The sequence below is a fragment of the Callionymus lyra genome, chromosome 6 (assembly GCF_982586985.1).
Source record: "Callionymus lyra chromosome 6, fCalLyr1.hap1.1, whole genome shotgun sequence".
Taxonomy (NCBI): domain Eukaryota; kingdom Metazoa; phylum Chordata; class Actinopteri; order Syngnathiformes; family Callionymidae; genus Callionymus; species Callionymus lyra.
Window position 1 is genome coordinate 24,669,032 of NC_141823.1, and position 137,062 is coordinate 24,806,093.

Here is a 137,062-nt window from a genome sequence, read left to right on the forward strand (position 1 = left end):
CAAAATCCTGATCCAGCCAAGTTCTTTCCGTGATAAAAGTGTTTCGGCCGAACATTTTTCAGTGGCTACTCCCAGCCTATCCTGCGCAAGAACCCAAAACCCAGAAATCCTCAAGAGTTTAGAACAATTTGACATTGTTGTGTGATCTTTGCGGAAAAAAGTGGCTGAGGGATTGATTCCACAGCTGCCTTGATCTATCAAATTCACAAATAGAGTCTGCGAAATTGCAAGCTTTAAGTGGGTGAATCTATCTTTTGACCATGGGATAGCGAAAGTGACTCTTCTGCAAGAATCATGGCGGCACTGTTTGTTCACGTAGATCTGGCCAGTATTGGTTCTTCAAGATTCTCTTATGATCAGAGTTTTGGAAATTCAGGCAAGCATGTGGCCACAGGCTGCTTTCTTGTTATCCTCATGCAGGTTGTGATCAGAGCTGAAGAGGTATTGTTTCATCCAATCTAACCAAGTCTTGAAATGGACTCACTAAGCCACAAAGTGCCACGCACAGCTGCTACATTACAACTCAAGAGCAGCAATTCACAAATATCCCTGAGAGGGGAGGACGGAGACTTAAAAAACTATTTTCATTCCCATCGTGACGGAAAAGAAAACAAGTTGAACAGATACGAATCCAATCTAGAATGAAAAATGACTTAACAAAGACAGAAAAATCCACTCGTACACATACTAGTGCAGTATTAAGGAAGTTATGGTGAGTTTAAGTTTCAGTCTAGTCATTGTTGAATTGCTGGTATCTGTTTTTCCTTAATCAACTATAGTCTTACTTCAACTGTAAAGTGTCTTGAGATAACTTTGTTATGATAAGACACTGTAAATAAAATTGAATTGAATTGAATTGAAATCAGCAGATACATTTTGTCAAAGACCATCCACACTTATGGTCACTTAAGTTTAAGATTTTACATAATGTTCACAATTAAAAAAGAAAAATGGACTGTAATGCTGGTATTTAAAGTAGTTGTTGTATTGTAGGTTGTTTTTTCAAAAGTGCAGAGAGTTAAACTTGGTCAGTTAAGGAACATTTGACTCCTTATAGTCCTAAAGTTTTTTTAAAAATATAACAATTTGGTTTCACTGCTCAGAAACCGAGGCTTTAAAAAGAATATGTTTTTCAATTGATTAAACAACCCCCTCTAGCATCAGCTGCATTTTAAAGCTCATTAAAAATCAACAAGAAAATATATATTTTATCACTGTGTTCTCTGTGTTGGAAAAGTTTTGCTTAAAAAGAGGCGAGATTTTATTATTTTATTCTCTCTTTTGAAAAATGGATTTAGAAACTAACTGTAACCGAAAAGTATATTATAGATTTCAAATGTATTAACTGTATTTTGATCAAGAGGATTCATCAGGTCATTTGAAAAAGAAAACCTGATGCATGTACTATGTTTCTGCAACGAAATAAGTTCGAGCTATAATAGCTTTTCTTTTCGTTGATTAATCTTAAATAATTTAATTATAGTCTCGTATTCTATGTCCGTTTGATGTCAACATTTTTCAAATAAAACCAAAAATACGGGAGCATTAATGTCAAAAAAGCAACATTAAGTGAATACAAAATAAATCTAGGCTAAAAGAAAATCTCTTCAAAACAACTTTCAGGCAGTAATAATTAACACAACCATATTAGAATGTAAAAAGACAAATATAGCAGTATTCTATTCACTATGACGAAGCTTTTTTAAAGTCTGCTTTTCATCATCATTCCGTTGCTGAATTCGTCTTGAAACTTCTGAAGGATTATTATGAGTCTGTCATGAAAATTACGGGGACACCATGTCAAATACCCAGCAGCCATGGAGCACAGTGACAAGCCATTTCTTCAAGCTATACTTTTTTTTTGTTTGGGCATTGAGAATTCCAATCTTACGGTCGGAGTAATGTCTCAGAGGAGTGACGGCTGGTTATATTGTGATTTGGAATTTCAGATCCATCAATCTTGCGTTATGTGAATGCGCTGTGAACAAATGTGTAACTGTCATGCATTGAAATAGATTATAAATAAATGTGTTCATCTAAAGCAGAATAGGGTTTTCAATCGCTGGGTTGAACCACTATTTTAACTTTTATGTGAAAAAGGTACCGCTAGGTATTTGGCGAGAAGTACATTCCTACTCCTCTTCATAGCTCAGGGATGCACTTTGCTTACATTTGTTGGGTTTTGTTCCACCCAGTCCTGGAAAATCAAACAACACAACCAAAAACTGACACGAGTTGCGTACAAATCCAAACAGAAAAATACATTTCATTGTCACTACTAATGAACATACAGTATATGAACCACAAGTTGATTTTTCCACAGTTAAGTGAACAGTTCACATGTCAATGAGCAGAATGTAAAAAACTAAAATGTGTTTGTGACCCCAAGAATAAAGGTATTGTCATATACTATTTTTCCACGAATTCATGTCAACTCTTTTCGCTAACTTGACCCCTGACCTGTCCCTTTTGTTAGTTATCTGTTTCATATTTGATAATTCTGTTGTTTGTTTAAAACAATCAACAGAATTTGGATTGGTTTTTTTTTTACAAATCGAGGGGTTTAATCTTCCTGGTAAGATCAAAAAGTCTCTCCTCATATGAAAACACTGTTACTGACCCACTACTGTAAAGTGGTCTTGTGGTCAGTCGACTCTCACAAACTATCTGGGTTGTTCAAAGCTAAACCAATCATTACAGAAAAAAAATCTTAAATACTATAATAATGTTGAGATTTTAAGTATTGCTGATTTGAAATTAATGTTGATTAACATTATCTTGGTTTGATTCTGCATATACATCTTTCTACTGTCCGTCCTCCACACAAACAGTATTGGTGTCTGTATCAGGGAATAAAAACAGAAGATTCTTTGAGTCCGATTCTATCTTTGTTAAGATCCCTGTTCAATTTCTTCTCCCACTTCTATCTAGCTTCGAGCCTCTTGAGCTTTTTGCACTTGAATTTCCATCTCAAACTTAAACTCCCCTTTCATCTTTATAGCTGTTGAAAGTAAATAGCGGATATTTGTTGTTGCTATTGAGTCTCGTTATTTGTGTGCTTTACGACGTCAATTTTTACACAATAGGATTTCACCCTTGTGTTGTCTATGGGTCAAGGTGACCCGGGGGCCCGGAAACATATGTTTGTGGCATCCATTGTGTTTTCTCTGGGTCAAGGTGGGGATTGTTCACCTTCGGGTCACCTTGACCCTGAGATAACACAAGGGTTAAAAGCCTGTAGCAAGTCTTACATGAGAAAAGGATATAAACAGAATCCAAATGGTATACTATCAGGGCTGCCAAGTTTCAGAAAATATCAAGAGTAAGTATCACTCGACGAAAATCATTGGCGTTATTTAGTGTCAATTTATACGATTAATAAGACTGATGTCCTCACCTACATGCCTCCTATTGCGTCATTAACTAGACCTCTTTGACAATTTCATATGACTAAGATGATTGAAATATGATAAATAAATTCATAGGTGTCAACAAGCCACAGTTAAAATTCCAAGTTTTAATTATCAATTTTTCAAATCCTTTACATTCAAATGTCCTGATATTTAATTATTAAGCATCTGAAAGCTATTAACTGTGTGAAAAAGCTAAATCTTAATTTGTTTTAAACAAACAATAGATAGAGCGCAAAATAAAAAATAAATGATTAAATATAGATTATCAATTGGGTAAATAAAAGCGTGAGGAATGTCTAGAGTCATAAATGACTGTATTTACCTTTTACCTGGTACTGACAACTCAGATGGTTGACAGAATAGAAGATTATATTATCAGATAGAGCGTTTCCATGGCAACCAATCAGTGAATCAAACAAGGCTTTATGTAAGTTTATTTTAAATATAACTGCTAATTAGCCTCCTATTATAGTAATACATATGTCACATCTTTCACTCCCTGCTCCTCAGCAGAGAGAGTGTAAGCACAACCTTGTCTTAAAATCCAGGATCATCGGACCAGTATGAGTGAAATTCTCAAGCACAGTTCAATTACTAGGATTCAGTTCTTGGGGATGGTTGGCTAGAGCAGTTGCATACACATACATAAGTTATTCATCTCCACTCCGCAATTATTCTTTATTCAACACACTAAGGAAAAAACAAAACAAAATCTATATTCATGGTAAAGGCTGTGATTTCACCTCTGCTGTTAAGGTTTATTCTGCTAAGCAGATCCTTTAAAAAATACCACAATATGGATATAATTGAGCTATTTCTGAAAGTATGTTTAAGGTTTTTTTTTAACTGGTAGACATTTTCCTACAAAACAGCAGCGGTGTTATCAACCATTTTGTTCAACCAATGTTTCGGAATGTGGCCAACTCACATATTATATAAAAAGGAAGGTTCCATGAGTTCTACGAGTTTAAAAACCTTCCTTGGAATAAGATAGCTCACAATTTTTGGGATTTGTGTACCAATAAGGCTGAAAACTAAAATTCAGGCTTGATCCAGACCAGTGATGTGCGGTTTTACAAGTATATAAACCCAAAAGTGAAGCTTATTCAATTGGCTACTGGTTATTTCATATCTCAACAGAATTCTTCACACACATATGAAGTTTAAAAAATATGTGATTTAAATAATAATTTCTAAACAAGTCTATATTGAGTTGTTGTGATATGTTGTGGGATATTAGTCTACATCCTCTAGATCTATGGAAGTCATTGGTTGTGGATAAATATTGATGTATATCTTCATAACTTGTCATCTTTGACATTTACATAAGAGTCATAGCTGAAATATCATGTTTTAATGATCAACGTATTTAAATTTATGAATTCAAAATCTTTAATCTGCTATATTTAATGATCTGAGACCTTTCGATTGGCTGAAAATCTAGATTAGTTTTAAGCAATCAATGGAAAAATAAAAAGATGAATGAACTAATCAATATTTTAAAAAGGATTGGCAATCGTGGATTTTAACACTATAGAATACAGAGTATGACTGTAATAGTAAAGGATTACAAGGAAGACGCCACTTGGAGAATTTACCGTAAAGTTTAGCGAGAACTCTCCAGATTAAACAATGTTTATTATGGTGAAAATATAAATATTGAGTATTAAATGGGTCAATATAAGCTTGACAAAAACTAACACTATTTTATGTAAGGCCAAAATGTAGAGTTTAAATATTCTATTGTATTTTACTGAGGCTTATCTCTTTTTTATACGATTGAAATTGAAACTGTTTCTGGTCTTAATTTGATCTGTAAATAAAGTCCATACGTCGTTCCTTTGTCACACAAACCTCCGTTACTTTGTTGTAAAAGTCCACCTTATTTCCTTTAGTTTTAAAAGTCTCTCTGCCTCAATGATGTTTGATGAGGTTCATTAGCTTCTGCCTCCAACTTTGCCTTTTCACTGTGGTTATATTTCCGATCAGGGAAACTAAATAAGACCCTTACAGACATTAAACTTTAATGGTTAAAGACATCAGCCAGACCGTGGAAAACCAAGGCAAATAAACATGTCTGTGAACATTATATTGGCGACATTCAGAGATACGGCAACTGGCACGCATTGATTGCATGTATCAACACAGTGTGTGATGGATTGTGCATTAAGAGGTGAAGCTCTGACACCATCTGTGTCCCTGGTTCAGACACAGATGGTTCATGGTGGTCATTTTGAGTCCCAGAGAGCCCTGTAGCACCAGTGACAGTAACAAAAAACACTAAACTTTTTTCTTTTTTTTAAAATGAAAACAGGTGCACCATCACCTCCTAAGTGTGTGTTAAGTATTCCATAACAATCATTTATGACAATAACAAGACGAGTTTTAAAGCCGTAGTGGAACATTTTGTGCTTTAGAATCTGTCATATTTTTATATTTATAGAGTTCCTTTCAGTGAGCTGCAAATCTATCGCATCATCATCATGTTTTATTAAATCATCTTCTACTCAAACAGAGTTAAAAATCTTTCCATCCAATGCTTATCTCTCTGTATTTTCACTTGTATTAACTATAGAAGTCAATGAGATGGCTCTGGACATAGACCTTCCATTTTTTCTGCCAGTACAGAAGAGGCTGAAAAAAACGTATTTTAAAACCCTCCAAAACTATTTTATATATTATTATTACTATTTATTACTGCACCAGAGAGCCTTTTTCATGAAAGGGTTTCTCAGAAAACCTGATCCTTGCGAAGGAGGACAGCTGTGGGGTAACTCGAGGCAATTAGAAAACATAATAAAGCTGAATTTCCATAATAAATCACAGTTTTTCAAGTGTACGATACTCAGTTGATCTTTAAACGGTAATTTAACGAATAAAAAGCTGACACTTATCTTAAACATGAGAACAAGCAGTTGTTTTGATGACTTGTTTCCATGGTAACCAAGTCGAGTGCTGATGAATTTGGTACAAAGCGTTCATCTTATCTTTCGCCCGGGTGCTTAAAACTGTGGATACACACTTCCATCAACTTCCTCCTGCTCATCGTTAAAACCCACTCCTCTCCATCCAATTCCAAACTATGTATGCTGATGTTGATGCTCGTGACTGTGCTGAGGACTCCACACCTCTGGCAGATGAGGAGGTGGAGGTTTAGGATGGCCCACAGCCAGTTCTTTCAGGATTAATCTGCAATTTTGGACCATCACATCAAAGTTAAGTGGATTGTCAGGACAAAATATGCTTGGTGTCATACATATTCATATTTCACTCCAGAAACAGATAGTTAGTACTTCTAAAGAGCAGGTTTGTAATTGAATCCACTTCTGTATTATAGTGTATGTTTATAAACCCACATGAGGAAATGTCTCTTTTGCTGGTCAAGGTCAGAAGCAGACATGTTGCCCTCTAATGTCCTTTTCTTATACGATTAAATCCACTCTGGTTAAGCAAAAGAGTTGTTTATAGTTATTCTTAATTTGTGCGTTTTTAGTATGGCTTTTTATATTTATATTATGTAAAAACACTCAAATGATAAGAGAAGAAAAGCAGAATAAAGACTAAAAAGATAAAAGTAAGAATCAAGGATGGGGCTTATCTATTTTCTGGCAGCTGCATTCTTGGATAGCAATTTTCTGATTATCAAGAGCTGCGCGCGACATATTTGATGGGTTAAATTGACTTAATATCCTGTTAAATCAATTCATTACAGCGTCCATCTGCTGAAAGTCATTCCCCCTATTTTTTCAAAAGACAGACAAGGTGTTGCAGTTGAAGCAGCAGCACTGGGAGGCTTCACTCAGATTTCCTCCTGATTACCGGATCTGTGAGAAAATTCTCTCTGAAGCCTCAGATTCTTCAGTTTGCTAAGTTGAAACAGTGGTGAGACGAGTGCAAACACTCAACGTTTTTCTTCACAATAATTACATAAGACATTGAAAAACACTTTTCTACAGTTGTTTGATGGTTCTGTGCTTCACTTGTTTATCTCACAGACCTTCATGTTTTCACTTTCATTTCTATACTGTCTGACACTAAAGAGCCGAAGCAAAAGTGTTAAACCTATCATGGCTTGTAATTATAAATCAACAGTAAACTTGTTTGCAGTACTTTGTTGTCGATATAACGAAACATTTCTTATTATGATTATATTTGTATTGAATTCTGACGTTTGGACTCATATTTTTGGTCCACATATGTTTAGAGTGAAATCAAGGACCTTGTTGAAGTCAATCATGTTCTTTCTTCAACAAAGAGGAAGTAGGTTGACCATCTCGGTGAACACCAGTAGCCTGGACTTAAAAAGGACCCCAAAGACTACCCTGGGGAACTAAAGTGATGGTTTTTATTGTCTCTCTGAAATAAATTCTTTAAAATTTGCCAAAACATTGAATATAAGCAACCAAGTGAACCATCCCTGCCTTAGTTAGAGTCTGCATGTTGGCAGTGGCCTGGGTACATTCTTGTATTTATTTTCCACATTCTTCTTCTGATTTCAACAATTTCGTTTAAGAGTAACGCATTTTAATTTGTCTTTTGAAACACTTACATTTATTTTTTTTAAGACTGAAATAGATTAAGCAAACACACAGATAAATCTATCTATATACCCTTTGTATCAAGTCAATAGATGTGTCCTCTACTAAAACTATCTATATATACTTCCTCTGATTTACATGTGTGATGGACATTTGAGCTTTCCAGGGTGTCCTTAAAACCCATTCAATGTGCTGTCAGGATCTTTAATGAAAAAAATACAATGTTTTTAATTCGTTTTAGGACTTACTCCCCAAACCTCTGTACAAATGGACATGCCAGTAGACTTATAGTTAATTGTATATATATATATATATATATATATATATATATATATATATATATATATATATATAATCTACTGCTTCATATATATATAAAACATTATTTATTATTGTCTATTCTTTTATTTTCATGTTTATTTTTGTGTTTAACATAGTTTTGTTATTATTTATTTTAATGATAATTTTTCTTAATTATTGTTTTTGTTATTTTTTTATTATGTGGACTTTATATCTTAATATTATGTTTATATTTTTGTGAACTGCTGTGACAGCCTAAATTTCTCCAATGTGGGAAGAATAATCTCAATGTAGTCGGTGGAGAAACTTCAACAGTATCAGCACCACAGATTTATTCACACAAAGTATACATTCAGTGCCATATTGTGGAGGGAAAGTGGTGATGAGGAAAATAAACTGTACACATTACACAAAATCAAAGAAGATAATGTTTAGCAATCAGAAATATAAAATGTATCGTCATATACGATATACACATCATGTAATAGATCCCTAATTGTTTTGCCCACCTTTCTTGCATACACAAACACCACCTGTATTTAAGAGAAATATTATAATCCATTGCTTCAATAGTGACAGAATAATTTGATTTCATGCATTTTCATTAGACTGGCGTCACACTGTGTCATATTTCATCAGTCTGTCGCAGATGTAATACCATTTCCAAAATAAGGCAGTTTTTCTCTCTGGCCATAATGGTTGTCGTCTGGACAATCACAACCTTATTAGAAAGACACATTACCCAGCTGAGCGTCATCGCTGCCAAGTTCAGAGAGCGAGGCTTAAAGCCGGCTCAACTCCAAATTACCTGCTTCTAAAATTATACCTAAAGCTGCAGGCAGTCATTTCTGCTTTGACAAGACAACGAAATCCCCTTTGAATGAATGTTATTGACCTGAGGATCAAAGTGGTTTCTTTAACAACTCTTCAAGCAATATCTCATTTCATTAAAAATATCAGTTTGAATCCAGGTTTGTCATTATACTCCTCCCGGTGAATCTTGACTAAATATGTCACCATGGCAACAAGTTATCAATGTTCGAGTGTGCAGATGTTTGCTTCTGGCCTCAACATAAATCACCAGCTAAAGACATTTTAATAAAAAAAAGTTCCTGGCCACATTGATTTGCTGTGCTTTTAAAAAATCCATTCTTATTTGTCTTTCTTCTCAGACCAGACTATTTAATCAAGGCAGGCTCAGACAAGAACCACTTGAACCCCAAATACAAAGTTCAATAATCCATTGTGGCACTTACAGAAGGTACTGATGTTGATTTTTATAACTTCCTGAATGTCATGATGCACGTTTAGACGAGCAGAATGTTGCCATGTTGCATCAGTATCATTCTCCAGCTTGGCAGAGTCAGAGCAGTTTCACTTTTAGAATTCTGTTCACGTTGTGGTATATATACTCAAATTGATTCAAAACATTGAACAAGTCACTGACCTCTAACAATTAAGAACGTGTTTAGAATACACCACGGATCTCTTTACTTCTGTAACTCTGAAGTGTTGTCTCTCCAGGTTCCACTCTGTCTTCCATCAGACGCCATATCAACTTCATCTGAACCCAAATATGAAAACAAATTACAAAGTACATGAAGTGTCAATATATTTACTGCAAATGTTTCTGCAAAATATGTTCTCAATATAGCTTTAATATTAGCTTTTGTGTTATGTGTTATCGTGCTCAAACATTTATCGCATTATAAGATTTATGGATGGATGGATGCATGGATGGACGGTTTAATTAATGGACGGATGGATTGATTATAAACACAGCCTTTTATTTAAAATAATAATAAATACTCATTTTACTAATAATAATTAAAGTAGAAATAGTAAATTGAACAAGTACCAAAAAAAAAGTTAGAATTTGTAAAGTATTCTGTTCAAGCTACTTGTTTTACGAAGCAAAAATACAATAATAATAAACCCTAGCACCAATTGAACAATTGTGTAATATCATTAACGCATTTAAAGAGAACAATGTCTCGATTCTGTCTCTCTTTTTGACGCCGTTTAGCAGTTAAGCATCAGTTGCTGGCTTGAATTCTCATGCTTAGCTAGAGGGTTATAATTGCGTTAAAAATGTTTACGTTAACTCGTCATGTTTGGTTTTCGTCACCATTTTTCCACTAACACATTTTAGCCTCTTATTGCTAGTTAGCGTCTTTGTTAGCAGGTGCCACTGTATAAAGGTAAAACAATTAATTTGAATCAACCTCAAATCTCCAGATGGAAGTCCATCCATCCATCCATCCCTCCCCCTTAATAAAGTATATTTCATATCCTAAACAAAGCTATAAGCGACTCAGGTTTCCTGTCTTGCTTTTATTTTCTGACAATTCAGATGCAACAGCTGAGCAACTCCTCGTTCTGACCACTTTTTCTAAATTATCAAAGATATGTTCAGGGAGAAACAAATGTACCTCAAACATATGGAAAGGAACATCCACCCTGTACACCATTTTTAAGCGTTGACTGAGAAACCTTGATGTAAAAACTTGTTCTTAAGGAGCAGAATCTTGGTACATTGTGTAACTCATTACTATTTTCACTCTCTTGGGTCCACATCCAGTAGTTTGAATAAAGGAAGCAGCATTATGGCCACACTTCAGGACAGTTGTCAACGAGAAGATATCAGATAACGAGTGGAAAGGTGGCGCTGACACACTCTTGGGGAATGAATTCAAGAAAAGGTTAGTGATTTAAATATGATGCAGGGACTGCAAATGCTGCTCGTTGCTGTCAGAAAAGGATAATTTAAAAAAAGGACTGTGTTCATTTGAAATGAAAAGGAATATTGTGGCATTTTTCTTAAGTTTAAACTACATCAGAATGTCTTTATTGAAAAACGAATGTGTTAATTTGAGTGTCTCTTTAATATTAAATAGATGTTGGACCTCTATTGTATCATCAGTATGTGTCTGTTTGTACAAAACTCTTTTCATCGAAATATTTACATTAGAAAATGTGATTAAGCCCCGCCCACTGAAAATGTTTCATTTTTCTGGAGATTAAATCTTGTTTACCTTACCCACACCCACTCTGCTGTGATTGCTCATATATTGAGGTTTGTCACCCCATGCAATCGATTCTGGAAGTCTCCACCTCCAAGGGACTTGTTGTATAAACAAAGCGGGGTGTGATTACAGCTGGATGAGGAGTGAAGACCATTATTGCATCATAATGGACTCTGCTCATGTAACCTTTTGTTCGCCAAGGTATCAGACGGTGGAGAACTTTATAAAGTAATAACTTTAAAACATCATCATGATGAGGGACTTACATCATCTTGGAGAGGAGGAATTCAACATTTGAAACATGTGAGTGATTCAGGAGAGTTGTGTTTTCACATTAGTTTCTGTGTGGGTTTGTGTCTTTCTTACATATAAAGGTCATCTTCTCAACACTACACACTTTGTTACAACATTTAAATCTCCTGAAAAACGTCTTTAAAAGACATTCTTTTGTCTGTGACATCGTTCCCTGATCAGGATTCTTGAACGGTCTTTAAATAAAGCCATTAAAGGGATCTAAAAACAGAAGCTTCAGTTGTGTAATCCTGGTGTCTGATGAGCAAAAATAAATCAGCATTAAAGTTCATACCAGCGATTGAACTCACAAGAATCCATTCTAGATGACAGGTGGTATAAATGTATTGCCTTTGCCTCACAAGACAGCTGCTTTATTACGTGCACTCTTGACAGTTGCCTTGTCGATCTGGATATGGAATGTGCATCACAAATTACCTGAGGACACAAGAGAGTCTCTGAGTGTACTGATCATGATCCTGATGACTTAATTACTGCCTTTATGTCGGTATAATCATCCGCCTGCATGTTGTCCTCAATGGAACTGGCTCGACTGCAGGTGGCATAATGTATAGACTTCTTCTACTGGATGTTTGAGTTCATCAGTGACAACCAGGAACTCAGCGTGACAGACGCAAGCTGCAAATGATCACTCTGCCATGAACATATTTGCATAGAGCTGCACAGAGAGACTCATCCACGAGTGGAAGCTTCAGTTGAGATTGATTTAAATCCAACAAGAAATGTTAATTTAGGGCCACAATCCAACTTAATTTACAACAGAACGCTTAATAAACTTCTCTTTTTTTTTACAGACTTTGCAACTATGGCTGATGAGTTTCTTGCTGTCGAAAATAGATAGAACAGAGAAGGACCCTTCAGTGATAGTTTCTATTAAAAGAGTAGACACTCAGACATGGCAGACATACTGTTTCCTCTCGAGGCCTTTTCAATCAGTAGAGATGCGAGATGATTTCTTCTTGTTCCTACTTGATGAGAGACTTCAGGAGGTGACTCTCGTCTCCTTTACGTCTGACACCCCATGATCAGTGAAGAGGAAATGTAGTTCTCTGTAAGTGACCTTCTGTAAGAGGAGACCTTCTGAAGTTTCTGTGTAGATGGGAACATTTCTTCTAATTCAGAGGTGGGGGGAAAAAAACGAATTTGAACTGGTGGCCACCTCAGTGAGTTCAATCTTTTACGCTTTGACTACTCATATTTGAAAGCAATTTAGAAACCAAAGACAATTGAATTCTCTAAAGCCTTCATGTTGCCAAAATTTAACAAACTAACTGTTGGTTTCAAGTTTTAAATTGTTGTTTTGATTGTGAAAGTTTGGATTTTGGGATTTTTGGAAGCTAAATAGAGTTGATAAGGTCTCCTTTACGTTTCTCTTTAGGAGCTGTGGCTCACTTTACTATAGTGCTGTGTTTATATATATATATATATATATATATATATATATATATATATATATATATATATATATATATATACGTGTGTGTGTGTGTGTGTGTGTGTGTGTGTGTGTGTGTGTGTGTGTGTATGGGTACACGTGTATAGAGGTGTGTTGTTCAGCTTCTTCTGTCCCTCTATCATTGGATACATTGTCCAATTGCGTCCCCTATCGGTAGTCAAGGATCATCTCATGTAGGGAATCTGCCTGAGATAATATGAGAGAAACCTGTCTTAATAGAATTAATCCAAATAAAACCATATCAATGTGTTCACTCCTGTGAATTCAGGTAGAAAACTTCATCACAATTATGCTTTTAACACATGGAGCACTCTTTTAGATTTAGTGTCATCAGAGAGGCGTTCCTCAGGGCTTTGTATTAGTCCCCTGTATTTTCATCATATGCATTAAACTTCTGCTTCCTAAACTACTTCTGTAGTTCCAAATGTTAATAAATGTGCATCCTATGTAACATTATTTATACTGTCTATGTATACTGTAAATGTACAGTACTGTGCAAAAGTTTTAGGCAGGTGTGAAAAAAGGCTGGTAACCAAGAATCCTTTCAAAAATATAAAAAATAATTGTTTATTTTTAATATTTTACAAAATGCAAAGTGAGCGAACAAAAGAGAAATCTAAATTAAATCAATATTTGTTGTTACTACACTTTGCCTTCCAACTAGCATCAATTCTTATCGGTACATTTGCACAAAGTTAGGGGTTTTGATAGATAAATGAAAAAACTTTATTTATCCCTCTGGAGGTCTCCTTCAGGTGCTAATGATCATCAATTTCACAAGTATGTTAAACAGTCATTTAGTGAAAAAGACACTGCTGTGAAGAGACTTAAAACTGGGTGAGTACAGCCAAACTCTGCTACCAAGCAGAGGTTGTGTCACAGGTCATACACCCCAGCAACAACTAGTTCTACTGGATCAGCTAGGTTTCTCCCAGACAAAGATTTCAGAGCAGACTGGGGTTTCAAGAAGTGCTGTTCAAGCTCGTTTGAAGAAGCACAAAGAACGAAGAACAACGTTGAGGATCGTAGACACAGTGGTCGGCCAAGGAAACTTAGTGCAGCAGATGAAAGACACATCAAGCTTATTTCCCTTCAAAATCCCTTGCAAGTCTGGGGCTGCATTTCTGCAAATGGAGTTGGAGATTTGGTCAGGATTAATGGTTTCCTCAATGCTGAGAAATACAATCAGATACATATCCATCATGCAATACCATCAGGGAGGCGTATGATTGGCCCAAAACATTTTCTGCAGCAGGACAACGACAACCGCTAGCATGTCATTGATGCTGTTTTGAAGACAAAGGGTGGTCACACCAAATATTGATTTGATTTACATTTATTTTCTGTTCATTCACTGCATTTTGTTAATTGATGAAAGTAAACTATTAACACTTCCATTTTGGAAAAAAATCTTAGTTTACAGCATTTTTTCCCACCTGCCTAAAACTTTTGCACAGTACTACATACTGTATATGTATTTGTTAAACAATCTTTGTAACATTCCGTGTACAATAAGGATGTTTTTTCTTTCTTCTGCTAATTGATGTTGACTGATTTACAAACATTAACTTACTTATAATGTTACAAAGAAGATTCCAGGATCTGAAGTTGGTCTGACTGATGCAGATATTCCACATCATAACGATTTGAACAAAGCTTGATATGTGGGTGAGGTGATAAGATAACACCAATGCATTAATCACGAATAACACATATCTCCTTCTGACACTGCTGTTGATGATGAAAGTTAAATGTCAATATTTCTTACTGTTATTGATTCATTGCCATTGATCGCTACCTTAAGAATCAAACTTTGATAATTTCACCCTGGCAAATATATTTCAACAGTTAACAAACTGTATTCATACAAAGGTTCTCAAGGTACATGACGATATCACAAGCTCTTCAGTTGGAAGAGTTACATGTTTGCACACTATTGTATGTCGAAAGACTTAAGCCATACTACTGCTCAACAACTGTCCTATCTCTGTCTCAAGTCACAGTTCTTCTTATCAAGCACATTTTAACATCCTCAAAACTGTCATCATCAGATATATTGCTGTATCTTAGACATGTTGGCTTTGTAAGTAAATGCTATCTCTTTCAAGTCACAGTTCTTCTTGACAGGGGCAAAACAAATAGACTCAAGGACTCATTCATTCCTAGGGCTATTAAATTGTACAATTATGAGTTTGGGGGCAGGAGTGGAGTAAAAGTATCTGGATTTTCTGTTCTATGTTAGTCTTTGTATCCTTTGTCTTTGTTATTTTTCTTTGATCTATGTTCTTTATCTTTATCTTTAGACTTGGATTGTATCATCTTGTTCTTTCTCTTTATTTCTCTCTGTTCTTGTTCTTATTTTATTTTAATTTTAATTTTTTAAAGAAAAAATTCTGTATTTGCTGTGGCTATTGGAAAAAACAATTTCCCGAAGGAGACCTCCTGAGTGATCAATAAAGTTCTACTTAAAGTTCTACCTTACCTTAGCTTTCTTATCAAGCACATTTTAACATCCCCAAAACTGTCATCATCATCAGATATATTACTGTATCTTAGACATGTTGGCTTTGTAAGTAAATGTTTTTGGGGGATTTATTAGCATTTTGAGTTTGTTCAATACTCAAGTTGTTTACCTTCCCTTTTAAATGATCCCTTTAAATGTCAAATTCTATGCTCATATGACACTCTCTTTATAGACAACGCCACATTGCGTTGAAACACCGTGACAGTCTCGCACTCAAGAGCTAAATTTAAAGACGAAGGTATCTTACAGTCCAGAGCAACAGGTGCTGCAACAAGCTCAGCTGAAGATGTTTCCTCAGAGAAGTTTGAAAACAATACCAATGTTAATACTCACAAGGCAAAAATGTATATCTGCTAAATATCACTCTGCTCAACCTTTAATATGATGTTTATAATGATTGAGATAGGTATCCATTCATAATAGAATGACAATGAAATACAAATATAAAATTAAATCTATTTTTTAATAATAATCAAAATTTGAAAATACAAACACTAAATACCGTTGCCACGAATACTTCCGCCTCGTTGCCGGAAGTGACGTACAAAACCCTCCCCCTCCCTGTTCGGTTCACGTGATCTGGTCAGCTGATAAAAGTGGCCGTTTGTCCCTTAAAGCTTGGAAGTGCGCTGTCATTGTTGTGTCTACAGTTCGGATCAGAAAACGACGGGAGCCATGGGGAGCTTGTTCCTTCTGGTGTTGGCCGCTCTGGTCCTTCAAAACGAGGCGATCGTGCGGTAAGTAAACAACACCGTTGTTGTTGCTGCGTTACAGAACCAGAAGCACAAGCTTCTTTGCGTCGTTACGTCATTTTAGAAATTAAAGTTCGGGGCTTAACGTTGAATGAATAAAATACACACTAACTATTTCCACTTCTGTGAGAGGCGTTTCATTTTAAAGTGTTTAATGTTTGTTTAGAGGATGACGTACAACGTAGTTGGTAATGTTTAAAAAATAATCGTTACAATCGTCATTGGTTGTCGATTTATTCCATTTAAATGTATGTGTGGAATGTATTCTGTTGCAGCTGATGGTCAGTTAAACACAAGCTGTCACCGTCTAAAAATTACACAACAGAACCTGCTCCTAAATAATACGTTTAAGTTACATGACAATGGGATGTTTTTGGGTGAGGGAGTCCATTTTAGGTTAGGGAGAACTTTATTGTTTTTCACATTGGTCACAATAATACAGACGATTATTCATAAACATAAAAGTAAGAAAAGGAACAAAGAGGACTAAAGCGAAAGAACTTGACTTCATTATAAAACGTATGTAAGTAATTTTTATTTGTTTAGCGCTTTTCCAGACCAGGGTCACAAAGCGCTTAAACAATCAAAACAAAATTCAATAAAGTATATACTTTAAAGGTCAAGATAACACTGATAACACAATAGGAGTTCCAGAAAATCAAGGAAAAGCCTGAACAAATAAAAACGTATGTTTTATACATCGTCCCAATTTGATTAAAATAAAATAAAGTAGTTTATCTTGTGCATACTGTATTGCAACATTCTGTTCCAGGTGCCACAAGTGGGTCAGATGTTATCATATTGTGGCTCACATCTGGAAACGTTCCCACTTCTGTTCACCAGCAATAACTCTATGTGATTCTTTTTTGTGAAGGCTGGTTCTAGCCAGAGTGATTCAGCTTCTGATAACCTCTCAAACTAAAGCCCATTGCTGGTGTACATGTCGATGGATAGAGCCGGTTAAAGGGGAAACGACTGTTAAATATCTGTTTAAGATGCTTTTTTCCGCAGATGTGCCAAAACTAAACCTGTGATGTCTCCTCTAGAATTCCTTTGAGGAAGTTCCGCTCTGTCAGACGTGAGCTCACTGACTCGGGGAAAAGTGTAGCAGAACTTCTGGCTGAAAATCACTCCGTTAAGTACAACTTTGGCTTTCCCTCCAGTAAAGCACCCACTCCAGAGACCCTGACGAACTACCTTGATGTAAGTAGTTATCACTTAAACTAATGCAGCTCACGGACCAAACTGGGTAGTGGGGGGGGGGTTGCAACAACAAAGGTTCTATTGTATTCTGTGAATCTAAAGGGAGCCTGGTCAAGCACAGTAACTTCTCTGGGTGTGATGATGCAGTCTTAAAAGCACTGAAGAGGTCAGCGTGTATTAAAGGGGGAACTTTTCACACATTCTTTAATGCACCGCATCTTACTTTGTTTTTTTATTTTCCCTAAGTCCGCATTTACTTTGCTAGATTACATCAAAAGCGTCATTGAGTACGTTGAAATCTGTTAGCATTGCAAGTCGTTTAGAGCAGCTTTAAGTCAGTTTTCAGCGTTTGTTTTCTTATAATTATGTCTTTATTATCTGCGTTTGCTAAAACTGAGATGTAAATTAATAATTCTTTCTATTTAAATATTTTAAATATTGTTAACCCATAATTCAAGTCAACTGCTACTTTTTAAAGCTAAAGAAACCTGTGTAATATTGCAGTCTTGGGTTAACAAAAGGCATGTTTTATTGGTTTCACCATTGGTCATTAGTACCTAAATATTTGTCAAGATTTATTCTCATTTCACTCTCGTGGTCAGCAGAAATCTCTACTTCTGCTTTTTAATTTTGGGTTATAAATAAACAATAACCCAAGTAATCACTTTGTTTTTTTTTTGTTTTTTTTAAAGTTTTAAAAAAATAAAATCATCTGGAAGCTTAACTTAAACCATAATTACTAGCATTATTCGGTACAAAAGTATTGCATATTCACAGACACTTTTTGCTTCGCTGTGACAGGAAGGAAGTATATTTCTTGAGCGACAGATATGACTAAACCACGAGACCACAAGCCTTTACTCACTTTTTTCCACTTCTCTAAAGTATTGCTGATGGCCCTATTGATTTGAAGATGGCTGCTGCCTAGAAACTGCTGACGGCTGCACCGTATCATATGAGGGTCAAGAATAGATTTGTCTGTCTGGTGTTTACGTTCTCTTCTTGTACAATCAGTCCTAGATGACATTGTTTTTCTGTACACATTCCTCATGCAGGTATAAATGAACAGTTTCTTGAAGGATTACCATAATCCTGGTTGATTAGCTCTTGAATGTCTCGTTCTTTTCCCGTAAATCTTCTTTGGTGCAAGATCCTGATGGTTGTTTTTTATTAGGATTAGTGCTCTATATGTGGGGCAAACCTGAGGCAGTTGGGACAAATATTTGTCAGCAACCCTTAATGCTTCTTCCTGGTACAATATAATGACTCATAACTACTTCTGCGGTCCGGCACAGGCTTGATCCATTAAATCGGCTTTTCACAGTTAAACCTTTGGCTTTACTGGAAGCACCCATCACTGGACATGACCTCCCAGAAGACATCCCAAAGACTAGTTTGTGCTGATGTAACTAACATTTACTGAATGAAACACAAGACACCTTTCTTGTCCCCAAGCACAAAGGTTCCCAAACTTTAGAAGGTGTTATATTGAATTCCATCCTGTCCTTTGTTCCTGTTTTTTGAGGCTCCTATAGCGCCTCCTGGCGGCCCCCAATGTGATAACCACTGCCCTAGGACAAACTAAAAAGACTTGTCACAAACTTTATACAACTACATAACATGCATGTCTATTGCTATTCTTATCTGCAAGTCTGATAAAAGACACCCTGGATTTTGACCTGCAATGCTCCCCAGACAGAGTTTTTATATCTAAGTGGTTCAGTATTATCACATATTTATCTACTGATTAAATAATGTATCCTTCTTAATTTCACCGATCAGCCCTTTATGTGTTTCAAGGAAGTTGTTGCAACAAGCTTCCTTTCGTTTAAGATTTTTTCTTTCTTTTTTTTTTTTTTTTTTAAATGAGCTTCCTAACCGTTTTAGTTAAACAGGATAAGATTGCTAATGTTTACGCTATCTTTTCCTTTTTTGCTCTCATTACTCAATTCAATAAACCATTAATCCACCCTCATCTTATCCGTTGCATCTGCATCAGTTTTCACCAGGATGGATTGAACAAGTTAAAGCATAACTAATGCTATTCTGACTATTTTCACTTTCTCTTTGACTCTAGCCACCTCAAAAGACACTCAGTTTCACCTGACCTCTCACTGAGCTGTTGTGAGTAATTCCTTCATGCGTTTTCTCCCAGGCCCAGTACTATGGCGAGATCGGTCTGGGTACTCCGCCTCAGCCCTTCACCGTTGTCTTTGACACCGGCTCCTCCAACCTTTGGGTTCCCTCTGTCCACTGCTCCTTGTTTGACATCGCCTGCTGTAAGTCCTCCCCTGGTTTCTGCTACTCTTTCCTCTGTATATGTCACCATAAAGTTAGAAACCTCATGTTCCTCCTCTTCAGTGCTTCATCAGAAATACAACTCTGACAAATCAAGCACCTACGTCAAGAACGGCACAGCGTTCGCCATCCAGTATGGAAGTGGCAGCTTGTCTGGTTACCTGAGTCAGGACACCTGCACGGTACGTCTAAATCCACCCTCTATGCCCTGCTTGATAAGAAGTTAATTGTTTTAACGATTTTCAAATGTAGATCGGAGACATCTCCTTGACATCTCAGCTCTTTGGTGAGGCCATCAAGCAGCCCGGTGTTACCTTTATTGCTGCCAAGTTTGACGGGATCTTGGGCATGGCCTACCCACGGATCTCTGTGGACGGCGTAGCTCCTGTCTTTGACAACATAATGGGACAGAAGTTGGTCGAAAAGAACATGTTCTCCTTCTACCTGAACAGGTGAGGGAAACTCAAATGAGGCGGGACCATTCTTCAGTGGTTGAATTGATGTTAAAAGGCTGATTCAGTAACTAAAAATATATGAATTTAATCTATTTTGTTTTTCTAGTAAAAAGGCAAGATCCGAATTCTTAGAATGGTGCATATTCTCAGACAACAAACAAATGACTCTAGTAGTAATTGACACAACTTCTAATCAATATGTGTCTTTTGAGCCACTTTCTCTTATTGCTCACCTTGAGCTAGGTGGGTACAAAGGCATCACTTCAGCACTTACACATGCGCTAAGATTAAACCTGAAATCTGAAAATGAATGAGCTCCTGGCGCAACTGTGAACATGCAAGTCCAGGTGGTGCCTTCCAAGTAATGGTGATTGGCGAGAATATAGCATTACGATAATTGCAAAATATTGTAGGAACCACGATGTATTAGTAGTATTGTCTGAGTACTTGACTCTGGTTTTGCAGAATTTACAGACCACATGACCTAGTCCTAACTACTTTGATTTGTTTTGAAACCAAAATGTGTCCAAGCATCACCTTTAAAAGCAACTGTATCCTCCTGTCCTTAGTCATCGCTAGGATCTTGTGAGATTTTCTTGTTCCTTTAGCTGCGAGGTTCGTAAAGACTGGCAGATGTGTTTTCAGAAAGTGAAAAATATTCGAGTGGTTCCAGAAGTGGATAAGATTGAATGTCTTTAATCTTGCGTGACCTTCTGTCTGGCAGGAATCCTGACACCCAGCCTGGCGGTGAGCTGATGCTGGGAGGAACTGACCCAAAGTTCTACACCGGGGACTTCCACTACACCAACGTGACCCGCCAGGCCTACTGGCAGGTCCAAATGGACAGGTTAATACAGATCTAAATATCAGCTGCATTATTTCACAGCAAAATAATCAATTATTGCATTTAAAATTTTAGTTTGGAAGTGAGCAGTCAGCTGAGTCTGTGCAAGGGTGGCTGTCAGGCCATCATTGACACTGGCACCTCCCTCATTACTGGACCCGCAGAAGAAGTCCGAGCACTCCAGAAGGCTATCGGAGCCACTCCACTGATCCAGGGAGAGGTGGGTTGACCTAGAAAAAATTCTGCAATGGATGAGCTCTCATTTGTGACACAGGCTAAATAGCTATTAATTTATGTTCCACCTCTAACCGTCTCAAAATGTTTTCCTTCAGTACATGGTCAACTGTGACAAGATTCCCACACTGCCAGTCATCACTTTTACAATTGGTGGAAAGGCTTTCGCGCTGACCGGAGAGCAATATGTCCTCAAGGTGAGAGGGAAAAAAAAGTCTGCTTGATGTCCAGCAGGGGGCGACTATAGGGAGCAGTTCAGCCAAGAAGTAGATCGTGGCTTCTGTTAACATGCACTTGTATTTCCCTCTTTTAACCACCAGGTGTCTCAGGCTGGCAAGACCATGTGTCTGAGTGGCTTCATGGGTCTGAACATCCCTCCTCCGGCTGGACCTCTGTGGATTATTGGCGATGTCTTCATTGGCCAGTACTACACCGTCTTTGATCGGGAGAACAACAGGGTCGGCTTCGCGAAGGCTAAATAAACACAACCGGCTCTAGTTACATTTGAAAGTGTGATTCTCAAAGTCTAATGTCTGCTGGAAACGTTTTTACTTTTGCCTTCCAATCCAACTGTAACTGGCAATAGAGTTAAAATGCACTGATTTTAGAATTCTCTCAACATCTTGGGTTAGAACAGATGTTAGCTTTGGCGTTCATCATTTATTTCCTTTTTAATTTTATTTGTCAGGGATTTTAAGACTTTTTTTTTTTTTTTTTAGATGTTGCTTTTGAGAATTGTTTCTACTGAAATTGGTTATGAATTGAACACGGCTAAATAAATGGTCTTTAAATTCAATGTCTGGTTTGTCTCGTCAATGTGTCAAAGGTTAATAAAAAAGTTATGGAAATGGTAAAAACATGAAGCATCCTTCATAATTGTGAAATTGGAAAAAACATTTTTTAACAATATATGTAACATTTCTATTGAGGTTTCAATTCACATTTTCTTTTATTTTAAAGTAATTTGGGTTTTAACGTTTATACAATTGTCATATATATAAAAAGGTGCTAATGTGATTGTTTAAATTATTTTTAATTGCTTCAGATTCTTGTCTTTCCATCGACAAATATTTTTATATATATATTATATATAATGGATTATACTTGTGGCAGAACACGGGTCTTTGAGGTGGACTTGACTTCCAGTGAAAGTTGTCACTTGGTTTTAGTTTGACCTTGACTATGATTTAAACTAAACTAACTGTAGACGGAGGATGTAATACACGTGTACACCACTGGGTGTCTACTGGATTTGTTCCTACTGCACTTAAGAACAAACAACTGAAACGGCAACTTGTTGAACTTCATCACTGCTCAAATCATTTATCATCGATCACTTCAAAGTACAAAATTCACAGCTGTACAAGAGAATTATTCAAACAGACATCAATAAAAACAGTTCTTCAGTGTTAACAGAGAGATCAGCTTTAGTTCCCAGCCACGTGAAGAACTGCAGGATTTATAATCGTTAGATGGTCGAGCTCACTATCTCACCTCCTTATGCTGATGTAAGCCTATGACCTGCTGGTTTAGCCAAGGCAGAACAGTTTGTTAGTTTGTATTGGAGGAAATATAATGATGATGGACCTCTGTTGTCTTGTCCTACCAAAGAGATAAAGCCTTAAAATCCATCTTGTATAAGTTTCCTACACTTGTAAAATTGACCCTGGGTTTTGAGAACATTTGGAGAAAAGAAAAATCACTCATTTGTGTGGACAATGCATCTCATGATAAAATGAAAGGAACAAAAACAACACGATTAATGTTTAAAAAACAATAATTTTAGTTTCAATTTGTTGAAGGTCATAAAAACGAATGAATCTAGAAACTAATACTTAAAAAAAAAAACTTGAAGGTTGTCTTTTAAAATATATTTAAACCGTAGGAATTCCTCACAGTGATATAAATGAATAATTGAAAAACTAAATCAATATTAAGAAGCTAAATGATCATTCCAAAGTTATATCTCTGGATATGTTTCGTCTTTTATGGATTAAGTTGACATTTCACACTCGTTCATGACATGTAGAAGACACCTGGCGTGAACATGTGTCTTACACATGAGATTTTCAGACCACATTTTGAACAAAACTCAAAAACTTTTTTAAAAAAAAACTGCAATTCCAGTATGTTTTTCTGGCTTCAGTTCTAACTGGATATCTATCATGCTGATAGATAGCCATTGCTTCTTCGAATGGCTTCATCTTCCCGTCCACACTTATCTGGAGCACTGTAGATGATCAACATTATTTAAAACCTACAGGTTTAAAGAGTTCATGTCACAGTCACCAACAGTGCCAGTGAAAAAAGCTCTTGCTAGTAACACATGTTAAAGTTGTTCTTTCTTTAAAAAAAAAAAAAAATCTGTTCTTGAGGTCACTCCAGGAGTCATTTTTGTGTCGTGACCTTTGTCAGGCCTTCTTCTCAGATCCAGTGGAGGACTCTTGCTCTTCTGTAGCTTCCACGCTTCCGTCCTGCTGGTCCTCCTGGTCTCTGCGAGGAGCAGCAGGGTCCCTGACAGCCTCCATCTCCACCTCTCCCTCCAGCTCCTCCTGCGTCTCCTCCTCCACCCGTCCCACCGTGTCTGGGATTATCTCCACCTCGATGTCCGAGGAATTTTCAATCTGCTTGAACCACACAGTCTTCTGACCCTCCTTCCTCTTCTGCCTGGTGGCCTTGTAATCGTACTCGTCCTCGTCTCCTCGGCCCTTCCTCAAGGGTCGAACGGAGGGACTTCCTCTGGGGACATGGTTTGAAAAACCTCCACAGGAGGAGCAGCGACCCCTCCTTTCCAAAGGGATGACCCGGCTCTGAGTGTGAGGGAAGGTGCTCCTTCTCGGCGTGCTGTTGGAGCGCCCGGATCCTCCGCCCTCAGTCTCGTTCTGGTAGCCATCATTGGTGTACTGAAGGGAGTCTCTGTGACCCATCCGTGGTCGAGCGGAGAGACACGGGCTCAGACACTGTGGACACGAGGAACCCACATTAAATTGGAAATAATACATGTTGTTTTTTTCAAGCCATCTGAAAAAATAACACTAGAAGAAGGAAGAGGGGAAGAAAGTCAAGGTGATGTCTTGTTAGGATAGATACCTCCCTGAGGGGTTAAAAAAACAACGGGAGGAGGCCCCAGGGCAGACCCAGGATTGTCCTAGCTCACTACATTACTTCAGCTGCTGATTAAAATATTATTCAAATACAAAACTCTATTTTTAACTAATTAAATAAAGAAAATATTCTAGACCAGGTTTCAGTCATGGGTAAAAAAAATGATTTGTAGTGTATTCTTATTGCATTGTTTACTGTTGAACTATATATACATTAAGATCATAATAACTGTATTATCAATATTACTACTATTATTTCAACAATGCAAAATACAAAATAAAAGGAAACTTTTATCAAACTTTACCTAATTTATAGTAATAAACAGGTGTGTAACATATTTAGTATATGGGTGGGAAAAAATATAGTTTAGCAAATCTTGTTTTTCTGGTCCTTGTCATGAAGCCTGTGCTGTGTTTTATTTTGGAAAAATCCCTTCCTGTTTTGCTTTTGTTACCTTTCAGCAGGAGTCGATCGCGTCCTTTGACCAGTTCACAGGTCTGAGTTTGTTTCCAGCTATGTCCCTGTCTCCTGTGTTCTGGATTTTGGATTTTGTTTTTGTGTTTTCCCTTGTTGGAGCCTGTTCTGGATTGACCTCTTTTGTATTTAATTTAGTAAGTAAGTAAGTAAGTAATATTTATTTATATAGCGCTTTTCGAGACCAGGGTCACAAAGCGCTAAGGCAATCAAAACAATACTCAAAAAAGTACATACTTTAAAGATCAAGATAATACTGAGAATTGCTGTTGTTCTTATGCTCTTATAATGCGAAGAGCAAGGAAAATTGGGTTTCAGTGGAAACGATATTCATTTTCTTTATTCTTAAATCAATTAAAGAAAGAAGAATTGGCCTTCAACAAAGAGAACATATGCTTGATGCTTCAGTACCACTGGGGAGCTGTTGTGTTAGTGAGCAGGATAGCTGGAGGACTTAAAACTTATTTTGTATGATGCACCAAAATATATTGTATGCTTTGAAATTATTCTCAGATCGGAATTAAACCGTCTTAAGTTGACAGTGGTTGAAGAAGGAGTTAGTGCTGCATCATCTCTCAATGAACAATTACTCCTCCTGACCTCACACAGTTTGTTCACGCCTGCGTTGGGAACCCACAAGCGGGAAATAAGGAAGCCAATCACGATAAGGCAGAGGACCAGCAGCGCCGCCATCACCAGCCCCAGCAGCGCCATGTCACCGGCCCGGTAGCCCACGTTTGAAGGCGACACGATGGTGTCGGCTGTGAAACAGACAGAGGAGAGATCTCGTGTTGAAGAAGAACGTTAACATCTTCGTCAACATCTTTTCCTTTTTGCCCATCACAAACCTCAGACATGACTCGAATAAGATTTGTTTCAAAACTTTTTATGAAAAACCTTTTTAATTTCAAACAAAAAGTGTTTTTTGTTTTTTTAATATATCAATGAATATGATTCACCTTTTACTTTTCATTATTTTTTGTCAGTTTATATAGATCTCATTTTAGTCTCTTTATTTTGAGGCCTAAATATGTCAAAACATGCTGTATCCTCTCGTCCTCAGTCATCGCCCAGATCTCCTCTACAAGAGGTTTTTTATCATTTGCTTGTGAATTTCTGTGTCAGGAACTAAATTGGATGACTAGATTCTTAGATGATAGTTTGAAGGAAACAAGAAATACTCAATTGACTACAAGTATCATATATGTTGTCTGTGTTGTATAAGACGGTTCTAAAACATCATGCTTGTCATATTTTACTGCCACAACACATTAACAATTTAACAGTATAACGCAAAAAATTAAAATAATTTAACAGTTTTAAGTGAGTTCTGAATTACCATCTGGATCCACAGTCCATTCGAAGAATATTCCTTTGAGCTTATGACTATCAATGATCTTCCAAAAGTTTAAAAATATCTTTCACAATTAAAATACATATTTTCCCCCCAGTACTGATTAGTTTCTCCAGCCAAAGTTATCCCTTCATGGTTTGTAACGTTTTATTGCGACACCATGTTTTGTAACAGGACTGACCTGGAATGACCTGCACGGACAGAGCTGCCGATCCAAACTCGCCAGTCGTGGAGTCAACAGCTCTGATCTACACACACACACACAAGAGAAAGAAAGAGTTTGTACATCGTAATGTGGTGGCTTGAATGGATGACATTTTTTTGGAATGAGTGTGTGTGTACGTGTGTGTGTGTGCACTCTTCACCTGCAGAGCGAAGGACTCCGTCTTCACAACTCGCTTCAGAATGACGAAGCCTTCCGAGGTGACATTGACGTAACTGCTATACTGAACCTCATACTTCACATCAGGATTCACACCCTGACACACACATACACACAGAGAGTGTTGAGGGAAAACATGTTCTTTCTGAAGCGGAAGTTTACATTTGACTATACAAACATGCCAAATATGTTCTTCTGCAGAAGAATGTTCGGTCAAATATACCATCTGTTTTCATTACTACCAATACTCTGCGTTTCACAAAGTGACTCACACTTGCAAAGTCCTCGTCCCTGGCTCGGACCCTGAATGGCCGGTAAGTGGCTCGGTCCCTCAGAATCATGCTCTCAGGTACAGAGCTGCTGTAGATGAAGCCCTCGTATCGCTCCCTCTCGAAGCGAGGAGGGTTCCTGCTCTTCTTCATCACCTCCATCGTGACCTGAGTCACCGCAAATTGATCTCTGTTGGTGACCTGCGACGCCTGAGGAAGAGGGTGTTATCTTTACTTCTTAAAATTCACACCAGAAACTGGTCTCTCATCCAGCTTTTACCAGAACAGTCAGAGTGATGGGCCCGATGATGTCGGCAGCTTTGGCCATACTGATGTTCCCAGTCTCCTCGTCAATCTGGAAAATGTTCCCCTCATTCCCTGCCAAAAGCAATCATCATTATGTCATGTAAATCCAGACAACATTAATTTTATGCTTCAAACCTCTCAGTATTTTATAGCTGATCTGCTCGCTCCTGTTTTTGTCTCCATCTCTGGCAAACACTGGACCAGGCTCCAGAATGAGGGGTCCTTCCTGTAATGACATCAAATGTAACAACAAAAAATGGTCAAGAATGCATGTCACCGTGGGAGTCAGGAGAACATGCACAATGATGTGTTAGATTACAAATTGTTATACACTATACGCCATACCTAAATTAACACTAAAAGATAATCAAAATATAAAGTATAAATTACTCACTTCATCTAAGAGTTTAAACGTTTGAATACACATATACAATCAACATATCACTCCAGACTGTAACACTGGCTCAAGACAAGCTTGAAACAGAATTAGAGATACTACACCGGTTATTTAAAACGTCTGTTTGTCTGCCCTTTCACACCTTGGGTCATGGATCAAAGAACGAAGCGGGACACATCCGGGAGGGGGGGACTAGGAGACGGAAACCCCCACCAAAGAACATTTGAATGATTAGAAAAGGAAACAAATTAGGAAGTACTCTCCACAGGGGATCGTGGCACAGGGAGCTTGAAGGAACCATTTGGCGATAAGGAGAGGACCTCCCGGCCCGGAAATTTGCCTTAAATATAGCGATGTTTCTACAGTTCGAGACCGTTTCTCCCGGGGCTATTGACCTGTACAGATGCCGGAAGAAAGTGCGTTCGATCAATCGTAAAGCTTGTATTTTGTTTGACTTGAAGCGGCGAATAAACGACCCGAAGTATAAGAACCGGAAGTGACGGCGTGTTGGAGGGACCAGAACAGACTCCTGAACGTTTTAGACGGAAATAAGGTAGAAATGTCTGTCTTTTAAAAGTAGCTTGAACAGAAAATCTGAAAAAAGTTTTATTTTCAAATTCACAAACAATTCGAGGCTTTCACCTTCCACTTGTATGGCCTCTGTGCACTGTTGCTGGTAATGACTATAAGAACCATCCCTCCCTCCCTCCCTTCAACCTTCCCTCCCTCCATCCGTCTGTCCATCCGTCCCTATGTCTATTTATAAAGACACATCTTCCTTGGTAGAGGTATGTGCTGCCTTTGTGCTCTTTTTTTCTGAACTATTTCTATTCATTCATTTTCGTCCGCCTCACCTCCTTCTCAGTCAGGTTGACTCGACCTCTGTATCCGGAGCTCACGCACAACTTCGCGATGCCTAAATTCGTGCGAACACACGGCTGAAACCACGGCGGCCTGTTGTCCACGTCCTTCACGTGCACCGTTATTGTGGCCACCGATGTGAAGAAGGGCTTGTTGGAGGCAGAACCGTTGAAGGTGTCCTGGATCAGACATAGGAAGAAAAAAAAAAAACGGTTGATACTTGTGACTTGTTGGTGATTTGTTGTGTACCTGCACATGTAGAACCAGAGAGATCTTCTGCACCACATCGTACTCTATGATGCTTCTGACAAGGATTCTTGGACTGTTGATGTTCTCCAGGCGGAAATACTTGTCCTGGTTTGACCGTCAGATCACAGAAAGAAACTTTAGTAGCAAAAAAGTTCCTCTATATGGGTGTTTTATTGGACTCTGTGAGTGAGATCTTACTGTGGCAGGCTCCAGACGGTAGTACAAAGGGTTCGAGTCGATGTCAGTCGCCTCGATTAGCCCCACACTGGCGTTGACTGCAATGAGCTGACACAAGCAGAGACCCAGGATCAGATCAGGTGACCAAGAGGTTCAGACCGGGCTCACCTCGTTCACTTCCAGTATGTAGTGGTTTTGGTCAAAGTTGGGAGGGTTGTCGTTGACGTTTTCGACTAAAATCTCCACTGATTCGTTCACCTAGAATTGAAGTCGGTCAGATACAGTCGCTTCAATTCCTCCTTGAGTGTCCAGATGTTTTTACTGTTTACTCACAGATTTGGAGTCTTGTTTACTGCACTGCACCCACACCAGCAGAGTCGCAGATGTCAATGACTGTAACACAACACATTTACTCGGTATTTATATACATTGACATTAGCAGCAGGAAGACCCTTGGTTTGAATTGGAAAAATGCCTGAGAAATCCAAGTATTGAGTTCCACCCAATCATTCCAGATCTGGGCCAGTAGCCCAGATATGCACTAACTAACACTAACTAACATGAGTGTTTATAGTTTATGCATAGTAAGCATCACTAACTAATTTCTAAATATAACTTAATGTTAGTGTAACTTTTACACTAGGTTGATTTTTAAATGTTTGTTCTTTTTATTTGACATAAAAAACATTTATTTTGATTTTACTCCTTGCCAACCAAAATTAATTTAAATAAAATTGAAGCAATATTTAAATTAAGTGGCTTCTTATCATATCTAAATAATTGTCCTAATACATTTTATGATATATATTAAAATACAATCTTTTATTTTCTCCTTATGTATTATTTATTCAGAAATTCTGTTTATATTAAAGCAACAATCTTAAGATCAAATATATTGTTTGTGGCGCCCTCATGTGTGAGAACAGTGTCACTGCAATCTTGTGTGCAGTCATGTTAATTGTATGGATCTTTTTGTTCTTTAAAGGACTTCAGTTGGTTGCAGTCGGACCACTAGACAACTTCTATGCTAACTTTATGTTGTTCCTGCAGTACCACAATATATCATTTCGTTGCCCCTGTATCATGATAATTATCGCTGGATTTTTGCTAATACACACCACTAGGAAAAACCTATTATGTATATAAAAAACCAGGGGTTTAAGCTACTCGAGCTTCCAAGGTGAGATGAATTAATATTCAATCCATATTCATATTTAAATTACCATGTTTAATCTTGAGGTCTGAGTTGTAACCTTTATGCCATTTAAACCTACGTTAGATACAGCTAATTTATTTAGTTTTATTTTATCCATATTTTCTGTAAGTTATTGCTGCGTTAATAATTTGTAAGGAGAAGTAAGTTTCTGATTTCATTTTCCTTGAAAATGTTTCTCAGTGGGTGGCAAAACATTGTCTTTGACACTCACAGACTCTCCAGGCCGGTTGTCTGGAGAAAGTTACGCAGTGAAGAGCATTGTTCAAATACCAGCTAGAGATCAACTACATGAGTCATGACCAATTAAACTAATCATAGAACGGGACAGACAGATACAGAAAATAATGTCAAAATTTGACATATTTCTGTTTAAGGCCACTTTTCATTCTTTCTTTTGGCATGACGTCCCCTGGACTAATTTACAAAGAAAGTTTAAATTACTAAGCCCTGATTTAGCTTTTGCATTTCAATAGGGGATACTGATTAGATAAAGCATCTGCCAGAGTCTCTGAGTAGAGCGGTTTCCTTTCCAGAATGAAATATATTCAAAATGAAACTAGAACAGAACTGAACTCAACTGTCCTCCGGAAATAGTGAGACACCAAGTAAGATGGGACTTATAACATCTGAACTTTTCAAGTCATATTAGTTTTTTCATATATTTTATGAGAAATTCAGATCAAACTGTTATCGATACTTATGTTTCCAGTTGTAGTACCTCGTAATCGAGTCCTCTCTTGACCATCAGGGCGTTGCCCTTCAGGTAGAACAGGTCCTCTGGGTTGACCACCACAGTCAGAACCACGTCGGTGTTAGAGGTGATTTTTACCAGCTGAACGTCGGCCGTGTTGTTCTCCGCCACTGTCACCGGACCAGGAGGAACCGTGCAGACTAGGAAAGGAGCATAAATATAACAGATAATTCAATTACAGAGTTTAATGAAAGGTGGTGGAACTGTTGGAATCTAGTGTCTAGGCAGGCACAAGAGTCCAATTGACAGAAAACACTGACTTCTGAAAATCGAAATATTTTTGTATCTTTGTTACGATTGAGTTTTTCACTTGAGACGTCAAAACAATATGTTGCCATGTATCATGCTATCCTGCTCCTATAGAATAAATAGGAATATTACACCATAGTTTTTAATCATTATTACAAAAATACAAAGATAAAAACCAATGCGCTAGACAAGATACTTTGAAAGTTGGGCAACTTCATTTTATTACAAATAGTATAAATAGTTTACGCTAGCGACACATTTTATATACAAATCAGAAACCTAGCCAACATGTATTTGCAAAGTAAAGTAAAGTAAAGTAAGGGTTATTTGTAAAGCACCTTTCTAGACCAGGGTCACAAAGCGCTTTAACAATCAAAAACAATAAATAGTTAAAATACATGCTTTAAAAGATCAAGACACATAAGACAAACACAGGAGTCCAAGAAAATCAGGGAAAAGCTTGAACAAATAAAAAGGTCTTGGGATGTTTCTTGAAGGAGTCAGTAGACTCCAACAAATGTAAAGAGAGAGGAAGATCGTTCCAAGGAAGGATTTCTCTCCTCTGGTCCTGAACCGTGTTCAGGAACAATCAGTAGATTCCGGTCCACAGACCTAAGAGCCCGAGCTGGGGTGTAAGGCTGGATCAGATCAGTGATGTAAGGAGGAGCCTGACCATGAATGGATTTGAAAGTAAGAACCAGATTTTTAAAATTTATCCTGAAATAAACTGGCAGCCAGTGAAGAGTTTTAAGGATTGGGGAAATTTGAGTTCTTCTACTAGAGCGGGACAGAATTCTCGCTGCAGAGTTTTGTATTAACTGCAGGCGACACAGCTCCTTCTTGCTTAGACATGAAAATTAACTGTTACAATAGTCTATACAAGAAGACACAAACACATGGATTGCTCCAGAATGTGTTGTGACATCATTTCTCTAAGTCTAGAGATTTTTCTCAGTTGAAGGAAACAGTTTTTGGTCAGTTTTCTGCAGTGTTGATGTCATTATTGTTGTGTTGGTTGATAGTTGGAAACAGATTGTGGATGATGGAACAACATCATAAGGGATCAATCTGACTCATTTAGCGATACAGATGGATAAATCACTGAATGGACACGAGCCGTCCTGGATTTCCTTCACAATTGGCCGGCTTCCCTTGTATCCTGTCATGTGACTGTGACGTGATCACAAGTTCGTGACCAATGTTTTGTTGTACTATTCATTTATTAATTGAAGAGAATAATTAAAAAGAGTTTTGAACAAATGAAGCATAAGACAAAGAGTAACTTCTGTTAGTGTTTTGCTAAAATGTGGTACCTGGACCTGTCAAGGGTTCCCCCCAGAATTGGTTGCTTCTCTCACTAGAATACTGAACATCTCGCTTCAACACTAATACCAGCACTCATGTTAAATGAATGCGACACTTTTCAGAGAGAAGTCCTGAGCTTTGTTGTGTATCATCAACATACGTAGAATCTGCTGCTGGCCAGAGATAAAGTCTAAAGCTGCTCATCCATCTCATCTTCCACACGTCTACTTACGTCTTTGACCGGCACAAGCTGCACAGAGGCAGGCGCAGATAAAAGATCCGAGGACAACATTCGGAGGCTTCAGTTGAACTTCCATGTCCTGATTCCAGAGGCAGCAACAAATGAGACCTCGGGCAGGAAGAGGAGTCAGTGGTACCAGCTGGTACCCGTCCACATAATGGCCCGTCTGTGCTGCCTGACCAGTGGGAGTTACAATGTTTGTGACTTCATCTTATGTGCACAAATTACATTGAGTCGAGAACCCGCAGCCTCCCACAACAGAATACTTGCATCTGCTTAGGCAAGGGCTGGTGTTGAAGGCCCTGGTGCCTTCTGGGAACTATCCTAAAGGAATGCTTTAAGTATATAGATTTATGTAACTTTTCTATTTGGTTCTGTGTCTCATTGAGAGTCTTCAGTTCTAAGAATATCTCTCAAACAAGCTACTGAGTCAATAACAAAAGAAAGTATTTCAGTGGTTGCAACACAAGTGTGTCAAAGAAAGTTGTTTGCTTGGATATCTTTGATGGTAAGACTGTTTTGTCATCAAGTAAGAGCAGCTGGAACCAGAAACAGAAGCCATATATTGATACATACTACTACACTTATGATCATGAAGTCATATACAGATACACAAAAACATGCGGTACATCCCGCAAAACGTTTTTATGTTTATTCTTGTATCTGTTTTTATCTGATGTACATACTTCCAAAAACACAATTTATTAAATGTTCATAAAGTCTAATAACTGACCGAAGACGAACAAAACAATATACATATAATCTCAACATGAAAGAAAAGAAGATCACACACTTTGGTGAACACAAACAGGACTGGTGACGAGTAGATGCTGAAGTGAGCATCATGTTCCTGACAGAGCACCATCTTGCACATCTTTACAAACACATCCTTTGTGTGTCAGTGTGTGTAGATGGGATGTTAATGATATCAAGTTGTTTATTAATTATTGTTATTGTTATTATTGTTGTTATTATTATGAATGTTATTGTTATTTTTGTTATTATTAAACCTGCTGTTTTGTCTTATCTTTTAAAACCTTTCACTGCAAGTTTTTCTGACAAGACGTGAGAAACTCATTTTCCGTGCCGGATGTTATTTTAATCAGCCTCTGGAGAATACATTCTGAGATGAGTTGAAGAACATCTTCTTATATGATCTTATTATATCATGTACAATCTGAACTGAACAATATTTGCCTCGACCACTTGACCAGAAATAAATAGCTTGAAGTGTTATGAAAATAAATAAATATCACTTGAAATACATATTGATACCTTATGAAGCTTAGGTAGAATAATTTATGAACATTAAAATTCTAATATAATATATAACGTACAGTATGTAATAATTAGGTTTTTGTCAAAGCAAATAGCGATGACATATACATTTTGTTTATGGACTTGGATGATACACTATTCCATTGAACTGTATTATTCTGTATTATTAGTTGTTTTTTTAAGTGGAGGAATTTAACTTCTTCATTTTCTTATGGGGTGTCACAAGGACTTGGGGTGTATCCCAGTTTCATTGGGTGAGAGGCGGGGGACACCCTGGACAGGAAGGCAGCCTGTTAAAGAGCACACAAAGACATACAAACATTCACACACTCATACCTCTGGACAATTTCCCCAAGTTCTCAATCAACCTTTGTATGTTTTTGGACTGTGGGAGGAAGCCGGAGTGCCCGGAGTAAACCCTCATAACTAGGGGAGAACATGCAAAGTTTTACAGATTGTCTAAATGGTTCTTTTTTTAAAATATATTTCAGAAAATAAATATTGTTTCTTATTTTTCAATTGTCATGAAAATTGTTGGTCTTCAAAAAAGTGCATTATTACCTTTTTTAATATCCCAGTTTGTTCTCCTGTTCACTGAGGTCAGAGCATGTGCTTTTCTATTGATAAGTCTTTCCTATAGAGACTTACAACCATTCTCTTCTGACCATTGTTACAACATTGTATCGCCTCTGTCACGGATACAAAACTTACATCTGTGGTGTTACGGGTCAACATCCCAGTATTTTTGTTTGCATTCTTTATACAAGGTTATAGTGTTTGCATAAGTAATTCTAATCTAAAACACACAATTATCTTGACACTAAGGATTCTGTAGGCATAGAGAAAACTAAAATAACAAAAGAAATAAAAGGAAGCCGAAGGAGCAACTGGTTATTAAACATACTGTATGTCATTTCACAATTGTTTCCAGACAATGGGATGAGTGTCACCCCCTTCAACAGGAACTACAATTGGTTGACTTCAGGTAGTCTGAGTTTACATCACATGCAGTGTCTCTTATTTTTTTATTTTTTTTGGAGGGGGGGCAGAGACAGTCAAATGATTGTTGCAGCCTCTAATACAGTTCAGCCACAATGTTGCTTTTGTTTGCAGCAACTTTCAGAAAAGCAACACTACTATGTATTCTAGTGTGATGGATTTAATAAAAGAATAACTTTTTTTTTAATGCGAGGTTCATAAGGGTGAGGATGATGAATCCCAGTTAATGTCATGCATGTGTTTGGCCCCTGCACGTCCCTCCTGCTCGAGCAGCTGACTCACGTCCACACTGGAGTCAGCAGCGTGGCGCCTGTAAGCAGATTTGAGCGGATGAATTTAAGCTCTTGTCGTGCGATCGCTCTGCTTCACAACCTTCCACTCCAGCCTCCCGGCTTGAGGAAAAAAAGGGAAACGGACTCTCTGATGTGAGCAGACTTTCGCAGAAGCCCCAGTCGCGGGTTGTGCGTCAGGAGCGCACCGGGCACCGGGCACCGGGCACCGTGCGCGCCTGCGATGGAAGCCGCAGAGTGCGCGAACATGTCGGACAAGTTGGCGAACGGGATCAACGCCTCGCTCCAGGCGGCGGAGGACTCGCACTATAACTTCCCCGCGCTTGTTCTCGGGGTTCTTCTCATCGTGGTGATCTCCGGGGGGAACCTGCTGGTGTGCGTGAGCGTCTATCTGGAGAAGGCTCTGAAGACCACCACCAACTATTTCATCGTCAGCCTGGCGTTTGCGGACCTGCTGCTGGCGCTCCTGGTGCTGCCGCTCTTCGTTTACGCAGAGGTGAGTTTCACCTGAGAAACAACGACTGTCATGGCTGTGTGATGTCATCTGCACATAGAGATAGAATTACTATTGGGACCATTCAAATAAACTTCACCATGACGCAGAATTATCTTTTAATTCATTTATCATTAGGGGAATATTTTTAAATGATCCGATGAGAAATGGGATCTCCTAACATTTGAACATGTGTACTATGTACCTGATATTCTACGAAATGCATCTGAGCTGTCATGAAGATCTTATTCTGAATGGAAACAAGGTTTATGTTTTTCTTTAGCAAAATATACGCCTGTACACACACCTGTGTATACACACACACTCATGTTGAATTGCTTGGATCTTTTTTTTCCTTAATCAACTATAGTCTTACTTCAACTGTATAGTGTCTTGAGATAACTTTGTTATGATAAGACACTTTAAATACAATTAAATTGAAAATTGAATTGAATTGAAGGAGAGAAAATGAAACTTCTAGAGAAGAGAGCTGAATTCTTCATTTTCAACATCCACTTTCTAGCATTTATTCCTGGTGCAGAGTGGCAGCGATCAAACAAATGAACTTGTTGAAAATAAAAATACAGTCTAAAACATTTACATAACATAGCATGTAACTTTCATTCATTCATTTTCTACCGCTTTATCCCCTTGTGGGGGTCACGGGGAGCGTATCCCAGTTTCATTGGGCGAGAGGCAGGGGACACACTGGACAGGACACCAGTCTGTCGCAGGGCACACAAAGACAGACATCCATTCACACACACACTCATACCTACGGACAATTTCGCCCAAGTTCTCAATCAACCTCTGTAACATATGCAGTATAATTAGCATAACGCCTATCTTAATTCAAAATACATAAGTTGTACTCCGTCGGCTTCTTGTTTTCGGACGTCATCTTTTTGAAAGTTTGAAGACTATACGTTGACATTTATACATTTATAGGTGAACATTGTAATCCACATGGATCATGGCAGCAATACGTATTTATAGTGATAGGTTTATGTGCATTAAAAATGTATTTTATTTCAGATTAATTAAAATGTTACCCCCCCAAAAAAAACATTAATGAGCAAACCTTACTGGTAATAATAATAATAATAATAGTTTATTAATAATAATAATTTAAAGTCTTGTAAGGTTGCAACAATATCTGCAAAACCACTGCACAGTTAGGAAATGTTTACTTTGAAGTTGAAACACATTTGGAGAATGCAGACAATTTAACATCTATCCTGGTAATGTGATTCATGAATGTTGTGGGTTCATCTAGCATTTCCGTTGTTAGATTCCTGTTTATTTTATGACTCATTTCAATAACTCCCTTTCATCTATACGGACCTTGTGCCATCTTTATCTCTCGAAATATGTTCTGCTGCATTCCAAGACCCAGGCAGCCTCTCATTTTCATACGCCTGCTCCCAACTCTCTGCACCTGTTATAGATTTAATAAGCGGTCTTCGTAACTCGCCTGCAATATTTTGGACCAGCAAATAGCACAAACTTTTCAATAACGAGCACTCTTTTAATACATGCAAACAAGGATCAAAGTAAATCCCTCCAAGGCGATTTTGATCAACAACATTTCTACTGTTTATCAACAAGATGTGAAAAGACGTGATCTATTTACTCAAGTGTCTGTCTGCTGATGAGTCACATATAATGGGGTGGACAGATTACAGACACAGATTACGAAAACATATATGAAGTCACTATTCAAATAAGAAAAATAATCACAAGGCTCTATTGTCTTTGTCAAGACCAGCTTTCTTTTGAGTTCTCTTAAGTCCTCTTTGGTGAATCATGTCCTCGATCAAAATAATTTATTGGAAAGAAAGTCCTTGTACACCCTTTTTAGAGAGCTATTTGGCATGCCAAACAAGTGACAGTACTTTTGATCCCACGATGTGAGAGAAAGAATCAATGTTGTCACATGTTGTTGAGCTTTTCATTGGGATCAATGAAGTGTTTGATAATGAAATGAAAAGAAAATTATATTTTATGACAACTTTCCTTCAATGCAGTGTCTCTTTACAATGCTCAATTATTTGACTGCAGTTATTTAATTGTTTATGTATATATATATATATATATATATATATATATATATATATATATATATATATATATATATATATACATATACATATACACTACAATAATAGTATTTCTACAGTAACCCAGACGAGGCAGGGTTTCATGAAGAGACTATGAGATACATGGATACTGCTACATACACAGGCAATGCTAACACCGAAACAGCTTGTAGCTAATGCTGGTAGAAGCCATGGCTGATAGATCAGATGGGGGTGATACGTTGATTCCCCCATTTTGTATATACTGTATATTTGTGAAATAACACATTTTTCTTGAATTCTATTTTAATTGTATTCTTATCTAAGTATTGTATTCCCTTTTTTGTGTGTGTGCTCTTCCTTGCTTTTCTTTCTTTTCACCTGATGCTGCTGTAAACAAAAATGTCCCCTTGTGGGACTTAAAAAGGGAAAAATCTAATCTCATCCCATCTGAGATTGGGTACCAAGCCCCAGAACTGAGCGGAGAACTAACTGACCTGAGAAATAAAACCATGGCTGAAATAAGAACCTTTCAACCACAATACTGATTACCTATAGTACCTCCAGAGATCCAAGACGATAGAAATGTGGTTGTAGAAATGATCACAACTGCAAACATCACAGAGACAGACGAGTGATCTTTGAGATGCATGGACAACAGAAGACACACAGAAGACTGAAAAGCTAAGATTGAGGTGCAACGAGGAAAGAGGTAACCATGAGGTGAAGGCAGATGTTCATGGAGAAACTGTTAAAACAGAGTCCGACCCTTGGCCAGAGATACACGAGTGAGATAGAAGCCAGACGAATAATCAGTCCGTTCTCCACTGCAGCAAACAAAGTCTACTCTCACTGACAGGGTTAAAACACAAGATCTCACCCACCAAGGCTGGAGACTGGAGCCGCAAGCAGGGAATAGTAAAAGCTTAAAGTTATACCTATATTGTGAGAATTAATCTCACAGCTGCAATGCCATACAGACCGATAACCTTTAAAACTGATAGCGTAAATGTTGCGGATTCCATGCAGCAACAAATAATTCACATATTTCGTTTTTAATCGGGAAAGGGGATAAAATAAAAAGGACCATCCGTACCAGATGACTAAGACTTTGACATTTGATTAAAGGGTCTAAGTAAAATAATTAAAGGTAATAAAAAAATGTTGTGGTTTCACTGACATTTCCATTAAAGTAGCACTAAGGCAGATTAAACAAGTTGGTTTCTTATAGAAGTACATCAGTGCCATCAGAATATTGAATGATTTCATTTCAAATGTTGAAACTTCAACTTTTGGTATTGAATTGTTGTAATTTTTTTAAAGAATGTAATTATTTTTTGGAATAAATGTATTCAACTATGTATAGGTTGAATTTACTAATAATTGAATAAAATATTTCTATATTTAAAATAATTCGTAATAACTTCATATTGTAATTCCAATCATTCAAAAATTCATTTTCTAAATATGACATTATTTTATTCATCTTCGCCCTTTAAAGTCATTTTTTTCTTAATTCGTAGTCTTTTAAATTCAATATTCAAAAAATGTGGGAATGATAACAGACAATAGCAAAAGAGTCAAGTGTTGCGCAGACGTTCACATGATGACATTGGCACATTTCTATAGGGAATTTTCAAAGAGTCTGATCACATTATTTCAAAGAATCAATAATTTGATCAGACTCTTTGAAAAATATAATTTCACAATATATTGAAACGTATGCAACTTGTGTTGCTTCCTAAGAGAGTATATACCTGGAAGTAGACTTATCAGGTCACCATGTACTCTTGGAGTGGAGCAAAAATATTAGCCAAAGAATTCAACTGCTCACGACAAACTTTTGGAAATTAAACCATTCACAAAGAAAAGTTTAATAAGCTTAAAAAAAAATATTCTCCTTAATTAAAACATACCAAAGTTTTTTAGAACAAGGGAGAATGATGGAATTATCTGTTAGATTAACAGTCAAACATAAAAGAGGATATGTCTACACACACAGCTTATGATTGTTAGCTGTGCAGCTATAGCCGCGAGGAAGAGTCGCTGTCGTAGTCTCTCTGTTAAGCTGCTCAGATCTCTGTTGGAGACTGATCGAGTATATATCTTCTGATTCAATTCCGCTTTTGCTGAGGCTTGTTATTGAAATAACCATAATCAGATTTAAAGATTTCATCTGATTTTACTGCAGCCAAAAATACAGATGCTTTTCTTTAACAAAGAGGGTAAAAGTCTTAGTAGTTTTCATTATCAGCCCGCATCTATAGACATGAACCAGTTCAGGAAGTGAAGAGCGAGCAGAGGCTGCTTCTAAAGTTTATCCTTATCGCTACAATCTTAAGCTCCGAGCCCAAATGGATGTGGCTGCACCCGACGACCGGCCTGTTTACAAACAGCCCTGCACACTGGAGAGTGGTGACTGCTCCAAACTTTCACACTTGGGGCACCGTGGCCCTCAATACAGCAGTACTAACTGGGCACGACCACCAGATCTATAAATCTTTGATGCAAGACATTGTCTGGTGTTTTCTTTGTTACCAACAACATTCCAAACCTTCAGTTGTGGTACTGTGGGCACTTTTCTGCTGGATAGTGTAATAACAATGACCTCCCTACTGCCTGAACGTCTGACAGCTGGTAGCAATAATCCAGGAGCATGACAGCAACCGTCAGGGGGAACAACACAGCGACTGTCGTCCCCTCAAACTCAAGCTGCTAGAAGATGTCTCCAGATCCCAGGACTATTTTTGTATGACTAGCATCCGCCTGACACTCTACGTCTATAAGAGGAGGATGATTCAGAGCAGTTAAGAGTCGTTACAGTTGGTGTCGAGACAATTTTTCGTTATTTAAATTGTTAAACGTTAAGGTGTCAGTGATTCGGTGGAACATTGGTCTACTGAGCTCCGATAACAAATATGACATTCTGTATTTTTGTAGAGCTGAGGAAGACAAAAGACCCCACAAAATAAATATTACATAAAGCTCTCGGAAACTCCAAAACATTATCTTCATTGTAAACAGAAGTAGTACAATAAAAGCTGATTAGAGTTTTTACACCCGGATTTGGTCTAGCTAATAAACTCTTTGTGTGTGTGTGTGTGTGTGTGTGTGTGTGTGTTTAGTTCCAGGGTGGAGTTTGGTCCCTAAATATGCTGCTGTGTGACGGCCTAATGACCATGGATGTGATGCTGTGCACTGCATCTATTTTCAACCTTTGTGCCATCAGTGTGGACAGGTATGTGTCTGTATATGTGGCTGCTGTTATGTAAACTTGGTATGATGCACGTAAAAGCAACAATAATAATTCCAATAATATTCCCAGTGGCTTTTTAACCCTGAAAAGTGACGAAAAGGAAAGGATGCGTTCTCTTATGGGGGTGTCAGATACATCAGGGAGAGGTACAACTGTTCCGGTTTTAATGTGTAATAAAACTATTCAAAGTGTTCCAAATATGTTTCTTTGTTTAGCAGTATCGTAAAGTAGACGGCACAGTGATTTATGGTGAACTGACACCAACTCTCTTCAGTTTGTAATTGGTTTAATTTACCCCCGAGTTTAATTAATCAAATCCTTTATTTTGCTGTCTTGCTTGGTTTTCCAAGCCAACGTTTGAATATTTTCACGCTGTCCTTTTCCAAACAATTCTTTTTCCAGTTTTAGGCAGATTGAGTAGATTCTCGTTGGGTTTTTCTATTAGCATAACACAGAAATTCTGTACCAATATTACAACATGTTCTTTGCCAAAGTGAGGCAACATTCCTCCCAGGATCACAGTGCTGAGAAAGGCCTTTGTGACCAAATGTAAAGAGTCTTCAGAGTCTGGCCAGAAAATAGTTTTTTCTGCCAGCAGCTTTGACTCGAATTCATAACATTTGAAACAAGTGATCAGACATACAATTGCATGTATGTAAACAATGGATTATGATCATTAGGAAAATGCACAAATGTATACAAACATTTTTACATCATTTATTTTTTCAAAAACTTCATTCAGTCTAATATGCTAGAGGAACCTTGTCAATTCATTTAAAGGGACCTGTTAGGCCATGAAGGTGAGAGTGAAGGAAAGCAACTATTACTTAACACCAGCTACCACTTACTTAATGTTTTACTGTGTTTTCGCAAATGTAAGTGAATTCAAAGAAAAGTGTTTTTGAAGTATACCTGAAATTATTTTCTGGTATGTTCTTTGAACATTCAAAACAGTAAAAGTAAAAGAAACATCCACACTTAAACACTCGATTAGTAACTAAATTTGTCTCATCGTGTCATTATCATTCTTTCATTCACTAATATTCTATTTCCTGTGCACACATAAACAACCTGACAAAAGACACCCAAAGGCTCACACCATTGGCTGCAGGACATAACAGGTTTAGGGAACAATACTAGGCAGGACTTAAAGGGTTTTAGAAACAACGCACTAATTCAGTTGGCTGCTCATACACAACGAAGCAGCTTTTTGCCAGTAATACTCGCAAGTCCTGATTTCCTTGTAGCTTGTTCCAAAACCCTTGTTTCATAAATGGATTTACTTGTGCAGTAAATTATGCAGTTTAACACACATGTGTTTAAAGGGCTGGTATAATATTTAAAAATAATTATTTACAGTTTAACAATCATAGCAAGCTACCATAAGGTACCTTGGTACCTAAAACTCCAACTCTCCTAACTCACTCATGTTTCAAACGTTGAAGTCTTCCTCTCCAAGATTCAGTAAGTCCTTCATCATAACCATGTTTTGAACTTATTACTTTATTTTACTTATAAAGTCCCCCCCAGTCTGAAATCTCAGCGAATGAGAGGTTACAAAAGTCAATTTTCACATAATAATGGCTTCACTCCTCCCCCAGCCCGCTTTGTTTATATAATGAGTCCCTTGGGGGTGGAGACTTCTGGGATTGATGACGTGCGGGGACAAACCTTTATGCATGAGCGATAACAGCAGAGTGGGTGTGGCTATGGAAAATTAATCTCCCTAAAGACGAGTTTTCAGTAGGAGGGGCTTGAGCACATTTTCTAATGTAAATATTTAAATGTAAAGAGAGTTTTGTACAAACAGACACATACTGATGAGTACAATAGAGTCCAATATCTATTTAAAACACACTTAAATCAACACTAGTTGCCCTTTAAAGCATTATTTAACCAATGTATTCATTAGGAGCAGTTTAATGCATCAAATATTTAACAACATGGTTTTCAGGTATAGATAAACAATTACCACTCCTGAACTCACAACCTTACTAAAGAAATATATCAATGTTATTCAAACTTATATTGTTAGGACAAACATCCCACTACCATTAACAAACAAGTGATAAAAAAGAAAGGAGTACAGCTAGTATATCTTCCTCACAGAAGATTCAATATCGTACCTGCACTCTTCATGGGAAATCAATCTTCAATCAACTCGGTGTTTATCTATGGCTATAGTGAGATACTTTGTTCATGTTACCCAGAGGTTCGCAGTTCTACTTTTTGACACTTGGGAATCATGAAACAATGTGATTTGTATTACCTGATCAGGATTGTGTCTTCTGTGAAAGACTGCTCAATAATAGGTACAATCTGAGTTCTTTAGACCATTCATTGACTTTGCAAATCCGTCAGCGCTGATGTCAAATTGTCACGCAGGTTCATCGCTGTGTCCATACCCCTAAATTACAACAGAAAGCATGTGGACCACCGCCAATTCATCCTCCTGTCTGCAACCTGGCTGCTCGCACTGGCTGTTGCTTCACCTGTGATATTTGGCATCAACAACGTGCCCGACCGCGACCCCACCAGGTGCAAGCTGGAGGACAACAATTATGTGGTGTACTCCTCCGTGTGCTCCTACTTCATCCCCTGTCCAATCATGGTCCTCTTGTACTTTGGGGTTTTCCGTGGACTGCGACACTGGGAAGAGAACCGGAAGTCGAAATTGCGCAGCAGCATCGAGGCCTGCAGGAAGTTACAACATGCGGCCATGGCCACTGCTCTGCCCCCTCTTACTGGGACCATCCCAGGACCCCTGCCCATGCCCCTGCCAAGGATCATCGAGAGGGACTTAGCTCAGTCTAGACTGGACGATACCGACGATGAGATGCAAAAGGAGATTCCGTATCCAAGACAGTACAGAGAGAACTCAGTGCCTACTCTGACTTTCCACCCGCAGCAGCTCAAGAAGAAGAGAGCCAAGATCAACAGCCGGGAAAGGAAAGCAATGAGAGTTCTGCCCGTGGTAGTGGGTGAGTGGATCTCCTCTCTTTATTGTGACACGTGCATGAATAAAAGTACCTGTGACGGGAATCTTGGGCTACATCTGCCAGGAGACTCCTTATGCTCCTACTGACTGTAAGCATTTACAAGTGTCACCATTATAGCGTAAAGCCTTCAATCCAATTATTAAATTACAAACAGACTTAAAGTGCTGTCCAAAGTCTTAACTGATGATCTACTCAGATGAGTTTCAGTCACCTGAGAATGTCCTTAAGTCAACAGGTTCAGCTCCGGTCGCTACTGTCATATGGACATGCATTTCTGACAGTTACTCCAAAAAGTAATGGATTATTAAATAATCTTTTAGCCGACATGAGGGTGAGGATTAAAAGAGGGGTATTGGAATTTTGGGTGAACTATCTTTTTAATAACAAATGACTCACTTGAATTATTAGAGCAATTTGCAATTGAATTACAATAAATACAAATATCTATTATTGAAGTGGCAATAAATAAAATAAAAATAAAAATATATATATCTTATTTCATTCAGAAGTCATAACTTGGCCAGTATAACTCTAACTAGTATTTTTGTGACACTGTTCACTACATTGACTGTGTGACCATTAACGGCAGCGGTTAGGAGTTAGTAGTTGTATTTGGTTGCGTTTGTATCTTTCATTAATGTAGTCATTTTTGTATATTCCAGAAAGACAAAACTACAAATACAAGCTTCATTTGGTTTTGTGGAAATGCAAATTCAGAGCTAGAGACACTGTGTTTCGTAATATGTTCCTGCTTAAATGATCTGCACTCTTGTACGATGATGGACTGTATTAGTGGAAGCTGTTTCAATATATACAAATGATCTCAAATTATTCTTAAAGACAAACCTCTAGAGGCCTAAAGTTACCATCCCACTTGGGAAACCATTTGTCAAAGACAGTTAGAGTGAGGACGGTCCAAACCTGGACTCAAGCAGGCTCCATTATAGACAGATTTTCCTTCTGGTTCAGTAATGTTTATCTCTTTAGTTGTCCAAGTTTTGTCGTTCTGTGAATTAAAAGAAATTGAAAATAGAAACAAGCAACAGTGAATCAGATCAATTATTTTTTCCCTTTTCAGTTTAGTTAAACAGCAATAAAAACACAGCTGGCTGGTGAAGGATTAATTAGTTTGGAGGCGTTCAGGTACTCGGAGAAGATTGAAATATTGACCAGATGGTCTTGTCCATATTAAAACATCTGTCTTCATCATTATTTATTTATGCTTGGCGTCTGACTCCAGTTATAGCTGACGGGAGTCAGACAGGATTTCATTATCAATCAATATTTGTGAGATTAGATGGAAACGGAAGAGATAAGAAGCGGCTCCGGCTTTGATAAAGTTCCTGTCAATTCACAGACTGTTGTTTTTAACCACACGAGTTGTTGTTCTCTGTTGTTCAAAATTCAAATAACACTTGTGAAAAAAGTAGAAAAGAAAGGATCAATTGTGAGCCCCTGCGGAGCAAAATGTCTCGTGTTGGAGTTCACTTAGAATTTAGACTTTTAAACAAGTGATCTTGTTTTACTGTTGAGTTTAGATGTCAGGAAAATGTTGACTCAGTTGGGCGTCATATGACAGCAAAGTACAAATACTCACTTTGTGTTTTTATCACACCATCGGGAATGTGTTTGAAAAAAATTGGTGATGCCACTAATCACATGTTTGAAGATGCCATTTAGATAATATAATATATTAAAGGAATGACGGGGCTCTATGGCAAGATCTACATGTTTAGACAGAATGTGTGTGTCCTTGCATGTAACAACACAGTAACACAAATGGTTAATGATGCAAACATTGAATGGGGCAACAATACTCATTTGTAACTTGAGATTTGTTGGTCAAACATAGACTGTAAATTGACACTAAAATGAATGGTAACTCCTGTAGATGTCTTTGGTGACATTACCGGCACAATTTTAAGAAGGTTCGAATATGTTTTGCAACTGTAAATCTCACAAATTAATTTTATATCCTAATGCCTCTGGTCTGGACCAAAACTAGTCTTTTTAAATATCTGTGGTTATAATACTAGGCACCATTAAAACCATGTAGGTTCTCATGAATTCTTTTTCAATTGGAGGCTGAGAGCTGAACCAGCGATCTCTGGTGACGTTCCCTGCTCATTTAAAGTTTGTTCCGTCCTTTGTAGTTTAAACGAACTGCCATTGAGGCACACGTTTTATGACATTTTTCATATTTTAGGTGGCAGACAATGACGCCCACCCGGTGAAACAATGAAAGTCCCGGCGCACACAGATGACAAATTGACATTTTAACAACCACTGTCCTGTTCCAGCTCATTAAAAATATTTAAAAAAAACTTTGTTGCGCATGTCAGCTGTGCTCAAACGACCCACGACCTGTTCCAGAATGAACGAATTATCAACTTGTCAGATGGAGAAAGTGGCAATTATTCAATAACTGTAACTGAGTAAACCGCAAATGACACAACGATAAATATTCATTCATATGTCTTAGCGTGGTCATTTCATATAGAATAGAGTCATTTAGAAAAGAAGATAACACAAATAGATTGGGTTGACATCCCCTGTCGAATCCTGAGCATAATAGGATCATTTGAGGCGCCGACAATCATTTCCAACGTTATTTCGGGAAAGATAACTATTAGGTGTCACCCAGGTAAATGTTTGAAAATGAGTTTACCTTCGTGACATTTCAATTATTCTCCTCAGGCACCAGACAACTCATCTGAGCAGAATACAAAAGTATTTCTCACTCTAACACTGTGAATCAGTCACAACCTTTCCAGCGACTTATCAGGGAAAAAAAAGCTTTTGAACACTGCAATTACAATTAAACCTGTCATTGAAGAAAAGCTGCACCGTTTTCCAGGACATACAATGTGTCTAACTCTCTCTCTAGAGAGTTGTCAGCTGTCAAGTACCCTCACAGGTCGACCCCACATTTGTACCCCGGCACAAAACTGTGAATGAGATCTCTTAATAATTGAAAATCTGGACATTTTACTAACAGTGGTCTGCTGTTGCATGATAAAATAATTTCTGGGCAGAAAAATGCAATTTCTGTCCTCTTACTATTAATGGATTTCTTACAGATTACCCAAGGTGTTGTTGACAAAAAGGTTACCTATAGAAGCATTGTAGCGCTTTCCCCCGTCAAACCTTTGAGATGCAAATTGGTAAAAGGCTCTTTATGTTTTTGTAAGTGTTGTGCTAATATTAATGGTTTCCTTTACCTTCTTCCCAAAGAAAAATATGTGTATGAAACATCAGATAATCCATGAAATAACAGTGTCCGTCGATGGTGCATCACAAAATATAAACCAAGTGAATCGGAATCTCGTGATTCGTGAATTGGTGACAACAAATTCTTTATCAGATTCAACAAAGATAAAGGCAATAACTGCGCTTTAGTTCACAACATAAGCTCTATTTAAGTAAATTGGGCACAGATTGTTTACAAAGTAGTTGGCGAAGATGACAGGTTAGCTTCCTGCTTGTGACAACCTGTTTCCTTCATGTGTTCACCTGTGTTTGCTTGAGTTTACTGTGGACACTCTGGTTTCCTCCACAAGTCCAGAAACATGTAGTGGTTTCCAAGAAATAGTTCTAGGTTTGGTAGTTTTTCAGGTAAAATCTTGATCAGGATATTTGCATAGGAAATTCAGACCGAGCATTTAAAACTTTTTAGTTTTGGAAGTTGGTAGTTTAGACCTTCAACAGTGTTGCTTGAGAGCTTAATAATGATGAATGGTTCTGATTTCTCTCTTCGTTTTGGCAAGGTTGCTTCCTGTTCTGCTGGACACCTTTCTTCGTTGTCCATACGATGCAAGCCGTGTGCATCACGTGTGACATCCACCCCGGAATCATCAGCACCGTCACGTGGTTGGGCTACGTCAACAGCGCCCTCAACCCCATCATCTACACCATCTTCAACACGGAGTTCAAGAAGTTCTTTAAAAAATGCTTTCAGAGCTGTTGCTGACAAAGAATTAACATCCAACGTGAGGCGGAACACGGTGAGGCGCAAAGAAACAGTGGGCACCCAAGAGGACACGTGTCTCAAAGCTCTTTACAAAATTGACTGGCTTTACAGAATTCCGTCTTTTCAAGTTTATAAATAGACATGAAACCCTTCAGCTTCAGCTATGGATGACTTTCTGCTGGAAGATGTGGAGTGTGTCCAGGACATAAGAAGGGAAGTGTGCCTGGACACATCCTCTCCCAGTGACAATGGTTCTCAAACCACAGGAATAAGCTGAAGCAGAGAAACAAAAACAACTGAAGAGCATAAGTGGAAATCCACAGCCATTGAGCTCCACTTCCTGAGATCAGGTCAACAGTTTGGAAAAGACATTCACTTCAGTGCACAGATGTGGAAAACATACTATTTCATTCGCCTCCATAAAGGAAACTGCGTGACGTCTTTCATGATCTCAAAATACCTTTAAACATAAACACAAGCAAACAATGTCAAGAATGAAATAATCCAGTGATACCACTGTTTTCCTTCAGCAGGAACAATCGCGGAAGAGTCGTGAAAGCATAGCATTACACAGCAAAAGTACAGTTTTGTCAGATTTCTCTGGTACAAAAACCTGTAAAACTTTGGTAATGTGACAGTTACAGTAACTTTGTTTGGCTACAAAAATGTTTTAATCAAGTGTTCATTATGAACATTGGTTATTTGCTTATCTATCTATGGCAATGTCATGTTTTTATGATTTAAGTTGTTGTTTGAAAAACAACGTTTTAGAAATCCATGGTAATAATTGCATCGTTGTACAGTAGTTTACTCGATTCCTGTCCGGCAGTTGTGGCTTATGAAGCCCACCAGTTAAAACACTAACTCACACTACAAGCCCCATAATGCATCAGTCGAAGCCCATGAAGCGTGAAAAGGTTTTCCCTTTGTTCCTGATTATAAATGATCAGTGTCAGAAAATGAACTAAATGTCAAATGTTCACTTAACTGAGCTTTAGTTGTATTTTTTTTTTTTTTAATAAATGCCTATAAACAAAGTGTTGGTCAAGTGTTACAGACTGTAAATACCAGTTGCCACTAGAAGTGGAAGTGCTACACTGTGGAATCTCCAGTTCTCACTGAATCCCACGAGAATAGAAACGTTGCGCTCCAGTTCAAGATGGACGACAAATTTGTACCTTTTTTATTTGACCAGTTTGTCAATTAGCTTGGTTTTCTCGTCTCACTTTCCTCGTCATCTGGTCCATGATGTCATCCACCCTCTGAAGTGATATCATCTCCGCGTTGATCGCATGGACAGTCCATCTGAAAAAAACAACTCAAGTCTCTGAATTGACCGCTGACAGAAATAAATACAAAACACTATTTTCATCATTCTTTTTTTATCTGCTTTCATTCACACAAGATCTCAACAAGGTGGCTGCATCCTTAGAGATAGGAGAAGATAGGAGCATGGCCATCTGGGAGAAGCTTGGAGTAGAGCCGCAGCAATGACGATTCATGAAGCTGTGTCAGAGCCCACCAGATGACACCATCTACTCCATAGTTTATTGCTTTAAACTGAGGGCACCACCAGTAGATAAGAATATGACACTGCTTCATGAAGCTTCATCAACCCATCACTAGCTGCAAGCCTTGTTGGTGATGTGGAGGAGGACACCTCCGAGGACACACTGGAGCGACTAGGTAATCCTAGCCAGCTAGCCAGGAAAGCATTATGTAGCTTGTAAGTTGTATGTTCCTATAATAACATCTACAAAAGAAAAAGCTGGGATCATAAATACAGAGAATATTTGGTTGCAATTGGAGAGCGAATGTTTTTTCAACAAAGGATTGAATTTGACTGTAAATGGAAAAAAGGAAGACTTTTCTCATTCAGGGTAAAAAAAACATAAATCAACCTCAACTGAACCGTCAAGGACAGTAACATCTCTGATCATATGCAGTGTTCAGTTAGGAGGTGGAGAGGAAGCTGGAGCTGTGGAGGTGTTAAGTGGGGAGGAGAAGAGGAGAGAAACTCAGTCGAGTGCACAGACGATAGCCAAGTACTATTATTGTAAAAATGAATCACACATAATCCTTGATCTTTTATACTATTTGGATTAATCCTGTTTTATTTGTATTTGCATGTAAGTAAGTGTTTCTCTTTGAAGTCAGGTTGAAATATCTCTCCACACACAAATCTTTGCCGTTGTTGTTAAACCTTTATTAAAATAGGGATGGTCACAAAATGTCTTCGGGCATCACTGGCTTTAATAGAATTACAACTAGGCGTCTATAGAACTGTTTGGATGATCTTAATTTAGAACATTAAACCCACCGCCAAAATTAAATTGGGATTAGACTCCCTGGTGAGGTGTGCAAATTGGAAAATGTCGTCTAATAATCATGAATGGAAACTGGTGAAATTAGTTTTCCTAACAGGACGGCTAGATCCTCAGAGATAGGATTGGAGCATGGCCATCTGTGAGGGGCTCGGAGTACCACCCATTGAGAAGAGTCCTTTGAAGTGGCTTGAAGTGGCAGATTCGTCGATTCCACTAGTGTGAGCAAGTTACACTTGTCTGAGAGAAGTGGCAGCCAGGAAGTATATTGTCCACCGTAAAGGATCACACATTTTAGACAAGACAAATTATTAATGAAAGCCCAAAAGTGAAATTTAGTTATTGAATATTGAAAGTTTGGGATTTTTATCTCAGTTTTCTTATTCATGGCAAAACTGTTTAGCCAACAGCTTTTGACATTTAAGTTTATATTGGAAAAGGGAAAAAATAATTCATCTTTGTAAAATCAAAATACAGCCCTTCGTTCCTTGAATTTAAATAGATTTGAGGTCACAATAACCCCCCGCTTGTACTGTTTATAAACCTTTCCCAAACTAATGCTAACACGGACTGGATTGTGGACTACCTCACCAACCGTCCACAGTTCGTGAGGACCCGGGATGGTGTTTCGAGGACTGTACTGTGCAGTGTAGGGGTCCCCCAGGGAACAGTGTTAGCACCGTTCCTCTTTTCACTGTACACTGCAGACTTCCAACACCTGTCTCCCACCAGTCACCTGCAGAAGTTCTCGGACGACTCCGCCATCGTCGGCCTCATTAGGGACGGGGATGACGGGCCGTACCGGGGACTTGTCCAGGACTTTGTTGACTGGTGCCTGGAAAACCACCTTCAGATCAACTCCAGCAAAACTAAGGAGTTGATCGTGGATTTCCGGCGGTGTCCCTCCATCTCCCCCTCACCACTGAACATCCAGGGACAGGACATTGAGATTGTCACGACTTACAAGTTCCTGGGTGTTCACCTCAACAACCGCTTGGACTGGGTGGATAACACTGCTGCTCTCTATAAAAAAGGGCGGAGTAGAATCTACCTGCTCCGGAGGTTGAGGTCGTTTGGTGTCCGGGGGCCACTCCTGAAGTCATTCTATGACTCAGTAGTGGCCTCTGCCATCTTCAACGGTGTGGTCTGCTGGGGGAGCAGCATGACAGCAAAGGATAGGGCTAAACTGGACAGCCTTATTAAGAAGGCCAGTTACGTCCTAGGGCGCCCCCTGGATCCTGTGGAGGAAGTGACTGGAGGGAGGATGCGGAGCAAGCTGGGCTCCATGAGGAGGAACTTGTCTCACCCTCTCCAGCACACACTGAGGGCATTGAGGAGCTCCATCAGTGATAGGATGCTCCATCCCCGGTGTGTGAGGGAGAGGTACCGCAGGTCTTTCCTCCCTGCTGCCATCAGACTCCACAACAAAAACACACCAAGATAACTATTTAACTGCACCTCTTGTTATTTATGTAAATATGATTGTGTAAATATTATATAGCGCAGATTATCTTTTATTCCATTTAGATTTTATTTCTCTTTTTTATTCTGGGTGTTTCATTTCTCTTGCTGCTGTTAAACCGAATTTCCCCTCGCGGGACTAATAAAGGTTTTCTGATTCTGATTCTGATTCTACATTCTCACACGGGGTGACAAACCTTGATGTTTCACCAATCACTGCAGAGTGGGTGTGGTTATGTTAAACGATATTGAGTGGGCGGGGCTTATTTTCTGATGTAAATATTTCAATGAAAGTTTTGTACAAACAGACACATACTGATGAGAACAAAAGAGGTCCGAGATCTATTTAAGACACACTTAAATCAGAACATTAGTTTTCATTTAATCATTACTCACCTTGTAAAATATAATACAGTGCGACCACAGGTTAACTGCAATGGCAACTGTAAATGTGTATATTTATTTAGACATATAATGGTAAAACCTTAATCTTTGAAGAATACTTGAACAAATGAAAACATGTATTATTAGACCCTTGTTGGTGTTTAGGAACAGTCAATCAACTTCATGGATATGGTCAAGAAAGCTTCACGTGGCAATGGGAAATGTAGATATAAGAAGAAATATAAGTTTGGGGGTTTGCATTTTATGATCTGAGATTTATTTTTGCTAGATTAGAATGTACATAAACAGGCATAAAAGTGTTGACATGGTCAAGATAATGACGTGTATGGCATGTTGAAGTGTGTGAGCAGGGATTGTTTTTGTGTTGCCAAGACTTTCTCAAAGAGTAATTCTACATCATCTGGGTCAGAGAAGCAAACAAACCGGCAGTCTGGCTGACTGATAATGCCACGGCTAAAAATATACATTTGGCTGTGACTGGTTATTTTCTAAATTGTTATTTACATGGGGATAGGAAATACTGCATTCAATCAGGAAAGGGAAATATTAATGATTGTTGGGGGTTTCTTTGAAGGTTAATTCCATGTCAGAAGATGATCTCACACACGTCAATAAAAATAAACCTGAATTTGTCTTCAGTGGCTTTATAAAAGCACATGTACTGTCGAGAAATTAATTTAAAAACCTGGTCGGTAAGTCTGAGTCACTTTAATTTGGAAAGTTTGTTGGACTTCAGGTTTGGATTGGACCTGGTGTCAACCACTTTCCTTAAAAGTATTTCACCATAATGATAATGATAATACTTTTAATAACATTTGTTAAGTGTGTAATTTTGTAATGAGCATGATGATCAATTGAGTAATAATTAATGACACATTGATTATCAATTTATTTTTAAGAAACAATTAAATCAGACGTTTATAACAAGACTGTTTCCAAGCCACATCATTTTAAATTTCATTAAGAGTCGTTTTTGCTTCTGTGTACATATGGATAGCAAAATCTTCCTGTTCTCCCTTTTTGTAATATCAGGGAAGAACTAAATAGAAAATGTTCAATAGACATTTTGTTTGGCTTGTCAGTGAATACCACAATGATTTGGCGCCATCTGCTGGTTTAACGATCATCTTGCAACTGCAAATTAAATGGAGAAAATAATTGTCAGGGACCTTTAAGCTCCAACTGCCAGATATGACAGTTTTTTTATCCTGGCATCAGTGTCATAAGAGGATGAAAATAAGTCAAATTTAGGGGGGGGGGATTGGAGGACAATTTAATGAAATGTAATTTTTAAACATGTTAAAGAACAAAGGGTTATTGCCATTTTCTTTTTAATAAATTGATTACATTTTTTTTCTCAATTGAATTTGTGTAATGTCAGGTTTCCATGTGAGTGGTTAGATTAAGTGGTGTGGGTTTTTTTTGTCCAGTCAACCGACCCCTCCCCAGTCTCGTACGTGGTGGTGGAAAATAAAGGACAGACACATGGATGAGTTTAAGAGAAAATGTGCTTGTTTTGTGAAATATGCAAAAGTCAGAGACAAACTTACAAGATCATGGGCGCTAGCAAGCAGAGAGATCTATGGCAGATGTCTTCAAAAGCCAGAACGCAAAGATCTCACGAAATGGTGGATCTTTATAGTATGAATATTCAGGTTAAAGCCTCTAGTCATTTGTGCATATACGATTGGTTAGTGATTATAAACACTTGTCTTCTAAGATGGCCGTCCCATGTGTGGGTCGTGGAAATTCACCAAAGGTTGATGTCTTCTAGAGAGAATCTTTTCCCAGCGATTTGCTGGCCTGTTGTGTCTTTCAGTGTGAGTTCTTACACAGGTTCCCACTGACTTTGCTGGGAGTCACCAGATTGTTAGTCTTTCTCAATGTGTGACCCGACCTGTGGATGTGAACCTGAGTTGTTGCAGTGAAGGGATTACAATGCAAGGCAATTATTATTTGATATGAATTAAATATGAAAGATTATCAGTTAATCAAGTGATTATTTGAAATGTGTGTTAAATCTAGATGATTGATTACAGTAAAGTTGTCATATCCTTACAGTGGCTTACAGAAAATGTACCCCTAATACACTTTCTAACCCTTGTCAATTTATTTTATATATATATATCTTGTATTCCAGTGATTCCCAACCTTGGGGTCCACTTTTGAGTTTCAAAAAAATGTTAACGCCCACCTCTGACCTCTTAAATACGTAGGCAATATAATGTGTTCCTTGAGCTGTTTAAAAAAATAAAATAATTAAACTTAAACATTACCTCTCCATCCTTACTTTAAGGTTCACAAAGCGCTTAAAAAATCAAAACATTACTCGATAAAATATATACTTAAAAAGTCAAAATAACAACGAGAACAACACAGGAGTTCCAGAAAATCAAGGAAAAGCCTGAACGAATAAAAATGTCTTAAGATGTTTCTTGAAGGAGTCAGTAGATCCATCAAGCGCAAAGAGAGAGGAAGAACTTTCCAAAGCTTAGGAGCAACAGCCTGGAAGGATTTCTCTCCTCTGGTCCTGAACTGTGTTCAGGAACCATCAGTAGATTCTGATCCACAGACCTCAGAGCCCGAGCTGGGGTGTAAGGCTGGATCAGATCACTGATGTAAGGAGGAGTCTGACCATGAATAGCTCTGAAAGTTAGAACCAGAATTTGATCCTGAAATAAACTGGCAGCCAGTGAAGAGTTTTAAGAATCGGAGAAATGTGAGTTCTTCTACTAGAGCGGGACAGAATTCTCGCTGCAGAGTTTTGTATTAACTGCAGGCGAGACAGCTCCTTCTTGTTAAGACATGAAAACAAATTGTTATAATAGTCCAAAAAAGAAGACACAAACGCATGGATAATAAGCTCAAGATCATGTTGTGACAACATTTTCCTAGTTTAGAGATTGTTCTCAGTTGAAGGAAACAGTTTCTGGTCAGTGAAATACTCAAGTCATCAGCATCAGACATGAAGTCAATTGATATGTGTTTTCACTGTAAAATGGTCTGGAAATAACAAGAGCGTCCATTTCTTATTTTTAAAAAGTTATTCAAGAATGTTACATTTGTTAATATGATTTTAAATGTCGCCAAGTTTTAACATATACACATTTGGAAATGATCCGGCGTCGGAAATTGTTCCTTCATACAAAACTTTTAATTTGTATTCTGTACATTTTCCAGTTTGTGCAATTTGACTTCTTAACAATATCTGCATTCATGTATTGAAAACGTTCTTAGTGCAACCTGTAAAATGACATTTTATTTATTTCTAAAAAAAAAAGGTTTAATACATTCTAAAAGTCACACCAAAGGAAATGAAGTTCATTCTGCAACCTTCTTCTTTTGTCATACAGGTTGTGGAAGTGTCTATCAGTCACATGTCTCTTTCAAGGAGAAAACTTCAAGGTGCCATCACGACCCTCAGAGACATTGGCTTCACTCTTCTGCCTTCGAAGCAGCCTGCATAGAGAGACAAAATATTGCTCCTGAAGTGATCGTACTGGCAATAACTATCGATATTTAAAGGGACTTTGATTCAGTTACTACATTAACTAGCATAACATGTGGATACTTGTGTATTTGCTTCTTTCATACTCACTTTCTTAGCAGCATCTGTCATCAGTTCATCCAAGGCTTGTGTCCAACCAAGATCATCCACAAAGGTCTGCACACCACTGACGACATCCCCCAACTGCACCACATCATGAGGCCTTCGGCGTCCTGCAGCAAACGGACCCACCAGATCCCTGTTGATCAGCAGCCGAGGTACTGAGCTGCGAACGGCCCATACTAGGCTGGCAAAGGGCTCCACCTGTAGGCCAGATGAGAAAACATCTAATTATATATCGATTTGTACAAAAAAAATTATGTTCAATTGAAAACAGTCATTATTTGATTAGATTTTGCTCCATCAAGAAAACCATGACTTTATATTGCCGGCTACTAACCTCTAGTGATGTCCCCATGATGATGAGCAGATCTGCCTGGGGAAAGTCTGTCAGGTACTTGAAGAAGTGAACTGGAAGTTCTTCTCCAAAAAAGACAATATCTGGTTTCACCACTCCTTTGCAGGTCGAACACTTTGGAATTGTTCCACTCATCACATCTGGCTGGTCAAACATCCAAATGGTTATAAATTACACCTGAGATCTGATCAAATGTATTTGAGTGGACTATTATGGAGGCTTAATATCATTGTGTGGACTTCAGAGCTCCTGCTATGACTCACTCGTAGTTCAGCTCCGTCGTACTTCCTCCGACAGACGGTGCATGTTGCACTTGAAAACGATCCGTGAGCTTCCACTAACATCTCAGGAGGAATCCCTGCCACTGAACAGGTGAGCTAGTTACAACAACGGGCACATCAATAATCCACCGTCATCACACAAAAAGATGTAGATAAACGTACGTCTCTCCAGGCCGTCGATGTTTTGGGTGTACATTCTAAGGAGCAGGCCTTTCTTGTGAAGCAGCTGCACAAAGTAGTGTGTGAGGTTTGGCTGATAATTTCCTGGATACAGCTCTTTGGCCAGAGCAAAGAATGGATCAGGGTTTTGATGGAAGAAATCGATTTCAAATATGGCCTCAGCATACGGCAGGTTGTACTGCTGCAGGTTGTCATAGAGACCGCTGCCTGGGGACCTGCAAGAGACTGAGCACTCATCATTCCACACACAGAACACCCTGTTGCTACGAATGCGCCTGAAAAGAAAAACACGTTTTCCAGACTCAGGAAACCACACATTACTACCAAAACTATCCATTCAAATATTTCATGAAACTTATCATTGTGAATAAAAATGATCTTTTCTATTGAAGCTATTAAAATATTTATAGAAATTATACATGTTTTTCATATATACTATCAGAATTAGACACTTCTTTTTTCACTGTTGTAAACACAGCATATGAATGTTGTGGTGTCAGTACAGAATAAAAGAATGAAACAAGATAACACACGAAATAAGCAATGGAAAAACAGAACCAAGCACCAAGGCAGCCATTCTGCGGTGCCTATTAAACATCATTTAGATTGAGTGAAAATTCCATTGTCACTTATTTGTTCAGATTGTTTTACTTGGACCAATGATCAAACTTGCAAATGTTTAATATTCTCAGATTTTAATATTTCAACAGATCAAACAAAGGAAAAGCACTAACAATTTACCTAAAATCTGGGATGCCACTCGGAGTGCTGATCCCTGCCCCGGCCATCACCACAACCTTCTTGAACTGATGGTCTTGAAGCCGTTTAGCGATACTAGAAAGGGTCTGTTGCTCACCGTCACCATCGCGAGAGAAGAATCCACACGTCCTATAGTGACAGGGACGATGCAGGGAAATCAAAAAGAAAAAGCTATGAAAGAGGTCAAAATGCTAAATTAATAAATAAAAAGTAAAACAAAAAAGTACCATCATCAAGAAAGACACGTTTTCTATACAAATTATTTTATAAATGTTTGCTTACGCACATGAATTGAAGAATAAAGAATGGCGAGTGAGATGTTTACAATTGCCAAAAGGTTCTGTTTGTTAAACCTGCATGTTGAGTGACAATAGTTTTTACTGTGACACTTAATGCAATGTATTTATGCAATTAATAATAATTTAAAGATATCACAATTGTAACCTTTGACAAGATGGTTGCCGTTCTTAATAGTAAATGCAAAACACAAATAATATGACTTACCTGCAACAGCCTTCAGGAGGACCTTACCTTGTAAGGTGAAACTTTCTGCTACAAGCTGCAGCTTCCAGCACACATCTTCCCTGCAGACCTGGGATGACAGGATAGTCATTCATTCTAGGAAAATACAATAACATTTTTCTTGCACCACCAACCTCTGAAAGTCCTGCATGCTCTTGTAAACAGACTGCGGTGCAGGTAAACTTTGACAGGTAAGACGAGAGAAGTCATTGTATGGCTGCGTCTGTAGAACGAAGAATGTTAAGTCAATAATCCACCATCGTCCATGCAAAACTATCAACAATAACCGAAACAATAATACAAGCCGAGTATCTTATGTATTAACTGGTACAGCTACTATCCTGAGCTGTTGTTGTCATTTTGTCCTCTGACCTTATGACGCACTGTCGATTACCGTAACGTACAACGTAGCGACGCAAAATGTAAAGACGAGTTTAAAAAAGAAGAACATAAACTCGCGATTGGTATAATATATTTCACACGTTGATTTAAAATGTCCGCACACGTTTTTTCATTCAGTGACATTTCTAAATAGTTTCTGAACTGAATTCCCTCTGCACGCTTAAGTTGTACTTTACGGTTCCTACATCTCCCAGCATTCACCGCGCACAGCAGTTTTGTAGAGAAGCTATCTGACGTTAGCAGCGCCTGTGAGCAACTATTTTTACGGATAGATAGTAACATTCGTCTCGTTTCCACCATGAAAGATGTCAACGGTTTCCTCAAACAACAACAGAGCGTCAGCACAACGCCAGAGATGGCGACAGAGTGGCACACTTTGGAGGATTTGTACAACAAAAGGTACATTTTCTAAGCTAACAGCACAGCGGCTCTTTCAATGGGAATGCTAGCTGAGTCATGCGCAGAGTTAGCAATAGGCTAATGCTACTGTATCAACAATTCTTACAATTTATATAGATTATAAACTTAAATACGTTATTCTGAGACTACATTTTTATCTGTTTTTACAATTCAACTGAAATCACGGACCTTAATCGACCTAAATTGTACTGCAGTGCATAATACAAGTTGGTGTTTATCTATAGACTGTTATTGGCCTGTAAATGTTGCTTGTAATTGTTACATTTAACGCTTTTAAATTAAATGACTGTATATTTTGAAAAGGTAAAAACAAACCCATCCTCAGCTGGCCAAGTCAGCTCCGGTTGTTTTCAGGCAATATTTAAAAACTACATACGCTGAAACCAAAAGATTTATCTTCGCAGGTATACTTTATACTGTAATTTTCTTTTCTTTTAACTATTTTGTTTATATTTTCAGGTTGTGGCACCAGCTGACTCTGAAGTTAGGAGACTTTGTGAAAGACCCTTGCTTCAAAACAGGAGATGGCCTCATACAGGTAGCTTTCTATGATTTGTCTAATTCTGAAGGTGTTTGGTTACTAAATAGTCATGTTTCATAATACAGTATGAATGCCAGGAGAATATATGACATTAAATGCAAGCTTGAACTTTGGTGTCATATCTGAAAGTTTTTATGTGTGGCAAGTTGCCGCAAATTAAAAGGGCTAATTCCTATGAGTAAAACAATTCACATTAAAGGGCACCTAATGTGCCGCTTTAGGTGTGTCTTAAATTGTTCTAGGACCTCTATTTTACCCATCAGTATGTTTATTTTTGCACAAAACTGTCATTTAATAAACATATTTACATTAGAAAATACACTTAAGCCCCGCCCACTTAAAATGTGCTGTTTTGGATGAGAAGTCTCATCCAAGCAACCCCACTCTGCTCTGATTGGTCACAAAAACACGAGTTGCACACAAGGACTCACGTAAATTTCAAACTCAGCCCTGAAACTCCCGTTTTGTAAATTAAAAACGAATAATAAAAATAAGGTTTGCTGCTTAATGTACTCATTACAAAACACCTAAAGGCAGAAGTAACTCTCTCTCCCATGGTTTCATAAATATTTATTTAGTTTTACCATTAACATGTAGGTTCTAAACTGATTCAGGGCTTCTAGGGGAGGACACCTCCACCAGAGTGACAACAGAATGTTTAATTTAAACTGTAATCTTTGAAGGGATTTCAGACTGGAGAGAACTTTATTAAGTAAAACACTTTAAAACGGAGCATCGTCATGATGAATAACCAACTGCATTTTGAAGAGGACGACTTCAACATTTACAACATGTGAATAAGTCAGCAGAGTTGGGTTTTCACATTAGGTACCCTTTAAATACACCTTCTGACCTTCTATTAAAGAGCCAGTGAGATTAACTCTTCTAAAATGTTGTTGTTTAAAATTCTGCTGTCTCATTTTGTTTTACAGCTTCATGAAAATTTCATTAGTGACTTTGAACACAGGTAAGCTACATTTTTCTCTTAACACACATTTGTGGATCCATTGCCTTTATTTTTAATTTATTTTATCCTCTTGCAGAATCAACCCACTATCTCTGGTTGAGATCCTCTTGTTTGTTGCCAGGCAGATGACAGGTATTTCTACTGTCGTCTGAAAGACTTCATTATAGATGGATTATAGTAGTAATGATTCACAGGCAAACTGACCTTTTTTTTGCTTTCAGATCCCAAAGATGCAATTACCTTTCTTGAGAAGAGCAAAGAAAAGGTAATTGGATCACATTACTGGGTCTGTTCATATTGTAGGAATTTAACGACACTGTGTCTGTTGCAGGTGAAGAGCAGCGACGAAGCCGTCATCCTTTGCAAGACATCTATTGGCAGTCTCAAACTGGAGATCAATGATCTTCCTGCAACAAAGGTACAAGCTCCTAAAATCAATACTGTCTCCCTGATGGTGCAACCAAGCAAATTAGTTCATTACAAAGACCCTTTAATTATTTCCTGCTAAAGAGTCAACCTTTGATTGAAAATACAGGAAGTCGTTTGAAAGATCATTAACATTAGTTCATCTTTATCTCTTCTTAACTCTACTGTTGTTGGCCTGGGCTTGTATGTATACTATCTTGGGAGAACAACAGATGGACAAAAAGTGTTGATTGTTCAGCATTAAACAATGGGTATCATTGCATCTCTAGAAACTCATTGAGGAGGTGGAGGAGATGTTGAACAACCTGCCTGGAGTAACAACGGTGCACGGCAGATTCTATGACCTTTCCAGCAAATACTACCGCATCATCGGGAACCACGCTTCCTACTACAAGGACGCTTTGAGATACTTGGGCTGTGTTGACATTAAAGACCTTCGTGGTGAGTAACAACCTGAGGGAAGATCCTTAAAAAGAAACAAAAATATGCCTTTTTCTTTTTTTCCTGATCCAACAGAGACTGAGAAGCAGGAGCGAGCCTTCACACTGGGATTGGCCGGCCTATTAGGAGAAGGCGTGTACAACTTTGGAGAGCTGGTTAGTTGAATAGTTGGTTTAACGTGCCAGTCATGATGTTAAATCTGATGTTCATCCTTGTAGCTGATGCATCCTGTGCTGGAGTCTCTGAGGAACACGGACAAGCAGTGGCTCATTGACACATTATACGCTTTCAATGGAGGCAACGTTGAGAAGTTCCAGGGATTTAAGTCTGCGTGGGGACAACAGGTAATTTGATGATGCTTCATCTGTTATGCTCAAACTAATCTACCTTGATGACCACCTGCTGAGGTGTCGTGTATGTGGCAATGCATTGTGGGCAAATGACTGGTCTAAAAAGAATGAAGTGGTGTTTGTAGAATTATAAGGTTCACAGATAAATGTCAGGTGAGAGGTCTAGAATTTAAGACGGCGAATGCTTATAATTAGTCAACATTTTAAAATCTTGTTAGACAAACGGTATGATTCAAGGTGAGGGTGGGCAGTTAAATTTCGCTACGGGCCACATTAAATACTGCAACTGTTAAGGCCGTCAAGCCACTGGAAATTAAAAAAAAAATCATTTTAAACGGCAAAAAACAATATTTAATAGCTAAGCTAAATTAGCTACACTTGTTATTTAAATAATTATGTTAAAAGCTTCATAATTTTGAGGAAAAAAAGAGGGGGAAAAAAACTTATTTTGAAATGCATAATTTAAAAAATGTGTAAGTTGGCCACCAGAGGCATGATCATTGTTTAAATACATTCAAAGGGCCGCATGAGGTCCCTGCGCTGCATTTTGCATGTCTGATCTGCAGGAATACTTTTGTTTCCTCCACAGCCTGACCTTGCAGCACATGAAGCCAAATTGATGCAGAAGATTCAGCTTCTCTGTGTGATGGAGGTAAACCATATTTTTTAACATCCAAAGGGTTTGACGGTGTTTGAATGAACCTCTTCTTCATTTCTAGATGACCTTCACCCGTCCAGCCAACCACCGACAGCTGACTTTCACCGAGATCTCTCAAAGTTCCAAAATTCCAGTCAATGAGGTTTGTAGCAAAACATCTACACATTTCTGTGTTCAATAAGCTTGTTGTGAGACGAAGCGTATATTTGATGTGTGGTCTGTGCAGGTGGAGCTCCTGGTGATGAAGGCTCTGTCTGTCGGCCTCATCAAAGGCAACATCGACGAGGTGGAGCAGAAAGTACAGATGACCTGGGTGCAGCCCCGAGTGCTGGATGTGCAACAGGTCAGTGACTCAAGAAATAAGATATATTTAGATAAAAAGGTACAATTGGTCAGTATCCAGTTTCTAACTGTGTTGGTTCTTTCTTGACCAGATCAAGGGAATGAAGGAGCGGTTGGACTTCTGGTGCGGGGACGTGAAGAACATGGCCATGCTGGTGGAGCAACAGGCCCACGACATCCTCACCTAAACTTCTCGTTTCCATCCGCCCGGCAATTTCTTTTTCTAACATGTATTTTGTGTTACTGTCACAGTTTGTGACATGCTGTAAATTACACTGTGTATTTTACAATTCAACACTTGGTTGTAACAATATATTCAGAAAATGGACTGAAACACTGTCCGAACAATAATAAACATCTGCAAACATGTGTGTATGTTGTTGGTTATACTGTGTTTATGGTTCTGTTTTATGTTCAGAAATTGATTTTACTTGAGTTTTTGAAAAGTTAATTTGCTCTGCAACAGTAATTGTGTACTTTTGGTTAGACGGCAGGTGAAGTTTCATGAAGCATTGTCCTTATTATCAGAGACCACTAGATGGCACCGATCTATGATCTACACATTGTATTTAAATCTATTTTTATTAGGCAAACTGACAGTTTTTTTTGGATCTTACGAACCAAAAATCCATTTTGTTCTAAAGATCCTAATCAATTTCCAAACCTATTAGCAGGGCCAGTAGAACTTGAAAAGGCAGCACCTGCAGCACATGCACTGGTTCTAATTAGCAAGTGCGCAGTAGATGCCGTTGTGCACAGCATCATTAATGACTAGTTTGAAGAACGAGCACAGATTACCCTCAATAATTATGTTGACCAAATCTAAACACACCTGCGAAGACCAGAGGGGATGACGGACAATTGCTGACTGGATAGATTTTCCCCAGTATTTTTTTTTTATTACTTTGCTTAAAAATGATTTCTGTCAATTTGATGTTTGGTTTAAAATAGGAAATTGATACTTAGCCCAAATAATTTGCCAAGAACACATCTGCTTTAAACATGCGTCTGGAACTATTGTATTAACATTATTAATATAGAAACATTTATGAAATCTGAGGTTAAGAAATAAAACCATCAAGGTTAATGACGACATAAAGATGATCGGTGTAATGACATTTACTTCTTTAACAGCATGATATGTCACTTTGATCACACAAACACGCTTCAACCAACCCTTGACCCCTGACCAATTTTCTCTGTACATAAATTCATTATGGATTTTTTCTTAAAACATATTGTGGCGCTCTTATAGTGTGATCTAATGTGAGCCTATCCAAAGAAAATATTTCCAAACTTCTCACAGATCACTGTAAACGTTAGCTAAACAGAGCAAGAAAAAGTAAAGTAAAAGATTTACTGTGGAAATCTGAACCAAAATAGTGGAAAGTCACAAGTTCATTTCCAGTGATCGTAATGTTCATGATTCCACTGAGCACACTTTCAGCACAATGTAATCGGTCTACCAGCAGGACGATGGCCCAAAACAGAAAAGAGAATTACTAAAAACAGAAGATCCTTAAAATGACCATAAATTAGCTTAGATTCTAATTGAATAGATACGTAGTGTAGAAACCGTAAGATATCTATTGAAAGATCCAAATATCCATAGAATTTGAAATGAAGAGTGGTACAAAACATCACTAAAACATTTAAGAAAAGTATTAATGTTGATATTGAGTATTTAAATTTATATTTTTAAAGTTGATCCACCAAATATGATGTTATGGGTTACAATCATTTTGCGTAGGATTTTCTAAAATTCTAAATTTCTTTTTTGTTGTGATGTTCTAATCCAACCCAAGAAATAAACCCATGGATTTACATTTTTTTTTTAAATCCAGCAGCAGTTTATTTGTATTACTTTATTTCCTGGACCAGTGGACCAGTTTTTAATGTATTTTTAATGTGATTCCAGTTACAGATAAAAACATGAAAAATATGTCACTATAAAGAAATATTTGGTTCTTTATTATTCAGCTAAAGAAAAGTAAGTATAAGTAACAAAGACGTCCCATAATGTGGACCAAACACAATCAAAAAAATGGTTTAAAAAAAAAAAAAGAAGTTATGTGTAGGACATGTCTCAATAACAAAATACCCCCAAATTGCTTTCATTATTTTCTTATTCAAGTCACTCTTTCTTTACTGATAATATATACATATTTATGTTTTTAACAATCTTTATTCACTATTTGACATATCATAGAAGTCGCTGACATGTTTGTCCATGACTTGGTCACCAGGCATCAAAAGCTGAGAATAAAATATTTTGTGAAACAGTGAAACGGATGTTGTTCGGTAGCAACTTAAGAGACGGATTAATCCATACAGCTGCCGCTCCTCTAGGTCGCATCATGTGACACATGTCATCCGGGGTCATTCCGTGGAGCTCACCGGCATGACAACCACCACGGTCCGTCCCTGCCGTGCAGACCGCCACCAATTAACGGCGAGGACCGGCAGACATCGGATCAATGAGAGCACGAACCAGGAGATATCAGGGAAGAGCGGTTTGCTGACTACCCCGATTTCCGTCCGCGAGGAGGAGAGTGAAACGAGGCTGGATAATTAGCAAAAGCAGGCTGTATCCCCAAAGGGAAAAGGGCAGCGAGCTCCACACATGCAGCAACATCCTTCCGTCTCTATCTCTTTAAGAGCGAGGAGTGTGTGTGCGGGAGTGTAGTTATGTGTGTGCGTGGGGGAGGGGTATTGGCTGGGGTGGAACAGTCCTGTAATGAGTAGATTTTAGAGAGACGGAGAGATAGGAAGAGAAACGGCGATAGGCTGGAAAAAAGCAAGAGTAGGACGAATGACTTAGTGGAATAGAGGATACGGCAACAACCCTTGATCGAGGCCAGTGCTGAAATGGAGGAGACAAAGAGGAGAGGAGAGGGATATTTCTCCTCTTGCTGCTCGTCTTGACATCTTCGGAGGAGAGACTCTTTCGCCTCGGAGAGGAGGGGAGGGAAGGATTCGCAGCGATTCCAGGCACCGTCTGTGTTGTTATGGGTGATGCTTAGCTTGTTTCCCGGGGCCCTGCTATGAAGACACAGCTTCAACTTCTCCCATTTTCTCCAGCAGCGCAGCGGCATCCGCGGCTGTGTCGGTGCGGCAAGGATGCTGGGGATGCTGTAATATCTAATTGAGCTCAGTCACTGCCACTCTGTGGGCCTGTGGGGACTGCCGGAGAAAAACCTAGGCCTCACTTGCCTTCCAGCGCCCCGCCGCACGACAGAGACGACAGGCCGAGCTTCTGGAGGTAGTCGTGGAAGGAGGAGGATGAGAGGTGCTCTCAGGTCCCATGCCCGTGGGAAGCAACGCCACGGCAGCCGCTTTCGTCACTCGTCGGACTCATCTCTGGAGGCTTCCATCGCTCCCGCGACATGAAGTGACGCTCCTTGGACGTCTTCACTTATTCCACAGCCAGGAGTCTACATCCCATAGACGAGGACGAGTCTGGAGGCCCGTGCCTTCATGCTACCTGCTTCAAACAAGGCCTCGTCCGTACTCCACGCCACCTGAGTGAGCCAGGACTTTTTTTTTTCACTTTCTTGACATTCTAAGGATTTGCCGAAACCTGTTTCATGCATGTCCACTGGAGGCAGGTTTGACTTTGATGATGGGGGGTCGTACTGTGGGGGGTGGGAACAGGGTAAAGCCCACGGACGAGGGGTTTGCACGGGGCCTCAGGGTCAGGGCGAGTATGCCGGGACCTGGAGCCACGGCTTCGAAGTCCTGGGCGTGTACACGTGGCCCAGTGGTAACAGCTACCAGGGCACCTGGGCACAGGGTAAGCGGCACGGCATCGGCGTGGAGAGCAAGGGCCGCTGGGACTACAGGGGGGAGTGGACACAGGGGTTCAAAGGACGGTACGGGCAGCTGGAGAGCACGGCCAGCGGTGCCCGCTACGAGGGGACGTGGAGCAACGGTTTGCAGGATGGATATGGCACTGAGACCTACTCCGATGGAGGTAAGAAACACCTTCAAACTTCTCCCCCTGTCAGAGCAGCAGGTGGAGGTTCAGGTACCACGACTTAACATTCCCACCTTTTAAAAGACAGCTAAGAGCTCCACAGCAGCGTCACCTATGTGGCATCTGTGCTGAAAAAAAATAATAAAGCGGCCCTTTTGCATCTGTCCTGGGAGTCTCCATGGTAACGCAGAGGCAGCAGGGCAGCATGTCACTGAAGAGCAGCACTTGATTGGCCGTCAACCACACTCACTCTTGTTCCATTACTTTCACTTGGCTTCACATGAACTGGATTTCAAGATTCAACAAGTGTGTAGGAGAGTAAATCGCTCCACATGATCGGAAACGGAGCGAACACGCACAGAGAATCACCCATGTGATGGCTAAAGAAGGGGGGAAAATAAGAGGGAGAAAAAAAAAAAAGGTTACTGCGTCACATGTCCCTCCCGACTTCCGCTCACATGGCAAAATTAATCTAGCACGCACGAGCTGACACATTTTCTACAAGCCAGTTAATGTGAAACACATGAGACCTACTGTCATTGTCAACAAGCCCAAAACCTGAGGGCGAATGTAAAGAGTCTGTTAATAATGAATGGGAGACAATGTGCTTGGATTCAGAACCAAGGACAGCTCCAAGACACTCTTTTGAACCGACATAAATGTTGAGCGTGAGCAGCTGTTGATCGCAAATGCTTTATTAAAGAAGGTCAAATGTTCCTGTGTGTTAAAAAACACCTTTCTAAAAGTGCATTAGGTTCTAATTAAAAGCAAATCTAGCACACAAAATCATTACTGGGATGATGTTGGTTCATTGACAAAATCAATTGAATTCAAAATGTAAGCTTTTGTTTCAACTCCACAGGATTTGATGTTCAAGAAAACTATAATCTTGATCTCGGCATTGATTCATGCTCTGGAAAGAGGGTCAAATTGTCAAATTTAGGTTTCACCATTTCAAGGAAAGAGGGGCGTGTCGGACCTCCCTGTGTGTAGAATATATGCCGTACATGACAGTTGCTAGGAACTTATTATGAAATAGACACTTGGAATTTAAAATCTCATATTTCTGGATTATTATAACCAGCCGTTAAAAAACCAAGTCGTTTCCTAGTCCGGTGATTGTGCTCTGTATTCTTCGAAGCCTCCTCCCAGAAAGAAGAGGATGACACAGCACATGAGATACAATAAGATCCTATAGAAGTTTGATTGTCTTGTTTATTGTCTCTGATTTACATGAAGTATGTCTAGGACATTGTGTCAGTTGAATTTAAACGATGTGATCAAAACCATTAAAGAGGAAACATATCATTTAAACAGGCCTTTATTTAAGACTTCTTTTTAACACAATGGAAAATAAGTAAGTAAGTAAGTAATTTATATTTGTAGAGCGCTTTTCCAGACCAGGGCCAACCACACAATTCTATATAGCACTTTACCCTTCTTCTCTAAAACTCCAAGAAGAACAGATTTCTGATTTATTTGCTTATAAATCATATTTGACTATTACCATAGTTCTTTACGGGTTTCATTTTAATAAAGTGTGTATTAATCAAATAATTATTTTATTTCTTTTTTTTAATTTACAAATAAAATGCCAATATTCGCATCGTTTGATAATTTTTGTTTGGAAATATAACTTCCGGCTGCTAGATTTCAATCTTTACGTCCTCCACAAATGGAATTCTGCGAGATCCCGGGGATGACTGAGGACAAGAGGATACAGTGGACTCTAGCAGCTTTAAAAGTTTATGTTTTGACATATTTTGGTTTGAAATCAAATGAAAGCAGTTACAACTTCGTCATGTGGTCTGTAAATTCTGCAACACCAGAGTCAAGTACTCGGACAATACTACAAATACATATTTGTTCCAAGAGTATCATAGTATATTGTTGCCCCTGTATCGTAATATGTATCGTATCGCCAGATACATGTATTGACAATACACACCCATGGCATTATAAAGTTACCATTTTTCACCAAATTGTAAATTTGTAACATCAAATATAACTTATAGTTCAGTACCAATAATAAAAAAAGAAAACTGGATATTCATAAACTAAATGTATGATATTCTTCATTGTTCAGCAAATATTTTCAGGAGGGTGGACAGAAATTAACAGAAATTAAATACTTAAATCCTGAGTACAAATAGACTTCCTTAGCATCCTTGTCACTCCTTGCATATGGTTTGTTGACTTAGAGATATTGACCTGTACATTCATGAACATATACTTCCGGCAAAGAAAATTGGTTTTAAGCCCATGGTAAATGAATTGAATGCGATACTCATGGGTAATTGAATTGTTGTGATATATTCACTTCATGACTCACATTATTGCATTTCTCTTGCTCTCACCTGCACAAAGATGTGCTGTATTGAGACCTTTACCTCCCTGAACTCCCAGACTGACTCATACACACTTACGTAAATGAAAACCTCCATAGACGACGCATGGCAAACCGAACGCTCGTGAATTCATCATATAGTTTGGTTCTGCAGTGATTGGGCTGGATGTTGCTCGTCTTCCAGAGTGTAAGAGTTCTAAGAGTGTATTTCACTGACCTCTCACTCCTGCAGACCTGATTCCTTGTTGAGCAGCTCAGGGGAGCTTCGCTCCTTCCAAGAGCTCTTGGTGTCCATTTCACTTTCTCATTTGTGGAGGAGAGCCGGTGTTGAACGGATATGACACCAGGGAGCTTCTGTGGTTTGAACTGCATTGATTTGTTGAAAATGTATACATTGGAGATGAAACTATTTCGGCAAAGATATAGGTGTTTTTAAATCCTTAGTTCCACTGGCTCAATCAAATAATGTGGTTCAAACAATAGCATAGATATACATTTTATATTCTAGTTTTGTTTCCAGGAGGGCGGGGCCTTATAAAATAGAATGCATTTAACTACTGCAACACAACCTATTCAATAATTCACTAATTCGATTATTTAACAAGTATTGAGGTCATCAAGTGCTGAAACAAGAATGTTTTGGATTCATTCCAGCAATGAGTTGATCCAGTGTTGAGATTGTATGTTCAAACTGTGCCTGTGTGGGTTCTCTGTTTGCACTCTGGTTTCCACCCACAGTCTTATAAAACCTGCTGTGAGAGTGTATCCATCGCTGTCCTGAAATGGAATAGTATCCTGTCCAGGGTGTCCCCTGACTTTCCATCAACATTACCTAAGATAAACTCGAAAACCCTCTCTTGCTGATGCAACCGACCGAGTACAAACATCACATTTGTGGATTTCATTACATAATGTTGCAACAACAATATGGTATTTATTGAATAAGCAGCTAAGCATTCTTGCTGTGTGCATTAATGTTTATGAGTATTTTACATCCATGCTATTAGCAATCTCCAGAAGCGTTATTTTAAATCTATTCTAATTTTATTCTCTTTACATATGGATCATAAGAAATTCTGTTGTGTTAATAAATGTGGATTTAACTGAGAAAAATAAATGGAAGCGCAAGTTAACATACGCTTTCTCAGAATAATTAATAAACAATAAACATAATTATGGAAATAAAAAACATATATACAGTATATATAGGAAATAAATGTTTTAAATTATATTTAATCCTGATTAGTCACCATATTTGTTTCCAAATTAATTTGGAATTCCTAAGACAAACCTGAAAACTTGAAAAGAAAGTTTCAAGGATGTGTTTCGATGCGAGATTGATTTGTCAATGTAAATAATATTATTTTATAAGTGTATTAACACATGATGCCGTTATGTAAGCATTTTAAAGAACCTTTTTGTATGATAAATATTGACAAGAACAACAAATTGCTTCTTTTGATTCCAGGTACATACCAGGGGCAGTGGCTGGGGGGAATGCGTCATGGATATGGCGTGCGGCAGAGTGTGCCATACGGCATGGCGGCCGTCATCCTCTTCCCCCTACGAACTTCCATAAACTCTCTACGCTCCGAGCACAGCCACGGCCCCCCTGCTGTACTGGAGGACAGCACCGCCACAACACCCACAGATGGGGTGGTGGCAGGGTTGGCCGGCAGCCCTGTAGGTCGCGGTGGATTTGCACTGACCGCTCCCAGTGAAGCAGAACGCCAGAGGAAGAGGAAAAACCGCTTCCGGCAGTCCATCCTGAGTGGCCTGAAGCTACGGCGCTCCGAGTCTAAAAGCTCTCTTGCCAGTCAGCTCAGTAAGCAGAGCTCCTTCTGCAGCGAAGCTGGCATGAGCACCGTTAGCTCCGCGGCGTCCGACATACATTCAAATGCTAGCGAGACTGAACAGGGGGCCCCTGTAGACGCTACTGTTACGGAAATGTACGCCGGAGAATGGCGAAGTGACCACAGGGCTGGATGGGGTGTGAGTCGACGCTCGGACGGCTTACACTACGCAGGGGAATGGGCCGGGAACAAGAGGCACGGCTATGGATGCACCACTTTTCCTGATGGCACCAAGGAGGAAGGGAAGTACAAGCAGAACGTCCTGGTCAGTGGCAAACGCAAGAACCTTATTCCACTGAGAGCCAGTAAAATCAGAGAAAAGGTGGACCGTGCGGTGGAGGCTGCAGATAAGGCCGCTGACATTGCCAAGCAGAAAGCAGAAATCGCCATGTCAAGGTAACACAAAGCTAAAAACTGTCGCTCAAACCAACAAGAGAAAGATGCTACTGCACTGTTTTAGAGACAAAAAATCGAACGCATCTAAAATTGTAAAGGTAAAGTAGAAGGTTGCTAAAGAAGTTGCTTAAGTTTAAATCCAGGTAAGGCAACCAGTATTAGTTACTGGAACGGTCATCCATTGGTAGTCACTTTAGATATTGACGTTCAAATAACTATACTAACCGTAACGCAAGGTTAAATACACACTGAGCAAAACACTGAAAAATTATGGTTGAACTAAGGTGCTCGTGTGTTATTCATCTGTGTACTTTTTCGCTTTTTCAGGATGAGCCACGCTCGTGGGAAGGCAGAAACAGCCGAAGGAGTCGCTCAGAAGGCAACGGAAGAATGTCGACTGGCCCGGATTGCTGCCAAAGAACTCTCACCCTCCTTTCACATTTATGGAAACGGTATGTTACAAATCCTAAATTAACTCCTGAATATCTCTTGCAACTACCCGTGGAAGATAACCAGATCGCTCGTCTCTACATATTTCCCAATTACACCAGATGATTTCACTGACCCGCCATGTCTTTTAACGGCAAATCAAATTAATGGTTTTCTCTCCTTTAGGATTGGAATGTCAGCGACCAAAGCACCAGGATGTAAAGGACAAAGACCACGAGGTCATCTCCACGGGAACTGATAGTCCAGAGCTGTGCACTCCAGACACGACGCCACCAGTAATAACACCTGAGCTCAGCCCCTTGCCAAGTGTACCGACATCCCCCCCTCACAGCCCCCACAAGCATGCCCACCGTCCCAGAAACGCCTGCTTCATGCGGCAGAGTGCCGTGGACGATCAAGGAGGGGCGGAGATTCAGGTGCTGGTGGAGGGTAGAGGGGTCGACCTGCCCAAACGGGGGCCCAACAAGTGGACCGACGACATGTATCCGGACCGGGGTAGCAGTCGCTCCACGACGCCCTCGCTCCTCGAGGAGCAGGAGAGCCAGATAAATGGCCACGAGCAAACGCCCGTGACCAATCACAAACCTCGGGACAAACCCCAGTCGAATCACAAGTCCCGAGAAAAAGCTTCCTCCTACAAAACGTGGGATCACTCCAACCAAAAGCTTTCCAAGCATGCTTCTTCCAATCACAAATCACGGGATTACTCCTCATCCAATCACAAAACATGGGATCACTCCTCCACCAATCACAAGCCCTGTGAGCATGCCTCTTCCAACTACAAGCCCCAGGTGCACATTTTATCCAATCACAAGGCCTTGGAACATACCACGTCCAATCACAAGACTTCTGAGCATGCTTCTTCCAATCACAAACCCCAAGATTACATTTCCTCCAACCACAATGCAAAGGACCACATCCCCTCCGGGTACAAGCCTCTAGAGCATGTCTACTCCAACCATCACGTAAAGCAGCACAACACATCCAACCACAAGCTTCATGAGAATGCTGAAATCGACCAAAGGCTCTCGGAGGCCTGGACTGCTGAGAGCACCCTTAGGTGGAGCCCCGCCCACTCACGCCTCACAGAGCACGACGAGGAGAGGATGAATGACTATACTGTTGATATGCGCCTCCAGTTTCCGGACTCTCAGACCTCCAGGGGGACGGGTCAAGAGTCGCCGGCACCCAACAACAACAACAACAAGCTGCGTTCTCGGGGTTTAAGGCCTGTCAGAGAGGGATCAATGGACTCTGTGCAGATGCTGGACAACCTGAATGTGGCAGCAGAGCTGGAGGAGTGGCCGCTGCACAGGGACCTCACGCTTTCACCACCTCTCAAGTCTCAGCCCATTACTCTGGAGCAGGAAGGAGAGCGCCTCATCCTCAAATCAAACTCAGTGAGTGTCACCGACTACTCCAAAACACCTTCAGTGATAAGTGAAACATCTGGAAACAAACTTACTTACTTAAGGTGTAGTCTGTGAAGAAGTTAGGCTGCAGTTTATGCTATGAATCTTTACAGTGATAGTTCACCCAAAATTCTAATTAACTAATTTTCTACTCACCCTCATGTCGATTTAGGGCTGTGATTATTTTCAGAGTAATCCGTTCTTTTTTAGAGTTATAGACAAAAATGTATGGCCATTATAATGAAGCGACTGGAGTCATCTTCGTCTTAATATTTGTCCACAATAACACACTTTAAAACATCCAAATACCTCCATAGTGCTCGTCTGTGACGAGAAAAAGTCTATATTTTAAGATTGCAATTTACATTTTTGGTGAACTATAACTTTAAGTATATAAAGGTTATGGCTATACAAAAAGTAAATCGCTTTTGTATATAAGAATATATGTATTACTGGAATGTTTTATTCATACTAATCTGTGTTTTTTTCTCTGTGTTGCAGGGCTCCAGCTCTATTCTGGTGTTTATGGTCATTTTACTCAATATCGGAGTAGCCATTCTTTTCATTCACTTCTTTATTTAAGCTTATATAGAGGTATGATCTCAAAGACTTATTGATATATGGTATATTATATTATTACTTACAGACTTCCTGCCTATTCAACTGGAGCCCAACGCCCAAGTGATGGACACAGCAGAGCCTTTCTATTGTGATCACCTTTGTTATTGCCCATCCCAGTTTCTATGACAGTTCTGTCCATTGCTTCTGTTAAACTTTTGACCACGGAATTCCAGTTCTTTATCCAGATCCGTCACATGAAAGTACACAGTGCAGCTCCTATCTTCTATGTTGTTTAAGTTGACATGCATGGTGGTTAGTTTGGCGACGGTTGTTCCTTCTATTGTGAAATCTTCCAGTTTGTTTTGTTGTCTACAGCAACACTGCTAACAAATACATTGTATTTTTTATGTTCTTTACTTTCACTTTTCACCTGTACCTTCACTATGCGCTACATAAAGAACTATGCTGCAAGAGTAGATCCATTTAAAAGGGCTCTGTCATTATGATTTCTGGTCTTCGTTCATCACAAGCCGGCACAGCGATTGCATGAGGCTGTGTGGGTTTCAACTGTGTTTTATATCCCTTTAACATCATTTCTTTGTCTTCATTTGTGTGCACTTTGTCCAGAAGATCACTTGTTGGCAGACATTTGGAAGTTAGTGCCATGCAACTGCAAACTAATCTAGAGAGAAACATGCATCGATTACCAGACATAACCCACTCGTCAAGAACAATATGATCTAGAAACTTCCGCATTTATGATAAGTGAAGTGGAATTTTATGTCGACGTGCACATTTCGTCACATTGTCACTGCGGACGTACAGGCCAATTTAGCCTTGCCCATTTGTACAGCCTTGAGACTGTTATGTTATGACCACTAATTCTACTATACTATATGTATGTCTCATTACTCAAGTTTCTTACTTTTGCAGTTTGCAAGACAGAGTGAATGCTGAGTGCCTCGTAATTTTTATTTTCCAATTTGTTACAAACCCAAGTTAAAAAGCCCCAAGTTGACAGGCTAAGAACAGACAAAAGGAAATGCGACACTTTTCCGAACACACTCTCCTTCACCCTGAAATGGCATGCACTGTTTTGTCTCTCTACTCCCAGTCAGTTTTTGGACCAGTCAAAAGGAAAATTGAGTTTCTACGGTATAATATAATGACACATTGTGGGCCGGATGAGATTTTTTCAGCATGTTTGTTTAGCCTGCTCAATCTGGTGTCCGTTTGTTACCTACTCCCGCTCCTCTCTGTGATCCAGCCACACGAGCAACATATGAGACATGGAGAGCAGTGTAAAATAAAAGCTAGCTTTTAGCTCTCAGTGGAAACTGAAAATGTCCTGAGTTTATGAATGATATAAAAAGAAACTCTCTGCTACTGTATGTTTTCTACTTCGCACCCTTTGGCATCACCACGTTGTGACATCATTGCATGCCCGAGCATGCTCTTTCTTACTCTTTGGTTAAGAGGTTGTTTCGAAGTTAATGTGGAGAAAATAATGAAATGTTTGAAATGAAGGTATTTTGTGTGTGTGTGGGTTTTTTTTCTTACCAGAGAAATCTATCAAATACAAAAGGAAGAAAGCTTCACCATCAGGCATTGGACGACCACCTGGGAAAAAAGGATGATAATATTTTAGAAAACACATTTATTTTTATTGTTTCCTTTGGGGAGTTTGCCCAATAGATGTTTATGAAAAAATACATATTGTATAATATAAACTGAGCATTTCATGAATTAATGGGCCACTGTGTTCTCAGCTTCTTCAGGCATCAAAGGTTCGTACTGGTCCTGAGTCAATAGTGACCAGAGATGACCAACACAAACTCAGACCCACACACTAAATTATTCCATGGTTGCTCACACATATTGTTCACATTTTAAATTTCTGTTGCGGTTGCAACCACCATGACACAATAGAAACAGGGTTATATTTCCCTTGATCTGTGGGTAGTAGACAATGGATTTTAATCAATCTAAGGTAAACTTATGTCTGGGGGAAAACTGGTTTGTATGAGCTCCAAATGCTTGTGTGAGTTTCCACGCAAGCATTTATACAATACACATTTATATTATACACGTATACTTCAGCAACACTGACCACAAGAATACATATAGTTGCAGATATAGTCCTTGAATCCCTCATGAGCATTTTTACATCAGCCATTAGGCAGCATGTACGTTGGTGTAAAACATTCTTCAACATCAAACACCTAACTTTCAATGCCTCCATACAATTGATGCAACTCTTAACGAATGTCAACTTAATGTGTGCGTGCGTAAACATTTTAGTAGCTACATCGTTAAACCATAATGTAATTGTTTCGCCTCTTGCCTGCGATTCCCACATGTTCTCAATAGAGGGCACACTTGAGACGCATTGGCCATTTCTGGGGTGTGGTTTATTTCTCTAGTAAATTTTATCACTCACTTTTTTGCATTGATTTTGAAATGAAAGGAACTTAACTAAAGAGTCAACGTCGTAGCTGAGCCTGAGCATGTAAACCTTAATCCCTAGAACATCTGATTGTGTTACAGGTTCATGTTAAAGATATAATAATCAAATATGCTTCAAATGAAGGAGCACTTGTCTTGACAAAAGCCAACTTATCACCACAATGACTTTTGGATTATATTTGATTTATTATTATTCATAATTTCAACTTTTTTTAGATTGCCACTGAATTAATGTTGCTTTAAGCTAAAAAACAAAACAAATTTAACGGTGTCCAAACACATGTAGGAATACTGATGGTTCTTAAATTGGATAGTAGATAGATAGATAAACCAGGAAGTTCACCCAAAAATCTAATTTCACTCATTTTCTACTCACCTTAATATCCAAGAGGTTCAAAAGCCAGTCCAACTGGACCGTGTAGAGTTCTAGGAAAACGTGATACAAGACAGTCGACTACACAATCCAGTTGACTCAGTTTTGAACCCCTTGGATAACCATGACTTGGATGAATTAGTACCTTCCCGGACATTCATTCATTCATTTTCTACCGCTTTATCCCTTATCGGGGTTGCGGGGAGACTGGAGCCTATCCCAGTTGCATTGGGCGAGAGGCCGGGGACACCCTGGACAGGATGCGAGTCAGTCGCAGGGCACACAAAGACAGACAACCATTCACACACACTCTATATACCTTTCTTGGAAATACTTACCGTAATGTAGCCTAAAGGTTGGGAGAATTAACAGTAATGCATGGATTTAAAGGCAGAAATTGAAGGCAATTTGACAAAAATAACTCACTTTTCTTCGTCCAAAAGGACACACCAAAAAACATCCAAAGACCTTTATACTGATCGAGTATGTGCCTCTTGTATTGAAGCCTTTACATGAGAAATAGTTCAGAAAAAATAATTTTATATGTTAAGATTGTTTGTATTAGAAGTCCCAAGTGTCTCATGCATTATATGTGTGTATATATATATATATATATATATATATATATATATATATATATATATATATATGGCTCAATACGATGCAACAGCTTCTATTTTAAATGGTCAGGTGTCATACTTGAAACCTATGTATAAAATCATTTTGTTATAGTTTGTTTATAGTTTATAGAGCTACATGTGTTTCTTTATTATTAAATTATTTAAAAAAAAATGTAATACAAAATGGGTAGCTTGAATAAAAAATAATAATAAAACAGTTTTATTTTATTGAAGTAATCTTTTTGTCTTTTGTGTATGGGCCATATTATAAGTAGAACTATTGTGTCTTAATAAGGTTTTATTTATAAAAGTCTTAAATAAAGCTAATTTCTTAATTGCAAATACTTTTGATTGAAGTTACCCTTTTTATTGAAGCAATCTTGTTACTGACATTTAATATTTACTGAAGCAATGTTATTTTTGAATAATCAAGAAACAAATCTACCTCTATACCAGTTGCAAAAGGAAAACATCTGAGGGTTGTGACGCCGCCCTCTGGTGGTTCAGGGAAACTACACCTGCGAATACTATTCCGTAGCTATCCGCGTCCCTCCATTCCCACGGACCCGGGCATCCACAGATAAGTCTCCCCGGCAGACATTCGGGTCTCGTCTTCTTCTCTCCTCCGGACCGAGGGGTCGCGCAGGTTAAGGAGCCTCTCGGCGGCCGCGCTTCTGCGTGGCGGGTTTCCGGTGTCCGTCCGTGTGCAGGAGGATGGCGCCCGCACTCAGCTGCATCCCCTCGACCGCCGGACCTCCGACCCCCGATTCTACCGAGGAAAGCTGCGTTCCTGCTTGAAGGGAAGCGACAGCATCAACGCATGAGAAAACCCAGGTAAAGTCATGGCGTCTTGTTTTTTTTCTCTCGGGTGATGCGGGATGTAAAGTAGTCCCTGCAGCGGGACGCTGGATTTCCCCCTGCAGCCCTTGCGAAAGGCCTACTTTTTTGATCGACAACCGATCTTTATTGTGGCCTGTATTAAAGATTGCCTCGGAAAGGGCGTTCACAATTCACGAGCGACGAATCCACAAACACCCCGCCATTAACTCGTTCCACTGTCTCCCGTGTAGACGTGAGCTCGTCTGGGTTTTATTGTGTTTGAAGCGAAGGCTCGTCCGGAGGACTAGCGGTTAGCATGTAGCTACAGCTGACGAGCTAACGACTGTTAGCATCTGTAGCAGAAACACTCGCCCCGGCGTGAAGAATGAACCTTTCCTTGTAATGTTCTGGTCTTAGGGCAGGAAAGGTCGATGGGGAAAGGATGTTAAAATCCGGTTAAATAATTACATTGACAGCGAAAATACAGGACATTTAGCCAATATTTTTGTTTCAGGAAATAGACTGAGCCGAGGTCTGCATTTAAGGCAAACGGTCAATTTTCGCTTTTACATTTCTGGACGTTTTTTTTTTTGCATTACTGTACTATATTTTTTTATCTTTAACGCGTGCGAAAAATGCTTTTTCCTTTTTCACTTTGCAGCCATATTAGATACTTGATTTATTTTTTGCTTAAGCAATGATGCTATGGGGGGTTTCAGTTGAAATAAGCCCGCTGACAGTGGACTCTTGTTCATCTACTGTGATCATAGTTTCTTTTTTAATCTTTTGCGATTTTAAACTTTATTTTTATCTCATCTTGCAGGTGCCACTTCACCGAGAGGGTTTGTGAACACAGCTACAAAAAACCGCCGGGGTTCTGATTCTCAACCCTGTGTTGACCGGTGGAACCTCCTCCATCACCCGAAGCTCTTAAATCGTGCATAATATACATTTTGAGGATGACGGAGGCGTGGCCACAACAACAGCAGCAGCAACACGCTGTAGCTCCACCTTCTGTGGTGCACACACTTCCCCCCGGGACCGACCAATCTCTAGGCTGTACCGTGTATAACGTAGTCCTGCAACCGGATTCTTCCCTGCAGCAGCATGCGGTGCAGGTCCAGCAGGCTTCCCTGCAAGTCTCGGCGGACCGAGGCCACAAGTGTGGAGCCTGTGGCCACGATATATCTCACCTGGCGAACCCCCACGAACACCAGTGCATGGTGACTCAGGATCGCTCCTTCCAGTGTACGCAGTGCATGAAGATCTTCAGCCAGGCCACGGACCTGCTGGAGCACCAGTGCGTGCAGGTGGAGCAGAAACCGTTCGTGTGCGGCGTGTGCAAGATGGGGTTCTCGCTGCTGACCTCTCTGGCGCAGCATCACAACTCGCACGGGAACGGGAACAACCCCATGAAGTGCTCCATCTGCGAGAAGACGTATCGGCCCGGTTCCGGGAACGTGACGCCGACGTCGTCCGCCGCCAACCCCCAGCAGCCGTCCACCGGCGAGACCTCCGACGGCGGCGGCGCCGCCATGAGCGCCACGTCCCCGCCGGCGTTCGAGGCCTCCGCGCCGGACAGGCCGTACAAGTGCTCGGTGTGCCACAAGGCCTTCCGGCATCTGTCGGAGCTGACGCGCCACGAGAGGGTGCACACCGGCGAGAAGCCGTACAAATGTGACACTTGCGACAAGAGCTTCAGTCAGTCCTCGCACCTGGCGCACCACCAGCGCACGCACAGCTCCGAGCGACCATACAAGTGCGCCGTGTGCGAGAAAACCTTCAAGCATAGGTCGCACCTCGTGCGGCACATGTACGCTCATTCGGGGGAGCACCTCTTCAAGTGCAATTTATGCGAGATGCATTTCAAAGAGTCGTCCGAGCTCCTCCATCACCAATGCCAACCGGAGGGAGAAAGGCCGTTCCGATGTGGGTCGTGCGGGAAGAGCTTCAAGCGTCCCTCCGACTTGCGGCAGCACGAACGCACTCACTCGGAGGAGCGACCCTTCCAGTGCGAGGAGTGCCAGATGAGCTTCAAGCAACAGTACGCTCTAGTACGCCACAGACGCACGCATAAAAATCCGGCGGATCGGCCTTTCAAGTGTAACCTTTGCGATAAAGGATTTCTCCAGCCGTCCCACCTGCTCTACCACCAGCAAGTGCACGGCATGGAGAGCATGTTCAAGTGTGCTTCTTGTCAAAAGTCTTTCAGCCAGTCGGGGGAGCTGCTGCGGCACAAGTGCGGCGGGGAGGTTGAGAAGCCCTACAAGTGCGACGTTTGCGGCAAAGGTTACAAAAAGAATTCGACTTTGCAACGCCACCAAAACTCTCATTGTACGGAGAAACCGCTAAAGTGCTCACTGTGTGACAAGCGTTTCGTGTCCTCCTCCGAGTTCGTCCAGCACCGCTGCGACCCGACCAGAGAAAAGCCTCTAAAATGTCCGGATTGTGAAAAGCGCTTCAGGTACTCGTCCGAGCTGCAGCGTCACCGCCGCGTTCACACTGGAGAGAAGCCCTTCAAATGCGCCAGCTGCGACAAGAGCTTCAAACAACGCGAGCACCTGGCGAAGCATCAGAGCGTGCACTCGCGCGAGACGCAGTTTAAGTGCGTGTGGTGCGGGGAGCGCTTCGTTGACTTGTCCGCTCTGCAGGAGCACACGGTTCAGCACACGGCGGAAGGCGAGAGTTTTGCCGAAGACCCCTGTATCCAATGAAACTTTTAGTCCTCAGTCTTAGGTGGGAACCGAGAATTTGACCTCAAAACATGTGCCAGCCACATCCTGATTAGTCTCCAATCCTCTTGTCTGTGTTCCTAAATACATTTTATTGTCTGTATTCATGAAACTGTACATCCTCGCCCCTTCTTTTAATACGAGGCAAACCCTTAAGGTAGAAATAGTGTATTACATATTAGTTTAAAATTGTGGTTTGATAACTTGAAAGGAGAAATAAGGCTTTTGATGTAAAACTGTGAAGAAGAAAAAAACTTTTTTTTCTGTTCTTTTTTTTTACAGAGTGCGGCATTTTCTGTGGTTGCATGTGATAGTCTGTTTTGTAGTCCTTGAGTTGAAAGTTGATGAGAAATTCCATCACATGTGTTTTTTTTTTCACAGTTAAGTTCCTTTTACATCCACGTGCCTTTTATTTTTTTCTACCTGTCACTCACACTTGTGTTTTCAGAAATAATAATTTAATGTCTTGTTAAGCCGAAAACCCTCCTATCCATTCTCAGCGGCTGTGCAGCAGTATCTTTTTACACAATAGGCTTTGTTGAGTACGTTCTTTGTGCATGAATATTTATATCTTTATCACTCTTGTATTATAGATTTGGTTTAGGAAGAAAAAACTCGGCATAAGAAAAACAAGTGGAATTGTGAAAGTTGTTTAGCCAGTGTCTGATGAAATGTGTGTTGTTGCATCTTTGTATTAAAACAATGACATCTAGGTAACTAACGGATACCTACCATGCCATGTAAACACTTGACATGTGCAATAGAACATACACAATGTAATATTCATGACTACTGATAATGGCTTAGTCTACTCGGTTATATTACAGATTGTGTGTGTATATGCTCATTTAAACTTTAAAGAACTGTATAGTACTCATGTTACTATTTTTAGTTACCCTGACTGAGCTTGCTGTATTTTGCAAGCAATTTTTGTCAAAGCTGGATTATCACAAAGTTAACACAGAAATTTATCACAAATGTTGCTCACCTGCCACAAGCTTAGCTACTATGCTATAGTTCTGAAATAAACAGTTTTTTATAATGGTCGACCAGGTATGCCTCCTTATCTAGACAAAGAAAGCAGGTGACAAATCTGCATTGCCTCAAAGTTGTGCTATGTGAACTGGGGAGTAAAATGTGTGTTAGTTTAATGTGACCTATTATTCTGTACAGTCTTTGCAGTATATTTAAAAAGATGGCTCTTTTTGGAATTGAAATATGCACACAAAGGGATGTTCAGAGAATCACCTTCCAACAGGATTGAGATATGGAACCAGTGTATGGAAGAGTATAAAACACAAGCGGACATTATTAGCTAATATTGTATACAGACAAGTGAAATAAAAACAGCCCTTGCAAACAAAATGTCTGTGGTTTTCCTGATTTTTTTAAAATTCATTGTTTGTTCAGATTCACTCAAATGTTTATATTGATAAAGCTGCTCCATCAAGATATATTTTGGATTAAGATTTGTGTCACAAACTCACAAATACATTGATTCACTCCAGCTACAAGTTAATATATGTGCTTTAATGTTAAAACACCTGCCATTAAATTGTATTTTAAATATTTTAGAGTTTGCTTTAATTCACTCAAGTTTCGAAAGGTATTATATTGCATCGGTAAAGATTCATTTGACCAATCATCAGAGGAATTATTTTAAAATGATCATTTAAAACATTAAAATGTACAACCATATTTTTATTTTACTATTTACTACCACCATCACAACATGTATATAGATGCAACAGACTTTTAAATCTAACATTAGCAGAATTTATTTGGATATTACGTCCTTCTCAGTAATCCGACGATTTAAGATAAATAGATCTGTTTTATCAATATTATGTATTTTATATTTGAAAACGCGACGATAATAGCATCTCCTAAATATGAACAACATTTAAATGTGTGTTACACTATAAAATGTGATATATAAATCGACGGGGCCTTTGATTTATTGTAAATTAAAAAATAATAAAAACAATTGTAACATATTTTCCTTTAATATTAAATAGATTCCAGTTAAATTTGTTTACACCCCTGGTTGGATTTTTCAGGTCGCCGAAACTCCGCGTTTACTTCCGGTTGATGTTTACCGCAAAAGGGAAGCCCATCCCTGGCAGAGGCAGCGCCACCGCCAGTCTTGACAATTCTGATCAATCTCGGATATTTCCAGTTATTCACACGGTATCGATCAGCTGAGGGCTGCTGGCCCAGCGTCGCGGTTCCGGACGGAAGATTCTGCTGCTGCTAACGAGCTAATGCTAACGTCGATGTCGGGCGGACTCAACGATTCTACGACGAGGTTAGCCGGCTAACTTTAGCCCCCGCTATTACTCTCGCCATTTACACGAACACCGACTATATTCTTCTTCGCTGCGATAAATGCCCGAGATTTACCAAAATGTATACATGCCTGGAATGTGCAGAGTTGCTCTCGGATGTCGGGGTTTTATTCCAGGGTTCGTTGAAAAGAGAGACGGTTGGTCACAAGCTAGCTAGCGCTGCAGGAAGATGCGAGATGCTTCAACTTAAATGCGGTAAAGTTGAACTAGATCTTTGAATTTCACGGTGGTTGTGACGCTCTTTAGACGCACACCAGTTCATTTTAAACATTTAATATCGCCTTCTTATTTAAATATGAAGGAAAACGCTTCATTCCCCCCCCCCCCCTAGTTTAACGTATTGTGGAATGTCTCGAGTTAAAAATGCTGCACATCCAGTCAAACTGACGAAGGTTGAGTTTCAGTCAATACTACAAACTGTCGTTAGGATCGATCCAAGACTGGTTTTATGTTTCTCATCTTATCGAGTGGCCATATTCTGGACAGCTAGAAGACAGGACACTACTATGTGGAGGGGATTTGTCGCATAATTCTAAGGGTTTCCTGGGTGATATTTTTGAATTCATGAAAATACTTATTGGAAACAAAGTCGTGTTTATAAACTATATAATTATTTATCTAAAGCAATTCGCATCAAAAACCATCAGCAAACCTGCAGTGGCTTTAAAAATAAATCGTGGAAAGCATAATGCAGAATCAAAAGTCACTACATCTTAGGTACATAAGTCGTGTAACCGTAACCAATGGCATGTATAAAATGTTTAAAAGAAGCCAGGAGTGCAGCAGAATAAGATATCTTTAATAAACTAAAATTATAAGGCCTATTAAACATGTGTCTTTAAAATTAAAAGTAAGTAAGTAATTTATATTTATAGAGCGTAAGTAGTATGCTGTACCAGCAAGTTATCTTGTCAATTCACAATAATAGATAGACTAAATTACAGATGGATCGGTGTCGCTGTGACATTTTGGAATTGACTTTACTATAAATACAACTGCACTATGATCACTACAGATGCGATCTGCTTTTGTGAGAAATAAAGGCTCATTACCAGATTCCCATTGTGTCTCTGATGCATGTCAGACCCTGTTGAGGTGGATTTACACGATAAAAGTCCGATACCCACGTCTGTGCTTTATTCCATAGATCGGTCTTTGTTACAGCGGTGTTGAAAGTACGTCTGAAGGTATACAGGAGCAATACTTGTCGATCTCTGCACACTGATCATCATTCTAGAAATGATTGCGATTTATCTGTTGGTGCACGACACTTTCAGGAAGAGCTTTTTTTAATGTCAGTTTAATTTTGTGGTAAGTTATGCAAATGTATGATGCAGTCAAACAGTGGAGATCTTATAGTATGTTTTAAGGATGATTTCTATTATGGTTTACTTTTCAACCTTCTGCCGAAAAGTAATTCTGGACGTTATTGGGTGTGTGATCATTTTTATCAACTGATTTAAAGTCCTGCTTTAAAGACCTGCTGTGTTGTCCTCCTGCTAAACTGCTATCTAATCTCGCCAGTCTCTTTAAATCACGGCTTCACATCTTTCATTTCTCTAAGAACGTGTCTTGAATCAATGCTATGATTGGTGGTAATGTGATTGATTTGAAAGTGTTTCTTCTCTCTTCAGCGTGGTCTCACCTTTGCTGTGTCTTCCTGCAGCTGGCGGGTCTTCATCCCATCCTGCCAAACATCCTGCTCAGGGGCGTCACAAACTCCATCATCGTAGCTCTTTCTCTGTGCACAGCAGCCGCGTCGGATCCGACTGACGCTTTTCCTCCTGGAGCGAGAGTAGCCAAAGCCAATGCTTACAGCAGTCCAACGGTCCTAGAACCAAGTATCCGGGAGAGTGGGTGTGCTGCCTTCCAGTACCAGGCCAACAAGTATTCATTGGGAGGTCACAGACCCACAAAGCGAGCGATGCCTGGGTCCACGCCAGCGAGCAGCAAAGCTCGAGTTTACACTGATGTCAACACACAGAAGAACAGAGAATACTGGGACTACGATGCACATGTGCCAAACTGGAGGTGAATGATTCTCTTAAGTCCATGTAAATGGCAATACAACAATTCACAAAATGTAAACTTTAACCTGACCATAGTAACCAGAATAACATGTTGAATTAAACACAAACTTCCGTCCTGATACACGTCTATAATATCCTCTACTTATTAAGGGTTTGGTACGTTTTAACCCTTTTCACACAATTAACTGTTTTTTTCCAGCAATCAAGACAACTATCAACTGGTACGCAAGCTGGGCAGGGGGAAATACAGTGAAGTATTCGAGGCCATAAATGTGACCAACAACGAGAAAGTAGTGGTGAAAATCCTCAAGGTGAGCAAAACTTAAATTCCTTGGTCTTGTCTATTCTTGTTGGTTCTGTGTCCGTTTTATTTTCCCTTGGGTTATTGTAAGACGTGCAGATCATAAAACCTATTTGTAATGTTATTGTGGGTCAGGACCCTTTTGGAGACTTGGGGACCTCATTTAGCCTTGAAATTAGTGTTTTGTGATATTTGCGATCGCATAATGAAGTTTTGCTTCGATGGTAAACATATTTTAGCTGTTACTTCATTGTTGTTTGTTAAAAATAAATCACTTGTGTAAGATTTGTTCTTTAGTCATTCGTGAGTCTTTATTCTTTATTCCTTTATTGAGTACTGCTGTAAAATGTACATACTTGCCAATCTGATCTAAGAATATATTTAGATAAACGGGCACAAGATCTAAAATTGAACACTAAGATGTCTTAAGAATCTGACAATTCCTCACTGTGACGAAATCAGATAAGTTGTGTAGATTTCCTTTTATATATTAAGTGAATTAACGGGTAGTTTTAGCATTTGAACATTGGGTTCTATTATTGTTATAGTTTTATTCTGTATTTTTTATTTAGAAAAATAAAAGCAAGGTGTTAAACCACTTTTTAATAAATGTAATGTTAAACTAAAGTTCTCGTCACTCTTTTAGCCAGTGAAGAAGAAGAAGATCAAACGAGAGATAAAGATTCTCGAAAACCTGCGCGGAGGAACCAACATCATCCGCCTGGTGGACACGGTCAAAGACCCGGTGGTAGGTAGAAGTCCGACATCAGAACGCCAGGAGCGATAATCTGGCTCTGCCTGAGACTTGTGTGTTCATGGTGTGGAAATGATCTCAACCGACCTGCTGCTTCCCTCAGTTAAGCCTTTTGTCATCCTCTCTTTGCAGTCCCGAACTCCAGCGCTTGTCTTTGAGTGCATCAATAACACAGATTTTAAGGTACTTAATCTTTGCAAACAAGAAGAGAATTGGCGTCCAAGCCTACGTACTGATATCCATCATGCGTAACATTCGTAACGCTTGACTCTGTTACACATGCACTGATTCTTTTTCATACCCTTTATTTGCTCTTGTTTTTGTAGGAGCTTTACCAGAAGCTGACCGACTATGATATCCGTTACTACATGTATGAGCTACTTAAGGTAATTTATCCTCTTAATATTTGTTCCTCACACCTGGAGGCAGCAACAGGAACTTGTTGACTGTGTACTGTGGCTGCAAAAATCATGAAGGAAGCCACAGCCATTTTACCCTGGAGGATAATGATGGAGACCATAACCCAAACAAAGTAGTTTCAGTGTGTGGGTCACCACAGTGTTTGTGGTAGAAGGAAACCCTGGAGCCAATCTTTGAGTTGTAAACAAGCGTGTCTCTCTCCAGGCTCTGGACTACTGTCATAGTATGGGCATCATGCACAGAGACGTGAAGCCTCATAATGTGATGATCGACCACCAGCTGAGAAAGGTGCTTTGCTCACACATTGTTTTTTTTAAGCTGTGTCTTTAAGTGGAGTTTAATGTCTTGAATCCTTTCCCTCCAGCTTCGTCTAATAGACTGGGGTTTGGCAGAGTTTTACCACCCCGCTCAGGAATATAACGTCAGGGTGGCCTCCCGCTATTTCAAAGGCCCAGAGCTGCTAGTGGACTATCAGGTACCTGCCGTCCTGCCCTGATTCATGGTCTGTGCTGGAGGCTGAATGTCCTCTTGTTTCCTCCTCAGATGTATGACTATAGTTTGGACATGTGGAGCCTCGGCTGCATGTTGGCGAGCATGATCTTTTTGAAAGAGCCCTTTTTCCACGGCCAGGACAATTATGACCAGGTATGGCGGCCTTGTAAATCTGTATTTGGAGGATGGATTGAGTTGCCACATATAGCTCCATAGTTGATGCAAATCTTCTTGGTTTCTTATCGCTCCTGTCCATCTATTCTTTCAGCTGGTTCGTATCGCCAAGGTCCTTGGCACGGACGAGCTCTTTGGCTACGTGCACAAATATCATATAGAACTGGACACTCGCTTTAAAGACCTGTTGGGACAGTGAGTATGACATCATCCTGTTGCTCACATGACCGGCGGCGATTACACATGTAATTGTGTCATGACCTGGCGTGAGGCGTGATTTTAAAGTCCGTAATGAGGGGTCTTTGTGTGTCAAGGCAAACCCGGAAGCGCTGGGAGCAGTTCATCCAGTCCGAGAACAAGCACCTGGTGAGTCCAGAAGCTCTGGACCTGCTGGACAAGCTGCTGCGCTACGATCACCAACAGAGACTGACAGCGGCCGAGGCTATGCAGCACCCGTACTTCTGTAAGAACCTGTCCTGTCTCTGTCCTCTCGTCTCTGCTCCTTCCTACGACATGAAACTGTTTTTTAAAACGGATATAAGTCTGTTGTTCTTAAGCTACTGCAAGGTGATCTTTTTCCCCCAAGACAGCATTTATGATGGAGACAGAAGACGATTGATCTTTCTACAGTTTGTTTTAGTGTATTTTTACGCTACATTGAGTATCTTGTCTCACAGATCCAGTGGTGAAGGAGCATGCGAACGCCAACACAGACGGCACAAAGGCAATAAACAGCTCCAACGCAACATGATGACCTGAGAGCAGGTGATGTTTCCAACTCTACCTGGTCCAAAGGTCAAAATGTCCTTATGGGCCATTTTATTTGTTTTGAGGTGCAGAGAGAGATGCATGTAACAAAGTCATAATTTAATGCGGATATATTATGTACCAAGTCTCCATTATAGACTGGGGAATATATAATTAATTTGCAGGACAAAAAAATGTGGTTAAACTAGAAATTAAGCAGTTGTAAACTAATTAATTGCATAATTATTAATACAAGTAAAATATCAAATGGGAGATAATGGACAACTAATCGTTAGTCAAACAGATAAATGGGAGCCGTTTTATTGTTTGGCTTCTGACTAAAACGGTTGCAATGACCCGGCGCTGTCCAGGAAATGGATTAGAATTGACAACAGCATTTATTCTCTGAACTTGAATATACTGTAATCAACTGGTTTGTATAACGGAATCCAAATAATTGTCAGCTGACTTTCTTTCTCTCACTTTCTCTGCCAGGAAATCTATTTGTTACCTCAACTTGTGACCTTTTCGTGGCAGAAATCTCTCCACATCAACAGCCATACTGGAGCAAGATGTCAGTTTTGCAGCAAACACAAACATGCACAGATTTAACTTCTCCCGTCAGAGCCCAGGGAATCTGCGCTGTAAAGTCATATCTGAAACCAGACCTGCCCTTCCTCCTTTCCTCCTCCTCTCCTCCTCCTCCTTCTCCTCTTCCCTTCACGACTCTAAAGTTGTTTTTAATAAGCAAAGAGACTGTTGTTGGATCATTACAAGCCGATGTTGTGCTATGACGACGTTTGTCCGTGATATGATGCTGTGTTGACCGGAGATCCCCGTTCCAGATATTAGCACTGAGTGGTGTAGAGGCTCTTTTCTGCTATGAATAGAACAAAAGCTATATTGAAAGAGAATAAACCATTTTTATTTAAAGGACTTCTGCTCTGTCGTTTGCTCTGTTCACCAGCACTGGTTGTACATGTTTGTAATGTTAGAGTTCTACTGCTAGGTCGAGAGTTTCAAAACATAAAATACTAACTTTGTAATCCATGTGAGCAGATATTTGTATATTTTGTGTAAACATGTTAAATATCAGGGTTTGTAGACGATCAGAAAGGCAGCAGCACGACTGTAAATGATCTGTCATGAGGTTAGCTTTTTTACAATGTATAACTACAGAAATGAGTCTTAATCAGTGTCAAGATTTTGTAGATGGGCTTTACAAGTTACTTTTGAAGACATGGCACAGAGGATGTTATCTGTGAAGGCACGGATCAATGGCTTAAGAATCACTTATTGGGTAAATCTGTGTCGTCTGCATATTTATTGATATGAATGGAAAATTTGAATTGTCCCGGTAGAAAGTTCACAAAAAAGATGAACATAACATAAACCATACATTTTAAAAGTGAAACGGTGATAAGTAAAATGATAAACGTAACCGTGACACAACAGTAAAAGAGTACAAGTGTGACACAAGTATAAAGTACAGAAGTGGTGAGAAGGGTGTTTAAAAAAAAAAAAAAAACAATTTGTGGCATTATAACCTTTACTTCCTTGTAACTCAGGGTTTCAATGCATTATCGGTCTAGTAGTATGAATGTGGGCCAATGCCAAAGACATTGTATTATATTGCAGGTCATGTTTAATGACATCATGGCCAGGGTTTGGCATACCTGACTTGTGAGAGGCTGACCAACATGGATGACACCTTTGTCAGCCACAAAAATGATATCGCATTACAGCAGCATTACGCAAGATTGAAAAAATATTTATCCAGGCATAGGATTAAGGGGAAAGTTAGGGTTTGAAAATATGAGCCAACATCATGTGGAAAGTTTTTAATAAATAACTTAATTCAAGACACTTCCAACAGTCGTCGCTTAAAAATACAGTGTTGATGGTTGCCGTGGCAACCTGCTGGAACACATCAAATACATGATCAAACACAAATGTGAATAGTGTTGGCTAGTTAAAAAAATGTTGGCCGGTGGACCGTTCCAAGACAACCAAGTGATAAAACAATCTCGTCTTGGAAAATGTTGACAATTAGAAAAAACAGCAGTTACATACAGCTAGCAATGAAGAGGAGCTGACAAAAGCCTTCAAAAGGCGCGCTAACAAGCTAACTGCAGCTGCTTAAAAGCTAAAAACAAAAGTACAGAAATCTGCCTTCATTCATGTGAATTAATAGTTTGACATCTTCTCTATTAAGTGCCAGTAATCGGGCACTGAAATGACCCGTAATAAGAGTTTTTCTAAAGTTCTTCAGCCACAAATATTTGTGTCATCCTTCAGAGACTCATCGTGGAGTCACTGCGACACAGAGAAAAAATCCAATTCATTTTTTATTTTAGAACCTTTTGCCAGTTGAGTCAGATGGAGGGAGACCAGAGACCACTATTGCTTCTGTATCTTGCTACACATTGAGCACTTAGCAACCATCTCTGGTGCTCGAGTGATTTGTTAGAGCCCTTAGGAGACATGCTTAGACCTTGAATCAAATTCCATTTTATCCACAAAGCGCCAATAAAAATGAAATTTAAATTGGTCTTAATATGTCGTAAGTCACATATGACCTCCTGTCACTCCTTCACAATCATCAAACGCTGTATACACTTCTAGACACGTCACAATCCTACTTCTAACACTGTCACAAGACAAAGCCTCAAGAAAGCCTGGCCTTTAACCCTCGGTTTAAGTGCTGTTGAGTCAATGTGATCAGCTGGTTACTCACAAGGTTAGCGTTTGACTCTGAGTGGTTTAAAACATACCCCCTTAAATGTCTTCGAAGATAAATATCAAACCATTTTTTCACAGCAAAAATACTGTAACTGCAGGAAGCCAAACATTCCTAAGAATAATTGAGATATTTAAAGAGCAACAAGAACACTGATAAAAGAAACCACTTAAGGTCATGGTGGAAGATCTCAATACTGACTGGATATAAGTGCTGTTTACATTTTCCTTTAAATCAAAATAGGTTATTTTGACTCCATTTACCTAACTTGTTTTTGTTTGTGGACACTTATTAATCCTTATTCATATGTTGGCAAAATAACTAAAAAAAACAGATGAACAAAAAATGACAATTTTAAGAAATGTTGATAATGAAACAAAGAACAGATGATTATTTGGGGAGTTTTCTGGATTTACAAATCCACTTTCCTTCTGTTTTAGTGAGCTGCCACAAGAATTGTCTTTAATATTATGTTGCTACTGCCTCCTGCTGTCCAATTGAGCTCATTGCAATTAATATATGTAAGTAAGTAAGTAAGTATTTTTTATTTGTATAGCGCTTTTCCAGACCAGGGTCACAAAGCGCTTAAACAATCAAAACAATATTCGATAAAGTATATACTTTAAAGGTCAAGATAAAACTGATAACACAACAGGAGTTCCAGAAAATCAAGGAAAAGCCTGAACAAATAAAAACGTCTTAAAACGAATAATAAAAAAAAACGTTGGGATATATCCAGTAAAGAAAAATATGGATGTTTTTCTAGTTCCCATCAGTTCTCATTAAAGCAGATTCAATATAAAATAAACATACATACAAATAAAAATAAAACTCAACATGAAATAGGTAATAAATACAGACATTTCTGGCATTTTCTTTAGGGGCATTTAAAGGCAAAGCAGTTCCTTAATGCTGTCGTGTCCTTCCTACTATTCCATGACCCTGACTTTCAAGTAATTTCACAGATACTCCATTAGACAATTTAAGCTGATGGCACTTGTCAGTTTTTAAAATATCCTGAGACTTCAAATGTGTCCTTGGTGTTCTTCTTAAAACGCTATCTAAGGCATAAAACGTCAAAAATAAATAAATATAAAGCTAAAACCAGTGACATTCAGTTTGCTCGTTCAAAGTAAAACCATCGATAAGTGACTGTGTGAGTCTATACACACACAGTGGTTTCTATATAGTTGCTGATTATGACGAAGAGTATTGAGGTATAATCCCAGTAACGGTGACATGCAGAGGTGCAACATGGTTGTCCATGGTGGTTTCCCTTGTTCACATCCTGATGCCAGGCAGAGAAATACTTGCTGACGTCAGCAGTGTCAGGGCAGCAGCTCCTGCAAGGAGTCGTCGTCCAGGCCGTTGACCACGACGATGTGATCCAGGTGTTTCAGGTAAGAGTCCTGGTCGGGCATGAAGTGTGGGATCCTGGTGCGGGAAAGTTCCGCCAAGTGACGCAGCCGGTCCACGTCTTCATAGGACACCTGCAGGGACAGCCGGATCACTCTATCAAGTATCATTAAACTGCATATTTAAGTAAGTAAGTAAGTAAAGGTTATTTTTAAAGCGCCTTTCTAGACCAGGGTCACAAAGCACTTTAACAATCAAAAACAATATACAACTAAAATATATACTGTAAAAGGGCAAGACACATAAGACAAACACATGAGTCCCCGAAAATCAAGGATCGGGGAAATGTGAGTTCTTCTACTAGAGCGGGTCAGAAGTTTTGTATAAACGGCAGGCGAGACAGCTCCTTCTTGTTTAGACTCGAAAATAAACTGTTGCAATAGTCTAAACAAGATACAAACCATTTATTACATTTTCGTAAGTGGTCTTTCAAATTTAAAAATGAGCTGAACTAAAATGTAATGTTAAAAGTTAAGAAAAATTATGTACATCACTTGATATGGTAATGCCTTTGTATTAGTAAAGTATAATAATTCAAAATATAACAATTAAAAAATAAATAGATAAAATACAAAAAATGTATTATGGTTATACCAACATTTTTATATTGAATTTGAAAGGCAACCAATATTTTTTTAATTAATGGATTTGGTTTTTTTCCACATAGGGTTTAATATTCTAATATTCCAATTGTTCCAATTTCTTATTTATTTATTTACTGAAAAATCTAATAGTCTTTATTATAAACTATAATAGTCTAATAAGGGAACCCCTTTAATAATATGATGAATTAAATAGTTTGACATATTTAAGTTTTAATTTCAGTCCTACACACGATTATTTGATGACTGGAGTGCAGCTAGTTGAATTACGTGTAATGAAGATATTCATCCACTAGGGGGAAACACCTGCCACCAACAGGCCCACCTCAATTTTATAATTTCTCCATTTTTTTAGACGTACTGACCAATTTTCGAAGGATTATTATAGGGAATACTATTTGTTAGTGCTTTAACCTTTGTAGATACAAATCAATCTTTAGACATCATAACAATTACAAATAATACAATAGTGTATTTACTATGATCATGAAAATTCGAATTTGTGTCGTATATAAACACATTCTGTTATTAAAGACTGGTGGTTTACGTCATCCTTTTATTCACATTATGATATAAATAAAGGTTATTTTCAGTAAATGTCTCTGGTTCTACTCACCTTTCCCAACGACGTCAACGTCCTGAAGTCTATTTCTCTTCTGTACCGGAGGATCCGAATGATTCCGTCCAGGTAAACTTGATCTTTACTGAAGCAACCTAACGGAGGAACAACATCTCTTCATGTTTCACCATTGGAATCGTCCGTGAGGATATTTCTGTCAACAATGTTGGAAAATACAGACGACTGTGTGCGTTTCTTGCACCTGCGTGCATGCGTGTCTACCTGGCTTGGACGTGTCCGTCTGTCCTCTCTTGGCCCGCAGACAGTACTCCCAGCGGATGTCCGGGTCCTGGACAAAGCGTCCGATCTGCTCGAACAGTTGGCTGAAGCTCATGCTAGCGGCATGGTAGACGGTGTAGTAGAGCAGGGCAGCGCGCCACAGGTACGGCTGTTTCCGTAGCAACACGTTGTGCAGGCTGGCCAGACCCTCCTCGGTCGGATTTGCTGATTTAAGGTTGAACTGCTTCCTGCCCTCTGGGGTGGACCACGGCTGGAGATTGTTGTTCACACCCCGCAGATAATGTGTTCCTGTGACCATTCAAAAGTTTTCACCATCATCATCAGGTTATCGAAATCTCATCAAGATCATTTCAATATAAAAAAGAACAAACCTATTTCATGTCTCAGCAGTCCTTCCAGCCAGTGCTGCCGCGCTCCAGCTATGTTGATGATCAGGGTGGGACGACAGTTTTCCAGGACCATCACCGCTTGAGACAGCAGCTCGTCAGACAGACGCACCACAATCTGCAAAAAACTTGTTTGAATCGAAAACATCTTCACTGCCCAGGAGTGGGCATAACAGGGGTCTCATTAAAGACTGTGACTGTTAAACAGGGGCCCTGAAGTCAAAAAAGAAAGTAATAAAGACTTCAATACAATGGGAAAACTTTAAATAAATAACATAAAAGGACATTCTAAAATAAGCTTGTAGTCCTAATTTGATTTTAAATGAAATGAAAAAAGAAATTATAAAAAAGTATAAAGAAATCAGCATTGCATAATAAATATATTTTACAGTTACAGTAAAATAAAATGCATCAAATGGTAAAACAAAGAAGAGGTTATTACACCATACATTTTTTATTTTTTATTTAATTATATTACATTTCGTTTAAATAGTTGTAAAAAAAACAAACAAAAAAACCCATTGTAAAATATATAAGATATACAATGCATCAAATTGAAAAAGCGTTATAATTCCATAAAACAAACTTGTTATTATGCGATAAAATAAATATTCTAAAATGTTATTTTATATAAGTTTAAAAAATTTTTTTTATTATTATTATTATTTATAAAAAATGATTTTACTTTATTTTTTTTATACATTTCGTTTAAATATTTGATTAAAAAAAAACATTGATTTTATATATTTTACTGTTTAAATCAAATGGAATAAATGTTATGTCATAAAATACATTTGATATTTAATTTTATATTTATTTTGTTAAACGTTGTAATATAAAAAACAGCATTGCATACTTTATATATTTTACAATTTAAATAAAATGCATAAAATGGAAAAAAAATATTATTATGCCATAAAATACATTTTCTAATATTAAATTGTATATACACAATTATTTAAAGATGTGATAAAAAGACTATAAATATATGAAAATATAAAACCAAAAAGAGATTTTTCAGTTGTATAGTATTCTCATGACCTAATGTGGGCTGCATAGATGGAGTCAGAGGGCCACTTGTGGCCCCCAACAAAATAGCCCTGAACAAAATAAGAAAACTGTCCTCACCTCTCCGACGCAGCCTTCCTTCTGCAGATACTTGCGCACGGCCGACCAGACTTGGCTTTTAGGGAGCGGACTACCGGCTGTCAGCTCCTCGAACCTCTCGTAGGAGCCAAACTTCTTCAGAACGCACTCCATGATTTGGACCGCCTAAAGGGGAAAAAGAATGATGTCAATCCGACCTCACAGGTGTGACCTCACCGTTCCTGACCTGTTCCAGGAAAAGTCCTGAACCCTCCTTGTGCTTGTCCAGGACTTTCCTGGGCTCCGGCGTGAGGTACTCGAACTGAGGCTCGTACTTAAAGTCCGACTGAAAGAAGATGTTTTTTTCCACGACCAGGTTCACGGGTCTGAGTGAGGCCAGGAGACAGGGTTTGGGAGCGGTGACGGTGACGGTAGGTTTTGCGGCGGTCCCTCTGGCGATGTGGGGAAGCGAGGTGGCGGATCTCAGCCGACCTCCGGTCAGCCCCGGAGAGTAGTTGACGGTGCAGGTGCTCTCGCTGCGCCGGATGCAGGAGCCTGTAGCTTGACTGGGACCAGAGAGCCTGGAGGTGACCCCGCCTATGGAAGAAGGGCGTCTCGTTATCGGAGCGCTGGGCGTCTGGATTCCATTGACGGACACCCGGTCCTTCCTCAGGACTTTGGTCTTGTTGACCGGGGGTTTGGCTTTTGTTTTCTTCTCTGGTTCCGAGCTGGCCTTTCTGGCGGGAACGCCTCCATCCTCCGACGGATCCATGAGGACTGCACCCGAATCCAATACCATCACCTCGACCACGGACTCCAGCACGCTCCGGCCCGGACGCTGCTGACAATCGTCAAAAGAACACGTGTGAATAAAGTTACCTACAGATCCTGCCAGGAGTGTCAATCATAAACAATACATAGATTTCTGCTCATTGTTTTGTGTGTTTTCTCACAGCATACAGTTGGGATTTGAACCATTTGAACTGAGGTATTGAATAGTGTTGGGTCGATGGCGTTTGATGACACCTGGTGAGGTTTCAATAGGCGGCACTACAAATAACAAAGGATTATATGTATCAGAGAGTGCCACCTAGAGGCCTTTTTAAAAATGAGGACATGGTTTCATGATAATAAAGTTCATAAATGTAAATAGTTCAGCAATCTTGTTAACATTATATTGTCATTTGTCCAGCATTATTGCAACAACAGATAATAAATCAAACCTGGAATAGACTTTTTGGTTCCTAGTTTAGTCATAATCTAATTTGGATTTTATTTTCACCGCACAAAATTCCTACGTTGTGTTTACAACACTGGTAATAAAGGGATCTCACTCTGATATGTAAACCCTACGATTCTAAGGTCATTTGACAGGCTTTTCACTCATTATTTAAAGCACCTGTCTCCTACTCTTTCTGTCTGTATCATATTTGACTAGCATCTCTCACTTTTTTAATGATGTAACAACTGAGATTTACCTCAGCATTATTGCAATTATAGATATTTTTTATTTTATTTATAAAGGCTAGCATGATGTTTAGACTGGGCGCATCAGATCTCAGCGTATGCTTTGATGTTTTGGGGCCTTTATGTCTTTGTTATAAAATACATAAATACATACATACACACATTTATTAATACATAAATACTGCTATTTGTATTCTGTTTTCTGACCATGCTGGGATTTCAACAAAGTAATTCCTTCAATACAATTGAAACTGGATGATGTAATACATTTACTTCAGTGTGTATAGACTCAGAAATATTTGTACTGGCATTGTTAGTAAGTAAGTAAGTAAGTAAGTAATAGTTATTTGTAAAGCGCCTTTTCACACCAGGGTCACAAAGCGCTTTAACAATCAAAAACAATACACAGTTAAAATATATACTTAAGATCAAGACACAAATAAGATAAACACAGGACGAGGAACACAGGAGGAAAAAGGTTATTATGCAAATGTTTTAATTTTTTTATTTAATTATATTACATTTCTTTTAAATATTTGTAAAAAAACAAAAAAAAACACAACATTGTGAAATATATAAAATATGCAATTTAAATAAGGTAAGGTAAGGTAAAACTTTATTGATCCCTCAGGAGGTCTCCTTTGGGAAATTGTTTAAAATGCATCAAATAGAAAATAGTGTTAAAATGTCATAAAATATATTGTCTAAATGTAATTTTATACACATTTAAAAAAAGAAATGTAATATAAAAACAACATTGGATATTATATATATTTTAAAATTCAAATAAAATGCATCAAATGGAAAAAGTTTTAATATGCCAGAAAACGTGTTCAGAAACCATCATTCGATTCTGATCCACAGACCTCAGAGCCCGAGCTGAGGTGTAAGGCTGGATCAGATCAGTGATGCAGGGAGGAGCCTGACCATGAATAGATCTGAAAGTAAGAACCAGAATTTTAAAATTGATCCTGAAAGAAACTGGCAGCCAGTGAAGAGTTCTATTTCAGGATTGGGGAAATGTGAGTTCTTCTACAAGAGCGGGTCAGAATTCTCGCTGCAGTGAAGGTTCCATCAACTAAGAATATTCTCTGGTTCCATAAGCAAACATGAATAAATGAAAACTTAAACATAGATCAAAATACAATTTAACATTTTATAAAGTGCATAAAATGAGTACAACGGAAAGTGTTGAAAGTGATTTTGTGTTCCTGGAACTGTTCTAATATCCATCCCAGAGTGATGAGAAAAATAATATTACACATAAAAGCTGCTAAAAGTGATGCTTTTAAAAAAGAATGAACTGTTTTTTCATATATATGTGAGATAAATAAGTGATCAATTGAAATCTCCAGTGTGTGACAACAATGGTAAAAACACTGTAAATCAGTTCATTTGTTTACATCTAGTTCTAGTCGAGCTCTCGAAATGAAAGATTATTTCATACCTGCCGGAACTTCAGCAGTGGTCTTGCAGATCTGGACCGTCTTCTCCGGCCATAAGGGCCGCAGCTCCGGACAGAGACCGGTGTGACGAGGGACGAGTAACGGGTCACTGAGACAGTTGGGCCGGCCAGGAAGCGGCGGATGTGTTGGAAGAAATGACGCAGGACGTCGAATGCAGCGTGTGCGTGAAACGTATGCAAACGTCATGACGTTTAACAATGACGTCGGCGGTGTGAGCGGAGTGATCCTGGATCCTGTAAACTAAAATAAATATATTAAGCATAGTCAGTTATCTTGTGTTTTATAACGAACAAATTTAGTTAACACATGTAAAATAAATTTCCATTTCAACCAGTACATTTTTATACACTTAAAATCAAGACACTCATTTCAAAAGAAAAACCAAACACATGTGAAAACAGAAACAAATACATTAAACACATTTAGTTATAAATTAAAAACAATAATGAAATATGAGAATTATCAAGCGTCTGTTTTATTATTTATACATGAAGAATAATTTGTCATAGACATTGTTTATCAAAAGGGTCAGATGCTGGTATAACATTTAGGACAAACATAAAATAATATATAAGCGGTCATACTATTGTGTTTTATGAAACGCATCACATGAAAGGAGAACAGGGAACCTTCAGAAATAAAACATTCAAAAACAGAGTAATAACATAACTATATAATAATAAACACAACCTAATATAATGGTATCTAAAATAATTTTCAGTGTAATGCATATGTTAAGGACACACTTATATTATTATTATCATCATCATCATCCTTATTATTATTGCTACTAAATAGTAATCTGATCCGTGTGTTTTTATCCAGGAAGTGTCTTTCAGTCCTACGTGGCCTGACTCTCCTCGCCGAGCTAACAGGTTCTGCAAAAGCATAACCTATTGAGTAGGTTCAGTTGTTCCTCTGTTTTCTTTTGTGTGGACCCAGCCCAAACTTCTTTCAGAACTTTGATGGGAATAAGAGTATCTGGTTCCAAAAACATGCATAGACACACAGGAATTGTATTTAATGATTTGAATTATAATTAAATAATTACACACCAACAATAAGCATTAAGCTCTGTCTGTATGTGTGTGCGCATAAGTGTGTGTGAAACCAATGCGATGCAACACCAGTTTGATGTGTGTGTATAAGGTAAATGTCATGAAAAATACAACCATGGGAATTTCGACATTACCCCCAGAATCTCACTTAAGGATCACCAAAGGATTAAGACTTTAAAGCAGGAGTGTAAAAGATTTGATTTCATTTGTTACCTCACATTTCCTGCCAAACCAATAGATCGATTTCACTAATCATGTTACAAACATATTTAAATAACAGACGTGTTGTGTTCATTTGTAGCTTGCTCCCAGTGACTTTCAAATCTAAACATGGCAGTGAAAAACACCTGGTTTTCCCCCAGGTATAAGAAATACATTTGAAAACCAAGTATCCTAAAAAGGATTGAAGGGAGAAGAGAAGACAGTAAAGGCAGTTTTTTGGCCTTACAATTGGCAGAAGGAACTGATAATAATTCTTATGTTTCAACAATCAGACACATTTGAATTTTCCTTGGGGTCTCCCGCCACCCTTTACACAGCCTTGAACTAACAAAAAAGCAAAAATTCTGGAAAAGTGTGTTTTACATATTGTTTCAATTGAATAAAAATTTAAAGTATTTGAATTTTCCTGTAAGAAATGTATATACAGTATATATATAACAGTACATTATCAACTCACCATCTCACAAAAATGGGTAATTTTTCATTGACTCGACACCCAAGTCCCCGCCCATGTAAAGTACACACAACACAGAGTCATCAGTTCAAGAGGGGAGGGTCTTGGTGTAGAAGAACTAGCACCTTTCCTTTGTGATAGGAGAGGACTAAAGAATGGGCGGAGCTTGCTAAGGTGTGTAGCAGGTGGAAAAGGTGCTATGGTTACATGAACTGTGGGGCGATAGGAAACACCTGTTTGAATGTTGGCAGCAGGATGAGCTCTTTGACAATACGATGCATTCTTTCCCGTAAAGGATTTTTAGTGTAAGACTCATCAACAGTCGCATAACCAGTCCTGTCATGATTCTATCAGACGACTGCTATCATGTGACTTGTTCTTTGGGCACGACAGGAGAAGTATTAACATGCCAACATGTGGATATTTCTCGCCTGGACAGTGGTATGTACGACTTTACCATCTTTGACGATCATCGCTGACACGAGATAGGACTGCACTTGAACTGCACACTGTGATGACGGTGTTCTTTGATGGATGAGATCTATTCTATTGCTGTCAAGAAACATTGTATCTGTAAGTCAAGAGAGAATTTAGATTATATTCAAGATATAGTCAAAACCTCTTCATGAAGTGTGAAACAAGCGATTAATACAGTAAAAAATACAGTTAAGAAATTAAATGAATATCACAAAATGTATCCAGGATCAAGAGAACAGTCAAAAACTACAACAAAAAACAAAACAATTTCAATACAACTGGACACAACAGAATATTTTATTTGAATGGATGTGTAAACCTGTCGAAGTGATCTTTCAGTTCGAGAGCTCGACTAGAACTAGATGTAAACAAATCATCTGCCGTAATGGTCAGCTGGTTATTCAATGAGTAACGAATGACAATAAAAATAAACGTTTAAGTTGTGTTTGTTCACTAAGTGCAGTCAATACCTTATCCAAAAATGCATTTTTTTTGGTAAATACTGTGTTTCTATTATTTTACGGGTCTTTCTGTCCCCTCAGGTTTGGACAGCAATACAGTAAGTCACAAACCAGACGCATAAGAACCTGCATTTTTTTCTCTCTACTGTTTGTGGTGATTCTGGTCTTTTACCGCACGGATATTGGGAATTCAACATGGTTGAAGCAATACAACGCAACATATTTGGGCAGCTCATTGTCTAGTCAAAAGATTGTGCCCCCCAAACCAAAAGCTGCCCCCAGGCGATCAACTACAAACCTCCCTTCACGAACTGAGTCGGCAATTATACAAACTACAAGGAAAAGAACGCCTTCAAAGCTGACCACGCCGTCTGTGATCCGTCCTGTGACACACAAGCCATCTACTGCACCAAAGCCCGTCCCTTATGTCTCCCCGGGTCCATATGTTGTGGAATATCCCTACGATTACCAGTTTGTTATTAATGAGGCCAAAGCGTGTGAAGAGAAAAAGCCTTTCCTGCTCCTCATGGTTCCTGTGGCCCCGAACAACCGGGCACATCGTGACATCATCCGCCAAACGTGGGGAAAGGCAAACGAGGTGATGGGAAAAATGGTTAAGCTTTTCTTCGTCTTGGGGCTGAAAAGTGGTCAACCAGTGCCTCACCTTGATGTCCAGAGGGAGAGCCAGGAGCACCATGACCTGATCCAGAGCAACTTCCTGGACTGCTACAAGAACCTGACCATCAAGACCATGGTGATGCTGAAGTGGATGGACTCCTACTGCTCTACAGCTTCTTATGCTATGAAAGTTGATTCAGATGTCTTTCTTAATTTAGAAACTCTTGTCAAGATGTTGTTAAATGCTCCAAAGACCAACTACCTAACTGGAGAGGTGGCGACAAGGGCCCATGTCATAAGGAATCCAAAGTCCAAATGGTACTTGCCCGTGTCAGCTTTTTCACCACCAGTGTATCCGCGCTATGCTTTAGGATTTGCCTATGTGTTGTCTTTGGACTTGGCTAGGAAATTATTAGAGGCAGCCCCTCATGTCAAAGCGTTGTACATCGAAGATGTGTATTTGGGTTTATGCATGAAATACTTGAACATCCCACTCACCAACCCACCGAACTGGGGCTACTTTCATGTGTTTCCAGTGCGGTACAATCGCTGTGCTTATTCCAAACTCGTGTCCACAACGTTGTACGAATCTACAGATCGCATATGGTTGTGGAATGACTTCCAAAAGTCGGCTCCAAAATGCTGACTTGAGAAGACGACAACAAACCAGTTGAACCTGAACATTTTATATTCGCCGATATCAATCTAACACTGTACACGCTTATGTCTGGTCAAAAAAACAGTGAAGTTGTCACGGCAACAGATCATACCAAAGATAACACTGGCAGGTGCACAACAATTATCTCTTCTGTATGATGATCACTTATCCTGCAAATGCCTATTGTGGGATCATTTGATCATTTTGTGAGTGTATTCTGTCACACACACAGATCAAAAACATTTGATGCCACAAATGCTAATAAACAAAAGAAGTGCTCGTGCAAACTTTATTTATTTACATTTTATCAGTGTTTCTGTCAAAAAAGGTTAGATTTTCTCCAGTGTTACACTAGCTTGGGACTCTTGACATGTTGAGGTGATGGTTTCAATTAAGTTTAAGTTGAAAAAATAAAAAAAGGTGTAAACTAGTGGTAAATTAGTTAAACACAAACTCCCAACAATCTTGTTGCAGAGAATCCATCACCCAGAGCTCTTGCTGATTCAGCGCAATAGTGAGATGTATTTTTCATCAACTTAATGTTTGATATTTGGCTGGTTATGCCATTTATTTTATCTGTTTTTATTTCATGTTTCGGCTCTTTGTTCTGCAGATCATATGTGTTTACACCGATAAGCCTCTTGTTCTCTAAACTGTATAAGCAGCGTCTAATGCAGCCTGGCACAGAGTTTTACAGCTCTTTATTAAAATAATTGGTTCATGAAGCTTCAGGAGGAACATGTTTACATTCTATCTAGCGTAAGTTAACTTGTGCAAACATTTCAGCGAAGAGCCACAAAAAACGTGTTAAGAACAAACATCGGTAGAGAGTTTTCTCTTTCACCTGCTTTAGGATTAACCCCAACCGATTGTATCTCAATATTTTATCAACTGATATGTATGGATTTAAGTTAAATAGATCATATACAATGACATCTTCATCAAATGGTGGTTTCAACAGGGTGTCCGATGACATTGATCTGCTGCTCACAGGTTGAACATCCAAAGAAGGTTTCTGTTTCTGTAATGTTTGTGTTAATGTCTACTGAACACTAAAGACCACCTCAGATATGTTTTTAACAATGAACCTACATGTTCTACTGAGATTGGCTCCTTTAAACAAAATCAAATATAGAGCAATTTTCTATCAAGGCTTGGACTATTATGTAAAGATAAGTCGTGGATCTATGACTTTGTGGAAAGTTTGTGAATGATAAAGTTGAAGTTTTTTGAATGTCAAATGGATTTAATTGTTTATGTCATGCAAAACATACAAATACAGTAAATGCAAAATCCTGACGTCATGTTTTTGTTGTTGTTGTGTTTATGTAAAGTTGCTCACCTGGTCTTTGCAAAAGATCATTCACAAATACAGACTGGTGGAGCTCAATCTACACTTTTGACTTGAAATGTCTGCCAATGACAGTGAGCTACTGAATCCAATGAAGGAAGCAGATGACGCGTAAAAACGTTCGACTGCCTCTGTTGCTTTGACAAGTGGGACGGGTTCATTGCCAAACTTGTTCTGTGCTAAACTAACAAAACTGAAGAATGTATTTGTCTTACTAACACTTCTTTTCGAAATGTCTATTCGTGTGATATACCGTAAGTGACATTAACTGCTTACTTTACTACTGATTTCACTACTGATAGTTCCACATCAGCCGCTTTTAAAACTATTGATACCACGTCAGTCATGTACAAAAATAGAGGTAATAATATACTAGGTTGTGTTACGATCTCCACTCATTACATTTCATTTTGTATGGACTTTTATTGTTTCTCTCCTTGTCTCCCCTAGTTTGCCAGCAACATATAGGGTGTATCCAGACGGTGAGTGGCGGGACTTACGAATGACGCAAGACTGAGAACAATTTGCAATTATCCAGCCCCTCATATACACCGGACTTCCCGTTAAATATCCAGAAATTCCAAAGCACTGATATAGTTTTGCTTTGAGATTTAACTTGAAATTATGATTTCCAATGACATTTATTGTCTGTGCTTTTCGTAACTTGTGTTTTTTGGTAATTATTTTGTTTTAATAATTGACTTTCTTTTTTCTATTTTTAGTGGATTGTGTGTCTTGCGTTTGTTAGATTATTCAAATTATTTAAGAGATTAAGAAAAGACTCAGATTTTGAGATAGAGTACTTTGTCGTCATCTTGTGGATTTCTTTGGTGTTGTTCAGTGTATGTGTTTTGGGACTGTTGAAGTAAAATACATTATTGGTATCTTAAACTGTCTTTCTCTCCTGGGTCTCCTTGATAATCATTCATGACAGGTTGAGTAAAATGTAATTCTATGTAAAAGGAGATTAAAATACTTCCGCCAAAGGAGGTCATGTTTTTTTTTTCAGCAGAAATTATCGGTTTGTTAGTAAAAAGAATGGAAGAAGGCTTTCAAATGATTCATCTTGGTGGTGTTTTGGACTCCCACCATATTCTAAGAATATATTGCAGGATTAGTCAGACTTGAGCGAGAGAGAGCTCTCTCAGCCTCTATTTGAAACCATCTGACACGGTTTTCAAAAGTCATACAAAAGTGAATCCAATTAAACATTTATTGAAAGTACATGACCGGTGATAATGGTGTAGTTAATGTTGTGGTTATGTACATTATATTATTATAAATGATTTACATTATATATTATTATTATTAATTGCATGGATTGGAGTATATCTAGTTTTTGTTGAACTTTTAATTAGTATTGAATTTAATATCCTTTTTACATATTTAACCCTCGTGTTATCACAGGGTCAAGGTGATCCAGAGGTCTAAAAAAAACAAATGTGTTCGTGGTATTCCTTGTGTTGTCTCTGGGTCAAGGTGCATGTCCTCCAGCACTGCATATGTATTTATGGAAATTAAGTCTTTTGTGGGTCATATTAGGATTTAGGCACATTTGGCATTTCAGGACTTTAATGTGTCACAAGTTCCCAGTTGCAAATTTGTGTGTGGTGTGTATCACCATTCACCCTTTAATGGATCAAATATGTTGAATACAGTCATATGCTGAGACATTCCACCATCAACTCATTAAGAGTGACATGCTGTACCTTCGAACAATTGTGTTCCAGGTGTGTTTAGATGAGATGAAGGCCAACTCTTCAAATGGACCATCATGAGCATAAATGCACAGTAAGGACACAAGGCGAACAAGAGTAGCAACACAAACACTTTTATTTTGAGCTCTACAAAATAGCACATATTCAGATTTTGTCACCATCATCACAGATAACAGTCAGGATCAACAATGAGAACCTTGTGCAGAAGGTTCATGTCACTTCACATCTTCACAGTAAGACGTCAACAAAACAACCCTGTTTGCATCAGCGATCATCTTTCACTTGGGATTAGAATCTCTAAAGGCGACTTTGCTCTGAAGGCAGTTTACATTTTAGCCACAATTCATCAATGTATTTTTTAGACCACCTCAACATCTGTGTGCATTTATCACATCCTTCATTAACAGACACTAACTGTGGCTCATTGATGCTCATAAGAACAATTTTATTCAGAACCTTCATACCAGTGAACCACAGTTTTACTACATAAACATGAAATAAAGCTTTAAATACCATTATAAAATAAATAATGAATTAATATTTTTCTTGATGCTTTATATATGCGAGTATATAATGTTGATATGTTTCATGCTGTGCTAACATTTTTCATCATATCGCTATGTTGGGTCAAGCTGCTGTTTGTTTTTATTCTATTGACCTGGAAAAAAAACCCAAAAAACAATATTCATCTGTATAATATACAGTTTAGCTTATGCCTGTTTAGAAGTGCATTATGTTGTTCATTGTTTTCTCAAAGGTGACTGGTTAGTTTACAGTTCATTTGCTAACTGCAGCCAGCAAGTAAAAGTCATATTGGCAACATATGTACTTTAAGTAGAATGTGAAGAGTGTAGCTTATAACATGCTCAACATCACTACAACATTAGAAAAAACGTTCAAAATGTCGGTTCAGGGCCCAGAATAATAACAAAAACACTTAGTTGTCTGTGGGAAAAAACTAACAAAAATCCCCCGAAAGAGTCATGGACATCTTCACTGAGACTGCTGCCTTTGCAACCCAACCTTTTGGATCATGGTTTTGAGAACTAACTTTTGTATTTTTTTTCTCTAAAATATCTGGACTTTCACTGAAATACTGAAATTATATTAAATATAAAATATAAATATTGAGAACATTCAGTTCAAACAAATTGTAAAATCAGCACCTCAGATAGCATATAGCATATCAACAGTACTAGTTCTTAGTAACACAATTTGGCACAAATTACATTGAAATTGAATCTCAGTTGTACCTGGGAGTAACACACGTGCAGGCCACAGGGATTTTAATAATCATCCGTTCAATTGTGTATTTGTTCGCGTCCCACGGACACCGTGACTTCTTCAGGACCAAGAACGGCGCCAACACAGGCACAGAGTTGTATCTCATGTCCTCCTTTTGGTCGATGATACAGCCTCCACAGAGACATTCCGCCATGACGATTTTAAACGGAAATGTTTCATTGAGGTAGACCCTTGGTAAAAATAAAAATAAAACATTAATATGAGGCATGAAGCATACAATTTAAATTTAACAGAACAAAATACCATTATTATTATTATTATTATTATTATTCAGTTTGACAACACATTTTTGTTGAAACCCTGTTATATAGACTAATATACTGTAGCTGCATCATATTTTTTTATTAACACAGCTAAACAAAAGTAATTATTATATAGATCATTTATTTTTTAGGATTAACAAAATATTTAAAATATTAGTTTATATATCTGTGGGTAAGCTAATTGTATTTTCAAACAGCATAATAAGCCTTTCAGTAAATAAACCGTAAAATAAATTCAAACGAGTGTTACTTGTTTTATTTATTAGGTTCTTTTGGGGGTGTTCTCAAAGCCCTGATCAAGAACGTGCAAAGAGTCAGATAGAGATCAAAATTAAACCAAAGATAGGAGAGAGCGCCATCTAGTGTTTTTTCCCCCTCAATGAGGACACACCCAACTACTTTTGGATTGTTATCGATTGTACTAAACATATATCAGTTTTATAATGTACATTACGTTTGCTATATAGAAAATCCACACACAGTATATAAAGTAAATAAAGATGTTTTGAGGACTTTTAGTGTATGTTTTTTTTTTAGAACTGCTCCACTGAGACACAGAAATACGAGTATTGAGGTTGAAATGAAATACCTACTATGACAGAAGGGATGACAAAAAAACAAAAGTAAATGAAGCCATACCAACTCACCTGTATGTCCAGGGAGACAGAGATCTGTGCCTCTGGTCTGTCTTCATCTCTCTGGACACCTGCTCACAAGTCGTCTTGTGCAGGTTCGTCGGCAGCTCCGGGAACATCACTTTCCTCTGATAAAACGTGTCTAACTTGTGCTCGATGCGCTCCCGGCTCTGGCATTTCAGGGCTCTGACATTTGCGCCGTGGAAACTCGAGTGGCTGAATAGGAGCAGGACACTGAAGACGACCTGCAAATAATTTTTAAAAAAAGACACAGGTAGAGAAATAAAGTGAAGACACTCAAAGTTTGTGATCAGCGACCCTAGCGGTCAATTTCAGAATTACCGTCATGAGGCTGACCCTGGTCATGTTGCGTCTGGTCAAATTGAAGTGGCGTCCACAGATGTCAACTATATATATACTAACACAACAAAATGTATTTTGGGAGGGAAGTCTTCATGATCAAAGGAAATCCTCAGCACCTGTCCCGCCTCCTCGTCTGATGATTTCTCACCATTTTCTTTCCCTTTTTTATTGTTCTTGTTTTTGTGTTTTTCATCACAGATACACTCTCATATTAGATCATATTTTATCTCTTAAAAGAAACGAGAAATAATCACCAGTTATAAATAGTTATAATTATACAAAAATGCTTCATTGCTTATTCTTGAATCAAATATATAGATTTTCATGACATTTAAACTGAATGAATGAATGAATGAAAATGGGGCGTGTTTATGAAAATGATTTATCTAACTGGATACAAGAACAAAATGTGATGACATTGTTGTCACTTTGTTACCATGGTTGCTATCTTGATGAAGAAAGACAATGACATCATCATTGAAAGTTGTTCAACAGGAGTCAATTGTTTTTTTTTTTTCAAGCATGTCCCTCCCTCAGACCTGAGCATCTATAAAGTCGCGCTCTCTGTTTATAGAAACACGAGTCATCACGGTTGACGAAGACTTACGTCGTCTGATTAACAGGAAGTGAACAGTTTGTTGTTTTTCCTCACAAATGATCGATCATTTACTGGAAACTTATGAAAAACAATAGCGATGAAACCTTTTGTAATGTTAAAAAAAAAAGTTAATTTATCCTAAGCAATGTTAAGCTGTTATAGAAATGAATGACTTGACCATGGTAAATGAATTAGTGACATTATTTCTTAAGTACTTGTTCACAGGCTGCATATGTTGACCATAGACTAATGTATGATGGATTGTCAAATAAAATCTTAATGAATGGGCAGATGTTTTTATTCACTTTAGTCTACATTTAATTGAGAATATCTTGAATTTTGGCCAAACTTTTCTGTGTTGTAGGAGCGTATATCGACCACTCATGATTTATTTTTACAATATTTCTTATTGACAAAAAGGACAAGTCTGAGTTCAGTCCAGTTGTGATTGACAGATAAGGAAATAAAAGGTTGCTAAATACAATCGTATGACACAAGATTTAAGGAAAAGGTTTTCACCGGTTACCTTCTCAACAGGAAAAGTGTAGGGGATATCCCGGAACCTTTGCACCTTGTAACAATGAGCTCATCCTTCAGAAATGCTGTTCTACAAAGGGCTGATTTCAAACTTTCAAGATCGAAAGTATGTCTCTTTTCACCAGGGAAAGGTTTAATTTAAACTTTTTTTTACAATTAGTCTTGGATTATATTTGCTTTAATGCATTTTCTTCAGAAACTAGTTTAAATACAAGCTCAAGAGCAGTGGCAGCTGGTGAAAAATGTTTTTGGTGGGGCTCTTTTCCAGTACATTTTCCCCCCTATCCTATATATTACATGTAAAAATAAACACATTAATAGTACGTAAGTAAGGGTTATTTGTAAAGCGCCTTTCATTTAATCACTTTAAGTTAATGATGAATAATAATGTTTATTATGCTCCTTGTTTCATTCCAAATGAAAACATATTTTAATTATACTCCTATATACATCATAGAGAATAAACTAAATTATTAAAAAACAAAAAAACAACCTGTCGTCTGCGCCAGAACAATAGGTTCTTTCTAGTTACTTTCTACAAAATTATCACAAACAGACACAAATATACTGCAAAGAATTATTTTTAAAAAATATATATTAAAAAAACGAGTTATACTAAGCGAATAAACTAACTAATCAATAAAAATAACTCATATTAACCAAAAGAAAAAGTAACATTAAAATGTCGGTTGGCGGGACTCCCTTTGTTAATTTAAAACTAAAAAACTAAAATAAATAAAAGATAAAATGATAAATAAAGTAAAAAAAACAAACAGCTATGTCATGGGCCAGCCGCCACTACTCAAGAGCAGCTGTCATGATATTGATATACAATTAGAAACCAGTTGGATCACTATTCCGGAATTTCCGAAAATTATCTCTACACATTTGTTAATGTAAATGTACAGGGTAGTTGAACATTTGTATTTCTGATGTTGGTATTATTGTATATTATTTATATCTTTCTGTTTTCATCCCTTTTGTCACGTCTTCAAACCAAGTTTGAATGAGCTCAGTAAACACCTGCTTCTCTTCCACACTGAAGATAGCATGACTTCATAAACCAGCACTGAGCTCACTCACTCAAGACGTAATAACTGTGAACATTCTGAGGACAATGTCCGTGCTCACATTTTTGACAGTGATTCTTGGCTCCGAAACAGCATTGCGATTGAATGATGAAATAATACATTCCTTTCCTTCTATTTGCTATAAATGTGTAACTTTTTTTGTTTTTGTTATTATCAGCTGAAAACATTCAACTAGAGGCACAAGGGAACAAACCTCCTGTATGAGACATGAATATGATTTATTTGATCAAACACTAGAACAAATGTCACTGTGAACACAACTATATAAATATCTTACTGTATAGCATGTATTTAAAAGTGTGCATGGATCTGACACAAAGATAAACACAAGTACAGGTAGTAATATAGATAGAAACACTAAATATAGTTCAATGATAAATCTGTCCAAATAAAGGCCCTTTTGTAAAACTATTCTCTGTACAACGACCCAGCTCTGTTATTAAAAATATTAAGGATTTCTAAATGTATATGAAAAAAATGAAACATTTAAAAGGCTTAGAACAGAAAGACTCTAAAACATTCACAACCTCTTGTCTTTGGGCACATAAAGGTTTGTTGGTGTGAGTGAGCTATGCGATTTGTAACCAGGAAGTCTTCAAAGTTTTGATCATAAAAACGTATTAATTGAATGCACTTTATAAGAAGGTTTTATAAGGTGGTGAAGAAACAATACAAATTTGGAAATCATTATAAAAATAATTATTTTTTATTTTAAAAATTGCACAATAGAACACTTTAGTTGTTATTTTAACAATACTCTCCATCATAACTTGACCACCAAACCGCTTTACATTAGAAATAAACTATAATAACAAGAGCCTTTAGCTTGTTTTGTAAACTAATGTAATTCCAGAAAATGCAAAACCAATTCAATGCAGACACAGTGTAATACAATATTTTAAAAGCAGCCAATAGTCGTCAAAATTCTATTACTTTAAATTCAAGTTTCTTCATCTAAAGCTGGTGGATCTAACTCAAGGTACCTGGACCAAAGCTCATTATTGACAAAATTGATCAATATTAAGGACATATACCACATACTCTCCCATAATGCACTACAACAGTGAAAGCAATGACGAAAAGATTGGGGAGTTGTTAATTTCATGCATTCAAAAGCTTTAAATTTAAAAGGATGTTAACAATTACAAAAAAAATGATTAACTATATCATCAACTGTTCACCAGATGGCGCTATCTGCTCACATTAGTTTGGACAAAAGCGGTTGTAATGTCCGAAACGCTCATCAATGATCACCAATGTCAAGAGGGAAGGAAACGAACATTATTCGTGTTTTCCTGGACCTTTGGGTTTTTCTGTCTTTTAAATTGTTCACAACCGTTTACATATACACTCTATTAACTATTAGGACCTTGAATGTTTCTTCAGTTCCTTTAGTTAACAGCAGCTGATAGATAACAAGAATCATTAAACCAAAAAGTTAATTTATTCCCAACGAAGATAACGTGGTGGACAATGAAAACTACCTGAAAACGTTGTCTTAGTTTTACCTTTAAATAAAGTATAAATATAAGTAAAATCGATGATTGGTATGGTATCAAGACAAAATCAGACTATTTCAGCCCCTTAGGTGCAGTTTTTACCTTTTCCTTATACAAATAATTTAAAGACCTACATTTGGAAACATTTGGTTTTCTTTGTGTTTTAATGAAGTGATTTTATTTTTCTCAATAGCTTGCCTTGTTGTTCTCTTATTGTTGTGTATTTGGTCTAGAAAAGCTTTTTGTTAAAACTCTCACATTGTCCATGATTCTGTTATTTATGATTTTGTGTCTCTGTTCTTCAATGTTCTTCTTTAGATGTTGAAAAAAATCTTCGTGCATAACCAAATGTTTTTCTCTTAAATTGCTCATCTAATTTTAGTTAACTTTATACGACAAACTTGAAATCTGTATATCTACCTTGTGTATTATTCAAAAAATCCTTCTTTTGTACGTGAAGATCAAATGTAATTCTATGGGTCAGACATCCATTGATCTTGTGAAGCCTTTGGTGTTCTCGTGCCTGATCGTTCACAGGATTTTTTTAGTTGCCTTTAAAATGAAACCAGTTAACCTAACTAACCTCATGATGTTGTACCTAAACTTTAGCTTACAATAAAAAAAAAATTAAAACCCAAAAACTTTAAATATGTTTCAGTTGTTCATTTTTACTTAATTCTCTTTTCATACTTTATGAAATTAAATCGATTTGTTTCAAGTTATATATTTTCATATACGGTTCAAAAATTAATCCGACTGGGTTAAATACATTAAAGCTCGGATGACTGAAGGGACCACCTATGAGGGGGTCCTGGCGGCTCAGGGGATCCACGGTCTGGTCAGTTAAGCCCCTCACCTATTAGCAAGCTTTTTTCTAAGGCAAAGACCAAGATGGGTTCTGAGTACTGACTTGTACCGACGATCTGTAGGTGCCAATGCAAATTCTTTTCATTGTTAAACGTTTGAGTTCGAAAGGTAGAACCAGCCGTTAAACATTCCAATGCAATAGAAATTGATATACATTTAAATTGTCTAATATATTGAACATTGTTAAGACTAACTATTTTTTACTTTTCATCAGTTTACAGTAATTTGTTTTAAAAAAAATCGCACCATTCGAAGCAAACACAACGTATAAATTATGAAAAAATACAAAAAATAATTGGATTACAATCAAACATTTTTACGTGTAGGTTCATCTGTATTAAAAATCAATTTTCAGCTGTCAATCTTTAATTGTTTCTATTTCCCATTTTGTATCACCAACTAAAAAAAATGCAATTGTTGTATTTTAAACCTAGACACTAGCTAACTTGTTCTGCAGGCAGGCACACATATTTTTGCAAACAATTTCTCTGTGTGTACAACACGCTTGTCTTCGCTCTGTGAGGTTGTGAGCTGCATGAAGCAAAAGTGTCCAGATAACATTCCTTCCACATTCCTTAGTAAAGATGCATCTTGTTATGTTGCGAAAATGATGCCGAGATTGAATTGAACAGAACAAGGGTAGCAGTTTAGAAAAAGTTACTGATGGAGTTAAGAGTCTAGAAAAGAGTTCAAGAACTAACTACTTCATTTTTTTATGTCAATGGAGTGATCGATCCAAAACTGACTGATTCCACAAATAGAAGTAGTCTAAAGAACAGAGGAAAAAAAAACCCAAAGCAATCACTTTATTTTCTGTAACTTCTGTACATTTGCATGAATAATATAGATTATAAAGTGGTTTCCGGCCGAGCGTGAGGTTTACAATAGATTAAATTTGTATCTAGCTGTTGTGATGAATACATTCTAATAATTGGTCTCTGTCAAAGAGATAAGGTTAAAAAATAAATGAATGAGATGTAAGCCGATTTGCTGAGACTAAGTGACAAGTGAAAGTTGAGCAAATAGCACAACTTCACTCAAATGACGATGCCCTCCAATTTTCTTCTAATGAGATGATATTAAGTCGGATTAAAATGTTTATTAAGCCCCATGACCCTTTTGGATAATCCCTTAAAAGTGACCCAAACATTCTTTTCCAGGCCAAATGAAACCAATCTGATTCCTCTGCACCAGTGACTCCACGGGCCGACACACACACTCTGGCCTCCTCCCTCTCTTGCACTTATCTAAACCGGTCTTGCAGACTCAGAGATTCCTTTTTTTTTCTTCCGCCACGACACATTTCCCTCATCTAATGTTCAATCTAACAATGGTTCTCACGCGAAGCAGAAAGCAGCAGGGTGTATAAAGAGACTTTAGACTTTAGACCTGGTCACATTGGCAGCCAAAGGCAGCACAGACAACATGGGTGAGTCAACACTAACTTTATTTATTTTACTATACACATATAGAGATGGATTTGAAAAAACAGTTGCATTTACAATTTATTTAAGTATTAAATGATAAGAATGTAATTTAAAAACATGTTTTTAATTCACTTTTTGCTGCAATGTAACCCTTCAAAAGACAGACGGACTACTCAGGGTGAAGTGTCACAATGATCTTTGTTTATTTTTATTTTGGCTGCATTACAAGAAAGACATCCAGGGCGGAATGTAAAGGCATCTTAACCCCTCTTGATAAACACCATTATTCTTTTGATTGTTTTTATTTTGTGTATTATTTTTTTAACTTTTTTTTATTATTTTGTTTTGGAAAGATAGCAACTTTATCTATTATATTGTGTTTTCATTCTTGATTACAACCTGTTTCTATACCCAGAATATTTGAGATTTAAAAATATATTCGTACTTGTTAAATTCTTTGAAAAGAAAAAAATGTTTTAATTTGAGACAAAAACAACAATTTACAGTGCAGGTTTATTCTCTTAGTCTTTAATTTGTATGTTTTGTTGTTTAAACGCTTTGTGAACATGGTCTGTGACACACTACAGATAAAGCTTACTTACATACTTACATACTTACATACTTACTTACTTACTTACTTACTTACTTACTTACTTACTTACTTACTTACTTACTTACTTACTTACTTACTTACTTACTTACTGACGTACTTACTTACATACTTACTTACTTACTTACTTACGTACTTACTTACTTACTTACATACTTACTTACTTACTTACTTACTTACTTACTTACTTACTTACTCACCTACTTACATATAATTTGCCAATAATTGTTGTTAATGAATGTGGATACAAAACAATTAAAGTTGGATCAAGGTTACCTGGACAAATGTGTTTGCGATATCCCTTGTTAGGCCTATGGGGAAAGGTTAACGTCCTCCAACTCCGAGTCACCTTGACCCTGAGATGACACAAGGCTTAACTGATGTAGAGTATGTGTACGTGGACCGCGAACTGAAGAGTGTGTAACAAACTATGGAATTGATTCAGAAATGTTCACAAATAAATCATTTTTAATAGAAAGAACATTTTCCGGTGTCTTGCAGCTCCAAAGACAGTCCTTATCGTGTACGCCCACCAGAGCCCCGGCTCTTTCAATTCCGCCGTTCTCGACGTGACATTGGAGGAGCTGCATAAACAGGATTATCGGGTCATTGTGTCCGACCTCTACGCCATGAACTTCAGGGCCAGCTCCACAAGAGAGGACATCGTCGGTAAGCGGCGCATTGGCAACCAAATGGTTGCTATGGTGCTGTGAGGAGAAATGTACTTACCTGGACTTCATTAACAGGAACTAGCCATTGACTTTTAAATGTGTTTATTTGATTATCTGGACAAATGCAACAGCTTTGATAGTTTTCCTGGTTAACCACAGTTACAATGTTACTGATGTTACTCCATAACAATGAAATAAATCTGTTTTTTACTTGGCGTGTCATCGTCTCTCAGCTCGGACTGCCGAGACAAATGAATCTACTCACAGTTGTCAAACGGATTATGCACACATCATTATTCAGTTGATGGTTGTTAAATCAACCTGTGGGTGTTATCAGGTTGAAAGTGGAAAAAATCTAATTTATTTCATATTATTCACACGTCAAGCATGTCATCTTTCATTAATCCATTGAATTTTGGGCTCACAAACAAATATTGTGTGATACATGTGCTTCTGTAAAACATTGTGAATTCGTCCTTGATGATAAACCGAATCAGTGCGATGTAATCATTCAATCGTCCTTAATGTCTCTGTAGACGTCCTGATAATGCACGTAGTGTTTCAGGAAGACAAAGAAATGAAAATGTTTAAAATGGAGGGAAGATACTGTGAGATTCTTTCACATTTCATAGTCTGAATACATTAAGAAAGGAATATAATTTCAATGTAATTTATTATCTAAACAAAAAAAATCCACTCATTTATTGTTTCCTTTTTAGTCATTTATTTGTTACTCATTACTAAGTATTATTTGATAAAATAACTATCAACTGCAAATCCACCCGTACATTTAATTACTGAGGCTATTTCTTTGAAAAAATAGTTTAACTGTTGGGCACAACCAGAGTAAATAAAACCAGTTTAAGTTTCATTAGTATCTCCTGCATTGACAAGATTCGCTGACAATAATTAAGCGTAATACATTTCTTCAACCTATAATCAGAGCACGTTGAGTTCCTTTCGTACACTGTATATTCAACCCATCAGTTTGGTTCATTTTCCCTTCCTTTCCCATTCAATTTCAATATACAAGTGATTTTCTTTTCACTATATCCTTGAGACAGACTCACCTGGACTGTTGCCATTGTGTGCAGCTGCAGAAAATTTGACTGTAGGTATTTACTAAACTGTTATTTTTTGAATGCATGGTAGGCTGAGAAGTCACAGACCCCCAGTGTTACTATGAAATCTCCATCCTCTCCGTAATAGCAATAGTACAAACGTTCCAACACCTTTAAACAGTCAGTTCAGAAAATGTTTGTATCCAGGCGATCTAAAGAACCCGGAGCTCTTCCAGTACGGAGAGGAGACCATGCATGCCTGGATGAACGGGCAGCTCAGTGACGACATCAAGGAAGAGCAGCGCAAAGTAGAAGAGGCCGAACTGATCATCTTCCAGGTCAGACAGCTGTTCCGTGGTTGGATCTTCAACTTGTGACTGAATGCAACTCAGCTGGTAGTTGCTGTTTCATTTATAGGTATAATTATTAGTTCTACAGCTTCTGGCTTCATTGGGAGATTTTCACAGAAACATCAACATTGTTCCTTTAGTCGGAATGACACAATGACTTCTTCATCTAGCGAAAGTTTAATTGCAACTCTACGTCTTAGTAACAGACTCTGTCCGAAGAACTTTTGTTCTCACAATTGCATGAGATCAAAACGAGCTAAACCTTTCTGAATCTCACGTTGTCTTGCAGTTTCCTTTGTATTGGTTCAGTGTTCCTGCCGTCATGAAGGGCTGGATGGATCGAGTTCTGACTCAAGGGTTCGCCTTTTCTCTGGAGAAGATGTACAATCATGGAGTTTTCAAGGTTTGTCAGTTGTTAGAAGGAGAATGACGCACTTGATAATCAAAACCTTTTTTTCCTTGCAGGATAAGAAAGCTATTTTGTCCTTCACTACTGGTGCCACGGAGACCATGTTTCGCCCTGACGGCATCAACGGAGACATAAACATCGCTCTGTGGCCTTTACAGGTGAAACAGGTTTTATTTCTTCTGTAAATATTTGAATCTAATAACCTTTTTCTTCTTTCTGCAGAACGGCACGTTGCACTTCTGTGGATTTGAGGTTCTAGCTCCTCAGATCTTCTGGTGTCCTGTTCACAGCCCGTTGGCTCAGCGGACTGCAATGCTTGATGGGTGGCGTTCGCGGCTAAAAGGACTGATGGCCGAAAAAACGTTGTCCTTTGCCCCCTGTGAGTTATTTGACCTCAGCTTTAAAGGGGGGTTCAGACTGTGGCCTGAAGTGAGAAAAGAGCTGGAGGAGAAGCCTTATGGAATCACCACTGGACACCATATCGACAAACCTCTTCCACCAAACAACCAGACCACAGTACAAGAGACAAATTAGAGAGTCTTCTGTTGTTTCTTTACAATGCCATTTACATTCTTTACCAGTGAATCGTTTTTTGTCTCCATTATTTAGTCGGATATATTAATATTTCTTTAATTATAAAACAATAAAACATACATGATACTCATAAAAACTTCTCTTAATGTCTTTCTTTTTAATCTATTTTGTTTCCTTTTGAATATAGAATATAATTAGGTCATTTAATATCACACATTTTCTTGGGATTTATGTGCTGAAATAATCACTAATGTTCTCACTTCACTACTTCTGCCTCTTCTTGTATTTCCTTAATTTATTTATTTGTCTTTTTAGATGAGGGACTTGCTGGAAAGGTTGCCAGTCCATCAGACTACATAGAAACCAGTGTGGCAAAAGTTTGACCCTCAAACACATATGGCCATCTAGTGTCAAAGTACTGTAGGATTATCTAAATATCAATGTTTCTGACAGACTACAAAAAATCAATTTTGTATATAGCTTTTTACTTTTAGTTCCACCTTTCTTTTGGCTTGACAAACATTTATAGAACATAAAGTGGTTCCCTAGAAAAAGAGAAAGCCCACCTAACTTAACACACAACTATAGACATTTTTGACTCATTATTCATTTTTGGAATTTCCCAGAGGGTTTCCCCCATGATATCAATAAAGTTATCTATCTTAAGGGTGGGCAATTCAATTTACTCATGGGCCACATATACTGTGACTGTTGTATGGGTCAGCCAAGCTGAAAACCTAAAAAGGGGTAAAGGGGAGAGAAAAACAAAACATTTATAAAAAATGAAACAGCCATATTCTATTAAACTATGATATATTTTCATATAACATTATGAATATACGATTATATATATATATATATATATATATATATATATAATATAATATTTAATCAAATTATTTTAGGGGAAATACATATTCACAAAGAGCAAAGAAAGGGAACGTCTAAAAAAAAAAAGAGTTATAAAATAGTTGAATGACCAAATTGATTCTGGTTCATCAGCCCCAAAAAATAGCTCAGATAACAACACAATGAACAATGAGCTATTGGTTTTATAACTTCACGTTCTACGAATTGGTGCAAAGTCCTCTAACTGCTTTGCTACTGGTTTATCTTCGAAGCCCTGCCACGTAAGAAAAAAAATTAATGAACTCGCCACCCAGCTGGGTGCAGGCCACTTCCTATAAGAGATGGGGAACCCCCAGCTGGGTGACGTGGGTACCCCAGATGTTCCTGCTTTGCCCTCCGAACCAAGGGAAGGAGGAGTGCGGAGAGGAAAAGGTGAACAGTAGCCCGGCTGGCCAACTCGAGTGGACCAACACGTTCACGCCTAGTGGGGGGCAGTCCGAGGCCCTGATGCAGAACCAAAGAGGACCCTTGAAGTTCTCCTTGCTGGCGAAGAGGTCCGCCGCTGGGTGAACGAACCGAGACCAAATCTCGACCACCACCGACTTGGAAAGACCCCATTCGTCCTGGATAGCCCCCCTTGACAGTCTGTCTGCTACTATATTCAGCTCGCCCAGCACATGCTGAGCTCTGAGTGAGAGCAGATGACGATCTGCCCACAGCCAAATCTTGTTTGCCACAGTCAGAAGGGCTAGGGATCGGACTCCACCCTGGCGGTTCACATACAGTCGTCTTACAGTACTAGGACATTGGACTGTGACAGTTGGGGGAGAGGTGAAGTAGGACGTTGTGAATTTCTTTCAACTCTAGCCAGTTGATGTATCTGACCACCGGTCTGTTCCGGACCCCGCTGGCATCAGGTCTGACCTGAAGTTCCTCTCCGACCTGTCAGAGATGCGTCTGTGAACACCTGAGTGTGATGAAGTATGCAACCTAGTGGAACACTCCGCCTGAGGTTGGCCAGGGAGTTCCAAAACTGGATGACATGCAAAGCCTGGGCGGGAAGATGCACTTACAGACCTTGGTCCAGCTTGGGGTCTAGCTTGAGACGACTGAACCATCTCTGGAGCTCCCTCATGTGCAGCAAGCCCAGCCGCACCACCGTGTGAGCCGCTGCCATGAACTCCCGGAGGGACAAAACAGCGCCTGCTGTCGTCACACGACATCGAGCTATCAGCAACTGTGCTGTCAGTCGGAGAATGGACGGATTACCCATCTCCGGGATGCACGTGCATCCTTCCTCCATGTTCAGCAATACCCATAGGTAAACCAGAGCGCTCTTGCTGAGGTTTACCATTAACCTCAGAGTGGCAATATGGCTCAACACCTTCTGTGTGTGATCGTGACTCTATGCCTCTGACCTGACAAGGATCAACCAGTCGTCTAGATAAGTTAAGAGCCTCACTTGCTCTCATTGGTTCCAGTGCTGCCTCCACACACTTTGTGAAAGTCCTGGGTGCCAGGGAGTAGCCAAACTGGAGTCGAGTGTATTGAAACACCCGACCTCCGAGGGCGAAACGCAAATACTTCCGATGTCTCTTGACTATCGGAACATGAAGATACGCGTCGGTCATGTCGATAGATGTCATCCAGTCTCCTGGACTTACACCTGTCAGCAGACGCTTGACCGTCTACATCCAAAACAGGGGGTTCGCTAGAACCTCCTCTCATACATAAAACCCGGCTCTGTGGGAGAAATGCGTGAGTGCGCGTGGAGAACCTCGGACTAGCGTCATGTGTGTACCCTCTCCCCCCCGGAATTTTGCTTAGCTCCCCGAACATCTCTTAGTGCACAGGTGTCAAACTGGTCCAGAAAAGGGCCAAGACGGTTCAGGTTTTGGATCTAACCAGTCGTTTTGCAGTCTCGGCATGATGCTTCGCCACCTCTGCTACGCGATCACTGTTGGCGGTTGCCAAACCTGCTGCAGCTAATGGCTCTCCGGCTGCTGCCGGTGCTGACTTCCTGTCCGCCACCACTGCTGCTGCTGCCAACGTCTCTGCAGCTGCTGCGGCTGCGGTGGCTGCATGGATGTGCTCCGCTGTTTCTGGATCCCTCCAGCCCAGGTGATGAAGTCGACGTGCGAGATCTCCGGCGTCGAGTGCTGTAGCCATGCATAGCCTCCTCATCTTGTCCATGCAGATGGTCATAGAGTTTCACTGACTCCTGCAGCACCGCCTCCTAGCGAGCCACGATATGCTTGAGGCCGGACCGAAAAGAGAGGCCTCTGTTATTGGCCCATCCGGGAGCGTTCGCGGTCTTTCTCCGGCAGGTCTGTGTGCCGTCAACCTATTTTCAGCTCTATGCAGAGCTACAAGGTGGCCTGGCCAGAGCCGAGTTCGGGGATCGAGGGTGGCTCACACTGCGTCTCCAGTCCACCCCATCCACACGGCAGTAGGGTCCATAGGTTGCTACAGGAGTCCCAGATCTCATCCATTTTCGGGCAGACCAGACCAGCAGTTCTGCGAGCCTCATCCTTCCAGACTCCGCATGTGAAACAAGGTGTTGTGACTGGGGTTACTGGGGGGGGTCTCGACCTCCATGCGGTTTGACGCGGCAGTGAAGAGGCAGGGGGGCATCACACATCATACATGCACATCTATCTACTTCAATTTTCACTCATTTCTGCGATCAGTTTCGTTTTGTCTTCTGTCAGGAGCTTTCTCGCTGAGTTGAAAAGGATTAATTGGGATTAAAGGCGCTGACAAGGACGGCTGCCTCTCCAGTAGCTCCGCAGCAATATCTATAACTTTCTGTTTTTATTAATTTTTTTAGTATAATTTTTTTAAATGGATACTTTTGAACATGGAGGGAATCGTCTTGTTTACTCAAGAGAGGATCTGCTGTCGCTGAAGTCAATGGCACGGGCTGGAGATTGTCACGAGATCCCGATCGAACTTCAGCGCCATTACCGTGGCTGTAGAGCATGGAAGAGGCTAAAGGCTAAGCTAACGGACAATCGGAGACGTCACAGACCATCGATCCCAACGATCACGATGGGGAACGTCAATTCACTGACAAATAAGATCGACGAGCTGTCTGCCCTCAATAACCAGCGGATCTACAGAGAGAGCAGCTTGTTTATCTTCACGGAGACGTGGCTCATTCAGCTGACTCCGGATGCACACGTGGACCTGCCGGGTTTCAGCACCGTCAGATCGGACAGAGACGCAGACGCTTGCGGGAAGCGCAGAGGAGGAGGTCTGAACATGTACGTGAATAAACGCTGGTGTAGCCCGGGACACGTTACTATGAAGAAAGTCTTGTGTTGTCAAGATTTAGAACTGTTGGCTGGCATCGACCATTTTATGTACCGCGTGAGTTCAGTCACGTGATCACGCTGTGTGTTTACATTCCTCCGAGCGCTGCGGCTCCATCTGCCTGTGAGAAGATCCACACGATGACAACTCGACTTCAGAATCAACATCCTGACGCGTTTATCATCATCTCTGGGATGTGTCCATGTGTATAAGAAAGTTCAGAGTAAGAAAGTTCAGAGTAGACTGTACTTTCTGAGGAGGCTCCGATCATTTAACATCTGCAAGAAGCTCCTCTGCATGTTCTACCAGTCTGTAGTGGCCAGTGTCCTGTTCTATGCTGTGGTGTGTTGGGGTGGGAATGTGTCCAAGAGGAGTGCCAACAGGTTGGACTTACTGATCAGAAAGGCTGGCTCTGTGGTTGAAGCTGGACTCACTGGTGACAGTTGCTGAGAGGAGATCACTGGACAAACTACTGTCCATCATGGATGATGACAATCATCCTCTCAACACTGTCATCAGTGAGCAGAGAAGCAGAATGAGTGCCTGAATGCTCCTTCCCAGGTGCAAAACAAATAAGGTAAGGTAAGGTAAAACTTTATTGATCCCTCAGGAGGTCTCCTTCGGGAAATTGTTTTTTACCAATAGCCAGCAATTTTTCATAAACAATAAAATAAAAAAATAATACATAAAAAATAAAATAAGAAGAAGAACAAAAAGAGGAAGAACAAGATGACACAATCTAAGTCTAAAGATAAAGACAAAGAACATAGGTCAAAGAAAAACAACAAAGACAAAGGATACAAAGACTAACATGGAACAGAACATCCAGATACTCTCACTGTACTCCTGCCCCCGAACTCAGAATTGTACAATTTAATAGCCTGAGGGATGAATGAGTCCCTGAGTCTATTTGTTTTGCACCTGGGTAGGAGCATTCGTGCACTCATTCTGCTTCTCTGCTCACTGATGACAGTGTTCAGAGGATGACTGTCATCATCCATGATGGACAGTAGTTTGTTCAATGATCAAATAGATCAATAGACTCAAGGACTCATTCATTCCTAGGGCTATTAAATTGTACAATTCTAAGTTCGGGGGCACAGTGAGTACAGTGAGAGTATCTGGATGTTCTGTTCCATGTTAGTCTTTGTATCCTTTGTATTTTTTTATTTTTCTTTGATCTATGTTCTTTATCTTTAGACTTAGACTTACTTATTGTACCATCTTGTTTTTTCTCTTTGTTCTTGTTCTTATTTTATTTTATTTTGATTTATTTTTTATGGAAAATTGTTGTATTTGCTGTGGCTATTGGAAAAAAAAAATCCCGAAGGAGACCTTCTGAGGGATCAATAAAGTTCTACCTTACCTTACCTTACCTTAAGTGCGGCAGGGAATCCCGAACTCTTATAGGAAGTGACATGCACTCAGCTGGGTGGTGTGTTCATTAAGCTTTTTCAGATGAGGCAGGGCTGTGAGGGTAAACGAGTAGCCAAGCAGTTAAAGGGCGGAGCACCAAATGACGTAGAACCCTTTATTAACTGTGCGGTTCATTGTGTTGTTATTTAAGCTATTTATTGGGACTGTTAAACCAGAATCCACTCATTAGTGACCGGTATGACCAGTACAGGAGAGTCTGCAGATGTACTGCCCATCACAACGCTAATGGAATTTTTAAAAAAAAATGGAATATTTTATGAATAATTGCTGTATTGCTTTGTCTTATTGGAAAAAAACAAAACAATTTCCCGAAGGAGACCTCCTGAGGGATCAATAAAGTTCTACCTTACCTAACCTAATGGACAGGGAGTGAGACTGTGTTGGATTTCTTGTTGCTTGTCGGACGAGTCCATTATCGAAGTAGCCGTAAAAGTCGACTGAATTGTCACGTCAAATAATTTTCTCGAACCATATTATATTTTGGTTCTTAATTTGAAGAAAAATTGCATCACTTGCACTTCGCAGAAAACGTTGACCATTGTGACGCAGTAAAGAAATGACATCCCTTCAAGCAAAGTGGTACAGTCCTCTGTGACGTCACGTACAGAGCTTCGCTCGGTAGGCTAATATGTAGAGGGAGGGGGATTGTTGTTTATTGTTTTGCTGATCATCTCTGGAGTCAGGCGTCAGTTCACGACCATCGTTTCTGTTTCATAAGCAAGAAAATACATTTTTACTCAACGCTACTCTCTTATCTTGACATTTGCCTGCATCGAGCGAAAACCGCCTGAACTCGGCAGCCATGAAATGGATGTTCAAAGAGGATCATTCGTTGGGTGAGACGCTTTCTATTCTAGGCCTTTTAAACGATCTCGACGAACAAAAATGTTGAATAAACGAAGCTTTTGGTGTTTCTTTAGTTTATCGTGGTATTCTTTTGATCGTGGCAATAAGGAAACCTCGTCCACTCGGAGTAAAAATTAAATTTAGTCGACGACCTATATTTAAGGATATTTATTCTGAGACCTCAAATATATCTACATCAACATTCATTCCTCAATAAAAGTCTCACTAAATCGAAAATATTTTTTAATCTGTCACCATTTTTAAATACAGCCTAGCATCGAGATAAACAACAGTATTTTAAAAAGTATTTGTAAAAGTTAAACAAAGATCAAGGAGAAAAATGTCCATTTATCAGTGAATTATATAAATATATCTCATAGCTTTAAGCTATTCTGTTAGCTTTAAGTAGTCAACAAGTTTGTATTTGTCCATTGTGCTGGTGTTAGTATTGGTTCAGATACTACATTACCCAGAAACCTTCACTGTTTATGCTTTTTGTGTGACAAGCTTCGAAGCAGGAAACGACAAATTTAGTAGAAATACACTGGGGTTTTTAAACCTTAAATAAATAAAAATGTTTCGTATAAATGTTTTATTGATTAGAAAACAGCTTTAAATTATTAAAATTGTTTTATTTTTTTTACTGTTTTAAGCTACTCTATTTTTTTTAAAATAACGTATTTAAGTTTATTTTACTTATGAATTTGACATTGTTCTCACATATTCACACCAATGTTGTTTATTTTTGTCTTGCAGAACATCGATGCATAGAATCGGCCAAAATCCGCAACAAGTATCCTGACAGGGTCCCGGTAAGTCGTATGATCACGTCACTGATGGAAAATGTTTTTGCTGTCATCCCAGTTTAACTAAACGTCTGTATGTGGCAGGTGATTGTGGAGAAAGTATCGGGCTCTCAGATTGTGGACATTGACAAGAGAAAGTACCTGGTCCCCTCGGACATTACAGTGGCTCAGTTCATGTGGATCATCAGGAAACGGATCCAGCTACCTGCAGAGAAAGCCATCTTCCTGTTTGTGAACAAGACAATCCCTCAGTCCAGGTGAGAACTCTGCGATTTAAACACCCGCCTCAGAAGCTGGTCTAGACAAATGTATACAAAAATAATAAACTCAATAACTAAACTTTTTTATCTGTTTTCGGGGCATGTTCCAGCATCACCATGGGGCAACTCTACGAGGACGAGAAGGACGAGGATGGCTTTTTATACGTGGCTTATAGTGGAGAAAACACGTTTGGGTTCTGAATCAAGACACCCACATCACCGTTTGCACCAGGCACAATTAATCACAGCCGGACGCTGCCCTGTAGAGAGATGGAGGAAGACGACTGATGAGATATTAAGAGACTGACAACTGCTTGAAAATGAGTTGCTGACAGTTTAGTGACCTTTTGTTTAAATGTTGTGATTTTAGCCCACACTTGTGTGGATGATTTTCTTTTTCATTTAGACCTGTTTTCTTTGAAGATTGTATTTAAAAAATATTTAAATATAAGTGAATGACGGTAAGGTAGCTGGAAGACCTAACCAATAAACTATACAAAAATATCTGTTTCCTGTTTTTTCTTATATACAAATCATGTGAAATTGTATTTAGATATTATTTAGAATATTGTTTACATATTATGAATTGCGTTAGAAACCATTTACGTTACAAATAAGCTGCAGATTCTGCATCAATATTTCAACAGATGAAATCCGAAAACATTTACTGAGCAACTATTTGCTTGTCAGTTAAGTTCCTACTCTGTGTCATAGTCCCATGACTGATGACAGGCAAGGTTACAGTTAGCGTTACCATCAGTTTCATATGAGATGTTGAGCAGAAAAAAAATGTCCATTAAGGCAAGATGACTTTATTGTAGTTGTCTTATTTTGCAGCATGTGCATATGATAAACTTGATAGATAGATACACTTTATTGATCCCTCAGGAGGTTTCCTTCAGGAAATTGTTTTTCCTGTCAGCACACCGCAACACAGATAGATTCATAAAAAATAAGAACAAGAACAAAGTTTTTATAAAAAGAAAGATCATGATGACACAATCTTAGTCTAAAGATAAAGAACATAGATCAAAGACAAATAACAAAGACAAAGGATACAAAGATTAACAGAATAGACTCATCTTTTCCCACCACTTCTGCCCCCAAACTCAGAATTAAACAGTCAGATAGATAGATAGATAGATAGATAGATAGATAGATAGATAGATAGATAGAACTTTATTGATCCCTAAGGAGGTCTCTTTCGAGAAATTGTTTTTCCAATTAGAAACAACAATACAGACGATAATTCATAAAAATAAAAATAAGAACAAGAACAAAGTTTCTTATGTCCGTCAGAGATGACGAGTCGGAGATAGTTCACAACTATAAGTACCTCGGCCTGTGGCTGGACAGTAAACTGGACTGGTCCTGCAACCCAGACCATATGTATAAGAAAGTTCAGAGTAGACTGTACTTTCTGAGGAGGCTTCGATCATTTAACATCTGCAAGAAGCTCCTCTGCATGTTCTACTAGTCTGTGGTGGCCAGTGGCCAGTGTCCTGTTCTATGCTGTAGTGTGTTGGGGTGGAAATGTGTCCAAGAGGAGTGACAACAGGTTGGACTTACTGATCAGAAAGGCTGGCTCTGTGGTTGGCATGAAGCTGGACTCACTGGTGACAGTTGCTGAGAGGAGATCATTGAACAAACTACTGTCCATCATGGATGATGACAGTCTCCTCTGAACACTGTCATCAGTGAGCAGAGAAGCAGAATGAGTGCACGAATGCTCCTTCCCAGATGCAACACTAATAGACTCAAGGACTCATTCATTCCTCGGGCTATTAAATTGTACAATTCTGAGTTCGGGGGCAGGAGTGGAGTAAAAGTATCATGATGTTCTGTTCTATGTTAATCTTTGTATCCTTTTTCTTTCATCTATGTTCTTTATCTTTATCTTTAGACTTAGATTGTATCAGCTTGTTCTTTCTCTTTATTTCTCTTTGTTCTTGTTCTTATTTTATTTTGATTATTTTTTATGAAAAATTGCTGTATTTGCTATGGATAATTTGTAAAAAAAAAACTATTTCCCGAAGTAGACCTCCTAAGGGATCAATAAAGTTCTACCTAACCTAACCTAACCTAAAAAGAAAGTAAAAGATGACACAATCTAAGTCTAAAGATAAAGAACATAGATCCAAGACAAATAACATAGACAAAGAATACAAAGATTAACATAGAACAGAATGTCATGATACTTTCTCTCCACTCCTGCCCCCGAACTCAGAATGAAACAATCTAATAGCTCGAGGAATGAACGAGTCCCTGAGTCTATTAGTGTTGCATCTGGGAAGAAGCATTCGTTCACTCCATCTGCTTCTCTGCTCACTGATGACAGTGTTCAGAGGAGACTGTCATCATCCATGATGGACAGTAGTTTGTTCAATGATCTCCTCTCAGCAACTGTCACCAGTGAGTCCAGCTTCATGCCAACCACAGAGCCAGCCCTCCTGAACAACCTGTCCAACCTGTTGACACTCCTTTTGGACACATTCCCACCCCAACACACCACAGCATAGAACAGGACACTGGCCACCACAGACTAGTAGAACATGCAGAGGAGCTTCTTGCAGATGTTAAATGATCGAAGCCTCCTCAGAAAGTACGGTCTACTCTGAACTTTATTATACACATGGTCTGTGTTGCAGGACCAGTCCAGTTTACTGTCCAGCCACACGCCGAGGTACTTATAGTTGTCAACAATCTCCACTTCGTCACCTCTGACGGACACTGGACGTGGCTTTGTCCTCCCGAAGTCCAAGACCATCTCCTTGGTCTTTGAGGTGTTCAGCTGCAAGTGGTTCCTCTCACTCAAGTCCACAAAGTCACGTATAAGACTCCTATACTCGTCCTCGCTGTTGTCCCTGATGCATCTAACAATGGCAGTGTCGTCAGCATACTTCTGGACGAGACTCAGCTCTGAGTTGTAGCAGAAGTCGTAGTTGGTGAAGAGGAGAGGGGCCAGAACTGTCCCCTGAGGTGCTCCTGTACAGCAGACCACAGTGTCAGATGTGATGTCCTTCAGCCTGACATACTGTGATCGATCAGTGAGATAGTCCGAGATCCAGGAGACCAGACCAGGGTCCACATGCATCCGTGTCAGTTTATCCTTGAGCAGAGTGAGCTGGATGGTGTTGAAGGCACTAGAAAAGTCCAGGAACAGGACCCTCACTAAGCCGCTTCCTTTATCCAGGTGGGAGTAGGTCCGATGCAGGAGGTGAAGGATGGCATCTTCTACACCAACTGCTGGCCTGTAGGCAAACTGCAAGGGGTCTTGTGCGTGCTGGACTTTTGGCCTGAGATGTTTGAGTACCAACCGCTCCAGTGTCTTTATCAGCTGCGAAGTAAGTGCCACCGGTCTGTAATCGTTCAGCACGCTCGGCTGGATCTTTTTCGGGAATGGAACGATACAGGAAGTCTTCCACAGGGTTGGTACTTTCCACAGCTGTAGACTGAGGTTGAAGACATGCTCGAGCGGCTCAGCTAGTTCAGGTCTTTAAAAATAAACTTTTAAAGAAAAAAGTTTTGCATCATGGGTCTGAGAGGACTACAATTTCTATGCTGTATGTCTTGCATACATGTATATTTGACAAATAAAATAACTTGAACTTGAAAAGGTTTATATTCATATTTCTTACTTTTCAACTTTTTAATCTGTTTTCGGGGCATGTTCCAGCATCACCATTGGGCAACTCTACGGGACGAGAAGGACTAGGATGGCTTTTTATACGTGGCTTATAGTGGAGAAAACACGTTTGGGTTCTGAATCAAGACACCCAACATCACAATTAATCACAGCCGGACGCTGCCCTGTAGAGAGATGGAGGAAGACGACTGATGAGATATTAAGAGACTGACAACTGCTTGAAAATGAGTTGCTGATAGTTTAGTGACCTTTTGTTTATATGTCGTGATTTTAGCCCACACTTGTGTGGATGATTTTCTTTTTTTGACAAGACCTGTTTTCTTCGAAGATTGTATTTAAAAAATGTTAAAATATAAGTGAATGACGGTAAGGTAGCTGGAAGACCTAACCAATAAACTATACAAAAATATCTGTTTCCTGTTTTGTTTGTATACAAATTATGTGAAATTTTATTTAGATTTTGTTTACATATTATGAATTACGTTACAAACCATTCACGTTACAAATGAGCTGCAGATTCTGAATCATTCTCAGTCAACAGATGAAATCATAAAACATTTATTAAGAAACTATTTGCTTGTCAGTTAAGTTGAGTCATAGTCCCATGACTGATGACAAGCAACAGTTAGTAGCGTTACCATCATTGTTTCATATGGACTGTTGAGCAGAAAAAAATGTCCATCAAGGCAAGATTACTTTATTGTTGTTGTCTTATATAAACTATTGACAGTCACAAATGAGAGTTAAACATAATATATAAATACATATACATATTAGTAATCTATTATTTAGCATAAAATGCGTTCACCCAACTGTGAAACATTTTTTTAAATAGGACAATTGCGTTTGTGGTTTAATTTGATTTAATTTACTTGCAATTCACTTCTTAACACACTGGGTGTCACTAATGGGTCAGATAACAATTTTTGCCTCAACGTCACCACTGCCTTTACCCAAGATTTTCAGGTCAAATTATACAATAATTCTTGATCCTCTCAGCCTTCTAACATCTTTGGATTAATGTGACCAGATATGTCACCAGTCATTGTGTTATCTCAGGGTCAAAGTGACCCAAGGGCCCGAAAAAAAAAGTGTTTTAGGTATCTCTTGTGTTGTCTCTGGGTCAAGATGAGCAAGCGCCCTAGCTTTGGGAAATACATATGCAGTGGTGGAGGTCACTGACCTTGAACCAGAGACGACACAAGGGATAAAAGTTTCGGTACCATAAATCAAAAGTAGATGTTTTTGTTCAAACGTGTGTTAAGTCGCGTTGAACTTGTGTTCAACCTCTTACGCTTTCTTGTTTCTTTGAAAACTGCAACTACTTCCAAATTCTTGTTCAATGTCGACATGCGTTGATGTTGAAATCACTCTTTTCCTGCCGCGACATGGCATCTTTTCTTCCCAGCTATTTCTAAGAATTATCAAGACTCAGTATTAAGTTCTTCTCAACTTTCTTTGAAAAGTTATTTTTCCAATGGTTTGCTCCTCCTCAAATTCATTGTCAAAGTTGTTATTCTTGTTTTTGGAAAGGGATTGATCGGACAATTATGATCTCTTTGTTATAATTGAAGCCCTTAAAACAAGACGATTGCTCAACACTTCAGCACAACTGTCATACATCATTCATAGCAGGGAGCAGGGAGGTCCCAATGTTCAATAACTCATCATTTCTAGACTCTGCTAGCTTTTTGCTGCTGTGTTTGAGATGCATGTAAGTAAGTCAGTAATATTTGCTTCTGTATCAGCAGGTGTTTCTGGATGGAGTCTTAAGCGGAGCTGAAGTCCACTAAAAGTATTGCCTGGGGAGTCCAGGTGCAGCAGGCAGCCAGAAACATCCTATGTGCCCCTCTCTGCTTTGTTAGCAAATTGGAGGGGGTCCAGATTTGGGGGGACAAGTGCGAGGAAGATGTTCAGCAGTAGTGTCTCCAGGCGTCATTTTTGATGTCAGGGCTATGGGGCGGTAATGGTTGGGTTCTGTGGGCCTTCTTGTTATTACACTTAGCATTGTGATTAGAGCGCTCTACTGCACTAACTACCGCATAAACTTTCTTAGGCTCAGATTTGTGTCCAAGAAAACCGACAGGTTTTAATCTTGTGAATGATTTCAGTCTTCTGTTTCCCCATCATGAAGCAAAGACGAGGATGGCGATCGAAAAAAAGGTGTTATGTAATAAATTAAAATGAATTCTGACTTGAACTGACCAGACGCCCACATTTACACCAGGAGGTTCTCAGGCTGTGAAGAAACCAGACTCATCGAAGATATTTCGCGCTATATTTTCTTCTCCACTTCTCTGTCATCATGATGTCCCTCAGTTACACGCTGTGCAGCACTTATTTTTATCCTATAGTTTTTGTCTACCTATTTTAGGAGCCTGTTCCTCTTTCACAAACATGATTCCACTTAAGTTCCTGTGATTTTCTTTAAACTACAATTCATAGAATGTACGGAACCAACTCACAATTCTTCCATGGCGACCTTATCTTGTGCTCAAGACACCAAATTTGGGAATCCTTAAAGACGTGTTTCTGGAATTTAATTCTATCACCATGTTTCTCCTGATGTTCTGAAAAGGTTCTTCTCTCCTGTGGCCTATTTGTTACCCATGTGACCAACGCCAAATCCAGCTTTTTTTGGCTGGTTTGTTATATTTAGATTTAGTTTAAGGGTTCTGCACAAGTGAGAGTGCTCTGCTTCATTTACAACAATATAAATAAACAGTGCGTTTAGTAATAATCTTAAATTATTTTCTACTACTGAAATGTTCTGTATGTTTATTCTAATGTATTCTTTTATTTTTAATAAATATTTTGGTAATAATTTGAAATTAATTATTTATTATTAATTATAATTAGACTTTTCTTTTAGTTGCAAGTTTTTAAAATATATGTTTGTAGCTAGTTAACATTTGTCCAACACATGATAAAACTACAGTGGTTTTTAACATCCGGTGTGACTAATTCAAGCTGAATGTACAGACTCTCACTGTATTTTTCTCACAGGATATGAATTCCTTCCCTATAATTTCTCTGTGGTCCACAGGGAGCCAGTTCCCAGTCCCTTGAGCAACATTCAGTCCTTTTTAGGAATGATTTTGTGTAGTTGTCACGCACACTTTATTGATTAATTGTAAGATCTGGTTTCAGATAAATATCTGCCAAGCGTCCTAGATTGGGCCATTTAAAACAATCAAAAATGTGTCTATGTTGAAACAAGTCTGTGGTAACTTTTTTTGAACCACCTGGAAGCCTTCCCAAGAAAACAGTTCAGGCACGTCTTTCCCGGAAGATAGAGTCCTGTGGAGAGATTGTCACTCACGCAGAGGAGCTGGAGGAGAACAGTAAGTTTGGGCCTCTCTATTTTTCACCGCTGTCCCCTCGACCTTTCTGTGAAACACTTTCACTTCAATGTGTAATATTACATTACAGTTCTAGAAACTATGCAAGAACCCCAGGAGGAAGCTGCAGTTTCGGTCGACAAGTCCTTAGACAGGGAGGTGGCGTGACCCAAAGAGGAAATATCGGATGCCTATTAAAACACCAGCAGCAAGTCTCATTCTCACTGAAGACAGAAGACCATGAAGACCCTCAACGCTCTCACAGTGCTCGCTCTCATCTGTCTGCTGCAAGGCCCACACAAGATGTCAGGTCAGTAGATCGTCCAGGTCAGGTTACACACTAGCGCTATAATCAGTTCATCGCTACTTCTTGTCAGATCACGTCGAGGCAACAGTTGGAAGAAGACGATGTTAGCATTTGTTTAGCATGATTGATCATCACTGCTGCTGTTATTATGTAATGTGTACCTTATGTCAGAGTGATTCAAAGGTATGCTCCCCACAGCTCCCAAGGCACCGGGAATGACGTTGAGGAAATGCTGTCAACAAATAAGAGGAAAAACCTTTCCTGCTCATCGGATCCAAAATATGAAAACTTCAACTTGCAAAGAGGAAGTATATGTGTAAGTCATTTTTTTCCCCCTGATTTCACATAAGACATTTAATAATTAATAATGTGAAATGATAACCATAATTTAAGCATATCATACAGATTTTTAATATATATTTTAGAACTAAATGGAAAGTTCTCATAGTGATATGAAATGGCTGTTCCAAGAGTGTCCGCTAGTGATGGTCTGATGAAGCTTCATGAAGCAGTGTCGTTTCTTTCAGAGTCCAGTAGATGGCGGTCTCTGCACTATTTTCCTTTGTTTTGAACAACTTTTTCAATGAAATATCACATCCTTTTTAAACTGATGGCGCCACCTACTGACCTCTAAACAACATGACACTGCTTCGCGAAGCTTCATCTGCCCATCACTAGTGTCTACTAGAGGAAACTGTAATGTTGCTGATGTTTTTCAGGGTCAAAACAGTTTGTGACGTAGAGATCTGCATGCAGCGAGGTGTGGAAGAGATCGATGAACTCTGGAACAACTTTAAGAATTACATCTCGAACAAGGCATCTGCCCCTGTGAAGTTCAATGTTTCTCGTTGTAGACGCTGAGATTTTATATATCTATATTGCATTGCATTTGTATTTCTTTTTATCTGCTGTTTTCTTTCTATTATGTTTTATTGTATTTACTCTCAGGCAACGTTTTGTATGATCTGATATACTGTAAGAAGGCAAGCTATTAAATATATTCATCTCATTCATCTCATTTTCATTGACTTATTGCTGGAATTCCAGGGTGGAGGTTGGGAGGGATGGGAGACGGTGGGGATGTTTGTATAGCTGGGGTAGATGTCGACAGAAATAAATAAACACTTGAGGTCACACAAGCTCAGGGGGAAATAAACAGACTATTCATCCAGGTTCTTGACTCACTGCTTTAAAAAAATGATCTGAGCTAACTTAAAGGTTTAGCTATTATAGCTGTTCTTTTTTAATATATAAAACCAGTTTCACATTAAAATGCTTACTTCTCAATCTTTAGTAGGCAGTACAACTTCCACCATAATTTATAAATACATAAAAAAAATACTCTACCTTAAGAGCAGGTACTTTGACATACTGTATATGGCAAAAAATACCAATAATGTTCTACTGTTAATATTGTAAAAATAACATTTCTGCCTGATTTTTCCTTTCACAAATGTTTTACCAACTTAATTTCTGCTATTAATATTAAAGAGATGAATTTCTTTACATAGTAAAACAAAGAGTGAATCAGTCCAAGTCCATCAGATTTTCTCTTTATTGTAAAGCTGGGTACATGGGTCACCACCCCCATATATGTAGTGTGTCACTTAATAAGAAGAAGTCATGACACAAAAACCCGATGATGTGGCTGAAGAGTGGGAAACGCAGCACAGAGCCGAAAGAGACTAAAAAGAGGTATTATTTCATGTGATATTTAAATGAATAAACGGTGATATCAAACTGTTATCTGACATCGTATTAACTATTTTTTATGATGATGGATTCAAATGAATCGTGGGCATGAACACCATAAAATTCTATCTATGGTTAGCTTAATACGCCGTCATAGAGTTGTTTATTTGAATGTGTTAATGAATAATGTGACCATAAAAGTCTCTCATCTTTGACCAGCTTATCCAAGTTCCCCTTGTCTTCTGTTGACAAGGAAATTGCGAAATCATTTGAAGTCTTTTAAATCCATATTAAAAACGATGAAGATCACACATCACAGTCCTCGCTGCACTTCAGAGAAGGATCCGACCAGGGTTCTAATTGGTAGAAAAATGGACACCATGTCTCAGCATCCTTTAAAGAAAATAGAGCACTCAACCCACGGTTTGAGCCATTTAGTGGACAGCAGGATGTGGAGGCTGAGGGGGGAGAAGCCGTGGGTGACGATAACAACAAAACGATTGTTGAACCGTTTAATGTCGCCGTTGTCCGTGCACGAGTGAGGTGCCAGCAACACTGAAGAGAGACGAAGAGCAGATCTGTGTGCTAGATCACCAAAAACCTCGGATTCAAGAAAAGACGTTATGAATTCTGACGTACACAGAAGAAAATGTGGAGTTTCAAATGGTTGAACTGATTAAACATTGTATGAGATTCAAGCTGAGAGCATTTCCTTCTGCAAAATTTGTTATCACTCATCCATTCTTTCTTTTTTGTCATATTTTGGGAATTATTTGCACCTAAATATAATTTAAATCATCAATGATACTTCAATATAGAGTTCATCATTTTCTGCAAGCGTAACTAATAATAAATAATAATAATAATAATAATAATAATAATGACATTTTTTTTATTTTTTTATTGATCGATTAGACAACATCCTCATGATGATCAGATAAAAGCGCTTTAAAATATAATTGTCAATATCACAGTTAATGGAATGAAAACATGTACTTACTTAACTGCTTTGGTTGGCCCTAAAAAAAAAATCAACTTATCAATTATCAATTAGCTAAAAGCAGAGCTAATTGTTATATTGTATTTTATTTTTGCAAGAACAGAAAGAAAATTCTGCAATGTTCAATCTAAATTGTTTTGATAATAGTTTCAATTCCTGTAAAGTTCTATGAATTTTCCTTGTCTGTGGACAATACCAAACAGATGAACTTTAACCTACCGTTCTCAGAACAGCACAATATATGTTAAAAGTAAAATAAAAAAGTTAATTCGCAAGAAAGTTAACTGTAATTGTCTGTTACAATAAGATTGTTAGACTGTACATTTTACACTTTTAAACTTGTCTTTTTGAAGCATGTTACAACTAGAGATAGGTTGATGAAGCTTCATGATCAGTGTCCTATCTTTTTACCAGCAGGTGGCGCCCTTAGTTTACAAATGATGTGAAGATTCCATAAAATAGCTGTTTAAAGCAATAGACTACAGAGCAAATGATGCCATTTAAGTGTTCTCTGAAGATAAAGACACTGCTTCATGAAGCTTCATTAACACATCACTAGTTTAAATGTCATCCATCCAAACATCATCTGGTGTCAGGATATTTAACTCTCTACTTTAAATATCCTGATGTTAATCCGTAGTGTGTTTTTCTTCTCGTGTGTTTTTATTTTATTTTATTTTATTTTATTTTATTTTATTTTATTTTATTTTATTTTATTTTATTTTATTTTATTTTATTTTATTTTATTTTGTTAATAGTGTGAATTTTCTAATATTGTAAATAATTTGTATATTTTTAAGAGTTGTAGTTTTATTTTATTTTATTATCTCTTTTATTATTTATTTTTTTCCTTGCACTTTATTTTCGATTGTGCTGTTGTAAAAGTGTGTTTCCCCTCTGGGGATGAATAAACATTTTCTATTCTATTCTATTCTGTAGAGAAATTACATCAGATTATCTTGTGCTGTTTGTTGTGAAAGAGGTCTGAATTCTCTTGGATTTTCCCAGTTCCTTTTTCCTTTTTAGCCTTCATTAATCATTTTACCTAATTAAAATGAACAGTGTGGGCCAAATACGGTAATGCACTTTGTCTTCTTATCTTATTATTACCTGTGATTTAATTCAGGGAAGCACTTTGTGCTACACGATTACTCGTCCTCTTTAGCTGAACACATCTCATCATGATTATGTTAATTCATATTTCTGAACATATTGTTTTGAACCACGTGTACATGCTCTAACTTTAATTTCTTAATTCCAATATATGTAACTTTTAAACAATCAAACCATATAATAATAATAATAATGTCTATTTATATAGCGCCTTTCTAGACCAGGGTCACAAAGCGCTATGCAAATAAAACAACATCTTTATTATTACGAAACAAAAAACTCTCCCACCATCTATAACTTCCTCTTTTTTGGTCATTAACACTGTAATGTGTGAATTGTGTTGGTTTTTTTTTTAATGGGAATTAAAAAACAGAAATTCCACTTTTGAATCTGTAGCTTTTATTTGTTCTTCTGAACAAATAAAAATAGGAAAGAATGACAGATTAATTTTCAGATATATTTGTTAGTTGGCTTTACTTTTATATTGTTTTTCTTTGATGACTAACTAAATCTCAACCATGTTAAATGTTCCATTAAACCGTTAGCATAATACTAAAAGATGTGTTATTCAAAGATTTAAAAACATTAAGTGTGTTTACTTTGAAATGGATTTGACCAAAAAAAAAACAGGAAAACTTTAGCTTCTTTAGGAAAGACAAAAAATGTTAGCAGCAAATAACATGGCCGCATATTAGCTTGTTCCAATTATACTCGCTCGATCTTTAGAGATGGAATCGAATACAAGATATTGCAAAAATGTAATATTCACGAAAACTCAGGAAAAGTAATGGAGTGGCTCGTGAAATAATGTTGGTCTACAGAACAGGTGAGCATTAATGAATAACTGTGGCTAATTGCCATGAAGTACAAGAACAAGTGTTCAAATGAATATGATAAGGAAGGAATGGGAAAACCAAACAATGACAGAATCTTTATGGACCACGAGTTCTTGCCGTAAGTACTGTATATTCTGCAGGTCTCGAGCTGTACCCTCTAAAAAGAAAACTACAAAAGAGAAAAAATCTACTCACAGATTCTCTTTCCAGCCACGCTCCTGGAGAAGTTGGATGAAAATTCACAAAACACTAGAGAACCCGGCTTAAGAAGAGCCGTTCCTGAATAAAGTGTGTAGGACTGGGCCCAGGAACGGAGCCAGTTTTACAGAACACCTGTTTTTTTGGGGTCTCCAAACCATGTGTGATTTGGTGGCAGGTATATGAATTCAAAGACAACAAACATTTAAAACACCGAAGAATATTTTTCGAACACACCGAGTGAGATATGACACCCAAAACGTTTCCAATTATGAAAGCTATGAAGATGAAGATTAAGGAATTTCCAGCAGCCATTTCTTAAAACTACTATGAGACAGATAAACACTTCAGTAAAGTAGTAAAAATGTGGAACAATCAACTGAAATGA

At 38.7% G+C, this 137,062-nt stretch overlaps 13 protein-coding genes and 1 long non-coding RNA gene across 17 annotated transcripts; 10 read left to right on the forward strand and 4 right to left on the reverse strand.

Moving 5' to 3' along the window:
* The first annotated feature begins 16,142 nt into the window (after positions 1-16,142).
* Positions 16,143-22,151, forward strand: ctsd (cathepsin D). The gene is made up of 9 exons (XM_087794397.1): positions 16,143-16,306; positions 17,368-17,524; positions 19,680-19,803; positions 19,886-20,004; positions 20,075-20,274; positions 21,002-21,124; positions 21,197-21,341; positions 21,454-21,552; positions 21,676-22,151. The coding sequence occupies exons 1-9, from the start codon at positions 16,245-16,247 to the stop codon at positions 21,835-21,837; spliced, it is 1,191 nt and encodes a 396-aa protein (XP_087650523.1). The 5' UTR covers positions 16,143-16,244; the 3' UTR covers positions 21,838-22,151.
* A 546-nt stretch (positions 22,152-22,697) lies between these two features.
* On the reverse strand, positions 22,698-32,962 carry cdhr5a (cadherin-related family member 5a). The gene is made up of 14 exons (XM_087793373.1): positions 32,683-32,962; positions 30,864-31,036; positions 29,263-29,322; positions 29,098-29,187; positions 28,951-29,037; positions 28,753-28,857; positions 28,497-28,682; positions 27,381-27,471; positions 27,220-27,317; positions 26,943-27,149; positions 26,654-26,767; positions 26,470-26,536; positions 25,535-25,695; positions 22,698-24,315 (listed from the first exon to the last, which is right to left on the reverse strand). The coding sequence occupies exons 1-14, from the start codon at positions 32,765-32,767 to the stop codon at positions 23,767-23,769; spliced, it is 2,073 nt and encodes a 690-aa protein (XP_087649499.1). The 5' UTR covers positions 32,768-32,962; the 3' UTR covers positions 22,698-23,766.
* A 2,543-nt stretch (positions 32,963-35,505) lies between these two features.
* Positions 35,506-48,066, forward strand: drd4b (dopamine receptor D4b). Its single transcript, XM_087793374.1, has 4 exons — positions 35,506-35,754; positions 40,955-41,067; positions 43,471-44,066; positions 47,852-48,066. Exons 1-4 carry the CDS (start codon positions 35,506-35,508, stop codon positions 48,052-48,054), a joined length of 1,161 nt encoding a protein of 386 aa, XP_087649500.1. The 3' UTR covers positions 48,055-48,066.
* A 7,219-nt stretch (positions 48,067-55,285) lies between these two features.
* sirt3 (sirtuin 3) lies at positions 55,286-58,303 on the reverse strand. Of its 2 annotated transcripts, none has more exons than XM_087793375.1 (8): positions 58,086-58,303; positions 57,961-58,021; positions 57,412-57,558; positions 56,653-56,885; positions 56,473-56,573; positions 56,192-56,353; positions 55,843-56,055; positions 55,286-55,703 (listed from the first exon to the last, which is right to left on the reverse strand). In XM_087793375.1, exons 1-8 carry the CDS (start codon positions 58,159-58,161, stop codon positions 55,680-55,682), a joined length of 1,017 nt encoding a protein of 338 aa, XP_087649501.1. In that variant the 5' UTR covers positions 58,162-58,303; the 3' UTR covers positions 55,286-55,679. The 2 variants fall into 2 exon arrangements, with proteins under 2 accessions (XP_087649501.1, XP_087649502.1); XM_087793376.1 differs by having other exon boundaries at positions 55,288-55,703; positions 57,934-58,021; positions 58,086-58,163.
* Positions 58,304-58,566: 263 nt separating this feature from the next.
* Positions 58,567-62,867, forward strand: psmd13 (proteasome 26S subunit, non-ATPase 13). Its single transcript, XM_087794398.1, has 13 exons — positions 58,567-58,752; positions 59,233-59,311; positions 60,247-60,281; positions 60,358-60,413; positions 60,503-60,546; positions 60,613-60,699; positions 60,977-61,148; positions 61,224-61,303; positions 61,367-61,492; positions 62,088-62,150; positions 62,218-62,298; positions 62,383-62,499; positions 62,591-62,867. The coding sequence occupies exons 1-13, from the start codon at positions 58,652-58,654 to the stop codon at positions 62,684-62,686; spliced, it is 1,137 nt and encodes a 378-aa protein (XP_087650524.1). The 5' UTR covers positions 58,567-58,651; the 3' UTR covers positions 62,687-62,867.
* Positions 62,868-65,164: 2,297 nt separating this feature from the next.
* On the forward strand, positions 65,165-75,019 carry jph3a (junctophilin 3a). Its single transcript, XM_087794399.1, has 5 exons — positions 65,165-66,471; positions 70,290-71,070; positions 71,398-71,522; positions 71,686-72,920; positions 73,434-75,019. Exons 1-5 carry the CDS (start codon positions 66,090-66,092, stop codon positions 73,512-73,514), a joined length of 2,604 nt encoding a protein of 867 aa, XP_087650525.1. The 5' UTR covers positions 65,165-66,089; the 3' UTR covers positions 73,515-75,019.
* Positions 75,020-77,492: 2,473 nt separating this feature from the next.
* LOC148077698 (uncharacterized) lies at positions 77,493-81,538 on the forward strand. The gene is made up of 2 exons (XM_087794400.1): positions 77,493-77,786; positions 78,595-81,538. The coding sequence occupies exon 2, from the start codon at positions 78,731-78,733 to the stop codon at positions 80,483-80,485; it is 1,755 nt and encodes a 584-aa protein (XP_087650526.1). The 5' UTR covers positions 77,493-77,786; positions 78,595-78,730; the 3' UTR covers positions 80,486-81,538.
* Positions 81,539-82,605: 1,067 nt separating this feature from the next.
* On the forward strand, positions 82,606-88,705 carry LOC148077699 (casein kinase II subunit alpha'-like). 3 transcript variants are annotated; one of them, XM_087794401.1, is made up of 13 exons: positions 82,608-82,811; positions 84,518-84,882; positions 85,081-85,192; positions 85,829-85,930; positions 86,069-86,119; positions 86,263-86,322; positions 86,561-86,644; positions 86,721-86,831; positions 86,900-87,001; positions 87,117-87,217; positions 87,337-87,485; positions 87,700-87,787; positions 88,265-88,705. In XM_087794401.1, the coding sequence occupies exons 2-12, from the start codon at positions 84,776-84,778 to the stop codon at positions 87,771-87,773; spliced, it is 1,053 nt and encodes a 350-aa protein (XP_087650527.1). In that variant the 5' UTR covers positions 82,608-82,811; positions 84,518-84,775; the 3' UTR covers positions 87,774-87,787; positions 88,265-88,705. The 3 variants fall into 3 exon arrangements, with proteins under 3 accessions (XP_087650529.1, XP_087650527.1, XP_087650528.1); XM_087794403.1 differs by lacking the exon at positions 86,069-86,119 and having other exon boundaries at positions 82,606-82,811; XM_087794402.1 differs by lacking the exon at positions 82,608-82,811 and having other exon boundaries at positions 84,502-84,882.
* A 2,284-nt stretch (positions 88,706-90,989) lies between these two features.
* kiaa0895l lies at positions 90,990-96,330 on the reverse strand. Its single transcript, XM_087794405.1, has 7 exons — positions 96,258-96,330; positions 95,106-95,696; positions 94,901-95,044; positions 93,758-93,890; positions 93,369-93,674; positions 93,144-93,241; positions 90,990-91,999 (listed from the first exon to the last, which is right to left on the reverse strand). Exons 1-7 carry the CDS (start codon positions 96,297-96,299, stop codon positions 91,838-91,840), a joined length of 1,476 nt encoding a protein of 491 aa, XP_087650531.1. The 5' UTR covers positions 96,300-96,330; the 3' UTR covers positions 90,990-91,837.
* Positions 96,331-99,755: 3,425 nt separating this feature from the next.
* Positions 99,756-103,123, forward strand: LOC148077701 (beta-1,3-galactosyltransferase 5-like). Its single transcript, XM_087793380.1, has 2 exons — positions 99,756-99,966; positions 100,545-103,123. Exons 1-2 carry the CDS (start codon positions 99,932-99,934, stop codon positions 101,725-101,727), a joined length of 1,218 nt encoding a protein of 405 aa, XP_087649506.1. The 5' UTR covers positions 99,756-99,931; the 3' UTR covers positions 101,728-103,123.
* Positions 103,124-106,051: 2,928 nt separating this feature from the next.
* Positions 106,052-107,377, reverse strand: LOC148077702 (interleukin-17C-like). The gene is made up of 3 exons (XM_087793243.1): positions 107,354-107,377; positions 107,024-107,256; positions 106,052-106,283 (listed from the first exon to the last, which is right to left on the reverse strand). Exons 1-3 carry the CDS (start codon positions 107,375-107,377, stop codon positions 106,052-106,054), a joined length of 489 nt encoding a protein of 162 aa, XP_087649369.1.
* Positions 107,378-113,283: 5,906 nt separating this feature from the next.
* Positions 113,284-117,164, forward strand: nqo1 (NAD(P)H dehydrogenase, quinone 1). Its single transcript, XM_087794406.1, has 6 exons — positions 113,284-113,395; positions 114,505-114,672; positions 115,943-116,073; positions 116,375-116,488; positions 116,551-116,652; positions 116,717-117,164. The coding sequence occupies exons 1-6, from the start codon at positions 113,392-113,394 to the stop codon at positions 117,026-117,028; spliced, it is 831 nt and encodes a 276-aa protein (XP_087650532.1). The 5' UTR covers positions 113,284-113,391; the 3' UTR covers positions 117,029-117,164.
* A 6,124-nt stretch (positions 117,165-123,288) lies between these two features.
* LOC148077704 (gamma-aminobutyric acid receptor-associated protein-like 2) lies at positions 123,289-125,045 on the forward strand. The gene is made up of 4 exons (XM_087793381.1): positions 123,289-123,465; positions 124,232-124,287; positions 124,366-124,538; positions 124,652-125,045. Exons 1-4 carry the CDS (start codon positions 123,432-123,434, stop codon positions 124,740-124,742), a joined length of 354 nt encoding a protein of 117 aa, XP_087649507.1. The 5' UTR covers positions 123,289-123,431; the 3' UTR covers positions 124,743-125,045.
* Positions 125,046-131,419: 6,374 nt separating this feature from the next.
* Positions 131,420-132,844, forward strand: LOC148077705 (uncharacterized). The gene is made up of 4 exons (XR_015711447.1): positions 131,420-131,531; positions 131,620-131,838; positions 132,034-132,151; positions 132,555-132,844. It is a non-coding gene; the product is annotated as an uncharacterized LOC148077705 (long non-coding RNA).
* The last annotated feature ends 4,218 nt before the right edge of the window (positions 132,845-137,062 follow it).

Bases quoted from the DNA above. Each gene is read 5' to 3' on its own strand.
- ctsd (XM_087794397.1), top strand. From the start codon at position 16,245: ATGGGGAGCTTGTTCCTTCTGGTGTTGGCCGCTCTGGTCCTTCAAAAC. The intron at 19,804-19,885 runs GTAAGTCCTCCC...CCTCCTCTTCAG, and splicing joins CTTGTTTGACATCGCCTGCT to TGCTTCATCAGAAATACAAC. The intron at 21,553-21,675 runs GTGAGAGGGAAA...TTTAACCACCAG, and splicing joins GAGAGCAATATGTCCTCAAG to GTGTCTCAGGCTGGCAAGAC.
- cdhr5a (XM_087793373.1), bottom strand. From the start codon at position 32,767: ATGGAAGTTCAACTGAAGCCTCCGAATGTTGTCCTCGGATCTTTTATC. The intron at 27,472-28,496 runs GTGAGGCGGACG...ATGTCATTACAG, and splicing joins TCAACCTGACTGAGAAGGAG to GAAGGACCCCTCATTCTGGA. The intron at 25,696-26,469 runs GTCAGTCCTGTT...TCTGTTTCACAG, and splicing joins GTCCGTGCAGGTCATTCCAG to CCGACACCATCGTGTCGCCT.
- drd4b (XM_087793374.1), top strand. From the start codon at position 35,506: ATGTCGGACAAGTTGGCGAACGGGATCAACGCCTCGCTCCAGGCGGCG. The intron at 35,755-40,954 runs GTGAGTTTCACC...GTGTGTGTTTAG, and splicing joins CGCTCTTCGTTTACGCAGAG to TTCCAGGGTGGAGTTTGGTC. The intron at 41,068-43,470 runs GTATGTGTCTGT...ATTGTCACGCAG, and splicing joins TGTGCCATCAGTGTGGACAG to GTTCATCGCTGTGTCCATAC.
- sirt3 (XM_087793375.1), bottom strand. From the start codon at position 58,161: ATGACTTCTCTCGTCTTACCTGTCAAAGTTTACCTGCACCGCAGTCTG. The intron at 56,056-56,191 runs GTTAGTAGCCGG...TCTGGCCTACAG, and splicing joins TCATGGGGACATCACTAGAG to GTGGAGCCCTTTGCCAGCCT. The intron at 55,704-55,842 runs GTGAGTATGAAA...CTCTCTATGCAG, and splicing joins TGACAGATGCTGCTAAGAAA to GCTGCTTCGAAGGCAGAAGA.
- psmd13 (XM_087794398.1), top strand. From the start codon at position 58,652: ATGAAAGATGTCAACGGTTTCCTCAAACAACAACAGAGCGTCAGCACA. The intron at 59,312-60,246 runs GTAGCTTTCTAT...TTTGTTTTACAG, and splicing joins CAGGAGATGGCCTCATACAG to CTTCATGAAAATTTCATTAG. The intron at 60,282-60,357 runs GTAAGCTACATT...ATCCTCTTGCAG, and splicing joins ATTAGTGACTTTGAACACAG to AATCAACCCACTATCTCTGG.
- jph3a (XM_087794399.1), top strand. From the start codon at position 66,090: ATGTCCACTGGAGGCAGGTTTGACTTTGATGATGGGGGGTCGTACTGT. The intron at 66,472-70,289 runs GTAAGAAACACC...TTTTGATTCCAG, and splicing joins TGAGACCTACTCCGATGGAG to GTACATACCAGGGGCAGTGG. The intron at 71,071-71,397 runs GTAACACAAAGC...TCGCTTTTTCAG, and splicing joins GCAGAAATCGCCATGTCAAG to GATGAGCCACGCTCGTGGGA.
- LOC148077698 (XM_087794400.1), top strand. From the start codon at position 78,731: ATGACGGAGGCGTGGCCACAACAACAGCAGCAGCAACACGCTGTAGCT.
- LOC148077699 (XM_087794401.1), top strand. From the start codon at position 84,776: ATGCCTGGGTCCACGCCAGCGAGCAGCAAAGCTCGAGTTTACACTGAT. The intron at 86,120-86,262 runs GTACTTAATCTT...TTGTTTTTGTAG, and splicing joins TCAATAACACAGATTTTAAG to GAGCTTTACCAGAAGCTGAC. The intron at 87,486-87,699 runs GTAAGAACCTGT...CTTGTCTCACAG, and splicing joins TATGCAGCACCCGTACTTCT to ATCCAGTGGTGAAGGAGCAT.
- kiaa0895l (XM_087794405.1), bottom strand. From the start codon at position 96,299: ATGCTAGTCAAATATGATACAGACAGAAAGAGTAGGAGACAG. The intron at 95,697-96,257 runs GTGCTTTAAATA...GATTGTCAGCAG, and splicing joins ACAGAAAGAGTAGGAGACAG to CGTCCGGGCCGGAGCGTGCT. The intron at 92,000-93,143 runs GTGAGTAGAACC...CTGTCCCTGCAG, and splicing joins CGTTGACGTCGTTGGGAAAG to GTGTCCTATGAAGACGTGGA.
- LOC148077701 (XM_087793380.1), top strand. From the start codon at position 99,932: ATGCCAACATGTGGATATTTCTCGCCTGGACAGTG. The intron at 99,967-100,544 runs GTATGTACGACT...CTGTCCCCTCAG, and splicing joins TATTTCTCGCCTGGACAGTG to GTTTGGACAGCAATACAGTA.
- LOC148077702 (XM_087793243.1), bottom strand. From the start codon at position 107,377: ATGACCAGGGTCAGCCTCATGACG. The intron at 107,257-107,353 runs GTAATTCTGAAA...AATTATTTGCAG, and splicing joins CCAGGGTCAGCCTCATGACG to GTCGTCTTCAGTGTCCTGCT. The intron at 106,284-107,023 runs GTGAGTTGGTAT...ATTTTTACCAAG, and splicing joins CTGTCTCCCTGGACATACAG to GGTCTACCTCAATGAAACAT.
- nqo1 (XM_087794406.1), top strand. The intron at 116,489-116,550 runs GTTTGTCAGTTG...TTTTCCTTGCAG, and splicing joins ACAATCATGGAGTTTTCAAG to GATAAGAAAGCTATTTTGTC. The intron at 116,653-116,716 runs GTGAAACAGGTT...TTCTTTCTGCAG, and splicing joins TCGCTCTGTGGCCTTTACAG to AACGGCACGTTGCACTTCTG.
- LOC148077704 (XM_087793381.1), top strand. From the start codon at position 123,432: ATGAAATGGATGTTCAAAGAGGATCATTCGTTGG. The intron at 124,288-124,365 runs GTAAGTCGTATG...TGTATGTGGCAG, and splicing joins AGTATCCTGACAGGGTCCCG to GTGATTGTGGAGAAAGTATC. The intron at 124,539-124,651 runs GTGAGAACTCTG...GGCATGTTCCAG, and splicing joins AAGACAATCCCTCAGTCCAG to CATCACCATGGGGCAACTCT.